Raw genomic sequence first — 126,108 nt, forward strand, 5'->3', positions numbered from 1 at the left:
AAATGAGGAAACTGTTGAAGTCCACATTGATGCCCTGGGGCTGAAGTGTTCCGAGGCGGAAAATGAGGCGTTCTTCCTCCAGGTGTCTGGTGGTGAAGGGAGCGGCGGTGAAGGAAGCCCAGGACCTTCATGTCCTCAGCAGAGTGGGAGGGAGAGTTGAAATGTGGTTAATTGGTGTGGGTGTCCCAGAGGTGTTCCCTAAAGCGCTCTGCTAAGAGGCATCCAGTCTCCCCAATGTAGAGGAGACCGCATCGGGAGCAACGGATACAATAAATGATATTGGTGGAAGTGCAAGTAAAACTTTGATAGATGTGGAAGGCTCCTTTAGAGCCTTGGATGGAGGTGAGGAAGGAGGTGTGGGTGCAGGTTTTGCAATTCCTGCGGTGGCAGGGGAAGGTGCCAGGATGGGAGGGTGGGTTGAAGGGGGGGGGGGGGGGCATGGACCTGACCAAGTAGTCACAGAGGGAACGGTCTTTGCAGAAGGCAGAAAGGGGTGGGGAGGGAAATATATCCCTGGTGGTGGGGTCTGTTTGGAGATGGCGGAAATATCGGTGGATGATTTGGTTTATGCGAAGGTTGGTAGGGTGGAAGGTGAGCACCAGGGGCGTTCTGTCCTTGTTACGGTTAGAGGGGTGGGGTCTGAGGGCGGAGGTGCGGGATGTGGATGAAATGCGTTGGAGTTGGTTAGGCCACTGTTGGAATATTTAATGCAATTCTGTTCTCCTTCCTGTTGGAAGGATATTGTGAAGCCTGTAAGTGTTTAGAAATTATTTACATGAATGTTGCCAGGTTTGGAGGATTTGAGCTGTGGGGAGAGGTTGAATAGGCTGGGGCTGTTTTCCCTGGACTGTCAGAGGCTGAGTGGTGACTTTATAGAGGTTTATAAAGTCATGAGGGACATGGATAGGGTAAATAGACAAGGTCTTTTCCTTGGGGTGGGGGAATCCAGAACTAGAGGACATCGGTTTGGGGTGAGGGGTTAACGATATTGAAGAGACAGCTTTTTCATGCAGAGGGTGGTGCATGTGTGGAATAGGCTGCCAGTGGATGTGGTGGAGGTTGGTACAATTGCAACATTTAAAAGGCATCTTGATGGGTATATGAATAGGAAGGGTTTGGCAGGATATGTCCATGTACTGGCATTTGGGACCAGATTAGGTTGGGATATCTGGTCAACATAGACGAGTTGGACCGAAGGGTCTGTTTCTGTGCTCTACATCTCTATGACTGTATGAACTTACCTATACCCTTCATGTTTTATAAACCTTTATCAGCTCACCCATCAAACTCCTACACTCCAGCGAACAAAGTCCCAGACAATGCAACCTCTCCTTATAACTCAAACATTCCATTCCTGCCAAATTTCTTCTGAACTCTCTTCAGCTTAATAGTATCCTTCCTATTACAGGGCACCAGAAATGGATACTGTACTCCAGAATAGGCCTCACCAATTTTCTGTACAAACTCAACATGACATCTCAAGTCCTATACTCAAAGGTCTGAACAATTAAGGCAAGTGCGCTAAACACCTTCCTCATCACCATGTTTACATGTGATGCAAACTTCAAAGAATTATGTTCCTGAACCTCTACATCCCTCTGTTATGTAACACCACCCAAGGCCTTACTTTGATTATGTAAGACCTGCCCTTGTTTGTTTTACCAAAATGCAATACCTCACTGTTATCCAAATTAAACTCAATCTGCTGTTCCTCAGCCCAATGACCGAACTGATCATGATCTCTCTGTCATCATAGAGAACATTTTTCACTGTCGTCTATACCGCCAATTATGGTGTCACTTGCATACTTACTAACCACGCCTTCGCTTTTTCAACCAAACCATTGATATAAATGACAGACAAAATGACAGACACCAATCCTTGTGGAATTCTGCTGGTAACAGTCCTCCAGTCTGAAGAACAACCTTCCACTATTACTGTCTGTTTCCTGCTTCTTTGATCAAGTAATTCATGAGATATTGGTGTTGCTAGCAATGGCAGAACTTAAAGCCCAACTGGCATTAAGAGTTGACCGTATGTTGCTTGTCTGGAGTCATATGTAGGCCAACAGAATTATCTAAATTTACTCAATTATTCAAGTTTATCCACCATCTGTAGATTGTTATTAATTGTTTTCAGTTCCTTTCTGAAGGGTATCAGGTTTGCGATCAGTAATTTGTTGATTATTAGGTCATGCGAATCACCCCAGATTCCTGATTCTGACACTCGACTTATTTTGGAATGTGAACTGAAGTAGGTAGCAGACAGGTGTTTCAGAGCAAAAGAATCTCTGCATTTATTAAATGTGAAAGTTAAGTATAAAACAAGAAATAAAGGCAAACATAATAAATATTAAAATTTACACAAACTATGCAGAGGACAGTTATTAAACACACTATTAAAATTAAACACAGGTTAAACATGAATAGAAGCTAAACACCAGTTTTAAACATAAACTCTAATCAGGCTTCCTACCTTTGGGGTTCCCTGCACCGTCACCACCCACCTTCCCCTCCCTACTGGCTAGGTTAGAAACTTTTAGGGTCTCGGGGATTTAAGCTCAGCACTGGAGAAAAATCTTGATTTTGAAGTATAGCTGGTAGTTCCTAATTGCTGTAATTGGTGCCTCAATTGAAATTTTGGATTGTGTGGGCCTTCAGTCTGGGTCAAGTCTGCTGAAGTCTGCTAGGACAGTGAATTTGGTGGGTAGGTACTTGGTTTTCCTTACTTTCTGGTGGTTTTGCAGCGCGGTGTTCACCTCAGAATATGCCTGAGGCCTTGTGGTGTCAGCCAGAAGTTGTTGGTTCTCAGGTCTGCTGGTCACGGTCAGTTGCCATAAGTTCCCCTGGCTCAGAACAGGCCTGCGTTGGTAGGTTTCAGAATTGCTGTCGGGATCCCTCTTCTGGAGATAGCTGTGCAGATAGCTTTCGGGGAGATAACTCTCTTGGAAATAGCTGCTGGAATTAGCTGGAAGAAGTCTTCTTCTGGGATCACTGTTTGGAATGCCTCCTGGGGAATAGCTACCGGAGGAGCAGCTGTCAGGTTTGAGATCCCTCTTCTGGTGATAGCTCTGTTCAGGTGAGATTATGCTAATGACAGGCTTCTTATCTTTGCACTAAAGCTGCCCTTGCCATTGTGTTACTGGTGTTCCCTTTGGGGTCAATTGGCTTCCTGACAGTTGAATGTATGTGTGAAAGTATTTTGAATGAAGTAAAATATTCGGTACCTGTACAGGAAATAGCCCAAGGTGTCAAAATTAGTTTCGGTCTAGACTGTTAGATTTGGTTGATTATTCACTTGGAGTTGAGCATAATGGTTCCAGACAGCTATCTCTGTGTCTGTGCATTTTTCCCAAAGCTCAGCCCAGTGGACCCTTTTCTTTTGAAAAGGTTTTGAAAAATCGAGAGTTTTGCTTCAGTATTTTAGATGATGGTGATTTCTGCATCTGTCTCTCACCATTCTGCAGTGAAATGATTTGGTATACCCCCATGGAAAGACTCCCACTGAGCCCAGTCTGAGACCCACTGACTAATTCATCTCCAACACCGTCATGTAGCGCCACCTCCCGCCTGTGGAGCAACATTACAGGCAGGAAGGTCCCCGGGTTCCTGCAGCTCACCGCTGACTCTACCCAGTCAGTCCCTCTCTACAATTGAGCTTCTATTTGTTTCTTCTCTCCCCCTCCTTCTTTCCCCCAGACTGAGATCGACCCCCATCAGTTTACAGCTGGCAGGAGGCAGGGGGACGGGGTGAAATTATGGGATGGATCTGTCAGTGCCCTTTAATCCCGCAGATTGTCAGCGGGGCGGAGTTTTTCCCACCGTGATTCCGTCCCGGATAGAAAAAGGGAAAGACCGTCTCAGTGAAAGTGTGGACGAAAGTGTGGAGATGGGACATGGTGTCCGCATTGTAAAATGACACCTGTCCACCCTCATAGTCCAGGAAAACTCCGATCTTCCGGGGATTCACACTCAGGGAGAGGGGGGTCCGCGAGTGGGAAGGGATGGCAAAATAACCACTTCCAGGATATAGCCCTAGAGTCCAGAATCCGGTGTTCGGGTTCAGTTTGATTCCCTCTTTCCTCTTCACAGACTCTCGGGCCACTCCCAGAATCCAATCCATCTTCCTCCGCACCTCCACCTCCCAGTAATGTCTCCCTGATGTGAATCCCTCTGATCCCAGGACACAGGGACTGATATCAAATCTCTCCGGGGAGTCAGGGACCGGTTGTCGTTTGTATCCGAGTCTCACACTGGTCCGGTCCTCAGACAGGATGAGCCGGGGATGCGCTGTGTTCGGATCCAGAGTCAGAGAGGCTGGAGCTGGGGGAGAGATCAAATATCACTGTCAGAGAGAGGGACAGAGAGACAATATCAGAGCCAATATGTAGGAAGAATGGGGGGAGGATGAAGAAGGAAGTGTGGAATAGAGGCAAGGAAGAGTTGGGGAGGAGTTGGGAAGAGTGTTGGAAGGAACAGGGGGTGGGGGTGGAAGGCAGAAAGATGGGTGGTGGGTATACAGAGTGAGGGAGGTGTGCAGAAAGTCAGAAGTGTTTAGCGAGTGGTGAGGGAACAGAGGGGAATGGTATGTTACAGGAAGAATGGAGAAAGGGAAGAGCAAGAAAAAGTGTTGGAGAGGAAACAAGAGAGGAGATGGTGATGAGGGTAGAAGAATGGGGGAGGAGCGGCAAGTGTGGAGGAAAGGTAAGTGAGCACTGTGAGGGATGGAAAAATTGAGGAGAGGAAAAGTGGGTGGAGGAAGAAAGTGTGGCTAAAGGAGGGGAAAACTAATAGCATGTGAGGGGAAGGGAGTGAGATAGGAAGAATGGGAATGGGGAGAAGGAAGGAGTCGAGGAGGAATGAGATGGTGGAAAGATGTGGAAGAAGATTTCAGATTGTGAGTGGGAAGGGGGAGAGCAGGGGGAAAAAGACGGCAGGGTAGAGGAGATTGTACACCAGGACATCAGGAAAGGAAGAGCAGGAGTGAATGGCAGGACAAGTGGATGTAGATCAGAAAAACGGGGTCGAGAGATGGGAAGAGCAGGGAGAAAAATTAGTGTGAAAATATGAAAAGAAGAATAGATGAAGAGTGGGGGATAGGAAATATGTGAGGGAAGGGAGGGGTTTGGAAGAAAGGGGAGGAGTTAGCAAGACTGTGGGAGGTGAGAGTGATCGGAAAAATTGGGAAAGATCAGTGGGATGAGTGGAGGATGGAAGAAGAAATAAAAGGAGGGAAGGGTAAACAAGAGCAGGAGAAGGGATAAGAAGACTGGGGGAATGGGAGAGAATGATGCTGGAAGAACAGGGAAGAGTGGGTAGTGGATGGAGTGGGATTGGAGGGGGGAGATTAGAATTCTCTAGTACAGAAGCCATTCAGCATATTGTGTCTGTCAAATCATTTTAAGGGAACATGGTACTTCCCCTTCCTGCCAGCAGTTAGTGATAGGAAGCAAATCCTGGCCATGTAAGTGACCCCCACATCCCACATTAAATGGGTAAAATCTGGCTGGTGTGGTTCAAATAGTAGGTGATGGAGATGGCAATGGATTTAAGAACGAATCATGTGAGACCATAAAACCCTAAGATACTGGAGTGGAATTAGGCCATTTGACCAATCAGGTCTGTCTGCTATGCGCATGGTAATATGTTTGTCAGACCCAATCCCATTCCTTCTCCCATATCTTTTGATCCCCTGTGGTAATCAAGAGCATCAAGAATATTGAAGCACTTTGTAGAGGAATGTAAGTTGACAGAAAATTCCAAACACAAAGGAATGCAGAATGGGTCGTTAGAGAGTGGGGTACTAAAGTCTGGAAAGAGTCTTGGATTGGATATGATGAGATAATTCCATTAACATTGTGAGCTTGCGTGGGAAACAGTGAGCAGCAGTTAAATGGGATGGGGGTAAATAGACCAGAAGATGGGCAGAGAAAACATGCTCAATAAAAAGCACTGCAAATCTGGAGATCAGAGCAAAACCTACAGATATTTGGACTTCAGCTCAGGGTAAAGACCACAACAGTCCACAAGAGAGGTTGACATTACCTGGGGTTGCCCTCCGTTTTACACTGACATCATTTCTGATGGATTCGGCAGCTCATTCAACACAATACATAAGCAAAACAGGGTACAAAGGGATTTAAGTTGAAAGACAATTTGTTTGAATCTCTTTGTGATGATTTCTCTGTGACTATGATGTGAGTTTATTGGGTTGCATGTTGTTCCTTTACTCTGTCCCTCCATGACCCTATGTTCCTGTCATTCGCAATCAAACCCTCTCCTCACTAGAAGCAAAATAGATTATTTGTCACCTGTTCCTCAAGGAGCACCCATCATCTTTCCACACTGCAAATCAATGGAAAACTGAAGGAATATTGTACTGAAGCCCAAATGTCAGATTAGTTTGAGACACTGATCAAATTCATGGAGGGGTCAGGAGCTTCACTGCTCAATCAGTGGGATAAGTCTATCAGCCTCACCCTCTCCAAACTACCTTGTTACTTGCCAATATTGAAGTTATCAAATATCTGCACCTTGTTATAGAAATTGTGATCATGTTCAGCATATGAATGTTTTGACACTTGAACACTTAAAGAGGATCGTCACAGCCTCCAGTGTACAGAGCAGAGTTAAAAACTTTTACCTGTGTCCACCCCAGTCCAACATCAGCACCTCTTCATCAGAGTAGACTGTATCTGCAGCCCAATCTGTTGACTAAACTGTTGAATTCCATCCAGCACACTAGCTGTCTGTTAACACAAGCTCTCAAGTGACAATATGTTTTCCTGCTAATATTGTGATCCAAATGTCAGCTGGATTTATGAACGGGTTTATAAGCATGTGTTTTACCCGGGTTAATGTCATCCATCATTTCTCTCCAAACTGTGTACTGTAAAGGGCTGTTGTACTTTCCAATAGATAGGGAGCCATCTGCTGGTGATGTCCAGTTGTTATCACTAATCCTGCAAATATCAGACAATTCATGTCAACGAATATTATAAGTAATTTATATATAGTCAAGCTTTCAGCACTTCTTGTCATTCAGCAAATGTGGGAGAAAATTAAGTCCGAAATCCACAACCAGACAAAATATAGCTTGGAAATGCAGCAGTACAGGTGGAAAACCATATCTTGTAAAGATAAAAATCCATATCTGATAACATTAATTACCGAGACATCTCACACCAAGGAGATTTTAAAAGTTCCGTCTGTGCTCTTGCTGTAATATAAACAGAATTTGTGGAACAAAGAAAAAAACTTGAACACAACTAAAAACATAATGTGCAACTGGGTAATAGATGGGTCCCACAACCCTCGGAGAATCCTGCTGCTGTACTTCTGGACTCGACCATATCTGATTTTAGTCTTGCCCCGCCCCCCGCCCCCCTGCCCCCGGTGCCCCCCCATTGTAGGTTGGACTTATAGCTAGGCAGAAGTGAGGACTGCAGATGCTGGAGATCAGAGTCTAGATTAGAGTGGTGCTGGAAAAGCACAGCAGGTCAGGCAGCATCTGAGGAGCAGGAAAAGACATTTTGGGCAAAAGCATTCCTGATGAAAGGCTTTTGCCTGAAACGTTGATTTTCCTGCTCCTCAGATGCTGCCTGACCTGCTGTGCTTTTCCAGCACCACTCTAATCTGGATTTACAGTTGCTGAGTCCTTCCAATCTGGAATTCCCTCCCTGAGTCCCTCCATTTCATGTTTCTGCTTTAAAATGCTGTAAAACCTACAACAATTATTAGTGTTAAAAACTCAGTGTCACTTTTTGCTTTCGAGTTCTCCTGTGAAAGTGACTTGAGTCCCCACATTACAGTGAAGGGGCAGTGTAAGTCAAGAACTTTCCTGTCGTATTGGTTAACAGACATTGCAAGGTGTAATATAAAAAAAGTACGAGTCCTACCTGTTGAAAGTATGACTTACTGGCCAAGGTCCATGCAGGGAGTATTTTTTAATGAAACATGGACATCCCTTGGCTGGACCAGTATTTATTGTCTGTCATCAGTTGCCTTTGAGAAGGTGGTACTGACAAACAAGCTCAAGACCCTTGATGTAGTTTTAAATTAAGAGCTCAAACAGCTAACATGAGAAAACACTAATGGGTAATTTTAAGGACACTCCAGAAGATGTTTCCTAGGTTTACCAGGAGCATGAGAATAAGTAGCAAAAGATTAGGGCCTGATAAAAAGACCAAATTGGCAATATATTAAGTCAGAGGACATTGATGTAGTTTTAAATGAGTATATTGCATCTGCACGCACTGTGGAGAAGGACAATGTGGGTCTAGGAATCTGGTGGGATTTGAATTAGTTGAATGAATTGAATTAGTTCACATTAGAGAGTGGAGAGGTGTTTGTAATTTTAACAGTCTTGAAAATGAACAAAGCCCTTGACCTAAATGAGAGGTATCCCAGTTTACAGTTAAAGGCATGGAAGCAAATGACAGTGGACTGGATCCAGGGTAATTTGGTAAATTGGATCCAAATTAGCTGAGTGGAGGAAGCCGAGGGCAATTGTTGGAGGGAAGCCTTTGTCCCGTGGTATATCGTTGTGGGTAAATTGGAAAATGTTACCTTTAATTCAGCTACTTAAGAAATCTCACAGTCAAGAACTGAAATAATGATCTAAACTTTAGTGCATGTTTCAAACAAAGTAAGACCCTTTAAGCAAGCAAGTTAAGCCTCATAACACAACTTGGCCATTACCTGATTAATGATGGAATCTGGTGAGGATTGCAGCCACTCTGAAAGTGTCCAATGTTCAATCCTTATGCCGTGTTTACTTTGAAGTTCTGCTACTGACTTGATCTATTGTTCAATTCCTTTGAAATTTCATCACTTCCAAGTTTGTAGTGTGTCACTACTGATGATTCAATGGATTCTTTCATCCCCAAACATTGATTACATTTCTGAAGACCTCAAGCCTGTAGCTTATCAGAAGTAGCTCCCCTGTTCCATGTTACATTTAGGGTTAGCTGTCTATTTGATACACAGCTTTTCCTGCAAATAGCCCCTTCAAAACATTATTTCTGCAGGTAGACTTAATTGTCCATTTGTCATAAGCCAGATTATCAGGCAGTTATCTTCCCTCTCCCAGAGCACATCTTGTTTATGTTTACTTCTTGTCAGATGGTTAATTTGCATGTTGCTTTTAATTTCTTCAAAACAATTTCTCCTTGCACCATTCATGTCAAGAAACAGCTTATCCCAGAAAGAGTTCTTGCTGATTTTTTTCAATCCATGAACAGTTATTAATGCTGTGAAGTTTACATTGTCACAATATGAGAGTTCAGTTATGTGTCCCTTGCTGTTTGCTGTGTACATTAATACTTTAGGTTTGAATGTAGATGGTATCATCAGTATATTTGCACTTGGCACAAAAATTGGTAATGTGGTAAATTGCAAGGAGGAAAGTCTTACAGTACAGGATGGTGTAGATGGCCAGGTCAGATGAACTGAGCTATGGCAAGTAGAATTTAATTCTTGAAAGTGTGAGCTGATGAATTTTCAGACTGCTGACAAGGCAAGGAAGTACACATTAAATGGTCAGAGCTTTGGAAGTCGAGAGAATCAACGGGACCTTAGGTGTAGATGTCCACATATGTGAAGGCAGGAGGACAGGCATATAAGGTAGTTACAAATGAATTTGGGTTCATATATTAGTTGAGGCATTGAATACAAAGGCTGTTATGCTGAAGCTGAGTAAGAATTCGGCTAAAGCTGTAGTACTGTGTGTAGTCTGGTCATAACACTGAAGGAATGATATGAATGCACTGGAGGGAGTGCAGAAGAGTTCAACCAGAATGAAGGCTGGGCAGGACCAATTCAGCTGAGTAGAGAGACTTGATAAGGGGGGGGGGGTTGTTTTCCTGACAACAGGAAGACTTAAGGGACGGTTCCAATTGAAGTGTATGAAGTTCTGGGAGGCATACACGGCGGGAGATGTGGAAAGGTTTCTCCCTGGAGTAGAGGGGACATTAACCAGGTGACAGATTTATAGTAAGGAGCTAAAGGTTTGCAGGGGTGTTAGGAAGTCCTATTTCACCCAGAGTGTCGAGAGTATGGAGAACTCATTGCCTAAAAGGGTGATAGTGGCAAGAACACACAAGACATTTAAGAACTATATGTATGAACAGTTGAAGCAGAAGAGCATATATTGGTATGGGCCATGTTATGGTAGCTTGGTTTAGAATATATAAATGCTTGAAGGATTGAAGGAGAATTAGGGAAAGAGTGGGTTCCATTCAGGTCCACAGTCTTAATTTATGTATGGATCCAGAGGCTGAAGATATGATTTGAAATGAATACATTGTCTATCTCACTCATGAAAACCGACACAATGTGGTTGTAGAAATCATCTAGAGAAACAATGATATAGTTTTTAAAAATTCAGAATGGACAGCAAAGGAGGCTGTGATTGTACTGACCGACTGAAAAGTAGATACTTTTCTAGGGCCAGATGAAATGTATCCCAGGCAAAATCAAGAAGGTGGAGGAATTGGACGCTTCAGCTGGAGCTCCATCTTTTTATTTCTTTTCCTCCTTTTTTTTCCATCTTCAAATTTGTTTACTTTCCTTCTTTCTTCTTGGTTCAGTGCCTTGTGGCAGTCTCTTGGCCCAGTGCCTCTCCCCAGTGCAGCAGTGCCTTGTTAGCACGCGGCAGGCTCAGATTAGAGTGGATGACTTTTCAGCAGCCTATGTCCATCTCTTGGCCCAGTGTCTGAGGCAACCGATGGTAAGGGTGGGGCCCAGCCTGTGATTGAAAGCTGCGAGCGGGTCCTATGAATAGAGGCCATGTATGGGCTCCTGGCTGGGCATGTTGTGGAGGCAGCAGCAGGAGGTTGGAGCCCGTAGCATCAGTGACAGCAGCAGTGGTCACTGCCTGATGTGTTAGGATTGAGCTGTGAAGGACCACCCCGGTATCTGCAGTGGGGGTGGCATCTCCCAGAGAGTGAGCTAAGTGGAGGAAATTGGGGCTCCAGCATGAACTCAAGAAAGACCAATAAACTTTGAATCTTTTTCCTTTACTTTTTCCAGTTTATATTGAGAATAACTTTAATGCTAACTATTATCTTATTTCTTTATTTTTCTATTTATTCTGTGAAGGTCTGTAATGCTTAAATGTTTAACATTCTCTCTCTGTCTCTGTTGCTTCTTTGTAAATTTTTATAACTAGGTATCTTTGTACCTAACCTGGCACCATGTGTGGCAACATCAGACACTATTCAGTGTACTCCTTTACTTTGGTACTTGAGTACATGTGACAATAAAATCTAAGTCTACACCCAAAAACTCTAATGCCATTGAATGAGGCAAGACTGGAAATAGCAGGTGTATTGGCAATAATTTTCAATTCCCCTCAGTCCACAGGAGAGTTGCCAGCGGACCAACACTAATATAATATCATTATTCAAGAATGGAGCAAGGGATAAACCAGGAATGTAAAGGCCAGTCAGTCTGACCACAATGATATAGCATCTATTCGAATGACTTAGGTGCACTTTGGAATGGAAGAACATGGCTTTGTTCAGGGGAGGTCATGTCTGAACAACTTGACTGAAATTTGCAATAATATGACCAGGAGTGCAGATGAGGGCACTGCATTTGTCCAAAGCTACTTGGATTGAGCAAGACCTTTGATAATGTCCTGCTTGGGAGACTGATTGTGAAATTAAAAGCCCTGGAAGTCAAAGAAAATTGGTTCATTGGATCCAAAATTGGCTAAGTGGCAGGAAGCATTGGGTGATGTCTGTGACTGCAATTCTGTGTCCAGAGAGGTTCCACAGAAATGAACATTATGGCCTTTGTTGCTTGTGGTACGTATAACTCATTTAGACTTGAAGGCAGACAGTGATTGGTAAGTTTGTGGATGGGAGGAAAATTGCTGGGTTAGAACCTAAGAACAGAAGAAATGGGAGCAGGAGTAGACCATCTGGCCCATTGAGCCTGCTCTGCCATTCAATATAATCATGGCTGATCAGTTAGACTCAAAAAGTCAGCTCTTTTCTCTTCTTACAAATGCTGCCAGACCTGCTGAGATTTTCCAGCATTTTCTCTTTTGGTTTCAGATTCCAGCATCCGCAGTAATTTGCTTTTACCCTTAATTCCTTTGCTATTCAAAAAGTTATCTGTCCTGGCTGAAGAGGAAGCCTCAACTAATTTAATGGACATGAAATCTCACAGATATTGGGTTGTTAAATAATGAGGAGGATAGCTTGGGATTACAGGAGGAGATAGACAGGCTGGTCAGATTGTCTGATCAGTGGTGAATCGCATTCCATCTGAGTATGTGTGAGATGTTACAGTTGTGCAGCATAAACAAGGCAAGTGAATATATGTAGAAAAGCAGGACCCTGGAACACACATATCCACTGGTACCTTAAGGTAGCAATATAGGTAGAAAAAGTGATGTAAAATGCATACAATATAGTTGCATTTATTTGTCAAGGCACAGACTCTAAGAACAGGATGATTTGGAGATACCGGTGTTGGACTGGGTTGTACAAAGTTAAACAATCACACAACACCAGGTTATAGTCCAACAGGTTTAATTAGAAGCACTAGCTTTCGGAGCACTGCTCCTTCATCAGATGGTTGTGTCAGGTCACAATCATCTGATGAAGGAGCAGCACTCTGAAAGCAAATGCTTCCAATTAAACCTGTTGGACTATAACCTGGTGTTGTGTGATTTTTAACTAAGTACAGGATGGCGATGCTGGAAGTGTATAAAATGTTGGTTAGGCCACAGCTAGAGTGATGTGTGCAGTTCTGGAATCCAAGTCACAGAAGGGATGATTGCAGTGAAGAGGGTGCAAAGGTGATTTACCAGGATGTTCTCTGGGCTGGAGAGTTTCAGTTATGAAGAGACATTAGACAGACTGAAGTTGTTTTCCCTGGAGCAGAGGAGATTGAATGTGGACATGATTATGATGTACAAAATAATGATGGGCACAGACAAATGTAGACAGGATGAATGTTTCCCCTTGATGGAGGGATCGATAACCAGGAGAGCAGATTTAAGGTTGGGCGGAGGCTGTCATAGAGTCATAGAGATGTACAGTATGGAACCACACACTTCGGTCCAACCCATCCATACCGACCAGATATCCCAACCTAATCTAGTCCCACCTGCCAGCACCTGGCCCATATCCCTCCAAACCCTTCCTATTCATATACCCATCCAAATGCCTTTTAAATGTTGCAATTGTACCAGCCTCCACCACATCGTCTGGCAGCTCATTCCATACACAACACCCTTAGGTCTCTTTTATATCTTTCCCCTCTCACCCTAAACCTATGCCCTCTAGATCTGGACTCCCTGACCCCAGGGAAAAGACTTTGTCTATTTATCCTATCCATGCCCGTCATAATTTTGTAAACCTCTATAAGATCACCCCTCAGCCTCCGACGCTCAAGGGAAAACAGACCCAGCCTGTTCAGCCTCTCCCTATAACTCTAATCCTCCAACCCTGGCAACATCCTTGTAAATTTTTTCTGAACCCTTTCAAGTTTCACAACATCTTTCTCATAGGAAGGAGACCAGAATTGCACGCAATATCCCACCAGTGGCCTAACCAATGTCCCAACTCCTATACTCAATACTCTGACCAATAAAGGAAAGCATACCAAATGCCTTCTTCACTATCCTATCTACCTGTGACTCCACTGTCAATGAGCTATGAACCTGCACTCCAAGGTCTCTTTGTTCAGCAAACTCTCTAGGACCTTACCATAAAGTGTATAAATCCTGCGAAGATTTGCTTTCCCAAAATGCAGCACCTCGCATTTATCTCAATTAAACTCCATCTGCCACTTCTCTGCCCATTGGCCCATCTGATCAAAAACTTGTTGTAATCTGAGGCAACCTTCTTCCACTACACCTCCAATTTTGGTGTCATCTGCACACTTACTAACTGTACCTCTTATGCTCGCATCCAAATCATTTATGTAAATGACAAAAGGTAGAGGACCCAGCACTGATCCTTGTGGTACACCACTGGTAACAGGCCTCCAGTCTGAAAAACAACCCTCCACCACCACCCTCTGTCTTCCATCTTTGAGCAAGTTCTATATCCAAAGGGCTAGTTCTCCGTTTATTCCATGAGATCTAACCTTGCTAACCAATCTCCCATGGGGAACCTTGTCGAACGCCTTACTGAAGTCCATATAGATCACATCTACCGCTCTGCCCTCATCAATCCTCTTTGTTACTTCTTCAAAAAACTCAATCAAATTTGTGAGACATGATTTCCCATGCACAAAGCCACGTTGACTATCCCTAATCATTCCTTGCCTTTCCAAATAGATATACATCCAGTCCTTCAGGATTCCCTCCAACAACCTGCCTACCACCGAAGTCAGGCTTACTGGTCTATAGTTCCCTGGCTTGTCCTTACTACCCTTCTTAAAGAGTGGCACCACGTTTGCCAACCTGCAATCTTCTGGCACCTCATCTGTGACTATCAATGATACAAATATCCCAGCAATCACTTTGCTAGCTTCCCACAGAGGTCCAGGGCATACCTGATCCGGTCCTGGGGATTTATCCATCTTTATGCGTTTCAAGACATCCAGCACTTCCTCCTCTGTAATATGGACATTTGCAAGGTGTCACCATCTATTTTACTACTTTCGATATCTTCCATATCATTTTGCACCGTAAATACTGATGCAAAATACTCATTTAATATCTGCCCCATCTCCTGCGGCTCCACACAAAGGCCACCTTGCTGATCTTTGAGTGGTCCTACTCTCTCCCTAGTTATCTTTTTGTCCTCAATGTATTTGTAAACACCCTTGGATTCTCCTTAATTCTATTTGCCAAAGCTATTTCATGTCCCCTTTTTGCCCTCCTGCTTTCCCTCTTAAGTATACTCCTACTGCCCTTATACTCTTCTAAGGATTCACTCGATCTATCCTGTCTATACCTTACATATGCTTCCTTCTTTTGCTGAACCAAACCCTCAATTTCTTTCGTCATCCAGCATTCCCTACACCTACCAGCCTTTCCTCTCACCCCTAACAGGAATATAGTTTCTCTGGATTTTTGTTATCTCATTTCTGAAGGCTTCCCATTTTCAAGCCGACACTTTACCTGCGAACATCTGTCCCCAATCAGCTTTAAATCTGGTCTATCCTTTTCCATCACCATTTTAAATCTAATAGAATTATGGTCACTGGCCCCAAAGTGCTTCCCCACTGACACCTCAGTCACCTGCCCTGCCTTATTTCCCAAGAGCAGGTCAAGTTTTGCACCTTCTCTCGTAGGTACATCCACATACTGAATCAGAAAATGTTTTTGTGCGTGTGGGGGGGAGTAGGCTAGGAGGGAATGTGAGGCATGTTTTTCTCACACATAAAGTGGTGAAAATCTGAATTCACTGTCAGTAAGGATACAAGATGTTTAGAAAGCCTCAATTCATTTCAAAAGCATTTAGATGTGCACCTATCATGCCAAAATGTACCAGGCAATGTGCCAAGTGATAGAAATGGGATGAGAAAAGTGAGACGTTTGTTTCTGACTGACACAGACTCGATGGGTGGAAAGGCCTCTTTCTGTCATCGAAATCTCTTTATTGTTCTTTATTTGCAGTAAGTTTCTTTTTATAATAAAGATGAGTGTGAACCAAAAACGGAGTTAAACAACCACTTTAACCGACGACAATAACCAGAAAATAACCCCATAGTAACCCGTCCCTGAGTTATTGAGCAAACTGTGCAGAATTTCAGTAAAGAGCATGTCCTACCTTCTCTTCCGACAAGCTGCCTCCTGAAAGAAATGAATCACAAACAGTGAGGATGGCAGTAACAGATTTCAGGAGGAGACAGACAGGCTGCTGAAATGAACAGACATAACACGGAAGTGCATTTTGGAAGGAAGATTGAGGACAGGGTAAAATAAACTGGCACTGACCATCAGTCCCGCTCCCAGACACGGTGACTCTCACACTCCCACTGTACAAGACACACCTACACACCCTCCACATGGAACTGGAACTGGATTACAATGGGAATTCCAGGAGTTAATTAAATTGGGGGAACACGGAGATAATAACAAAACAAGTAAAGATTAGGATTGCTTACAGTGGGGAAACAGGCCCTCCGGCCCAACAAGCCCACACCGACCCTCCGAAAAGCAACCCACCCAGACCTATTGCCTTACCCTTCCCCTAACACTACGGGCAATTTAGCCAATTCACCTAACCTGCACATTTTTGGATTGTGGGACGAAACCGGAGAAAGCCCATGCAGACATCGGGAGAATGTGCAAACTCCACACAGACAGTTGCATGAGGTGGGTATTGAACCCGTGTCTCTGGCGATGTTAGGTAGCAGTGCTGGCCACTGTGCCACTCTGCCATCCAGTACCAGCTTCACAGCCCATTCGCGGGAGGAGTTCGGTTTGACTGAGATTCTGCAGACTGAGAGAGAGCGGTTTTTGCATCGTGACATCAGAACCGCTCAGACAACAACCCAGTTTAATTTTCCTCCGGTCCATTTCCGGCGAGCAACAATAATGTAACATTTCTTGGTTATATTTGTAACCGGGTGACGTTTCATGGAGCTGACCTGCAATATAATGCCTCACCTTCAGAAACACCAGCTCGTCTGTTTGCTCCGTCTGTTTCTGCAACTTTGAGAGTTCCTCCTCAATAGAATGTAAATTCTCCTGAATCTCTCGAAGGTTTCTCTCCATTGGTTCTACAATCCTCTCCTCTTCTTCCCTGAGATCTCTGAGTAAACGCTGCTCTTTCTCAGTGAGAATCTGGTGCATTTTAGTGAACTCCGATGTGATGTGGGTCTGCAGACTGCTCGCCTGTTCCTACCAAATGAAATGTGAGACCTCATTAATGTCCCGCGATAAAGGGAACAAAACTAACCCAGATCCCAGAGAATCAGCACAGGGAGAGCTCACCCTCACTTCGGAAATCTTCCGTTTCTGGGTCAGTTCTGTTTGGAGAACCGCCGATTTCTTCTCTGTGAGAGAATTTAAGGCAGATTTCAGTTTAGCCTGGAATTAGAAGAGAAATCGCAGCATGAAACTGTCAGACCTTGAAACTGTGACACAATTCACAGCTTTTAAACATTTCCTCTTTACCTTGTACACTTTAACTCCTTCTATAATCTGTATGAAGCGGTGCTCTCTGTGTTCCGGTGCAGTGACACACATCACACAGATCAACTTCCTGTCAGTTTCACAAAACAGCTTCAGATCTTCCTGATGTTTCTCACAGTGAGGTTTACTTTCCTTCTCTTTCGGATCCAGCTTTAATTTTCGAGCCTCCTCGGCCAGATTCGCTATGGCCCGATTTACCCTGAGGTTTCTTTCCGGAAACTCCTCTCTACAGACCGGGCAGGAGTTTATCTCCTTCTTTTCCCAACTCTGGGTGATACAGGAGCGGCAGAAATTGTGCCCACAATCCAGTGTAACCGGATCGGTGAAGAAATCCAGACAAATGGGACAAATTACCTCCTCGGTCAGTCTCAGGAGGTGCTGTGCGGATGCCATATTCACACTCCGCACTTCCGGAATCCACCTGCTTTCAGTTTCGATGTGAAAGAACACATTCAGTTTAACGATCTCAGGAGGATTTGCACTCAATACTCAGAACAATTATTCCAAACCAACAAGTCTATCTTCACACTCTGTGCAGTCATAGAGTCAGAATGTCAGAAATGTACAGCATGGAAACAGACTCTTCGGGCCAAATCATCCACTTCAAACCCGATATCCCAACCTAATCTGGTCCCACTTGCCAGCACCCGGCCCTTTTCCCTGCAAACCCTTCCTGTTCATCTACCCATCCAGATGTCTTTTAAGTGTTGCAATTGTACCAGCCTCCACCACTTCCTCCGGCAGCTCATTCCATACGTGCACGACCCTCTGCATGAAAATGTTGCCCCTTGGGTCTCCTTTGTATCTTTCTCTCCCCCCCCCCCCACCAACCTGAACCTATACCTTCTAGTTCTGGACTTCCCCACGCCAGGGCAAAGACTCGCTATTTATCTTATCCATGCCCCTCATGATTTTATGACCCTCTATAAGGTCACCCCTCAGCCTCCGATGCTCCAGAAAAATCAACTCCAACCTATTCAGCATCTCCCTATAGTTCAAATTCCAACACTGGCAACATCCCTGTAAATCTGTTCTAAACCACTTCAAGTTTCACAATATCCTTCCGATAGGAAGATCAGAATTGCACGCAATATTCCATAGTGCCATAATCAACATCCTATACAACTGCAACATGACCTGCCAGCTCCTATACTAAATACTCTGACCAATAAAGGAAAGCTTTAAAGGAAAGCTGTGCTTTACAACCTCTCACAGCCGTTCTCTTTTTCACTTTCACTTCCTAATGCAAGTACGAAATACAGTAATCTTTCATTTCAAGAGTTCGACAGCAGTATCCAAGGCTCCTGTGCCAGGGAATGTTCACTCTGCCTGCTTCTGTTTTTTCCCCCTTTTATTTTGGCATCAGTGGGGAAGTTGGTAGGAAGGCGCATTGTTTGGTTTGGGAATATGGCAGAGGCTGGTGAGTCTGGAGCTGTGTCCTGGAGGTGGCTGGCAGAGGGGTGAGCATGGGAGCCTGAATAAGCGAGTTAGGCCCAGCGACAAATGATGGAATCCGAAGACTGGCGACTTTGACGTTGTAAATTATTGTAAACTATGCAAAATGGTACCAGTGGACAGTGGAAGTTTTTCACTGCATTTTACTATATTAACATATAGGTAATAATAAAATCATTCATTCGTTAAATAGAGCTGATTCAGGTGTATTGAATTTTCAACAGTAATCACCACCTATTGAGACCCTGTTCAGGCTTCAGGAGATAACTGTCCCTCAGTCAGCTGGATCAGCGACCTTTTCATGACTCAAGTGACTGAAATTCATTCTTTTAAGATGGGGAAACAAAACATTAACCAGTTCTATTCTCACACTACCTCCAAATTCCCATGCTGCCTCCAAATGCCCTGAATTATATACTCTCAATGTGATCTCTTCTTCCTGAGCCTGCAGTTTAACAAGAGTGCTTTAATACTTTGTAAAAAAAACAAGTAATTACATCATCATGATTTAAGGATGATTTCACTGGAGTAAACAGGTGATGAGACTGATCAGAAACCCAGAAACCAATACTCACTTAAATTCACTTAAACTACTGTGTTTCATGTGGTTCCACATTATACATGAATGGTGTACATACCCAAATCAATTCATGTAGCACATTCAGTACAGATTATCAACAATATTCACAGCAGGAGATATCCCATAAACATATCTTTCCTTCCCATCGATTTTATTAGAGTACCCACTTGAACATGATGTTCTGATTAATATTTACAAACCTGGGCAAATCCAGTTCAACGGTCAGCATTATCCAATCACTTACATTATTGTAATAGATTGAGAATTTTAAGTTTAACAAACTGACAGTGCTATCATAATTACATGAATCAAACCAATGAGCCATTAATAACAACAGAAAATGATGGAAGCACTCAGTAGGCCAGGCAACATGGGAATGGCACTTGCTCACCACCTGAGTCCAAACTGAAGAGTGATGTGAATTACAACAGCAACTGGTTTCCCCTCCAGTCTTCTTTGATATAATCATTGATGAAACGTTCGTGTTGGTGTTGCTCAGAAAAGTAGAATTGAATGCCCAGCTGGCATTAAGAGTCAACTGCATTGCTGTGTGTCGGGAGTTGTGTGGAAGCCAGCTAAACCATTCAAATTTACTCACTTGTCCAAATTTCAAAGATTTGAACCTCGGTCCACTGGAAACCAAGACCACCTCATCACCGTGAAGTTGGGAATAACAGTGACTCAAGGAATTCCTTGTATTCATTGCCTCCACTTCCCCACCTCTTTCTGGATCTCGCTGTCTCTCCCTGCCTTGCAGTGACATGATCTGGTGTCCCGCCCTGGAAAGAACTGGAAATGTGTTGCTGGAAAAGCGCAGCAGGTCAGGCAGCATCCAGGGAACAGGAGAATCGACGTTTCGGGCATAAACCCTTCTTCAGGAATTATATATGCCCGAAACGTCGATTCTCCTGTTCCCTGGATGCTGCCTGACCTGCTGCGCTTTTCCAGCAACACATTTCCAGCTCTGATCTCCAGCATCTGCAGACCTCACTTTCTCCGCCCTGGAAAGACCCCACTGACTCTGAAGCGAAATAAATTAGTTCCCCCCCTCCCCCTACCCCGCTGAGTCCAATCTGAGACCCACTGACCGATTCATCTCCAACACTGTCATGTAGCGCCACCTCCCGCCTGTGGAGCAACATTACAGGCAGGAAGGTTCCCGGATTCCTGCAGCTCACAGCTCACTCTATCCAGTCAGTCCCTCTCTCCAATTGAGCTTCTATTTGTTTCTTCTCTCCCCCTCCCTCCTTCTTTACCCCAGGCTGAGACCGACCCCCATCAGTTTACAGCTGGCAGGAGGCAGGGGGACGGAGTGAAATTATGGGATGGATCTGTCAGTGCCCTTTAATCCCGCAGATTGTCAGCGGGGCGGAGGTTTTCCCGTCGTCATTCAATCCCGGACTGAAGATGGGAAAGAGCCTCTCAGTGAAAGTGTGGGTGAAAGTGTGGAGATGGGACATGGTGTCCGCATTGTAAAATTACACCAGTCCACCCTCATAGTCCAGGAAAACCCCGATCTTCCGGGGATTCATGCTCGGAGAGAGGAGGGTTAGTGAGGGGGAGGTGGCGGCAAAATAACCATCTCTGGGATACAAACCCACAGTCCGGTCTCCGGGTTCAGTCTGAAACCCTCTTTCCTCTTCACAGACTCTCAGGCCACTCCCAGAATCCACCAGTTCTTCTCCCCCACCTCCACCTCCCAGTTGTGTCCCTTTTATATGAACCCTTCTGATACCAGCACAAACAGCAATGGATCAAATCTCTCCGGGGAGTCAGGGAGCGGCTGCTCTGTGTCTCCGAGTCTCACACTGGTCCAGACCTCAGACAGGAAGAGCAGGGAATGCGGTATGTTAGGATCCAGAGTCAGAGAAGCTGGACCTGGGGGAGACATCAAATATCACCGTCAGAGAGAGGGAAAGCGAGAGAGAGAGAGAGAGAGAGAGAGAGAATAATAGATACAATGTGTGAGAAGGATGGGGCAAGGAAGAGTGGGGGAGGAGTTTGGAAAAATGGAGGAGCTTGAAGGAACATTGGGGTGGGGAGAGGTGGAAGGCAGAATGATGTGGTGTGGGTGTACAGAGAGTGGGACGTGTGCAAAAATTCGGAAATGTTTCCGGACTGGGGGAGAGAATAGAGGAATAGAGAGGAATGGAATGTTATAGGGAGAATGGAGGAAGGGAAAGACCAGAAAGTTTGCTGGAGAGGAAGCAAGAGAGGAGGGTGAAAGAATGGGGGAAGGGAGGCAAGTGTGGGAAAGGGAGCACTTTGTGGGGTGGGAAAATTGAGGGGTGGGAAAACGGTGGAGTGATGGGGAAGGAAGATTGGTTGAGCAGAGGGAAAATAATATTGTGTGAGAGGAAGGGAGTAAGGTAGGAAGAGCAGAAATGGGGAGCAGGAAGGGACAATGCTGCATGGGAGTTGTGGAGGAATAAGATGATGGAAAGATGGGGAAGAGGATGGAAGTTTGGGAGTGGGGAAGGGTTGGGCAGGGAGAAAAAGGAGACGAGGTGGAGGATATTGTAGACCAGGACATGAGAGAAGGAAGAGCCGGCTTGGATGGTAGGATGAGTAGGGGTAGATCAGAAAAAGGGGGTAGGTGAGACGGGGGAAAGAGCAGGGAGAAGTATTAATGGGAGAGTGTGAAAAGAAGAATGGATGAAGAGTGGGGAAAGGAAACATGTGAAGGAAAGGAGGTGGAGGTTGGAAGAAAGGGGAGGAGTTAGCAAGCGTGCAGGAGGTGAGGAAGGGAAGAAATATTGTGGAAGTTCAGTGGGATGAGTGGAGGAGGGAAGGAGAAAGAAGAACAGCGGGTAAGCAAGTGCAGGGGAAGGGATAAGAAGAGTAGGGGAATGGGAGAGAGTGATGCTGGAAGAGCAGGGAAGAATGTAGTGGATGGAGTGGGATCGGAAGGGAGAGATTAGAATCATCTCATATAAAGTCCATTCAGACAATCGTGTCTGTTAAATCATTTTAAGGAAACATGGTACTTCCCCCTCCCACCAGCAGTTAGTGATATGTATGTCAGGCAGGAAAGAGATGGTCGTGTGAGGGAACCTTGGTTGATGAGGGAGGTTGAATGTCTTGTAAAGAGGAAGAAGGGGGCTTACATAAGGTTGAGGAAACAAGGTTCAGACAGAGCATTGGAGGGATACAGGATTGCCAGAAGGGAGCTGAAGAAAGGGATTAGGAGAGCTAAGAGAGGGCATGAAAAATCTTTGGCGGATAGCATCAAGGATAACCCCAAAGCATTTTATGCGAATGTGAGAAACATGAGAATGCCGAGAACGAGGGTAGGTCCGATCAAGGACAGTACTGGGAGACTGTGTATTGAGTCGCAAGAGATAAGTGAGGTCTTGAATGAGTACTTTTCTTCAGTATTTACAAATGAGAGGGACCGTATTGTTGAAGAGGAGAGTGTGAAATGGACTGGTAAGCTAGAGGAGATACTTGTTAGGAAGGAAGATGTGTTGGACATTTTGATTAACTTGAGGATAGACAAGTCCCCCGGGCCTGACGGGATATATCCTAGGATTATGTGGGAAACAAGAGAGGAAATTGCAGAGCCGTTGGCAATGATCTTTTCATCTTCACGTCAACAGGGGTGGTACCAGGGGACTGGAGTGTGGCGAATGTTGTGCCCCTGTTCAAAAAAGGGAATAGGGATAACCCCGGGAATTACAGGCCAGTTAGTCTTACTTTGGTGGTAGGCAAAGTAATGGAAAGGGTACTGAGAGATAGGATTTATGAGTATCTGGAAAGACACTGCTTGATTAGGGACAGCCAGCACGGATTTGTGAAGGGTAGGTCTTGCCTTACAAGTCTTATTGAATTCTTTGAGGAGGTGACCAAACATGTGGATGAGGGTTGAGCAGTGGATGTAGTATACATGGATTTTAGTAAGGCATTTGATAAGGTTCCCCATGGTAGGCTTGTGCAAAAAGTCAGGAGGCATTGGATAGTGGGAAATTTGGCCAGTTGGATAGAAAACTGGCTAACCGGTCGAAGTCAGAGAGTGGTGGTAGATGGTAAATATTCAGCCTGGAGCCCAGTTACAAGTGGAGTTCTGCAGGGATCAGTTCTGGGTCCTCTGCTGTTTGTAATTTTTATTAATGACTTGGAAGAGGGAATCGAAGGGTGGGTCAGTAAATTTGCAGATGATACAAAGATTGGTGGAGTTGTGGATAGTGAGGAGGGCTGTTGTCGGCTGCAAAGAGACTTAGATATGATGCAGAGCTGTGCTGAGGAGTGGCAGATGGAGTTCAACCCTGTCAAGTGTGAGGTTGTCCATTTTGGAAGGACAAATAAGAATGCGGAATACAGGGTTAATGGTAGGGTTCTTAGTAAGGTGGAGGAGCAAAGGGATCTTGGGGTCTATGTTCATAGCTCTTTGAAAGTTGCCACTCAGGTGGATAGAGCTTGTAAGAAGGCCTATGGAGTATTAGCGTTCATTGGCAGTGGGATTGAATTCAAGAGTCATGAAGTCATGTTACAGCTGTACAGGACTTTGGTTAGGCCACATTTGGAGCACTGTGTGCAGTTCTGGTTGCCTCACTTTAGGAAAGATGTGGAAGCTTTGGAGAGGGTGCAGAGATGATTTACCAGGATGTTGCCTGGAATGGAGAATAGGTCGTATGAGGATAGGTTGAGAGTGCTAGGCCTTTTCTCATTGGAACAGTGAAGGATGAGGGGTGACTTGATAGAGGTGTATAAGATGATCAGGGGAATAGATAGAGTAGACAATCAGAAACTTTTTCCCCGGGTACAACAGAGTGTTACAAGGGGACATAAATTTAAGGTGAAGGTTGGAAGGTATAGGGGAGATGTCAGTGGTAGGTTTTTTACCCAGAGAGTGGTGGGGGCATGGAATGCGCTGCCTGTGGGAGTGGCAGAGTCAGAATCATTGGCTAGGTACATGGATGGGTGCTTAAGCTAGGACAACTGTTCGGCACAACATCATGGGCCGAAGGGCCTGTTCTGTGCTGTTTTGTTCTATGTTCTATGTACAATCAGGAATATTATACTGTGTTTTACCCGAGTTAATTTCATCCATCATTTGTCTCCAAATTGTGTACTGTAAGGGCCGTTGTACGTTCCAAGAGACAAGGCACCATCTGCTGGTGCTGTCCAATTGTTATTGCTAATCCCCCAAATATCAGGCAATTCGTGTTAACAAATTGCACTTTGTTAGAATAAGTTATAAATAATTAAGCTAGTCAGGTTTCAGTATGTTTTGTCATTCAGCAAATGAGGGAGAAAATTAAGTGAAAAATTTGTTTCCATAACCAAACAAACACAACTTGGAAATGCAAAATTCCAGGTGGAAAACCACATTATGGAAAGACAAAAAACCATATCCTGATAAGAGATTAGTTACGAGACATCACACACCACAGGAGATGATAAAAGTCCAGCCTGTGCTATTGCTGTAACATAAAAAGTGCTTGTGAAACAAAGGAAAAAGCTGAAAATATCTAAAACTATCTATTACCTTATTTCATAATTTATTCTACTTATTCTATGAAGGTCTGCAATACTTACATTTTTAACATTGTTACAAACATTTACAAAAAGTAACAGAGACTAAGCACCTTTGTAGCTTAGATGGTACCTTGTGTGGCAACATCATGTACTATTCATCATACTTCTTTACTTTTGTACTTGAGAACACATGACAATAAAATCTAAATTGAAATACAAACTCTTGTGCCATTGAATGAGGCTAGACTGAAAATAGCAGGGGCATTGGCAATAACTTTCAATTCCTCTCTGGACAACAGAGAGTTGCCAAAGGACCGATGGACAGTTAATATGAACCACCTTGAATGTGAACCACAAATGGAGTTAAATAACATTTTAAAGCAGCAAAACTAACCAAGAAATAAACCCATAATAAACCATCCCTAAGTTATTGAGCAAATTGTACAGAGTTTCAGGAAAGAGCATGTCCTACCTTCTCTTCTGACATGCTGCCTCCTGAAAGAAATGAATCACAAACAGTGAGGATGGCAGTAACAGATTTCAGGAGACGACAGAGACAACTGAAATGAGCAGACACACCATTAAGTGGAAAGTGATACATTTTGAAAGGAAGATTGAGAAGAGGGTAAAATAAACTGGAACTGACCATCAGTCCCGCTCACAGACACTGACACTCCCACTGTACCAGCCACACCCCACACTCTCCACATGGAATGGGAACTGGATTACAGCGAGAACATGAGATTGTTAAACTTGGGGAACACTGAGATAATAACAAAATGAATATCAACCTCACAGCCTATTCGCTGGAGGATCTCGATGTTACTGTGATTCTGCAGACAGTGTGGGAGCAGTTTCTGTATCATGACAATGTCAGAACCATTCAGACAAAATCCAAGTTTAATTTTCCTCCTATCCATTCAGGTGAGAAACATTATTGTAACATTAAGCGTTATAGAGATGCACAGCATGGAAACAGACCCTTTGGCCCAACTGGTCCATGCTGACCAGATATCCCAACCCAATCTAGTCCCACCTGGCAGTACCTGCCCCATATCCTTTTAAACCCTTCCTATTCAAATACCCATCCAGATGCCTTTTAAGTGTTGCAATTGTACTAGCCTCCATCACATCCTCTGGCAGTTCATTGCATACATTTACCACCTTTGCATGAAAAAGGTGCCCCTTCGGTCTCTTTTATATCTTTCCCCTCTCACTCTAAACCTATGCCCTCTAGTTCTGGATTCCCCTCACCCCAGGGAAAATACTTTGTCTATTTACCCTATCCATGCCTTTCATGATTTTATAAGCCTCTAAAGATCATCCCTCAGCCTCCAATGCTCCAGGGAAAACAGCCCTAGTCTATTCAACCTCTCCCCTCACACAAATCCTTCAAACCTGGCAACATCCTGTAAATTGTTTCTGCATCCTTTCAAGTTTCACAACATCCTCCCGATAGGAAGGAGACCAGAATTGCACGCTATATTCCAAAAATGACCGAACCAATGTCCCATGCAGCTGTCACATGATGTCCCAACTCCTGTACTCAATACTCTGCTCAATAAAAGAAAGCATACCAAATGCCTTCTTCACTATCCTATCTACCTGAGACTCCACAAGAAGCTATGAACCTGCACTCCAAGGCCTCTTTGTTCAGTAACACTCCCTAGGACCTTACCATTAAGTGCATAAGACCAGTAAGATTTGCTTTCCCAAAATGCAGCACCTCGCATGTCCTTGATGTATTTGTAAAAACATTTTGTATTCATCTTAACTCTATTTGCCAAAGCTGTCTCATGTCCTCTTTTTGCCCTCCTGATTTCCCTCTTAATATACTCATACTGCCTTTATATCTAAGGATTCACTCGATCTCTCCTGTCTGTACCTAACATATGCTTCCTTCTTTTTCTGAACCAAACCCTCAATTTCTTTCGTCATCCAGCATTCCCTATACTTTCCAGCCTTTCCTTTCACCCAAAGAGTAATGTACGGTCCCTGGACTCTTGTTATCTCATTTCTGAAGGTTTTCCATTTTCCAGCCATCCCTTTACCTGCAAACACCTGCCCTCAATTAACTTTTGAAAGTTCTTGCCTAATACCATCAAAATTCACCTTTCTCCAATTTAAAACTTCAACATTTCGATCTGGTCTAACCTTTTCCATCACTATTTCAAAACTAATAGAACTATGGTCACTGGCCCCAAATTACTCTCCCACTGACACCTCAGTCAACTACCCTGCCTTATTTCCCAAGGAGTAGGTCAAGTTTTGCACCTTCTCTAGTAGGTACATCACATAGTGAATCAGAAAATTTTCTTGAACATACTTAAATTCCTCTCCATCTAAACCCTTAACACTATTGCAGTCCCAGTCTGTGTTTGGAGAGTTAAACATCCCCTCCCATACTCACCCTTTTGTTCTTACAGATAACTGAGATTACAAATTTGTTTCTCAATTTCGCGCTGACTATTAGCGGGTTTATAATAGGAGCCAATTCCTACAGATGCTGGAACCTGTTCTGGAAGCAAGAAATGCCAGAGATCACAGCGAGTTGGGCAGCATCCATGGAGATAGCGCAAGCTGAAATTTCGAGTCTAGGTGTTTCTTCACCAGAACTGAAGTGTGGAGGCAGCAGTATTTACGTAATGGGGGTGGGGGTGGAGTGCTGGGGGCGAAAGGATGTTGACAGTTCAGATGAAATGTGAGAATGCTGCTAACTTCCAGACAGGGGAAAGAACAGACAGCCCCGCTGGAAGGGGGTGGAGGAGGGAGAGAGGGCTTGGCGACTGATAATATAACAAGTAAAGCTAAAAGGAAGGCAAGGAATGCGAGTGGGTTCACAAACTGACGGCTTTGAACTCAGTGCTAAGTCCAGAATGTTGGAAAGTGCCTTGGGTTTCTTTGATACAGCTCACCCATTCTCTTCTACTTTCAGTTGCAATTATAACTTATTCAGCGTCTCTGCGATAATGTCCTTGCTCTTTGCTATCTTTCTCCCTGGGCTTCATTTCCACCCATTTTCCCTCCCCCACCCCAAGCCACTAACGCCCAAACCTAGTGTTTGCTGTAAACACAATTTACTCCCAGCTGTAAAAAGTCCTGAAGAAGAGTTACTAGACTCGAAACATTAACTCTGCTTTCTCCCCACAGATGCTGCCAGACTTTAGATGAGATTAGATAATTTACAGTGTGGGAACAAGCCCTTCAACCCAACAAGTTCACACCGATCCACCGAAGCGTAACCCACCCAGACCCATTCCCCTACACTTAGCCCTTCACCTATGCTTGTTACTTAGCTGTATTACTTCCTGTGGCACTACATGCAATCTCAACCTTTCTAACTTAGTTTCTGCTATGCAGATTCTCTCACTTCCCACTGCATTGTTTCAACTCTTGAGTTTCCCCAGCAATTTCCGTTCTTGTTTCACATTCCTGCAGGTGTAGGCGCAGACTGGGAAACAATCGCAGATTTCCTTCCTAACTGCTGGAGACGGCATGCTTGAGACCAGCTTTTTGTTCGAAATGCGTTTAATTAATTTATCTTCGCTGCTATCAGGCTGAAATCTCAAGTTAGCTTTTCCGATGGCGGCCCAGGTTATTGTCCAGAAGATTGCCGTTTATTGTTAAGGTCCAGAGTTCTCCCTGTCCACAGAAAATACCCTCCCCATGACCTCCATATGAAGTTGCATTAATACGTTCACATTTCATTCACTTAAATTCTGAGGAACAAAAGGCCTAGTCCACTCAATCACCGCTCAGAGAATAATCCCCACCAGAGGTCAATCTGTTAAACTTTGTTGTACTCACTCTGAGGCAGGTCTGTGCTTCCTCGTAAGGAGACCAAAGTGAGTCACAGTGCGCCAGAGTCACGGTGGACCTGTGTAATTACAGTCAAAATTGTTCTCGTTTCTGATTTTCAGCATCGTCAGCTCTTTGACGGTGAATCTCTGTTTAGTTGTGAGAACTGATTGAGGAATGCTGTGCAGACGCCGGGAGAACTCCTCTCCTCCTCTTTACCGGGTAGTTCTTGAGGGAGACACGGCCTCGGTTTAACATCTCACTGGATGGAAGGAGCGGGCAGAGGGGAGACAAAGACAGGCGACCATTTTGCCCACGCTTCAGGCTCTCTGCCTGTATGCCTGATGAAGGCCTTTTGCCCGAAACGTCGACTTCACTGCTCCTCGGATGCTGGTTTCCAGCATCTGCAGTCATTGTTTTTCCCACATTTCGATTGACAGGATGCCTACCCTGAAGAAGTTCTCCTCCACTCTCCACAAGAATCTCAGCGAGTCTCTCTCTCTCACTATAACCACCAGGTCATCTCCTCTGCCCTGAAGCTCTTCAACATGTCCTGACACCCTCCTCTCTGACCTATCACCTTCATCCCCACCTCCATTCACCCATTGTACTCTTTGCTACCTTCCCCCACCCTCCTCTCTGACCTATCACCTTCATCCCCATCCCCATCCCTATTCACCTATTGTACTCTTTGCTACCTTCTCCCAAGCACCCCCCACCCCACCCCAATTTGTTTCTCCACCCTGAGGCTCCCTGCCTCCATTTCCTGATGAAGGGCTTTCGCCCGAAACGTCGATTTTCCTGCTCCTCGGATGCTGCCTGACCTGCTGTACTTATCCAGCACCACTCTAATCTTCAATACGTCAATCAAGCGACCTAATCCTTCTTCGCTCCAAAGAGGAGTGCCCTCGCTCGCTCAACCTTTCTTCAGAAGACATGCCCTCGAGTAAAGGCAGCATTCTGGTAAATCTCCTCTCTAAAGCTTACACAGCTTTCGTTTAATAAGGCGACCAAAACTGAACACAATATTCCAAGGGTGGTCTAACCAGGAAATATGGAGCTGCAGTGTAACAGCATCTCTGGGGAGAGAAACAGAGGTAACGGGGTTGCTGACAAAGATCACATTGGGGTCGAAAAGTTAACTCCGTTTCTCGCTCTCCATAGATTCTTGAAACTGTCTCCTTTCCTGTAACATTGTGTGTTTATTTATGCTTAATTCCGTCTCCCAATTCCCCCGGATCACACCCCGCTCCCGTCATTCCCGACCACCCCCCACACCGCCGCCTCCCTCTCTCTGAGTGAAAGAAATCCCATCCAATCCATTCTCTTGCCTCGATCAATCCCGCCTCACACAAACTAAGTATTGTCGCACTGTCCCATCCATCCCTCTCTCTGACTCACACGACCTCTGGGATATATAGAGTTAAAAATCGCACAACACCAGGTTATTGTCCAACAGGTTTATTTGGATATACTCCACAACCTACTGATGAAGGATCAGCTCTCAGAAAGCTAGTGCTTCAAAACAAATCTGTTGGATTGTAACTTGGTGTTCTGTGATTTTAAACACACACCGGCACCTCCAAATCTGGGTTATATATCTCACTGTGATAATGGACAGAATTCCAAGAGAACGCTGTGGTATTCCTTCTGGATTACAGTGTGGATTGATGGAGGGTGCAGTGAATTGAAGTTGGGGTGCATAATTGGAATTGAGGATTAGTCAAGAATGTATCAAAATCAGGAAAGTCACTGAATCCGGATGGGTCAGCGCAGATACAAGGAGCAGGTCGGCCCGGTGTGTCCGTGCTGACCCTTTGCCCTGACTTTTCCCTGGGATATCATTTTGCTTTGTGCTGACCGGGTCATGTCCATTGGTCTAACCTCATGGACACTGTCTGCCATGGGCTCTGAGCACTGGGTGTCTGCATAGCTGATAGGAAGCTGCTCCACTGAGGTCGATTGTTCCTGCTCCTAGTCTGCTGTATCTCTCTCTTTAACTCCTCTGACAGGAATTATTGTCCGCTTCTGGGTATATCCTGTAAACTCATTACTGATATTTTGAAACACAGTGCACGGCTCTCTGGTAATGTCCTTCTAGACCCTTCTTTACAGTGTTTCGACATCATGTCAGTATATTCTTCACTATATGTTTATTTTTCTTTAATCTGTAACTCATGTACTCACGTCTAGTCATTAATATGTACCAGAAAAGCAGTGATCCTGCTTCTAACCTCTATGGAACACCGCTTTAAAACTCACTCAGTCTGAAAACGAATCATTCTCTCTATTTTCGGTCTCCCTACCAAATTCATATTCCCCTTCTCTCTTTCTTTGTTATTTCTTGGGCTTCACTTTTGATTGTAAATGTTTTATGTGACACTTTTGCCAGACACTTTGGAAGTCCACAAACATATTTTTCTATCAATTCTGCTCATCTCTTCATGAAAAACAAACTCATTCAAGTTCATTCAACCCGTGTTTAATAAATCCCTGTTGAGTTTCTTTCGGTAATACTGAATTATTTTATCTAACTTCCTCCAGGGTTATCCTGAACCTATCTTCGCACTGACGCTGATGCACTGCTTCATTGCTTTACCTATTTTAACTTTTCTTTCACTGAACAACCTGAAACATTTACAACACTGTCGACATCTGACGGCTCCTTTTAAAACGGAATTGGCTGAACACTTGAATGAAAAGCAAATTGCAGGGCAGCGGGAGTAAAGGAACTGGATGGGGACCAGCAGAATAGCTCTATCCAGGCGCCTCAACAAACTCAGGGACTGTAACAGATGGTCGTTCTCACTGATCACCTCATGACCATATCCCCACAGCGTCAATGACTGAATTTACAGAGTCAACTTGGCAGCATTTTTTAGTAACTCACACTCGATCGACTCCATCCAGACACATGTAAAATAATTCCGATGCGTTTGGAATGAGAGCTGTAAGGAAACAAACTCTGAGGAAATAAAACAGTCAAGTTTATGTTCTGATTTCTGGACGTAATGCTTACAGTGTTTTTTTTAATTGATAAACTGTGCTTTTGATTTTTTTATGACCGGAAGAAATTAATTTCAAACTTTAAACTGTACCAATATAAATTATCATTCGATATATATCGCCACAATAAAAATGGGTTACATGTGGACAGTGTGAGTAATATCTTTAATATTCAAAGTTTGTGAGAAGATTTGTAGCTCGGGTGCTCGTTGTTGTGGTTCTGTTCGCCGAGCTGGGAATTTGTGTTGCAGACGTTTCGTCCCCTGTCTAGGTGACACCCTCAGTGCTTGGGAGCCTTACAGAAGCGCTTCACAGGAGGCTCCCAAGCACTGAGGATGTCACCTAGACAGGGGACGAAAAGTCTGCAACACAAATTCCCAGCTCGGCGAACAGAACCACAATACTTTTAATATAACAGACATTTACATTATGGTGATTGAAGGATTGTTTCACCAATGTACATATTGATGAGAGAGCAAGTAATGAGGGATAAATGATACCTGTGACTCCAGCCACCTTCCAGTCGGAATCAACTAAACTGTTTAAAATGGTTACATATTATCTGATCATCACATCCATAATGAAACCAGCTCATTCACCACTTTCCAATCTGACAGGTTTTCAAATCAGTATTTACAAGACTCTCACTAAATGGATGACAAAATCATCTCAAGACAAGCACCAAGACATGGCTTGGCTGGTGGTGAGAAGGGCTCTGCCTGTGAGATCCTTTATGCACGCCCGGACACGCAGCCGCATAGCAAACTGCCCTCGAAGTGGCTGCGGGGGGGACAAGACTGTCACACACCTCCTTCTGGAATGTGCCTACGCAGAAGAAGTCTGGAGAGGAATGCAGTGGTGTTTGTAGAGGTTCGTCCCGAGCAGCGCCGTGACGTGGGACTCCGTGCTCTACGGCCTGTTCCCTGGGAAGCACACCGAGACGAACATCAACTGTGCCTGGAGGATCATCAACTCGGTGAAGGATGCTCTCTGGGCGGTCCGAAACCTGTTGATCTTCCAGCTGAAGGAGTTGACCCCGACTGACTGCTGCAGACTGGCACATTCCAAGGTCCAGGACTACGTGTTAAGGGACGCGCTGAAGCTTGGGGCAGCTGCCGCCAAGGCGCGGTGGGGAAAGACCACCGTGTAACAGCTGCCCGCCTAAAGAAGAACAGGTGGCCCGCGCAGTCATTTGGGCTCTGCTGATGCCTCAGCTAAAAATCTAATTGTACAGACCTGTAAATAGGAATGATTACTCTGTTTTCCTGTAAATGTAAATGGAATGTTTACATATGTATGGCACGTCCAACTGTACAGACCATTAAAGTATTTTATGAATAAAGTATATTTTTGAAATAAAACAATCTCAAGACAGGCTCCCATTCGATTGTAAAATAATCTCCCAAAGACATAGCAGTTTCCTTCCCTTCAATTTTCTGACAGAGCAGTGATATTCTGGACCTGACAAAAAAGTCTAGTTTATCCATGTTATTTAGTCATGTGTGGGATATGCGTTGAATACAATTGATTTGATGTTGTTCTGACAATTACAAGCAATACACCAAATTAACAAAAAACAAAAGAAAACACTCAGCGGGTCATGGAGAATGAGAGAGGCAGTTACAGCCTGAGTCCAAATCGAAGAGGTTGAGCAATTCATCAACTTCACCAACATATTCCACCCTGACCTTAAATTTACCTGGACCATCTCTGACACCTCCCTCTCCTTCCTGGACTTCTCCATCTCCATTAATGACGACCGACTTCACTCTGACATTTTTTACAAACCCACCGACTCCCACTGCTACCTGGATTACACCTCTTCCCACCCTTCCTCTTGCAAAAATGTCATCCCGTATTCCCAATTCCTCCGCCTCTGCTGTATCTGCTCCCAGGAGGACCTGTTCCACCACAGAACACATCAGACAGCCTCCTTCTTTAGAGACCGCAATTTCCCTTCCCACGTGGTTAAAGATGCCCTCCAACACATCATCCACATCCCGCACCTCCGCCCTCAGACCCCACCCCTCCAACCGTAACAAGGACAGAATGCCCCTGGTGCTCACCTTCCACCCTACCAACCTTCGCATAAACCAAATCATCCGCCGACATTTCCGCCACCTCCAAACAGACCCCACAACCAGGAATATAATTCCCTCCCCACCCCTTTCCGCTTTCCGCAAAGACCGTTTGCTCCGTGACTACCTGGTCAGATCCATGCCCCCTACAACCCACCCTCCCATCCTGGCATTTTCCCCTGCCACCCGCAGGAACTGTAAAACCTGCACCCACACCTCCTCCCTCACCTCTATCCAAGGCCCGAAAGGCGCCTTCCACATCCATCAAAGTTTTACTTGCACATCCACTAATATCATTTATTGTATCCATTGCGCCCGATGCGGTCTCCTCTACATTGGGGAAACTGGGCGCCTCCTGGCAAAACGCTTTAGGGAACATCTCCGGGACACCTACACCAATTAACCACACCACCCCGTGGCCCGACATTTCAACTCCCCCTCCCACTCTGCCGAGGACATGGAGGTCCTGGGCGTCCTTCACCGCCGCTCCCTCACCACCAGACGCCTGGAGGAAGAACGCTTCATTTTCCGCCTCAGAACACTTCAACCCAGGGCATCAATGTGGACTTCAACAGTTTCCTCATTTTCCCTTCCCTCACCTCACCCTAGTTCCAAACTTCCAGCTCAGCACTGTCCCCATGCCTTGTCCGGATTTGTCCTACCTGCCTATCTCCTTTTCCACCTGTCCACTCCACCCTCTCTTCCCTGACCTGTCACCTTCAACCCCTCCCCCACTCACCCATTGTACTCTATGCTACTTTCTCCCCACCCCCACCCTCCTCTAGCTTATCTCTCCACGCTTCAGGCTCACTGCCTTTAATCCTGATGAAGGGCTTTTGCCCGAAACGTCAATTTCGAAGCTCCTTGGATGCTGCCTGAACTGCTGTGCTCTTTCAGCACCACGAATCCAGAATCCAAATTGAAGAGAGCCGAGTATCGCAGCAGCAGCGGGTCTCCCAGCTCCCCTCCTCTCCTCTCAAAAGGAAATCTGAGACTCCCCGCTGAAAACCATGACAGCGGGAATCTCAATCACTGTGAAGGGGATAACAACTCGGGAACTTGGAGTTAAAAATCACACAACACCAGGTTATAGTCCAACAGGTTTAATTGGAAGCACACTAGCTTTCGGAGCAACGCTCCTTCATCAGGTGATAGCGGAGGGCTCGATGGTAACACAGAATTTATAGCAAAAATTTACAGTGTCTTGGAGACGGGAACTTGGAGACAGTCAAGGCTGTAGATGCCGGAAGCCAGAGTCAATAGATGTGAAGCTGGAAAAGCAGAGCAAGTCAGAATTGGGGCGGTACAGTGGTTAGCACTGCTGTCTCACAGCACCAGGGTCCCAGGCTTTCCTGATGAAGGGCTTTTGTCCGAAACGTCGATTTCGAAGCTTCTTGGATGCTGTCTGAACTGCTGTGCTCTTCCATCACCCCTAATCCAGAATTTGGTTTCCAGCATCTGCAGTCATTGTTTTTACCTCTGTAGAGTTTGCACATTCTCCCCGTGTCTGCGAGGGCACCCTACCCTGGGTGCTCAGGTTTCCGCCCCAGTCACAAAGATGTGCAGGTTAGGTGAATTGACCATGCTAAACTGCCCATAGTGTGAGGTTCGTTCGTCAGAGGGAAATGGGCTTGGGTGGGTTGCTCGTCAGAGGGTCGGTGTGGACTTGTTGGGCCGAAGGGTCTGTTTCCACGCTGGAGGTAATCTAATCGATAGTATGGGCGGAGCAGAAACCCTCACAATTAGCGGGGGGGGGGGGGGGGGGGGGAGCGCAGAAGTTTAGAGGGAGGAGGTGGGGCTAGGGAAAGGAGATGAGAGGTGGGCGCAGGTAAGGATTATTGTAATTTGTCAGTGGGAGGGGTGGGGCGGATCAAGTTCAGGGATTTACAGAGCAATCAACCGAAACCTGCAACCCATTTTCAGTGATTAAAGACTTAACAGCAACCTAAGTTTGTCGAATACCTCGCATCAGTGTATGATGCTTTGATCTTTGACTATACATTCTGTGTCTTGTGATCCTGCGCCACCAGCTCCCTGACAAAGGAGCAGCGCTCCGAAAGCATATAACTCCAGATAAACCTGTTGGACTATAACCTGGTGTCATGCGATTGTTAACTTAGTAAATCTTAGTGTCGAGAAAGACGGTATTTAAATGTAAGAGTCTTACAGATCGGATCCCCGGAAAGACTGCCTCCGTAACTGTCATCTCACTATCTCGATATCTCATACTTTGTGTTTGAGGGTGAGCGGGTGCAGTCATTCACACAATCCAGTTCAGTGATCTGGATCTTTCACCGGGTTGCTCCAGACCGGGTTTGTAAAGGGCAGTGAGTTCAGTCTGCAGCAAAATTCAGGGAAAACTCGCTTCCCGCCCATCTCCATCCCCGCCCCCTCTCTGTCTCTCTCTGCCCCTCCCCAAGGGACAGCATTCTGTGTGTCTTCACCCTCCGGACCAGGGACCATCTCTCTCCCTCTGTTCAAGTTGTGTTTCTTCTTCAATATATGAATATTTCGTTTCGTCTCTGTCAAAATATCGAAAGGAGAAAGTTTAAAGTAATAATTGTTTGCAGTGAATTTCATCGGGAAACCCATGACCTGAATGTGTTTACCTGCGCAGGAACAGCGGGACTGGGAACGGTTTGAAACAGGAAGTGCTGAGATTGATCATGGTTTCCAGACAGCAGCTCCTGAGACTGACTGAGGAGGTAGTTTGTTCCATTTGTCTCGACTTCTTCACCGATCCGGTTACACTGGATTGTGGACACAATTTCTGCCGCTCCTGTATCACCCAGAGTTGGGAAAAGAAGGAGATAAACTCCTGCCCGGAATGTAGAGAGGAGTTTCCGGAAAGAAACCTCAGGGGAAATCGGGCCTTAGCGAATCTGGCCGAGGAGGCTCGAAAATTAAAGCTGGATCCGAAAGAGAAGGAAAGTAAACCTCACTGCGAGGAACATCAGGAAGATCTTAAACTGGTTTGTGAAACTGACAGGAAATTGATCTGTCTGATTTGTAGAGATTCGCGGGAACACAGAGAGCACCGCTTCCTGCCGATCAATGAGGCTGTTGAAATCTACAAGGTAAACAGTGTATTTTGTTAAAAATCACACAACACCAGGTTATAGTCCAACAGGTTTAATTGGAAGCACACTAGCTTTCGGAGCGTCGCTCCTTCATCAGGTGATAGTGGAGGGCTCAATCCTCGCACATAGAATTTATAGCAAAAATGTACAGTGTGATGTAACTGAAATTATACATTTAAAAAATGATTGTCTGTTAAGACTGTTGGAATGTTGCGTGCAATTCTGGTCTCCTTGCTATCAGAAAGATGTTGTGAAACTTGAAAGGGTTCAGAAAAGATTTACAAGGACGTTGCCAGGCTTGGAGGATCTGAGCTACAGGGAGAGGCTGAACAGGCTGGGGCTGTTTTCCCTGGAGCGTCGGAGGCTGAGGGGTGACCTTATAGAGGTTTACAAAATTATGAGGGGCATGCATAGGATACATAAACAAAGTCTTTTCCCTGGGGTCGGGGAGTCCAGAACTAGAGGGTATAGGTTTAGGGTGAGAGAGGAAAGATATAAATGAGACCTAAGGGGCAACTTTTTCACGCAGAGTATGTGGTGTATGGAATCAGCTGCCAGAAAATGTGGTGGAGGCTGGTACAATTGCAACATTTAAGAGGCATTTGGATGGGTATATGAATAGAAAGGATTTGGAGGGATATGGGCCGGGTGCTGGCAGGTGGGACTAGATTGGGTTGGGATATCTGGTCGGCATGGACAGGTTGGACCGAAGGATCTGTTTCCGTGCGGTACATCTCTACGACTCTATGACTCTAAGTCTTTCATCAGTTTGAATACCATGACAGTTTCACTTCTTTCATGTGTAAATCACAAAAACTTTTTTTTTAAAAGTTGCATTTTCAGGTTAGCTGTTAACAATGGTGATAGCTAGACAATATCTTGAAGGTGTTATCCCCTGTGTTCTCTGTCTATGCCATGATGTTTAGATTGATTCTAATCTAAAATGTGAGATAACGGAGTTTTACATAAATTCATGCAGTTTTTGAGCAAAGTACAATGTAACCCTACTAGTACAAATTCACCCCCCAAAATATGTGTGCATGTGGGTCTTTGTCTGTCTGTGTGTGTGTCTGTCTGGGTTGGGGGTTGAGTGTGAGCAAGTGTATGTGTGTGTAGTGAGTATTTTAAGTCTGCGAGGGGGTGCATGTGTAAGTGTGGGAGTGTGTGTGTCTGTAAGGGTGTGGGTGGGTGTCTGTGTGCGCGTCTGTGTATATGTGTGTCCGAGTGTATGTGTGTATAGGAATGCCTGTGTGTGAGAGAGAGTGTGTGTGTAGGTGTATCTGAGTGTGTGTATAATGCTATGGTGGTCACATGTAATGTGACATGAACTCAAGGCCCGGGTTGAGGCCCTCCCTATGGGTACCAAACTTAGCTATCAGCCTCTGATCGGCCACTTTTCCCTGCTGCCTGTCCCGAAGTCCGCCTCGGAGGATGGTCACCCGAAGGTCCAAGGTCGAATGTCCTGGACTACTGAAGTGTTCCCCAACTGGGAGAGAGCACTACTGTCTGTTGATTATTGTGCGATGCCCATTCACCCATTGTCGTAGCCTTTGCTCGGTTTCCCCAATGTACCATGCCTCCGGGCATCCTTGCCTGCAACGTATAAGATGGACAATGTTGGCTGAGTCACATGAGTACCTGCCATGTACAAGGTGGGAGGTGTTCCCACGCGTAATGGTGCTATCTATGTCCACACTTTGACACGTCCTGCAGCGCCTACCGAGACAGGGTTGTATGGAGTTGTCCTGAGAGCCGGGCAGTTTGCTACGAACAATGATCCGTTTTGAGGTTTGGCGGTTGTTTAAAGGCAAGCAGTGGAGGGGTGGGGAAGGTATTGGTGAGGTGCTCATCCTCATTAATAATGTGTTGCAAGTCACGAAGAGCATGGCGTAGTTTTTCAGCTCCTGGGAAATACTGAACAACGAAGGGTACTCTGTCGGTTGCAGCACATGTCTGTCTCCTGAGGAGGTCATTAAGGTTCCTTGCTGTAAAACTCCGTTACTCTCACTTTTTAGATTAGAATCAATCTAAACATCATGGCATAGACAGAGAACACAGGGGGCTAACACCTTCAAGATATTGTCTGCTATCATCATTGTTAACAGCTAACCGGATAATGCACTTACACATGAAAGAAGTGAAACTATCATGATATTCAAACAGATGAAAGACTTAACAGACCATCAATTCTTGAACTGCTGTGCTCTTCCAGCACGACTAATCCAGAATCAATTTTTCAATGTATACTTTCAGTTACATCACACTGTAAAATTTTGCTATAAATTCTGTGTGCTAGGATTGAGCCCTTCACTGATGAAGGATGAAGGATCGACGCTCCGAAAGCTAGTGTGCTTCCAATTAAACCTGTTGGACTATAACCTGGTGTTGCGTGATTTTTAATTTTGTACACCCCAGTCCAACACCGGAATCTCCAAGTCATTGTATTTTGTAATCGATATTTCTAATCAATCGCTTCAGGCCATTCTATGAGACACGTCCGGAGCAGGGAGACTCAGACACCTCCATCAGGGACCAGAGACAGGAACTCGATCGCTGATAATTGCTCTCCTGCAGCGTTAAATATTTTTAAAAAGGTTTTGTCGCATTTTCAGGAGCGAACACTTTAAGAATGTAATTTTATTTTCCAATTCCAGGATCAACTGAAATCTTCCTTAGATATTCTCAGAGAAGAAATCGGTGGTTTGCCAAACTGAACTGAAGCAGAAACTGAAGATTTCCGAAGTGAGGGTGAGCTCTCCCTGTGCTGGTTTTTTGGGATCTCGGTTAGTTTTGTTCCCTTTATCGCGGGACATTAATGAGGTTTCACATTTCATTTGGTAGGAACAGGCGAGCAGTCTGCAGACCCACATCACATCCGAGTTTACTAAAATGCACCAGATTCTCACTGAGAAAGAGCAGCGTTTACTCAGAGATCTCAGGGAAGAAGAGGAGAGGGTTGTGGAAATAATGCAGAAAAACCTTCGAGAGATTCAGGAGAATTTAAATTCTATTCAGGAGAAACTCTCAATTTTACAGAAACAGATGGAACAAAAAGACGAGCTGATGTTTCTGAAGGTGAGGGAAGATATTGCAGGTTATTTCAGACAGATTTCGGACATGATGACGACTGTAAAAATAATATGGAATTTAGTGCAAAAAACTGAACTGACCTTGTGACTGATCGGACGGTTCTGCTGTTGTCACTGAATCAGGGTCAGTGCTCCCGAAACGTTGACTGCGATTTCTCTCCAGCGATCCTCCCAAAACCTGCTGAGATTTTCCAATAATCTGTTTTTGTAACCGCTGCCGCATTTTCTGCAGATTCTCAGGAATACCGACATTTTCCCGGGAATGGGGTGTCATGTTCTTACTTGTTTTGTTAATATCTCCGTCTTCCCCAAGATTAATTATTTCCTGGAATTCCCATTGTAATCCAGTTCCAGTCCCATGTGAGAGTGTGTGGGCGTGTCTTTGTGCAGTGGGAGTGTGAGAGTCACTGTGTCTGTGAGCGGGATTGATGGTCATTTCCAGTTTATTTTAACATCTCCTCAATCTTCCTTCCAAAATGTATCACTTTCCACTTCCGTCTTTATGTCTGCTCATTTCAGCAGCGTGTCTGTCTCCTCCTGAAATCTGTTACTGCCATCCTCACTGTTTGTGATTCATTTCTTTCAGGAGGAAGCTTGTCGGAAGAGAAGGTAGGACATGCTCTTTACTGAAACCCTGCACAGTTTGCTCAATAACTCAGGGATATTATGGGTTTATTTTCTGGTTTAAAGGGCCAGGAACTCCGGTTATCGTTCACACGCGTGTATTTACAAGAAGCTCATTACAGGTTTTAAACAGTATTAATAAATTTAGAACCTGAGAGAGACATGTTTCCAGGGAATGGCCATCCCTCTCCCTGCAATACTGCTGACCAACCCGAGACAGTTAGAGTTTAAAGGAGGAATCACAGAGTCAGAGAGTCATAGAGATGTACAGCACAAAACCAGACTCTTTGGGCCAAGTCGTCCATGCTTACCAGTTACCCTAACTTAATCCCATTTGCCAACACTTGGACCATATCCCTTTAAACCCTTTTTATTTATATACCCATCAAGATGCCTTTACAATGTTTTAATTTTACCAGCCTCCATCACTTCCTCTGCAGCGCATTCCGTACATGCACCACCCTCGGCATGCAAGCGTTGCCCCTTCTGTCCCTTTTATATCTTTCCCCTCTCACCTTGAACCTATGCCCTCTACTTCTGGACTCCCCCACCCCAGGAAAAAGACCTTGACTGTTTATCCTATCCATGCCCCTCATGGTTCAATAAACCTCTATAAGGTTTCCCAGTGCTCCAGAGAAAACAGCCCTCACCTATTCAGCCTCTCCCTATGGCTCAAATCTTTCACCTCTGGCAACATCCTTGTAAATCTTTTCTGAACACTTTCAAGTTTCACAAGATCCATACAATAGGAAGGAGAACAGAATTGCACACAATATTCCAACAGTGGCAGAACCAATGTCCTGTACACAACATGACCTCCCAACTCCTGTACTCAATGCTCTGTCCAACAAAGGAAATCATACGTCTTCTTCACTATCCTATCTACCTGCGACTCTACTTTCAAGGAATTTTAAACCTACACTTGAAGGTCTCTTTGTTCAGCAACACTTCCCAGGATCTTTCCATAAAGTGTATAAGTTCTGCTCTGATTTGCTTTTTCAAAATGCAGCGCCTTGAATTTATCGAAATTAAACCTGATCTGCCACTCCTCAGCAATTAACACATCTGATCAAGATCCTGTTGTACTTCTTTGCTGTCCACTACACCTCCAATTTTGGTGTTATCTGCAAACTTACTAACCATACCTCCAATGTTCACACCCAAGTCATTTATATAAATGACAAAAAGTAGTTGACCCAGCGCCGATCCTTGTGGACACCACTGGACTCCAGTCTGAAAAGTTACCCTCTACCACCACATTCTGTCTTCAACCCTCGAGCCACTTCTCTATCCAACTAGCTAGTTCTCCCTGTATTCCATGAAATCTAACCCATGGGGATCCTTGTTGAATGCCTTACTGAAGTCCATATAGATCACATCTACTGCTCTGCCCTCATCAATCCTCTTTGTTACTTCTTCAAAAACCTCAATCAAGTTTGTGAGACATGATTTCCCACACACACAGCCACGCTTACTATCCCTAATCAGTCTTTGCCTTTCCAAATGTTTCTAAATCCTGTCCCTCAGGATTCCCTCCAAAGACTTGTTCACCAGCAATGTCAGGGTCACCGGTCTATAGTTCCCTGGCTTTTCCTTACCAACTTTCTTAAATAGTCGCACCACATTCGCCAACCTCCAATCTTCCTGCACCTCACCTGTGACTATTGATGATACAAATATCTCAGCAACGGATCCAGCAATCAGTTCCCCAGCTTTCCACAGAGTTCTGATGCACACCTGATCAGGTCCTGGGGATCTATCCACTTTTATCCATTTCAAAGTATCTAGATCCTCCTCCTCTGAAATATGGACATTTTTCAAGATGTCACCATCTACTTCCACACATTCTATATCTTCTACGTCCTTCTTCACAGAAAACACTGATGCAAAATACTCATTTAGTATCTCTCCCATCTCCTGGGGCTCCACCCAAAGGCTGCCTTGCTCATCTTTGAGGGGGCCTATTCTCTCCCTAGTTACCCTTTTGTCCTTAATACATTTATAAAAAGGCTTTTAGATGTTTCAGTTTCTTGTCTCTGTTCTACAAGCTCTCTTTACAATACAGCAGAAGGACAGAGGAAATGTTTATCATCTCCATGGTGTGTGATGTCTCAGTAACTAATCTGTTATCAGGACATTGGCCTTTCTCTGGACCTGGGGATTTCCAAACCTTGCCCTTGCATTATCTAATTCTTGTTGGATCAGTTACAAAATTAGGCTAAACATTTCACTTTCTAGCTCATTAACTCAAACATGAATAACAGTGAAAGCTAAAAAATTTAAATGATTTCATAAATATTTGAAAAAAGCAGAATTTATAATGTCAACTGTTTGATATTTACAGGATTAGCGAGTACGAGAACAAACTCTCAGCTGCTGATGACTCTCTGTCTCTCGCACAGTTCACCGGCCCTTTACAGTACACAGTCTGGAGAGAAATGTCACACAGCATTCACCCAGGTAAACATGTGTATTCATTTTTCTGATGATAGATCTAGTTGTGCACGGCCTCTCAGGCCCCAGTTTGCATCTTCACATCGCAAGTTGTTAATTCAGAGTGAACCTCCCTAGAAATGTCATACTTTCTGTGGGTCCGTTTGGAATGCAGGTTCATAGCTCCTTGAAAGTGGAATCGCAGGTAGATAGGATAGTGAAGAAGGCGTTTGGTATGCTTCCCTTTATTGGTCAGAGTATTGAGTACAGGAGTTGGGAGATCATGTTGCGGCTGTACAGGTCATTGGTTAGGCCACTGTTGGAATATGGCATGCAATTCTGGTCTCCTTCCTATCGGAAAGTTGTGGTGAAACTTGAAAGGGTTCAGAAAAGATTTACAAGGATACTGCCAGGGTTGGAGGATCTGAGCTACAGGGAGAGTCTGAACAGGCTGGAGCTGTTTTCAGTAGAGTGTCGGAGGCTGAGGGGTGACCTTACAGAGGTTTACAAAATTATGAGGGGCATGGATAGGATAAAGAAGCCAAGTATTTTCCCTGGGGTGGGGGAGTCCAGAACTAGAGAACATAGGTTTAGGGTGAGAGGGGAAAGATATAAAAGAGACCTAAGGGACAAATTTTTCATGCAGAGTGTGGTACGTGTATGGAATGAGCTGCCAGAGGATGTGGTGGAGGCTGGTACAATTGCAACATTTAAGAGGCATTTGGATGAGTATATGAATAGGAAGGGTTTGGAGGGATATGGACTGGGTGCTGGTAGGTGGGACTAGAGTGGGATATCTGGTCGGCGTGGATGGGTTGGACCGAAGGGTCTGTTTCCGTGCTGTACATCTCTATGACTCTATGACTCTAAGTGTCTGAGACCATCAGCTCTGTGTGTCCGAGCAGTGAAGGGTTCTGTCTAATCAGAGGAATAGAGCATGGAAACATGATTTCTCGAGGAGACTGGGCTGGCTTCATCTGGAGTGACATTGGAGGAACAGTGTTTATTATAATATCAGGAAATCAGGAAGGCATGTAGACATTAAAGAGCCATTGTTAACAGGCACATATCTAAATTGTGTGAGAAACAAAAAAAGAAGTTGCTTGAAAAGCTCAGCAGATCTGGCAGCATCTATGGAGCGAAATCAGAGTTAACATTTCAGTTCGAGTGATGCTTCCTTAGAACAGATTCCAGCTCGGAAAATGGCAGTTTATATGCAGAGGATAGGGGGGAGGGAGAGAGTAAGGAGTAAATGATAGGTGGGGATAGAACCCAAAGAGAGAGAAGAGCAGTTAGACAGAAAAAGGAGTGGTTAATTATCTATGTAGGAGGGTTTATTGCTGTTAATGGCCAGCAAAAGGACATGTGCAATGTCAGACAATGTAAAAAAAGGCCTGGTGTGTTGGGTGGGGGAGCTCGTATATGGAGAAAGTGAGGTCTGCAGATGCTGGAGATCAAAGTTGAAACTTTATTGCTGGAACAGCACAGCAGGTCAGGCAGCATCCAGGGAACAGGAGATTCGACGTTTCGGGCACAGGCCCTTCTTCGTATATGGAAAAACTCAGACCCTAAAATTATTGAACTCGATACTAACTCCAGAGGAATGCAACGTTTGCAAGCAGAAAATGAGCACTGCAGCAAGCTTCTAATGGAGATATTGGGCTGGGAACAGGGTAGTGTTAAAGTTGAAAAGTGTGGCACTAGAAAAGCTCAGCCAGTCGGGCAGCATCCAAGGAGTAGGTGAATTGACTTTTCAGGCATAAGCTCTTCATCAGGAATCAGGAATGCTATGTTAAAGTGGCAGGCAACTGGAAGCTCAGGGTCTTTTTTTGGGTGGAAAGCAGATGCTCTTCGAAGTGGTCACCCAGTCTATGCTTTGTTTCCCCAACATAGCGGAGACTACATTCTGAGCAGCAAATACAGTAGACTAAATTGTGGGAAGTACAGGTAAAGTGCTGCTTCATCTGGAAGGTTGGTTTGGATCTTGGATACTGAGGAGAGAGGCAGGTGTTATAACTTCAGTGGTTGCAGGGAAGGTACTGTGAGACTGTGGCGGTGAGGTGGGAGTGAAGGAAGATTGCACCAGGGTGTCTCTGAGGGAATGGTCTTTGCAGAAAGCAGATAAGAGAGGGGAGGGGAATATTTGTCTGGTAGTGGCATTTCACTGGACATGGCTGAAATTGTAGCTAATGATCCTCTAGATGTGGATGCTGGTGGGATGTTAGGGAAGGACAAGGGGAAGCCTATCGTTGTTGCAGGAAGGACATGGGGATATGGGCAGAATTGTGAGAGATGGGTCAGCCCTGTAAACAAAAGTGCTGGTGTATCCTTGGTTGAGGAAGAAAGTGGACATCTTGGAGGCTCCCTAGTCAAAGTTGGTATCATCAGAACAAATGTGATGCAGATGGAAAAATTGAAAGAATGGAATGGAATTGTTACATGTAGCAGGATGCAGAATGCAGTCCCTTTAACTGCAGTCCCTTTAACTGTAAGAGTCAGGGGTTTATAATGAATACTGGTGGCCTGTCTATTCCCTGGAAATGAATGGAAGAGTCAGAGCTGGACCAGGTTAAGGTGAGAGCGGGATGGACATTGGAAGTGAAATTGATAAACTTTTCCAGTTGAGAGAGTGAGGCAGCATTAATGTTATCACTGACATACCATAGAAAGAATTGTGGGTGGGGGCCGGAATAGGACTAGCACAAGGAATGTTTCAACTACCACACAAAGAGACAAGTTTAACTGTGGCCAATGTTGACCTGAGGAAAATGAGAGGAGTTAAAAGAGAAATTGTTCAGGGTGAGGATGAGCTCAGCCAAGAGGAGGGAGGGTGGTGGAGGGTGGGGAGGGCTCAGGCCTTTGTTCCAGGAAGAAGCGGAGAGCCCTGAGACCATCCTGGTGGGGGATCGAGGTGTAGAGGGATTGCACATCCATGGTCAAGAGGATGTGGCTGGAGTCCACAAATTGGAAGTTTTGGAACTGGCATAAAGCATCAAGGTAGGAAGTGATGCATTCTTGTAGGGTTGGAGCGGGCAGAAACAATGGGTTTGCCCTGGCAGTCCTGTTTGTGAATGTTCACAAGGTGGTAGAAGTGAGCAGTGTTGGGTTGGGGGACTATCGGCTGGGAGGTAGTGGGGGGGGGGGGGGAGATCACCAGATCAAATGAGGTTAGTGACTGTGGTTATCACAGTGGGCTGATGTTTCATTGAGGCTTCATTGTCCAGGGAGCGATAGGAGGAGGTATCTGAGAGCTGATGCTCAGCCTCTGCAATGCAGAGGTCAGTCTGTCAGGCTACAACAGCCCCACCCTGATCATCAGGCTTCATAAAAAAGTCAGGGTTGGATCTAAAAGCACTGCCTTCAAGCTGACAGCCCGCCAAACCCACACAGCTCACTTCTACTTCCTTCCCAAAATTCACAAGCAAACACATTGTTTCCGCCTGCTCCTGCCCCATAGAGCTCATCAATTTTTACCTTGACTCAGTCTTTGCTGAACTGGTCCAGTCCCTGGCAACATATTTGATGAAGGGATGGATAAGGTGAGCCAGGGAGACAGAACACCTAATAGTGGGGACTAAAGGAAGTGAAATAGGGCTGGCTGTACTGAAAGTACCTCATGTCATGACAGGGCCTGGGATGTCCGTATGGGCAAAGGACGTGGAAGAAGGTGTTCAGGCCCTGACATTATTGAACTCAATTCTGACTCCTGAAGACTGCAGGGTCCCCAAGTGGGAAATGAGATCCTGTTCTTCCAGATCGAGGCTCAGCACAAACTGGAAGAACAGCATCTCATTTTCCATTCCATTTAGGCCACATCATCAGAGAGAATCATAGAGATGTACAGCACAAAAACAGACCCTTCAGCCCAACTCATCCAAGCTGATCAGATATCTTAAACTAATCTAGTCTCATTTGCAAGCATGTGGCCCATATCCCTCTAAAACCTTCCTATTAATTTACCCACCCAGATGGCTTTTAAATGCTGTAATTGTACCAGCCTACACCTCTTCGTCTGGCAGCTCACTCCATACATGCAACACCCTCCGTGTGAAAACGTTGCTTCTTAGATCTCTTTAAAATTTTTCCTTCTCCACAGTAAATCACTGACGTGAAATATTCATCTAGCATCTCAAGCATCTTACACACATAGACATCTCACCCTACACCTATGCCCTCTAATTCTGGATCCCCAACACCTTTTTACCCTATTTACCCTATCCATACCCCTCATGATTTTATAAATCTCTATAAGGTCACCCCTCAGCCTCCAACGCTCCAGGGAAAACAGCCCCAGCTGATTTAACATCTCCCTATGATTCAAATATTCCAAGCCTGGCAACATTTTGTAAATCTTTTCTGAACCCTTTCAAATTTCACAACATCCTTCTGATAGGAACGAGACCAGGATTGCAAATAATATTCCAAAAGTGGCCAAACCAATGTCCTCTATGGCCGCAGTATTACCTCCCAGCTCCTAAACTCAATGCTCTGATCAACAAAGGAAACCAACCGTCTTCTTCACTGTCCTATATACCTGTGACTCTACTTTGATTGAAACCTGAACCTGCACCGCAAGGTCTCTTTGTTCAGCAACACTCCCCAGGATCTTACCATTAAGTGTATATATCCTGCTCTGATTTGCATTTTCAAATGCAGCACTTCACATTTATCTAAATTAAACTCCATCTGCTAATCCTCGGCCCATTGGCCCATCTGATCAAGATCCCATTGTACTCTGAGGTAAACTTCTTCGCTGTCCACTACACCTGCAATTTTGGTGTCGCCTGCAAAATGACCAACTCTACCAGCTGTATTCTCATCCAAATGATTTAGATAAATGACAAAAAGCAGTGGACCCAGCACTGATCCTTGTGGCACACCACTGGTCACAGGCCTCCAGACTGAAAATTAACCCTCCACCACTATCCTCTGTCTTCTACCTTCGAGCCAATTCTGTATCCAAATGGCTAGTTCTCTCTGTGTTCTATGAGATCTAACCTTGCTAACTAGTCTATCCATGAGGAACCTTGTCAAATGCCTTACTGAAGTCCATATTGATCACTTTAATCGCTCTCCTCTCATCAATCCTCTTTGTAATTCCTTCAAAAATCCTAACAAGTCAGTGAGACATGATTTCCCACGCACAAAGCCATGTTGATCAAACCCAATCAGTCCTTGTCTTTCCAAATACATGTAAATCCTGACCCTCAGGATTTCCTCCAATAACTTGCCCATCACCGATGTCAGGCTCACCAGTCTATGGTTCCCTGGTTTTTCCTTACCACCTTTCTTAAATAGTGGCACCACATTACCCAACTTCCAGTCTTCCAGAACCTCACTTGTGACTATAGATGATATCAATATTTCAGCAAGGGACCCAGCAATCACATCCTTAGTATCCCACAGAGTTTTAGGGTACACCTGATCAGGTCCTGGGGATTTATTCACCTTGATGCATTTTAAGTGGTGGGGCACCTCTGACATATGGACATTTTTCAAAATGTTACCATGTATTTCCCCACATTCTATATCTTCCATGTCCTTCTCCACAGTCAACACTGATGCACAATACTCACCTAGTAATATCCCATCTCCTTCTGTTTCACACAGAGGCTGCCTTGTGATCTATGAGGGGCCCTATTGTCTCCCCAGTTACCCTTTTGTCCTCAATGCATTTATAAAATCCCTTTGGATTCTCCTTAACACTATTTGCCGAAATTTTTGGTATATCCCCTTTTTGCCCTCTTGATTTCCTTTTAAGTATACTCCAACTGCCTTTGTACACTTCTAATGATTCACTCAATCTGTGCTATCTTTTCCTGATGTATGCTTCTTTCTTTTTCTGAACCAAAAAGTTCAATTTCTCCAATCATCCATCGTTCCCGACACCTACCAACCTTCCCTTTCAGCCACAGAGGATTGTACTATCTCTGGACTGTCATTATCGCATTTTTGAAGGCTTCCCATTTTCCAGCCATCTCTTCAACTGCGAATATCTGTCCCCAATCAGCTTTTGAACAGTCTTGCCTAATACCATCAAAACTGGCTTTCATCTAATTTAAAACTTCGACTTTTCCATCACTATTTTAAAACTTCAATTGCACTCCCCCTTGCTCCATCTCTCCTCACATTTTATACTCATCCTACACCAACATCAATCACATCACTCACATGGCCCTCTTACCCTCATATCTACCTGTCCTCACTCTCTCCTGTCACTCACAGTTCCCCTCATTTTCTCTTCCAGCCGACTCTCCAATTACTCCCCCACCTCACTCCAACTCTCTCACACTCATCCCGTGACTCTTCATTCTCCTGTTATGGACCAGGCCAGACCCCCTCAAGACATTTCAAGAAGGTAGCCCAGACCCGAACATTTCTGGTTGTTTGCAGCAGGTGTACAGTGGATATTCCAGGAGGGATATAGCTGGCCCAATCACTCATTTTTAAACAGAGAAGTATTTATTTACACATGAACAGAAGAAAACTGAATTTCGAATAATAACTTAAAAACCCAATCGACTCAATCACAACTTTGAGTCATAGAGATGTACAGCACAGAAACAGACCCTTTGGTCCAACTTGTCCATGCTGACCAGATATCCCAACCCAATCTAGTTCCACCTGCCAGCACCCAGCCCATATCCCTCTAAACCCTTCTTATTCATATACCCATCCATATGCCTTTTAAATGCTGCAATTATACTATCCTTTATCACTTCCTCTGGCAGCTCATTCCATATCAGTACCACCCTCTGCATAAAAATGTTGCCCCTTAGGTTTCTTTTATATCTTGCCTCTCTCACCCTAAGCCCTCTAATTCTGGACTCCCCCACCCCAGGGAAGAGACTTTGTCTATTTATCCTCACACTTCCCCTCATTTTCTCTTACAGCTGACTCTCCAATTGCTCCCCACCTCAGTGCAACTCCCTGACACTCACATCTCCCTGACTCTTCACTCCCCTGTTGTGGACCAGGCCACACCCCCTCAAAACATTTCAAGAAAGTAGCCCAGACCTTAACATTTCTTTTCAGCAGTCGCACAGTGGATATTCCAGGAGGGATACAGCTGGCCCAATCACTCATGATTTTATAAACTTTTACAGTATAAAGTTACCCCTCAGCCTCCAACACTCCAGGGAAAACAGCCTATTCAACCTCTCCCTATAGCTCAAATACTCCAACCCTAGCAACATTCTTGTAAATCTTTTCTGAACCCTTTCAAGTTTCACAACATCCTTCCGACTTAGTGATGTTGTTCCAAATATTTGCAACATCCCCATTAATACTGCCTTGGCAAAAAGAGAAAATTCAAGCCCAGATTCTTACAGGAGAGATGTCAGAGAGAGAGAGAGAGAGAGAGAGAGAGAGAGAGAATCAGAATCCGCATGGAGCTGTTTCTTTGTTCAACAGCCTCAAAAACATGACTTATTGCTAAAACCAAATCAAATCAAACCAAAACCAAGCGAAGCTGACCTGGTAGAAATGGCCACTCCTCTTTCATTGTAAAGTGTTTTATTTGAAAAAAACTTGAAAGCCTTTTAAAACCTGAGATAGTATCTGTTAGTTCTAATCAAATTGGCCCTAAAACCCGACACATGGGAATCTATGCCGTTATGACTACCACACACCCGCCCCCTCCCCCCACCCCCGAAAGAAAACACAGGGACAGCATCGTCACACCGCTCACTCACCCCACACGTGGTCTTCCCCCACACATCTCCCTTTCACTCTCTCCTCCCCCTCCTGATTCTCCTCCTCAGAATCATCCTCCTCATTTTCATTCCCCTCCCCCTCGCTGCCAATTTCCCTCTCCTTTTCTGTTACCCCCGCCTTTTACCTCTTCCACATTCATGACCTCGTACACAGCCTACCTCTTTATTCACCCCATCATTCTCTCCTCAGTTTCCTTATCCCTGCAGTCCGTGCCCCTCATTGCATTCCCCTTCTGTCTCTATACAGGCCCCACTCTCCTCCCCCTCCCTCCCCATCACTCTTCCATGGATTTCACTCACCACCCTCTAACCCTAACCATCACTCCCCCCTGATCTCCCACACCATTCCATCCTGCTCTCACTGTCTCCCTTCTACTCACTCCCCACTCCTACTCTCTTGACCTTACTCTCCCTACTACCCACCCTCACCTCTCCCACACCCTCTCTGCCATACTGCTCACTCTCCATTCACTCTTCCCTCTCATTCACTGTCCCCTCCAGCTCAGCTTCCCATCAGATCACTCTCCTCTCAACCTCATTCTTCTCATTCACTGTCCCTTAGCCTGACAGACCACGGCCTCACTGCATTCTCCACCCTCCACTCCACTCACCTCTATGTTCACCACATCTATCTAGTCCTCTTGATTGTTCACCATTCATCCTCCCCCATCCCCTTCATTGTTGAATCTTGACAACCTCTTCCCTCTTTCTCATTTTCCCCTCCACCTCCCCCTCCTTGTCACTCCACCTCCCCCTCCTTGTCACTCCACCTCCCCCTTACACTTTGGTTGCCCACTCTCTCCAATCTCCCTCCCCATCAATGCTCCCTCTCTCCCTCCTGCTCTCCCTTTCCCCTCAATATCACAGCCCCCTCCTGCTCTCTCTCACTATCCCCTCAAGCACAGTTTCCCAATCTGGTCAGTCTCCCCCTCAGCCTCACTCTGGTCTCACCTTTTGCCTCACACTGTCCCTCGCTCCCATCTCACATTTACCCTCCCCCTCCACTTGATTCCTCCATAATCACTCTGCCATGATTTCCCTAACCCTGACTCTCCCCTCTCTTTTAATCTTGCCTCCTCAGTATCACCTTCCCCTTCACTCTTGCCTCCACTTCTCTCCCTGTCCACCTCATCCTCAAATTCACTCATGGTGGCTCAGTGGTTAGCACTGCTGTCTCACAGCACCAGGGTCCCAGGTTCAATTCTAGCCTTGGGCGACTGTCTGTGTGGAGTTTGCACATTCTCCCCGTGTCTGCATGGGTTTTCTCCAGGTGCTCTGGTTTCCTCCCACTGTCCAAAGATGTTCAGATCAGGTGAATTGGCAATGTTAAATTGCCCCTAGTGTTAGGTGTATTGGTCAGAGGGGAGTGGGTTGCCCTTCGGAGAGTCGGTGTGGACTTGTTGGTCGAAGGGCCTGTTTCCATGCTGCAGGGAATCTAATCTAATCTAATCTAATCTTCACATTCCACAGACTTTCTCAACTTCCAAGACCTGACTGTCTCCTTCCTTTGAAACCCCTGTCTGACACTTACCTCATCTTGACTCTCCTCTCTCCCTCACAGACTCCACCTCATCCTCCAAATCACTCACCTCCAGAATTCCCTTATTTTGTTCTCTCACTTCCACATACGGATTAATTTCCCAGACTCCCACTCACCCATTCCTCTCATATATCTCGTCACTCCCTGCCACACAGCTTCCTCTCCCACTCACTCATCTCTCCCATGCCCAAAAGGAACCTGTCCTTCTTCCCTCCAGCTCAGCCATCCCTTCCTTCTCACTCTCACCTCCCTTTCTCTCTTCCCCTCACTCACTGCATCTTCACCTCTCAACCCTCCCACTCAGTCTCCCGATCTCCAATCCTCAAACGTTCACTTATTTGGCAGACTTTCTGTCTGCACCCTCCCATTCTACACTATGACTGACTCTTTCCTACCCCATCCCGAAAAGTCCCCTTCCTTCACAAAACCTCCACACCTTCTCCCATATCCTTACTTAGCTTCCACTCATTCCCTCCTCCATCACTTGTCCCATTTCTTCACTCTCCCATCCCCGATCTCAAATTTAAAAAGCTATCCCTCATTTCCTCCCACTCCTCATCATGCTTCTCTCTCCCTTCCCTGAAACCTCCCTTAAAAATGCAACCCCACTCTACCCTCCCTCAGACTCCCCACTCCCTTGCTACCCATCACTCCTGCCTCTCCTCACTATCCTCATTGATATCCACTCATATCATCTCACTCTCCCCTTCCTCTTGCATTCAACAACCTACCACTTACTGTTCCCCACCCTTAAAACCACTTACTGTCCGCTTTCCTCACTCTCCATTCTCCCTGACACTCATTTCGTTATCACACTCCTCCCCTTGCTCACTACCCCATTTCTCTTCCCTCCTCTCATTCTGCGCTTCCTGTCCCTCTCCCTTCCCAGTTCCATCACCCTCAGTCTCCTACTCACTCTCCCCTCCTAATTCATATCTTCCTCCTGGACCTATTCGTCTTCCAATCTAGTCCCATCTCCCATTGCAGTTCATGTCCCATCCCTCTCTCCCAGTCTCTCCTCTCCCTCATGCTGCCCTCTCCCCACCTTGTCCATACCGTTCACACTCACTAACTCTTTCACTCTCCCACACCTCATTCTTCCCATTGCTCTACCCACCCCCTCCAGGCCCCCAAAGTCTGACACTCCCCTTTGCTGTCTCATACCCCCTTGCTCTCCTCTCACTCACACTCTACTTCCCCACACCCATGTGCTTCTTCTCCATCCACTTCTGCCACACTCTCTGCTCCTCGCTCTCCCCTCACAATCTGCTTCAGTTTACCATCCCCAGCACACTCCCACTTGCCACTAACTTCACACTTGCCATCCCCATAATGCCCCCTTCTTCTCCCACTCCACCTGACTCTCCAGATGATGCTGCACTCCCCAGCCTGCTCTCTCCCTCCCCAGCCCTCGGTTGACCCCTTCTCATCACTGAGGAGAAAGTGAGGACTGCAGATGCTGGAGATCAGAGCTGAAAATGTGTTGCTGGAAAAGCGCAGCAGGTCAGGCAGCATCCAGTGAACAGGAGAATCGACGTTTCGGGCATAAGCCCTTCTTCAGGAATGAGGAAAGTTTGTCCAGCAGGCTAAGATAAAAGGTAGGGAGGATGGACTTGGGGGAGGGACGTCGGAAATGTGATAGGTGGAAAGAGGTCAAGGTGAGGGTGCTAGGTCAGACTGGGGTAGGGGCGGAGAGGTCAGGAAGAAGATTGCAGGTTAGGAAGGCAGTGCTGAATTCGATGGATTTGACTGAGACAAGGTGGGGGGAGGGGAAATGAGGAAACTGGTGAAATCCGAGTTCATCCCTTGTGGTTTGAGGGTTCCGAGGCAGAAGATGAGGCGCTGTTCCTCCAACCGTCGTGTTGTGGTCTGGCGATGGAGGAGTCCAAAGACCTGCATATCCTTGGTGGAGGGGGAGGGGGAGTTGAAGTATTGAGCCACAGGGTGGTTGGGTTGGTTGGTCCGGGTGTCCCAGAAGTGTTCTCTGAAACACTCCGCAAGTAGGCGGCCTGTCTCCCCAATATAGATGAGGCCACATCGGGTGCAGAGGATGCAATAGATGATGTGTGTGGAGGTGCAGGTGAATCTCTGGTGGATATGGAAGAATCCCTTGGGGCCTTGGAATGAAGTGAGGGGGGAGGTGTGGGCGCAAGTCTTGCACCTCCTGCGGTTGCAGGGGAAGGTGCCGGGAGTGGAGGTTGGGTTGGTGGGGGGTGTGGATCTGACGAGGGAGTCATGGAGGGAGTGGTCTTTACGGAATACTGATAGGGGAGGGGAGGGAAATATATCCTTGGTGGTGGGGTCCGTTTGGAGGTGGCGGAAATGACGGCGGATGATGCGCTGTACATGGAGATTGGTGGAGTGGTAGGTGAGGACCAGTGGGGTTCTGTCCTGGTGGCGGTTGGAGGGGCGGGGCTCAAAGGTGGAGGAGCGGGAAGTGGAAGAGATGCGGTGGAGGGCATCATCGACCACGTCGGGGGGGATAATTGCGGTCCTTGAAGGAGGCCATCTGGGTTGTACGTTTTTGGAACTGGTCCTCCTGGGAGCAGATGCGGTGGAGTCGAAGGAATTGGGAGAATGGGATGGCATTTTTACAGGGGGCAGGGTGGGAGGAGGTGTAGTCCAGTAGCTGTGGGAGTCGGTCGGTTTGTAGTAGATGTCCGTGTTGATTCGGTCGTCTGAGATAGAAATAGAAAGGTCGAGGAAGGTGAGGGAGGAATCTGAGACTGTCCAGGTGAATTTGAGGTCGGGGTGGAAGCTGTTGGTGAAGTGGATGAACTGTTCAACCTCCTCGTGGGAGCACGAGGCGGCGCCGATACAGTCATCGATGTAGGATGAACTGTTCAACCTCCTCGTGGGAGCATGAGGCGGCGCCGATACAGTCATCGATGAACTGTTCAACCTCCTCATCGCTACATCGATGACTGTATCGGCGCTGCCTCGTGCTCCCACGAGGAGGTTGAACAGTTCATCCACTTCACCAACAGCTTCCACCCCGACCTCAAATTCACCTGGACAGTCTCGGATTCCTCCATCACCTTCCTCGACCTTTCTATTTCTATCTCAGACGACCGAATCAACACGGACATCTACTACAAACCGACCGACTCCCACAGCTACCTGGACTACACCTCCTCCCACCCTGCCCCCTGTAAAAACGCCATTCCATTCTCCCAATTCCTTCGACTCCGCCGCATCTGCTCCCAGGAGGACCAGTTACAAAAACGTACAACCCAGATGGCCTCCTTCTTCAAGGACCGCAATGTCCCCCCCGACGTGGTCGACGATGCCCTCCATCGCATCTCTTCCACTTCCTGCTCCTCCGCCCTTGAGCCCCACTCCTCCAACCGCCACCAGGACAGAACCCCACTGGTTCTCACCTACCACCCCACCAATCTCCATGTACAGCGCATCATCCGCCGTCATTTCTGCCACCTCCAAACGGACCTCACCACCAAGGATATATTTCCCTCCCCTCCCCTATCAGCATTCCGTAAAGACCACTCCCTCCATGACTCCCTCGTCAGATCCACACCCCCCACCAACCCAACCTCCACTCCCAGCACCTTCCCCTGCAACTGCAGGAGGTGCAAGACTTGTGCCCACACCTCCCCCCTCACCTCCCTCTAAGGCCCCAAAGGAAACTTCCATATCCACCAGAAATTCACCTGCACCTCCACACACATCATCTATTGCATCCTCTGCGCCCGATGTGGCCTCCTCCATATTGGGGAGTCAGGCCGGCTACTTGCGGAGCATTTCAGAGAACACCTCTGGGACACCCGGACCAACCAACCCAACCACCCTGTGGCTCAACACTTCAACTCCCCCTCCCAAGGATATGCAGGTCTTTGGACTCCTCCATCGCCAGATCACAACAACACGACGGTTGGAGGAAGAGCGCCTCATCTTCCGCCTAGGAACCCTCCAACCACAAGGGATGAACTCCGGATTTCACCAGTTTCCTCATTTCCCCTCCCCCCACCTTGTCTCGGTCAAATCCATCGAATTCAGCACCGCCTTCCTAACCTGCAATCTTCTTCCTGACCTCTCCGCCCCCACCCCAGTCTGACCTATCACCCTCACCTTGACCTCTTTCCACCTATCACATTTCCGACGACCCTACCCCAAGTCCCTCCTCCCTACCTTTTATCTTAGCCTGCTGGACAAACTTTCTTCATTCCTGAAGAAGGGCTTATGCCTGAAACGTCGATTCTCCTGTTCCCTGGATGCTGCCTGACCTGCTGCGCTTTTCCAGCAACACATTTTCAGCCCTACTCATGACTCTCACCTAAGCACTTAACCATCCCAGTGCTCAGCTCCCTCTGAGCTCCCTCTCATTCTCCAGACCTCTCTCTCTCATACCACCCCTTCACTCTCTCCTTCTCACTCTCCACCCTCTCGCCCACATCACACCCCCCCCCCCCCACCCCTTAACCTTCCACTCCCTCCTGCGATAAGGTTAATGTTTGGGTGAGGGTTCTGTTCTTCATTTCCCCAAACACTCCCCTCCAAATGAACCCTCTCACCTCGCTCACTTCTCCTTCCCGAGCCCTCTGCCTTACCCATCCTTCCACCTCGTTCCTCCACTCGCATCACTCACTGCACCCTTTCTCACTCACTACCCTTTCCCTGCCCCTCCCATTCTTCTCTCCCTGCTCCCCTCACTCTCCCTTCCTCTCTCTGACGGTGCTATTTGATCTCTCCCCCAGCTCCAGCCTCTCTGACTCTGGATCTGAACACAGCGCATCCACGGCTCATCCTGTCTGAGGACCGGACCAGTGTGAGATTTGGAGATACACAACAGTCCCTCCCTGACTCCCCAGAGAGATTTAATTCCTGGGCCTGTGTCCTGGGATCAGAGGGATTCACATCAGGGAGACATTACTGGGAGGTGGAGGTGGGGGAGAAGACCTGGTGGTATCTGGGAGTGGCCCGAGAGTCTGTGAAGAGGAAAGGGGGGATCACCCCGAGCCCGGAGACCGGATTCTGGATTGTGAAGCTGGTACCCGGATGCCGTTATTTTGCCACCACCTCCCCCTCACTGACTCCCCTCTCCCCGAATGTGAATCCCTGGAAGATCGGGGTTTTCCTGGACTATGAGGGTGGACAGGTGTCATTTTACAATGCGGACACCATGTCCAATCTCCACACTTTCACCCACACTTTCACTGAGAGGCTCTTTCCCATCTTCAATCCAGGAGAGAATATCGACAGGAAAAACTCCGCACCGCTGACAATCTGCGGGATTAAAGGGCACTGACAGATCCATCCCATAATTTCACCCCGTCCCCTGCCTCCTGCCAGCTGTAAACTGATGGGGGTCGGTGTCAGTCTGGGGGAAAGAAGGACGGGGAGAGAAGAAACAAATAGAAGCTCAATTGTCGAGAGGGACTGACTGGGTAGAGTGAGCTGTGAGCTGCAGGAACCCGGGGACCTTCCTGCCTGTAATGTTGCTCCACAGGCGGGAGGTGGCGCTACATGACGGTGTTGGAGATGAATCAGTCAATGGGTCTCAGACTGGGCTCAGGGGAGTCTTTCCGGGGGGGGACAGCAAATCATTTCACTGCAGGGTCAGTAGAGTCTTTCCAAGGGACACCAATTCATGTCCCTGCAGGGTCAATGGTATGTTTCCAGGGAGACTGGGCTCAGTCAAAATAAAAATGTCAGACTGATCTTCTTTAGACTTTCACCATATGTCAGTAATGTATATCCCACACATGATTAGTAACATAGCGAGACTGGTCTTGTTTTGCTCAGGTCTGTAACTATTGCCCAGAATGTTGCTGCTCTTTCATAAAATTGGAAAATTTGAAAACCTCAGGTTTGAAAGTGATAGGTGAACTGATCATTTATGTCATGATCAGATAATATTTAACCATGTTTGAAACTGTTCAGCTGGTGCAAACTGCAGTGTAGTTGGAGTCACAGTTATCATTTATCCCTGAGTTATTGCTCTCTACTCATTATCTTCAGTGAAATAATCATTAAGTCATCCCAAGGAAAATGTTTGTTTGATAAAAATAATTAGCACTCTGTGTGTGGAACCTATTCAGATTTTGTCAATATTTATGTTTATGTATAATTTATATTGGAGTGCAATATCAAATTTGAAAATAGTTTCTTCAATAAAATCAACATCTGTGACCCGCTAGAGTGAAAGCAAGGGTTCTAAAAAATTAATTCATCAATGAATCCAAGAAAATAAACCTGCTGTAATTTTATTTGTAAATTTCTTCAGAATATATAACCTTACAGCTTGGATTCCAGCTTCATCGAGATTATTTTGCAATTCATTATTTCGAGTCAATGAAATGTTAGTTACCTGGAAATTATCCCACATTTACTCTGGATCTTCAGTCATTGCTACCTTATTTAGGGTTTTAGAGTCAGATATTGATAGAATCGTATAGCACAGAGACAGGCCCTTCAGCCCAAACTGGTCCATGCCAACCAAAAGGTCTATCCACACTAACACCATTTTCCTGCACTTGGCCTGTATCCTTCTAACCATTCCTATCCATGTATTTCTCCAAATTTCTTTGAAATGTTGTTAATGTACTTGTCTCAACCACATCCACTGGCAGCTTATTCTGTATGCAACCCTCCCTCTGCCCTTTTTATTCTTTCCCCTCTCACTGGAAACTGATGTCCTCTCTTCCTTGATTCTGCAACCCTGGGTAAAAGACTGAGTGCATTCATCTCATGAGTCCATGCCTCTCATGATCTTATTCACTTCTGTAAGACTCCCCCCTCAGTTTCCACCACTCTAAACTTGTCCAAACTTTCCCAATAAATCAGACCCTTGAGTCCAAGCAACATCCTTGTAAACTCCTTCTGCACTCTTTCCAGTTTAATAACATCCTTCTTACACCAAGGTGACCAAAACTGAACCTAATTCTCCAAGTGCAGTCTTACCAATGTCCTGTACAACTGCAGTATAACTTCCCAACTTCTAAACTCAGAGCCCTGACTGATGAAGGCCAGTGTGCAAAAAACCTTCTTCATTGTCCTGACGACCTGTGACTCACATTTCAGAGAATTGTGTACCTGAACTCCAAGCTCCTCTGTTCTACTACACTCCTTAAGGCTCTAACATTCACCGTGAAACAGCCATCTTGTTTTGACTTTCCAAAATGCAGGACCTCAGACTTATCTATTTTAAATTCCATTTGCCATTTCGTGGCACACTGCCCCAGCTGATTAAAGTCCTGCTACAATTTATGAGAACTTTCCTCACTGTCCAGAATACTACATATTTCAGTGTAATAGTGCAGCAAAATGAAACATAAGCTCCCCACCTCTTGAGAGCATTGAGTATTGCACTTGAATTTATTTGAAAGTCTTGATTCAAGGACATCAAGTTCATTAAATCAGATCGCTATGGTGATGCAAAAGCCCAAGATAAGATGCCAGATAAATCTACATCTGGATAATCCAAAAAAAGGGCTGCCATATCCTATACAGATTTTCAGTTTTTGGTGGACCATTTTCATAATAAAATCCAAAGGAATATGTTCCATAATTAGCGTATGCCAAGCCAATAGACCCGGTGGTGGGGGAGGGGTTTCAGAGATCCAGCACATCACAATTCTTTTCCTTGCACGAAAAGTGAGAATATTAAGAAGTTTTTTTCTCCATGAGCATCTAAAGAAGAAAAATTGGGGAGGGCCAGGAGAAGAGAGATAGGGTCCCTCTTAACTTCGATCCCCAAGAGCCTCTCTATTACTCCTGCCACAGCACTCCAATATCTGCTTGAGGCAAGACCACAGACGAGTGAGAGTATTGATACTTATTTTACACTTAGGCCATAGTGAAGATACTCCCACCTTAAATTTAGTGAGATGCTCTGGGGCCAAATGGGCCCTGAACAGAATTTTTACCTGCATGGCTTGATCCCGTTACAGATTGAAATCTTTCTCATGTTTTTACAAATGTTCTTCAATGTCTTCATAGACATCTCACCCCCTTGCTCGCTCTCCCAGAATCCAGAAAGCTGCTCAACACATTCTGAAAGAGCATCTCCGAATCTCTGAAAAGAGAGAGTACTTACAGCATGAAGCATCCTCTCCTCTGTGACAGATCTGTAAGAGTCGGTCAAAACCGTAGTCCCTTTTTGAATAAAATTCCTGACTCGAAAAAAACGAAAAGGTTCACTGCTCGCCAAACCATACTTATGGGTTATTTGGTGAAAGGACATCATTATTTCACCTTCATGTAAATCACCCAGACAGGAGATTCCACTAGGTTCCCAAAGCGTAAACCCAGGGTCTATTATCCCCAGCTGAAAACCCAGCATACCAGCTGAAGGGGTAAGAAAAGACATTTTGGATATGCTACCCTCACTCTGCCGCATTGCCCTCCATGCTTTGACAGTATTGACAATTATCAGTTTACGATAATATTCCATAATTGTCTTCATTATATCTAAAAACAGCAGACTAATGAGGGGACATTTTTACCTGGAAGGCCTCAATATCTATCCATATTGGCGCCAGATCATCACAAGCTCAGTCACTAACAAAAGATAAAAGAGATCTCAGTTGATATCTTTTAATATCAGGAGGACCACACCCGAACCCCCACTGCAATTTAGCCAGCTTAATGAGAGGCCGCCTACGGCACCAGATAAAGCAACCAAAGCAACCATGAAGTCTCTGCAACATTTGCCTAGGAAGAATTAAGGGGAGAATTCATATAGTATATAGCAAATGGGAAGGACATTCATTTTAATGAGAGCTACTCGGCCTAGCCAGGATTTTGGAAGCACCTCCCATCACTGAAGATCTTGCTTAATCCTGTCAAGCAGATGGGCAAAATTGACCTTAAGCAACTGATCAAAGACAGGAGTAACAAAGCTGCCAAAATAAAGAAATCTGCCGTGACCATTTAAAGGGGAACTGTGATTCACCCTGTCCATCAGATATTCTCCTAAACCTCCCACTCCTCTCCCAGTCGGTGAACACTTCAGTGGTCTGGGACATTAAACCCTCAGACCTTCGGGTGACCATTCTCCAAAATGAACTTCGGGACAGGCAACAATGAAAAGTGGCCGAGCAGAGGCTGATAGCCAGGTTCGGTACCTATGGGGATGTCCTCAACCAGGACCTTGGGTTCATGTTACACTACAGGTGACCCCATTGCACTATACACACACACATAGATAGATGTACACACACAGACAGACACACACAGACACTCCTACACACAAACACACTCCTGCAGGCACACAGTCTCCTGCAGACACACACACTCACGCATACACTCACACATACACTCCCACACACATACACTCACAGGCTTTTTACCATTTACACTCACACTCACATGCATACACATTCACACTCTTGCTCACAGACATTCATAACACCCACCCCACCACAAACACACACACACACAAATATATAAGTTTGTGGGGTGAATTTGTACTTGCAGAATTACAGTTTACTTTGCTCAAAAACTACATGAATCATGTAAGATACTGTAAATCCAGTTTTTAGTTTAGAATTAGTCTGACCATTGTGGCACAGACAGTCTCACACAGGACAGCTTGCACCTTCAATGCATTATCTGGGCCAACATGACACTTGAGAATATAACTTTTAAAAAAAAGTTTTGTGATTTACATATGAAAGAATTGAAACCAACATGGTAATTCTAAAAGATGAAAGCCTTAACAACACTCCAGGTCTTCTACAGTATATAATTTCAGTTACATCACACTGTAAACTTTTGCTATAAATTCTGTGTCTTACAATCTTATAACTCCACAACCATCTGATGAAGGAGCAGCACTCTGAAAGCTAGTGCATTCAAATAAACCTGTTGGACTATAATCTGGTGTTGTGTGAATTTTAAGTTTGGGCTCTGACGTGGTATTGTGTGATTTTCAACTGGTCCACCCCAGTCCAACACCAGTACCTTCACATCAAGATAAACAAGGCAAGTGAGTATATAATTAACAGTAGGACTTTGGGAAGCGCATGTCTCCAGGTCACTTAAGGTATCAGGACAGGTAGATAAAGTGCTAAGTGTGTATGGGCTAATTGCATTTATTAGTTAAAGCACAGAGCTTACAAGCAGACTGGTGATGCTGGAGCTGTATAAAATGTTATTTAGATTCAGTCCTGGTTAGAACTTGGTGGGTGACTGCCAGGGAATACCAGGTGGTGCAGGCAGGGGCAGCATGGTGGCTCAGTGGTCAGCATTGATGCCTCACACCAGGGACCCAGTTTTGCTTCTAGCCTTGGGCAATGTTCTGTTTGGAATTTACAATTTTCCCTGTGTCTGTGTGGGTTTCCTCCAGCTGCTCCATATTCCACCCACAGTCCAAAGATGTGCAGGTTAGATGGATTGGCCATGTGAAATTGCCCATAGTGTCCAGGGATGTGTAGGCTGTGTGAAGTAGATTACCTACAGTGTGGAGGAGAAAGTGAGGTCTGCAGATGCTGGAGATCAGAGCTGAAAATGTATTGCTGGAAAAGCACAGCAGGTCAGGCAGCATCCAGGGAACAGGAGAATCGACGTTTCGGGCGAATGTTTGTCCAGCAGGCTAAGATAAAAGGTAGGGAGGAGGGACTTGGGGGAGGGTCGTCGGAAATGTTATAGGTGGAAAGAGGTCAAGGTGAGGGTGATAGGTCAGACTGGGGTGGGGGCGGAGAGGTCAGGAAGAAGATTGCAGGTTAGGAAGGCGGTGCTGAATTCGATGGATTTGACTGAGACAAGGTGGGGGAAGGGGAAATGAGGAAACTGGTGAAATCCGAGTTCATCCCTTGTGGTTGGAGGGTTCCTAGGCGGAAGATGAGGCGCTCTTCCTCCAACCGTCGTGTTGTTGTGGTCTGGCGATGGAGGAGTCCAAAGACCTGCATATCCTTGGTGGAGTGGGAGGGGGAGTTGAAGTGTTGAGCCACAGGGTGGTTGGGTTGGTTGGTCCGGGTGTCCCAGAGGTGTTCTCTGAAACGCTCCGCAAGTAGGCGGCCTGACTCCCCAATATAGAGGAGGCCACATCGGGTGCAGAGGATGCAATAGATGATGTGTGTGGAGGTGCAGGTGAATTTCTGTTGGATATGGAAGAATCCCTTGGGGCCTTGGAATGAAGTGAGGGGGGAGGTGTGGGCGCAAGTTTTGCATTTCTTGCGGGTGCAGGGGAAGGTGCTGGGAGTGGAGGTTGGGTTGGTGGGGGATATGGACCTGACGAGGGAGTCGGGGAGGGAGTACACCTCCTACAGGGCTCTGAGGAGGTGTAGTCCAGGTAGCTGTTGGAGTCGGTTGGTTTGTAGTAGATATAGTAGATGTACTGGACTACACCTCCTCCCACCCTGCCCCCTGTAAAAACGCCATTCCTTTCTCCCAATTCCTTCGACTCCGCCGCATCTGCTCCCAGGAGGACCAGTTCCAAAAACGTACAACCCAGATGGCCTCCTTCTTCAAGGACCGCAATTTCCCCCCCAACGTGGTCGACGATGCCCTCCACCGCATCTCTTCCACTTCCCGCTCCTCCGCCCTTGAGCCCCGCCCCTCCAACCGCCACCAGGACAGAACCCCACTGGTCCTCACCTACCACCCCACCAACCTCCAGATATATCATATCATCATTCGTCATTTCCGCCACCTCCAAACAGACCCCACCACCAAGGATATATTTCCCTCCCCTCCTCTATCAGCGTTCCGGAAAGACCACTCCCTCCGCGACTCCCTCGTCAGGTCCATATCCCCCACCAACCCAACCTCCACTCCCGGCACCTTCCCCTGCACCTGCAAGAAATGCAAAACTTGCGCCCACACCTCCCCCCTCACTTCATTCCAAGGCCCCAAGGGATCCTTCCATATCTGTCAGAAATTCACCTGCACCTCCACACACATCACTTACTGTATCCTCTGCACCCGATGTGGCCTCCTCTATATTGGGGAGACAGGCCGCCTACTTGCGGAGCGTTTCAGAGAACACCTCTGGGACACCCGGACCAACCAACCCAAGCACCCTGTGGCTCAACACTTCAACTCCCCACCCCACTCCACCAAGGATATGCAGGTCTTTGGACTCCTTCATCGCCAGACTACAACAACATGACGGTTGGAGGAAGAGCGCCTCATCTTCCGCCTAGGAACCCTCCAACCACAAGGGATGAACTCGGATTTCACCAGTTTCCTCATTTCCCCTCCCCCCACCTTGTCTCAGTCAAATCCATCGAATTCAGTACCGCCTTCCTAACCTGCAATCTTCTTCCTGACCTCTCCGCCCCCACCCCAGTCTGACCTATCACCCTCACCTTGACCTCTTTCCACCTATCACATTTCCAACGCCCCTCCCCCAAGTCCCTCCTCCCTACCTTTTATCTTAGCCTGCTGGACAAACTTTCCTAATTCCTGAAGAAGGGCTTATGCCCGAAACGTCGATTCTCCTGTTCCCTGGATGCTGCCTGACCTGCTGCGCTTTTCCAGCAACACATTTTCAGCTATCTACAGTGTGGAAACAGGCCCTTCAGCCCAACCTGTCCACACTGACTCTCCAAGGAGTAACCCACCCAGACCCATTTCCCTCTGACTAATGCACCTAACACTATGGGCAATTTAGCATGGCCAATTCACCTTACCTGTGCATCTTTGGACTGTGGGAGGAAAATGGGGAGAATGTGCAAACTCCACACAGACAGTTGTCTGAGGCTAGAATTGAATGGGGGACCCTGGTGCTGTGAGGCAGCAGTGCTACCCACTGAGCCACCATGCCACTCAAATTATCCATGGAAATGTAGGGTTACAGAGAGAGAGTAGAAATAGGGAGCGTAGCTTTTATTTGTCATTTCTACCATATACAACTGATGTAAAGTGATACAACATTTCTCCAGTATCGAGGTGGGGTGGATCTGGATGGGATGCTCTTCAGAAGATCTTTGTGGACTCAATGGGCTAAACTGTCTGCTTCCACATTTTAGGGATTCTATGATTAGGCTACAGCTAGAGTGCTGTGTGCAATTCTGGAATCCAGATTTCAGGTGGAATGTGAATGTTTTGGAGAGGATGCAAAGGAGATTCGCCAGGATTTAGCCTGGGCTGGAGAGTTTCAGTCATAAAGAGAGATAGGACAGACTGAAGTTGTTTTCCTTGGAGCAGCGGAGACTGAGGAAGAACATCATTGAGATGTACAAAATTATGAGGTGCATGGTGAGGAAAGAACTTTTCCCCTTGGTGGTGGGATCAACGGCACATTTATTGGGGCAGCCAGTGAAGGGGAGATGTGCGGTAAGATTTATTTTTTTACAGAATTTTACACAGAAAACAATTAAATGACATTTGGAAAGATGCATGGGTAGTAAAGATGAAGAGGAATACGGACTAGATGAAGGCAAATAGGACTAGGTCAGCATGGATGTGTTGGGGCGAACAGCCTGTTTTTGTCTTGTATGACTCTGTGACTCTGTCTGAGAGGGTGGTCAAGACCTGAACTCACTGTATGCTAGAGGCACAAATCATTTCAGAAGTATCTCAATGTGCAGTTGTAATGCCAAGGAATATGAGGTGAGGGACCAAGTGCTGGAAAATGGGATTAGAACAGGGAGGTGTTTGTTTTTGACCAACACTGATTTGATTGGCTGAATGGCCTTTTCCCTTGCGCAAATCTCCATTAATCTAGGGTTCTCTCAAGTTTTCAATTAACTTCTTTGAAAAACTCTTTAAAGAGGAGACAATAACCAGGAAATAAATCCATAATAACCTGCCCCTGAGTTATTGGGCAAACTGTGCAGAGTTTCATAGAACATAGAACATAGAACAATACAGCACAGAACAGGCCCTTCGGCTCACGATGTTGTGCCAAACATTTGTCCTAGCTTAAGCACCTATCCATGTACCTATCCAATTGCTGCTTAAAGGTCACCAATGATTCTGACTCTGCCACTCCCACAGGCAGCGCATTCCATGCCCCCACCACTCTCTGGGTAACGAACCTACCCCTGACATCCCCCCAATATCTTCCACCCTTCACCTTAAATTTATGTCCCCTTGTAACACTCTGTTGTACGCGGGGAAAAAGTCTCTGACTGTCTACTCTATCTATTCCCCTGATCATCTTATAAACCTCTATCAATTCACCCCTCATCCTTCGCCGTTCCAATGAGAAAAGGCCTAGCACTCTCAACCTATCCTCGTACGATCTATTCTCCATTCCAGGCAACATCCCTTCTCACTATCCACAACTCCACCAATCTTCAGTAAAGAGCATGTCCTAGCTTCTCTTCCAACAAGCTTCCTCCTGAAAGAAATGAATCACAAACAGTGAGGATGGCAGTAACAGATTTCAGGAGGAGACAGATAGGCTGCTGAAATGTGCAGACACAACACGGAAGTGTAAAATGATACAATTTGGAAGGAAGGTTGAAGAGAGGGTAAAATAAACTGGAACTGAAAATCAGCCCCACTCATAGACACAGTGACTCTCTCTCGCACACTGTACCAGACACACCCACACATTCTCCACATAGAACTATAACTGTGAGGTAGTGAGGACTTGAGAAGTCGGAGTGGATAAAGTGTGGCACTGAAAAAGACATAGCAGGCAGGGCAGCATCTGAGGAGCAAGAGAGTCGATGTTTCGGGGTTAACCCTTCATCATTCTTCCTCAACGGAATTTAAATTCTCCTGAATCTCTCGAAGGGTTTTCTCCATTGGTTCTACAACCCTCTCCTCTTCTTCCCTGAGGTCTCTGAGTAAACGCTGCTCTTTCTCAGTGAGAATCTGGTGCATTTTAGTGAACTCGGATGTGATGTGGGTCTGCAGACTGCTCGCCTGTTCCTACCAAATGAAATGTGAAACCTCATTAATGTCCCGCGATAAAGGGAACAAAACTAACCCAGATCCCAGAGAATCAGCACAGGGAGAGCTCACCCTCACTTCGGAAATCTTCCGTTTCTGGGTCAGTTCCGTTTGTAGAACGGCCGATTTCTTCACTGTGAGAGAATCTAAGGAAATTTTTAGCTGATCCTGGAGTCGGGAAAAAAAATCGCAGAATTAAAGTGTCACACCTCGAATCTGTGACACAATTCACAGCTTTTAAAACATTTTCCCTCTACCTTGTGGGTATTAAACCCTTCTGTACTCTGTATCAAGCAGTGCTCTCTGTGTTCCGGTGCAGTGACACAAATCAGACCGATCAATTTCCTGTCATTTTCACAAAACAGCTTCAGATCTTCCCGATGTTCCTCACAGTGAGGTTTCCTTCTTTTTCGGATCCAGCTTTAATTTTGGAGCCACCTCAACCAGATTCTCAGGATTTGGAGATACCGGTTTTGGACTGGGGTGTTCAAAGTTATAAATCACCCAACACCAGGTTATAGTCCAACAGTTTTTTTTGGAAGCACGAGCTTTGAAATGCCCATCAGCCATGATTGAATGGCGGAGTGGACTCGATGGGCCGAATGGCCTTACTTCCACTCCTATGTCTTATGGTCTTATGGTCTTTCGGAGTGCTGCTCCCTCATCAGGTGGTTGTGGAGTATATACAACTCTGACAGACCCTCTGGGGAATCTGGGTGTAAGATCCAGCTCTGTCACCTGGATTGTATGAATAAAAACAACAGCTCACCCTCAAACGCGAAGTACTGGAAACGCTCAGGACAGTTTCTCGGACGTAAGGACAGAGATGGTCACTCTGGAGTCTGGATTGTGAAGATGGAGCATTTATTTTGCGCCGTTGACAAGGTCGTTTCAAGATTACGGATTTCTGAAGTGGTGTCAGTCTCACTTGTTGTGATTGAGAGAAACACATCAGGTACCTGGAGCTGAAAATGCGTTGCTGGAAAAGCGCAGCAGGTCAGGCAGCATCCAGGGAACAGGAGAATCGACTTTTCGGGCATAAGCCCTTCCTGAAGAAGGGCTTATGCCCGAAACGTCGATTCTCCTGTTCCCTGGATGCTGCCTGACCTGCTGCGCTTTTCCAGCAACACATTTTCAGCTCTGATCTCCAGCATCTGCAGACCTCACTTTCTCCTCAGGTACCTGGAGCCCAGTGAGCAGAGCAGCTGCCTTGTCCACTCTCAGTCCCGCACGGCAGGCTCCGTCTGGATTATTGTTCAGGCCTCGTTACCCCTGACCTGACTCAGAGGGAAGAGCGCTCCCACTGGCGCCGCTTGGGATTGGGGGGGTAGGGGGCACTGGGTACGGTGTCGGCACCTTTACAAATACAACTGGATCAATCATGTGAGAAACTCCAATGTTTACTCTTTCAGTCGTCGGAGGCAGCGATCATGTGGGATTCTTTCCTCTGAAAGAATATGGATAGAGACACAACCGGATCTAGGAAAAAGGGAGGAAAGTGGATGAAAGGATGGGAAATCTCTCATGAACTTGTTGAACGTAGAAAGTCACAGAGTAAAAGTGTTTGACGCCGAATGATTTTTCTAAGGTGTTCTCAATCTTTCCCCTTTCACCCGATAGATTGGCACAGTTTCAGTGAAACCAAAGCAAAACACTTCAGGCGCTGGGAAGCTGTCCGAGAATCAGAAAACACTGGAGATACTCAACAGGTCTGGCAGCAACTGTGAAGAGGGAGCCCTTTTGAATCCAATCTGACCCACTTTTGGAGTGGAGAGGCACGTGGGGTTGTGGTGAGGTTTACTATGTAGGTAACAGTGGGGAGGGGCGAGTGGAACAGAAGGGGCTGTTCGAAGTGGGGGAGGAACAGAGATCACAGGAGTCGCAAAGTGAGTGGGAATGAAACAGGCTGGTCAGCCCAGCTTATTCCGTGCTGACCAGGATTCCGAAACGGAACTGGGCCCATTTTGCTGCTTTGACCCAGACTGGGCGGTGCAGTGTCTCAGTGGTGAGTATTGCTGCCTCACAGCTCCAGGTACCCCGAGTTCGATTCCAGCCTGGGATGACTGACCGTGTGGAGTTTGCACGTTCTCCCATGTCTGCTCAGGTTTCCTCTTTCCTTCCACAACCAGAAGATGTGCAGGTCAGGTGAATTGGCCAGGTTACATTACCCATAGCGTTGGGTGCATTAGTCAGGGGTAAATAAAGGATCGGAGAATAGGTCTGGATGGGTTACTCTTCAGAGGGTCGATGTGGACTTGTTGGGCCGAAGGGTCTGTTTCCGTACTGTAGGGAATCTAATCTAATCCTTTTACACCTTAGCTGCCCAAATATCTTTTCAATATTGTAAGTGTACCCACCTATAACACCTCTTCTGGCAGCTCGTTCCATTTATACAACACTCACTGTGTGGAAAGTTGCCTTTCTGATGCCTGTGGAAAAAGTGAGGACTGCAGATGCTGGAGATCAGAGCTGAAAAATGTGTTGCTGGAAAAGCGCAGCAGGTCAGGCAGCATCAAAGGACCAGGAGAATCGACGTTTCGGGCATAAGCCCTTCTTCCTGAAGCCCTTTATCCTTTATAACTTGTACCTTGCCTCTCATGATTTTATAAACCTCTATAAGGTCACTCCTCAGCCTCTTGTGCTCCAGGCACAAAAAGCCCCTGTCTATCCAGCCTCTCCTAAAAGGGCAAATCTTCCAGTTTCAGTAACATTCTTATCAATCTTCTCTGCATCCTTTCCAGTAACATAACATCCCTCCTATATCAGGTTGGAGGTACTTTTTCTGTCTTACTATGGGGCTCAAATTCAGAAAACATTAATGTAAATTTATACCCTGATAAGTTACAAATGCTTTGAGCCAATCTCCCTTCCCCTCCCAGAGGGGGATTTGGACCTCTTTGCCATAGAGAACTGTAGGGGCACATAGATTCTTGATCAGTCGGGGAATGAAGAGTTATGAGAAAAGAGCAGGAAAACGGTTGTGAGGAATGCCGGATCAACCATGATCCTATTCAATGTTAAAGCTGGCTTGAGGGGCTGGATGGCTCCTACTGTTCCAGTTTCTTATTATCTTATAGCTGCACAGGTGGGAGTGATGCAGTGAAGAGGTGTGTGGCAGCAGTTACAAAGCTACAAGGCTGGAGGCCACAGGGGATTGGTGGAAGGTTGGGAAGTGAGGCTGAAAAGGGGATTAAGCAGATGTAAACCTTACAAAAAAAAATTGTGGATGTCATTGTAATAAACATATACAATTGGATAATTTAACATTAAACAGATTGCATTTGTGTGTTATCACATCACAAAGCAATTCACATACTGTTGCTAAATTATGCCTTTTGTCATGTTCCAGTTAAGATGCTGAAGTAATTAGGAACATATTGCTTTCCTTCTGCCTTCTGATAGTAATTTATTGGAGGGAAGTCAGTAATACAGGATATTAATGAATTCTTATCATTTTGTTTCTGAAGAAGGGGCACTGGATTTGAAATGTTAATTCTGTTTCTCTCTCCACAGATATTGCCAGTCCTGATGTATTCCTGCAGTAATATCTGTTTCTGTTTCTTTCAGATCTGCAGCATTCACAGCTCTTTGTTTTGCTTTTGTACCAGAGTAGCTGTAAATAATCAGGGTTAATGGGAGAATACAAGCCAGCTCTGCTAAAATCATATGGAAGAGAGCAGACGCTGTGGGTTTGTGGACATGGTGGGTGAATAACTGGGTGGGTAAGAGGCATGAGAACCAAAATAGAGTACAGAATGGTGTGAAGTTATTGAACTCCATGTTCCGGGTTTCTGGAACTGCATGTTGAGGAGCCAACTAGGGATCAAGCTATTTTGGATTTTATGTTATTTGGACCATCGGCCCATAGATATAAGAGCAGAATAAGGCCATTCAGCCCATTGAGTTTACTTTACCATTTGATCAGGACTAATATGTTTTTCAGCACCATTCTCCTACCCCTTCCCTGGAAATCTTGATCCCCTTACCAGTCATGAACCTATTCATCTCTATCTTAAATCCATTCACTGATTAGTCTCCGTAGCCTTTCCAGCAAAGAGTTCCACAGCTTTATTATGTACAAATAGATGGTTGAAGAATTTCTAGTTGAAGAAATTCTGCCTCATTTAAATTCTAAAGGGTCATCTCTTCACTCTGAGGCCTTAGGTCTGAGTCTGTCCTACTGGTGGAAACACCTTTTCCACATCCACTCTATCCAGGCCTTTCCCATTTAGTTGTAAAGTTCAATTAGATCTCCCCTCATATTTTTGAACTGCATGGAATGCAGATGCAGAGTCCTCAACTGCTCCCCCTACGAGAAGACCTTCATCCTCAGGATCATTCCAGCAAGCCTCCTGTGGACTACAACCAACACTGCATATCCTTCCTTCAAAACAGAGCCCAAAACTGGTCACAACATCCAAATGCAATCTGACCAGAGCTTTATCCAGTCTCAGCAATACATCCCAGCTCCTGTAGTTTAGATCACTTGAAATGAATACCATCATTGCATTTGCTTTCCTAACTATGAACTGAACATGCATGTTAACCTTAAGATAATCCTGAACTAAGATTTCTAAGAACCTTAGCATTTCAGACCTGCAAAAGCTTTCCTGTTTGGAAAACAGCCTATGCCTTTATTCTTTCCACTGAGTACAGAATCTCACACTTTGTCACGTTATATTTCATCATATCCCTGACAAATTTACAAAATTCTTTGAGGTGGTAAAATGCAGGGTAATATATTTATATTTTCAGAAAGCACTTGGTAATTACATATGAACCGATGGCACTGGGGGAAGTGAGTGAGCATGGATAGAGGGTTGGGTAACTAATAGATGACAGATAGGATTAGATTAGATTAGATTCCCTACAGTGTGGAAACAGGCCCTTTGGTCCAACAAGTCCACACCGACCCTCTGAAGGAAAGCATTTTCAGAATGGCAACCTATAGGGTTCAAGTATACTTCTTAGAAAGCTGAATCACAGTGTGGCTTAGAAGGCAAGTAGCATGCTTGTTTTCATTGCTAGTACCTTTGAGTAAGTGTGTTAGGATGTTATGCTGAGATTGTACAGAACATTGGTGAAATGTGTTCTGGAGTGTAATGTACAGTTCTGGTCAGCAAGCTATAGGAAGGACATCATTAAATTAGAACAGAGTGCAGAAAAGATGTATCAAGATGTTTCTGGGAATGGAGGGTTTGAGTTATAAAAATAGGCTAGATAGGCTGGGACTTCTTTCACCAGAACAGAAGAGGTTGAGGGGTGACCTTATAGAGAGTTATAAAATTATGAGTGTATAAGTAAGGTGAATAGCAAGGGTCTTTTTCGTAGGATGGGGGAGTTCAAAACTAGAGGCATTATTTTAAAGTGAGAGGGAAAAGATTTAAAAAGGACATGAGGGCCGCCCTTTTTACACAGAGAGTGATTTGTGTGTGGACTGACCTGTCGGAGAAAGTGATGGATTCAGGTACAGTTACAAAATTTAAAAGACATTTGGAGAAATACATTAGTAGGAAAGATGTGGTGGGATATTGGCTAAATAAATGCGATGGGACTACTTTAGTTTGGGAACATGGTCAGCTGGGACTAGTTGGACCGAAGAGTCTGTTTCCATGCTGTATGACTCTGTGACTGTATCCACTAGTTCTTTTAGGAGAAAGTGAGGACTGCAGATGCTGGAGATCAGCGCTGAAAATGTGCTGCTGGAAAAGTGCAGCAGGTCAGGCAGCATCCAAGGAGCAGGAGAATTGATGTTTCGGGCATGAGCCCTTCTCATGCCTGAAACGTCGATTCTCCTGCTCCTTGGATGCTGCCTGACCTGCTGCGCTTTTCCAGCAACACATTTTCAGCTCCACTAGCTCTTTGCCCACCTCACCTCACCTATCCAAGTCCTTCTACACTCTCCTGGCTTCCTCAATGCTACCAATCCCTCCACCTACCTTTGCATCTTTTGGAAACTTAGCAGCAATGCCCTCATCCAGATTGTTAATGTATAACATGAAAAGTTGTGGTCCCAACACTGACCCTTGCGGAATTCCACGAGTAGGAGAAAGTGAGGACTGCAGATGCTGGAGGTCGGAATCGAGGAGTGTGGGCTGGAAAAGCACAGCAGATCACGCAGCATCTGAGGAACAGGACAATCGATGTTTCAAGCATAACCAGTTGTGCTTTTCCAGCATCACACTCCTCAACTTGGATATCCACAAGTAACTAGCTGCCATTGTGAAAACAATCCCTTCATCCCTAATCTCTCCTTTCTAAATTCTAGAGAGTGAAGAGCCAGACTATTTACACAATTTAATTCAATTTCTTACAAATAATACAATCTCTGCCCGTCCACGCTGAGATAAATGTATCATCGATAGTCACATGTGAGGTGCCGGAAGACTGGAGGTTGGCAAACATGGTGGCACTGTTTAAGAAGGCCGGTAAAGACAAGCCAGGGAACTATAGACCAGAGAGCTTGACCTCAGTGGTGGGCAAGTTGTTGGAGGGAATCCTGAGAGACAGGATGTACATGTAAATGGAAAGGCAAGGACTGATTCGGGATAGTCAACATGGCTTTGTGCATGGGAAATCATGTCTCACAAACTTGATTGAGATTTTTGAAGAAGTAACAAAGAAGATTGATGAGGGCAGAGCATAGATGTGATCTATATGGACTTCAGTAAGGCGTTTAACAAGGTTCCCCATGGGAGACTGATTAGCAAGGTTAGATCTCATGGAATACAGGGAGAACTAGACATTTGGATACAGAACTGGCTCAAACGTAGAAGACAGAAGATGGTGGTGGAGGGTTGTTTTTCAGACTGGAGGCCTGTGACCAGTGGAGAGCCACAAGGATCGGTGCTGGGTCCTCTACTTTTTGTCATTTACATAAATGATTTGGATGCGAGCATTAGAGGTACAGTTAGTAAGTTTGCAGATGACACCAAAATTGGAGGTGTAGTGGACAGCGAAGAGGGTTACCTCAGACTACAACAGGATCTGGACCAGATGGGCCAACGGGCTGAGAAGTGGCAGATGGAGTTTAATTCAGATAAATGCAAAGTGCTGCATTTTGAGAAAGCAAATCTTAGCAGGATTTATACACTTAATGGTAAGGTCCTAGGGAGTGTTGCTGAACAAAAAGACCTTGGAATGCAGGTTCATAGCTCCTTGAAAGTGGAGTCGCAGGTAGATAGGATAGTGAAGAAGGCGTTTGGTATGCTTTCCTTTATTGGTTAGATTATTGAGTACAGCAGTTGGGAGGTCATGTTGTGGCTGTACAGGACATTGGTTAGGCCACTATTGGAATATTGCGTGCAATTCTGGTCTCCTTCCTACCGGAAAGATGTTGTGAAACTTGAAAAGGTTCAGAAAAGATTTACAAGGACGTTGCCAGGGTTGGAGGATTTGAGCTATAGGGAGAAGCTGAACAGGCTGGGGCTGTTTTCCCTGGAGCGTTGGAGGCTGAGGGGTGACCTTATAGAGGTTTACAAAATTATGAGGGGCATGGATAGGATAAATAGACAAAGTCTTTTACTTGGGATCGGGGAGTCCAGAACTAAAGGGCATAAGTTTAGGGTGAGAGGGGAAAGATATGCAAGAGACCTAAGGGGTAACTTTTTCATGCAGAGGGTGGTACGTATATGGAATGAGCTGCCAGAGGATGTGGTGTAGGCTGGCACAATTTCAGAGGCATTTGGAAGGGCATATGAATAGGAAGAGTTTGGAGGGATATGGCCGGGTGCTGGCAGGTGGCACTAGATTAGGTTGGGATATCTGGTCGGCATGGACAGGTTGGACCGAAGGGTCTGTTTCCATGCTGTACATCTCTATGACTCTATGACACCTGTCTGTTTGATAGACTGCATATGCTTAGATATTTATATTCCAGCCTGGTCCTGTTGCAACCATGACTGATGTCCACAACATTGTACCCATCAGTTTTACATCAGTACAACAAGCGCATTTACCATACTTTGTATAGTGTGTGCAATTAGTACAATAACCTCAATCCTATTCCCCCATTACACATTGACAGAGTAAATAGTCAAAGTCTTTTCCCTGGGGTCGGGGAGTCCAGGTGGGCGGCACGGTGGCCCAGTGGTTAGCACTGCTGCCTCACAGCGCCTGTAGACCCGGGTTCAATTCCCGACTCAGGCGACTGACTGTGTGGAGTTTGCACATTCTCCCCGTGTCTGCGTGGGTTTCCTCCGGGTGCTCCGGTTTCCTCCCACAGTCCAAAGATGTGCGGGTCAGGTGAATTGGCCATACTAAATTGCCCGTAGTGTTAGGTTAAAGGGGTAAATGTAGGGGTATGGGTGGGTTGCGCTTTGGCGGGTCGGTGTGGACTTGTTGGGCCGAAGGGCCTGTTTCCACACTGTAAGTAATCTAATCTAAAAACTAGAGGGCATAGGTTTAGGGTGAGAGGGGAAAGATATAAAAGAGACCTAAGGGGCAATGTTTTCCACACAGAGGGTGGTACATGTACGGAATGAGCTGCCAGAAGTAGTGGTGGAGGCTGGTACAATTGCAAAATTTAAGAGGCATTTGGATGGGTATATGAATAGGAAGAGTTTGGAGGGATATGGGCCGGGTGCTGGCAGGTGGGACTAGATTGGGTTGAGATATCTGGTCGGCATGGACGGGTTGGACCGAAGGGTCTGTTCCCGTGTTGTACATCTCTATGACTCTATGGCACACATAACTCTCTCTTTATCTGCTGTGCCTGATTCCAGTGCCTCTCCACAATCTCTGTCCTGTTGTTTGTTCTGTAAACTCCAATAATTTTGGCTGAGCCCTTCCTCCTTTACAGATTTGCATAATTTTCCATGTAATATTCTTCACTCTATTCTTACTGCTTACTTAAAGCTCTATTCACTGTCCCATTTATGCAATTCACCATAACTCTGGACTCAGCTTGATGAAGGTGGAGCCCATGCATCAGAGCAGCTCCCTCTTTCCCCAGTACTGTGCCAAACCCCCATGAATTTGAACCCATTTCTTTCACACCAATCTTTGATCCACACTTTCATCTCTTTAATCTTGTTGACCCTGTACCAATTGGCTCATGGCTCAGGTTATAATCCAGAGATTATTACCTTTTTGGTTCTGCTTGTTAATTTAGCCCGTAGCTGATTCTATTCCCTCAGCCAAATATCTATCTATCTATGTTGTTAGTATGGTGTGGTTCTGAAACTATATCTTCAACCCTCTCAGTCCAAGTTCCTCTAAGGTCCAGATGAAATATCCTGATGCTGGGCATTAAGCAGGCAGCACAACCTATGGGATTCTTGATACTGGCCTCAGAGAACACTGTATATTCTCCTACTGAGGTAAAAACAAGAACTGCAGATGCTGGAAACCAGAGTCTAGATTAGAGTGATGCTGGAAAAGCACAGCAGGTCAGGCAGCATCCGAGGAGCAGGAAAATCGATGTTTCAGGCAAAAGCCCTTTGTCAGGAATAGAGCTCTATTCCTGATGAAGGGCTTTTGCCCAAAACGTCGAGTGAGCTGTGAGCTGCAGGAACCCGGGGACCTTCCTGCCTGTAATGTTGTTCCATTGGCGGGAGGTGGCGCTACATGACGGTGTTGGAGATGAATCAGTCACTGGTTCCCAGACTGGGCTCACGGGAGTCTTTCTAGGGTTTGGGACACCAAATCAGTTCACTGCAGGGTGGTGACAGACAAATGCAGAAATGTAGGATTGAGCAAAATTCACCATCATCTAAAATATTGAACCAAAAACCTCGATTTCTAAAAACTTTTTTTAAAAAAGTGGAGCAGCTGGGCTGAGACATGGGAAAAATGCACAGACAGGAGGATAGCTGTCTGGAACCATTGTTTAGTTCGAAAAGCCCAATTTAAACCTCGATTTCAAGTGAACAATCAACCAGATCTAACACTAGACTGAAACTAACTTTGACACGCGGGCTACATTGCACAAACGTTTTGCAACCTATGCAGGTACTGGATATTCAAATTCTTTCAAAATACATTCACACATACTCCCAATTGTTAGGAAGTCAGTTGACCCCAAAGGGAACACCAGTAACACAATAGCAAGGGCAGCATTGGGGCAAAGAAAGGAAGCCCGCAGTTAGTATAATTGCAGGCCTCAATCTCACCTGAATTGAGCTATTTCCAGAAGAGGAATCTCAAATTGCTTCCCAAGCAGCTATTCTGCAGGAGGCATTCCAAACAGCGATCCCCAGAAGAATATTTTCTACAGCTAATTCCTGCAGCTATTTCCAATAGAGTTATCTTCTGGAGAGCGATCAGCACAGCAATTCTGAAACCTACTGACACAGGCCTGTTCTGAGCCAGGGGAACTTATGGCAACTGACCGTGACCAGCAGACTTGAGAACCAACAACTTTTTGCTGACACCACAAGATGAGATGAGCATCAGGACCACAAAACCACCAGAAAGTAAGAAAAACCAATAAGTCCAAATCCAAGTCTATTGCACGAGCAGACTCAATCTAGATTGAAGGTCTACACAGTTCAATGTCTTATCTCCCCTCAAGTCCCCAAAGTTTCTAGCCTAGCTATCTGGCAGGGGAAGGTGGGTGGTGACAATGTAGGGAACCCAAAGGTAGGAAGCCTGATTAAAACTGCTGTTTAGCTTCTAATAGTGTTTAACCTGTGTTTGATTTTAATAGTGTGTTTAATTACTATCCTCTGTATAATTTGTGTCAATTTTACTGTTTATTACATTTGTTTTTATTTCATGTATTATACTTAACTTTTGTATTTAATAAATACCAAGATTCTTTTGCTCTGAAACACCAGTCTGCTGCCTCCTTCATTTCAAATTCCTAAATAAGTCCATTGTGAAAACCTGGAATCTGGGGTGATTCAAACCATCTAAAAATCAGCAAATTACTGATTGCAAACCAGAAACCCTACAGAAAGGAGAAAGGAGTTGAAAGACATGGAAAACCAACTACAGGTGGTGGATAAATTTGAATAATTGAGTAAATTTAGATATGATTCCAGACAAGCAGCAATGTGGTCGACTCTTAATGTCAGTTGGGCATTAAATTCTGGCATTGCTAACAACACCAATATCTCATGAATGACTTTATCAACGAAGTAGGTAGCAGAGAGTGATGGTGGAGGGTTTTGTTTTTAGATTGGAGTCCTGTTACCAGCAGAATTCCACAGAGATTGGTGCTTTATCCACTTTGTTTGTAATTTATGTAAATGATTTAGATGAGAAATAGAAATGTTGGTTGCTTGAGGAACTCCAGCTCAGTGTTGCTGAGCTAGAAGTTAAATAGGGGTTGTTTCAATTATCTAATCCTCCCTCAAATACATGTAATTGTGGTCTTGCACAGGTAAGAAATACCTTTGAATTGTTTGCTGGATACAGTTAAACTGCAATGTTTGTTTGTTTCTTCATACGCGACTGTACAGAACCAAATCACTTTAGTCACTATACATTTATAGAAAGATATTTTTATAAATAAAGTGTATTTTTGAAATAAATAAATTGCAGGGCTGGAATCTGAGGTTCAAACACTGTAATACATCAGAGAATGAGAGATTTACTGAGATGCTGTGTCTCAGGAGACAGTAACACCCTTTGGATTAAATACTTCAAAATTGTTCAGTGGTCAGGGACAGGAGGGTGTAACTATAAGCAAAGTAGGTAGGGGGTTCCAGAAGGTAATGCTGAAGGAGTTTCAGCACTTGAGCTTGACTAACCAATTTAAGATTCTTGCTCCCTGTGTGGATGAGAGCTGGGACTGAAGGGAGAATGAACAAACTGACCACAGCTCTCTGGAAAAGAGAGCCATTCAGAGAGGGGAGAAAAGATTAATGTAATTGTAAATAGGATAGTATCGATAGGAGAATAGATTAGAGTGGTGCTGGAAAAGCACAGCAGGTCAGGCAGCATCCGAGGAGCAGGAAAATCTACGTTTTGGGCAAAAGCCCTTCATAAGGAATAGAACTCTATTCCTGACAAAGGGCTTTTGCCTGAAACATCGATTTTCCTGCTCCTCGGATGCTGCCTGACCTGCTGTGCTTTTCCAGCATCACTCTAATCTAGACTCTGGTTTCCAGCATCTGCAGTTCTTGTTTTTACCTCAGTAGGAGAATATACAGTGTTCTCTGAGGCCAGTATCAAGAATCCCATAGGTTGTGCTGCCTGCTTAATGCCCAGCATCAGGATATTTCATCTGGACCTGAGAGGAACTTGGACTGAGAGGGTTGAAGATACAGTTTCAGAACCACACCATACCAACAACATAGATAGATAGATATTTGGCTGAGGGAATAGAATCAGCTACGGGCTAAATTAACAAGCAGAACCAAAAAGGTAATAATCTCTGGATTATAACCTGAGCCATGAGCCAATTGGTACAGGGTCAACAAGATTAAAGAGATGAAAGTGTGGATCAAAGATTGGTGTGAAAGAAATGGGTTCAAATTCATGGGGGTTTGGCACAGTACTGGGGAAAGAGGGAGCTGCTCTGATGCATGGGCTCCACCTTCATCAAGCTGAGTCCAGAGTTATGGTGAATTGCATAAATGGGACAGTGAATAGAGCTTTAAGTAAGCAGTGAGAATAGAGTAAAGTATATTACATGGAAAATTATGCAAATCTGTAAAGGAGAAAGGGCTCAGCCAAAATTATTGGAGTTTACAGAACAAACAACAGGACAGAGATTGTGGAGAGGCACTGGAATCAGGCACAGCAGATAAAGAGAGAGTTATGTGTGCCATAGAGTCACAGAGATGTACAACACGGAAACAGACCCTTCGGTCCAACCCGTCCATGCCGACCAGATATCTCAACCCAATCTAGTCCCACCTGCCAGCACCCGGCCCATATCCCTCCAAACTCTTCCTATTCATATACCCATCCAAATGCCTCTTAAATGTTGCAATTGTACCAGCCTCCACCACTGCTTCTGGCAGCTCATTCCATACATGTACCACCCTCTGTGTGGAAAACATTGCCCCTTAGGTCTCTTTTATATCTTTTCCCTCTCACCCTAAACCTATGCCGTCTAGTTCTGGACTCCCCGACCCCAGGGAAAAGACTTTGACTATTTACTCTGTCAATGTGTGATGGGGGAATAGGATTGAGGTTATTGTACTAATTGCACACACTATACAAAGTATGGTAAATGCGCTTGTTGTACTGATGTAAAACTGATGGGTACAATGTTGTGGACATCAGTCATGGTTGCAACAGGACCAGGCTGGAATCTAAATATCTAAGCATATGCAGTCTATCAAACGGACAGGTGTCATAGAGTCATAGAGATGTACAAATTACACCGGCACCACTCCCCACCTCTTCCTCCGCTATATTGATGACTGCATTGGCGCCACCTCGTGCTCCCGTGAGGAGGTTGAGCAATTCATCAACTTCACCAACACATTCCACCCTGATCTTAAATTTACCAGGACCATCTCTGACACCTCCCTCCCCTTCCTGGACCTCTCCATCTCCATCAGTGACGACCAACTTGACACTGACATTTTCTACAAACCCACCGACTCCCACAGCTACCTGGATTACACCTCTTCCCACCCTACCTCTTGCAAAAATGCCATCCCGTATTCCCAATTCCTCCGCCTCCGCCGTATCTGCTCCCAGGAGGAGCAGTTCCACCATAGAACACACCAGATGGCCTCCTTCTTTAGAGACCGCAATTTCCCTTCCCACGTGGTTAAAGATGCCCTCCAACGCATCTCGTCCACATCCCGCACCTCCGCCCTCAGACCCCACCCCTCCAACCGTAACAAGAACAGAACACCCCGGTGCTCACCTTCCACCCTACCAACCTTCGCATAAACCAAATCATCCGCCGACATTTCCGCCACCTCCAAACAGACCCCACCACCAGGGATATATTCCCTCCCCACCCCTCTCCGCCTTCCGCAAAGACCGTTCCCTCCGTGACTACCTGGTCAGGTCCACGTCCCCCTACGACCCACCCTCCCATCTTGGCACTTTCCCCTGCCACCGCAGGAACTGTAAAACCTGTGCCCACACCTCCTCCCTCACCTCCATCCAAGGCCCTAAAGGAGCCTTCCACATTCATCAAAGTTTTACCTGCACATCCACTAATATCATTTATTGTATCCGTTGCTCCCGATGCGGTCTCCTCTACATTGGGGAGACTGGGCGCCTCCTAGCAGAGCGCTTTAGGGAACATCTCCGAGACACCCGCACCAATCAACCAAACCACCCCGTGGCTCAACATTTCAACTCCCCCTCCCACTCTGCCGAGGATATGGAGGTGCTGGGCCTCCTCCACCGCCGCTCCCTCACCACCAGACGCATGGTAGAAGAACGCCTCATCTTCCGCCTCGGAACACTTCAACCCCAGGGCATCAATGTGGATTTCAACAGCTTCCTCATTTCCCCTTCCCCCACCTCATCCTAGTTTCAAACCTCCAGCAACACTGTCCCCCTTGACTTGTCCGGACTTGTCCGACCTGCCCATCTCCTTTTCCACCAATCCACTCCACCCTCTCCTCCCTGACCTATCACCTTCATCTCCTCCCCCACTGACCTATTGTACTCTATGCTACTCTATCCCCACCCCCACCCTCCTCTAGCTTATCTCTCCACGCTTCAGGCTCTCTGCCTTTATTCCTGATGAAGGGCTTTTGCCCGAAACGTCGATTTCGAAGCTCCTCGGATGCTGCCTGAATTGCTGTGCTCTTCCAGCACCACTGATCCAGAATCTGGTTTCCAGCATCTGCAGTCATTGTTTTTACCTCACTCTACCCAGTCAGTCCCTCTCTGCAATTGAACTTCTATTTGTTTCTTCTCTCCCCAGTCCTTTCCCCCAGCCCTACACAGCTCCTTGCTGATCTTTCAGCTCTCTTATTCCCGGAATGTTAACCTGGCTTCTCTCTCCATCTGTGACTGAGAGAGATCCCCATCAGTTTACAGCTGGCAGGAGGCGGGGGGACGGGGTGAAATTATGGGATGGATCTGTCAGTGCCCTATAATCCCGCAGATTGTCAGCGGGGCGGAGTTTTTCCGGTCATCAAACCGCCCTGGATTGAAGATGGGAAAGATCCTCTCAGTAAAAATGTGGGTGAAAGTGTGGAGATGGGACATGGTGTCCGCATTGTAAAATGACACCTGTCCACCCTTATAGTCCAGGAAAACCCTGGTCTTCCGGGGATTCACACTCAGGGAGATGGGGGTTCTGAGAGGGGAATGTGGCGGCCAAACAACCTCATCCGGCTACCAGCCCCACAGTCCAGAATCCGAGCTCTAGTCAATTCTCCCCCCCTCCCCCCTTTCCTCTTCACAGATTCTAGGCCACGCCCAGATACCACCAGTCTTCTCTCCCACTTCCACCTCCCAGTAATGCCTCGCTGATGTGAATCCCTCTGATCCTAAGACACAGAGCCAGAAATCAAGTCTCTTCAGGGAGTGGCTGCGGTTTGTCTCTGAGTCTTACACTGATCCAGTCCTCAGACAGGTTGAGCCGGTGATGTGCTATGTTTAGATCCAGAGTCAGAGAGGCTGGAGCTGGGGGAAAGATCAAATAACACCATCAGAGAGAGGGAGGGAAAGACAGGCAAGGGAGAGTGAGGGGAGCAGGGAGAGAGGTGTTTGAGTGATAGAGGGGGTGGGAGTGGAGGGGCGATAAGGCGAGTCTGGAAAAGGAGGAATTTGAAGGAGGGAAGGGTATTGAGTGAGGGAGTGTGCAATGAGTGATGAGAGTGGAGGGATGAGGAGGAAGGATGGATAAGTCAGAGGGATGGGGAGGGAGGTGAGAAGGTTCATTTGGAGGGGAGTGGGTGGGTAAACAAAGTGCATGGGTAGAGCAGATGGAGGATAGAAGGAGGAGGAGGTGGGGCAGAGAGAATGAGGAGATATGGGACAGAAGGGTGGGACGTGGACAGGGGAAAGTGGGTGGACAGTGAGAAGGGACTGAGAGAGAGGAGGGGAGAGTGAAGGGGCGATATGAGGAACAGAGGTGTGAAGTACAAGGGGGAGCTCAGAAGAGAGTGGTCAATAGGAAGGTTGAGTGTTTGGGTGAGAGCGATGGAAAGGAATGAACTGAGGGAAGGAGAGGGAGAGAGCAGATTGGTGAATGTGGCATCATCGCCATAGCCGGGAGGAGTGGGGGGAAGGAAGAGGAAAAAAGAAAATGGGAAGTGTGATGGTAGTGGCATGGGGGTGTGTGCTGGGGAGGTTAAACTGAAGCACAAGGTGAGGGGAGACCAAGGGGCAGAGAGTGTGGCAGAAATGGAGGAAGAAGAAGCACAAGGGGGTGGGGAGGGAGAGTGAATTTGAGGGACAACTTACGGGTGTGTCAGATGGTCACAGCCAGAAGGGGGGAGAGGATAGTGATGGTCAGAATGAGAGGTATGGGAGAGGTGGGGAGGAATGACGGGGTTAGTGAGAATGAACAATGTGGATAGAGCAGGGAAGGGCAGTGAGATGGAGAGGGGATAATGAGGAAGAGGGATGGGCGTGGGCTGGGACGGGAAATGGCTAGGAATGTTGTGGCAGGGCGCATCGGCTAGGGCAAACGAGAAGGAAGGGGAAGTGTGGCAATGGGGAGGGGGAGTGAAAATGAGAGGCATATCTCTGAGGAGGAGAGTCAGACAGAGGAGACAGGAGAGTGAAAGAGAGATGTGTGGGAGAAGGCCAAGAGTCTGGGAGTAAAGGAGGGGAGTGGAGAATCGGGGAACATGATGTCAGGGAGTGGAGCTGAGGTGGGGGAATGATAGGAGAGAGGGCTGGCAGGGCAAATGAAGGGAAGTGTGAGTGAGAATGGAGAGTGAGCATGAGTGGATATAGAGTAAGCAGACCTGGAAAGTGACATACTTGATGCTGGGATAGAGTGAGGGCAAAGTGTAAAATGTCAGGATAGACAGATTCAGGGGAAAGTAAGAAAGGGAAGAGGGAGTGGAGAGGGAAGAGGGAGTGGAGAGGGAAGAGGGAGTGGAGGGGAAGAGGGAGTGGTGGGAGGCTGGGAAGAGTAAGAGGACTGGTGAGGTTTGGGGTATGTGAAGAGAAATGTGTAAGAGAACAGGGCATTGTGGGAAGGGGCTTTTTCACTGGAGGGAGTGAGTGAGGCTGAAGAAGGAGAGGAGATCAGAGGGAAAGAAAAGGTGAGCGGATGGATGAATTTCAGGATGGTTGACACGAGTGTGTTGGTTGAGAGAGTGGAGGACAGTGTGAGGCATGAATGAGAAGGGGGGCAAGGGAGGCTTCACAAGAAAGAATTTTAAACACCCAAACATTACTTAAATAGAGAAAATCTGCAGAATTGAGGGGTGCAGAATGATCTGGGGTTCTCGTGCATGAGTCAGAAAATGGTAGAATGCAGAAACAGTGAATAATTAAGAAGGTTAATGGGAGGTTAGCCTTGATCTTGAAATAAAATGAACACAACAGCAAAAAGTTAACCTTAGTTACAGACAGAATAGATAAGCCCACTTCTTGAATCATAGAGTAAAAGGAAAGTGAAACTGACATTGATTCAAAGGCTGATTGCTGAGAGAGAAACCTGGTGCTGAGTTTAACCCAAGGGTCATTACACCACAGCGAAAGGCAAGGATGAGAAGACAGTATTTTCATGGTGTAGGAATTGAATGTACACTGTTGCTGTTAAACTGCATCACAGACCAGCTGTCCACCCAGCTGACCCACATAATCACATAGTAATAAAGCATAAAATGAGGGGCTTCATCCCATTGTGTCTGTGCTGGTCATCAAGAACCCATGAGCTCCATCGCTTCGCCCATATCCTTGTGTGCTATTTTCAGCTATTCATCTGAATAACTTCTTAAATGCTGCAAAGGTTTCTGTCTCCTTTCAGAAACTAAGTTCCTAATACCTGCCACTCTATGGATGAAAAATATTATCCTAATTCCCCTCTATTGCTCTCCTCATTCTCTAAAATCTATGCTCCAGTTAATCACCATTCTACCAATATTCCTCATAGCTTTCTACACCTTCATCAGGTTCTCCCCTCAGCCTTCTCTGCTTCAATAAAAACATCCCGAGCCGATCGAGTCTGTCTTCAGAGATGAAACACTCTAGCCCAAGCAACATCTTGGTGAATCTCAGCTGTTCCAGCCCTGTCCTGTGCCTTATCGGATTTTCTGCATTAAAGAAATCACATGGAGATATTTTAAGAATTTTGTCCTGTCTAAGTCCTTCACTATCTGCCTTATCCAGCTCATACTGGGGAAGTTGAATTCCCCTGTTATCATTACCCTATTCTTTTTACACTTTTCTGGAATTTTTCCACACAACAGCCCTTAATCTGTTCTGACTGGGGTGGATCTATAGTACACGCTCAACAATGTCATTGCCCAACTTTTATAAAATTCTCCCCATGTGGCCTCAATGGAGTGGAAAATGTGATGATGTTCTTCCAGTTTGTGCTGAGCCTTGAGCTGAAAGAACTGTATCTTATTTTCCAACTTGGAGAACCTGCAACCTTCTGGAATCAATATCGATTTACTGTAATAATTTTAAGGTCTGAACACCTTCTTGCATGTCCCACCTCCTCACATTCAGACCTGCCATGACATGGATCAACCCATTTTCACCTCCTTAATGTCTCCATTATCAGCTTTTTTGGTCTTCCTGGCTCACCATTATCCATTGTCTGTCTAATTGTCATTCTCCCACCCTGGGCCCTGACTCCACTGATTTTTTGACTCCAGAACAAAATCACTCCACTCCCCCCACCTCTCTGTTCTGCAGCACTACCCAGGGCCATATCGTGAATTGTATAAGTCCTGCCAATGTTTGTTCCATCAAAATGCAATACCTCACCCAATTCTTTGCTTTTTGTTGTTTATTTTTGTGTAAATTTTGTTGTTCTGAATGCCATGGATAAATATTATTCAGAGTGGATCGATGGCCTAAGGAAAGTGGGAATAAATAGAAGGGCAGAGTGTAATGTAGAGTGAAAAAGAAGAGTATGGGTGAGATTTGGAGTATCGGTGATGTAAAACTGGAAAGTGATATTGAGGGAAGAGTAAGGGAATAGCAGAGACAGGTGCAAGGGCAGTGATAAGAGATAAGAATGGGGCAGGGGGAGCTTGTGGTAGAAGGGGGCTGAAGCTCAAAGTGAGAGTGAGGGCAGTGATGGAAAGTGGACCAGAATGAGGATTTTTAGATGGAGGGGGAAGAGCATCATGAGAGTGATGGGAGAGACAGGGCATGAGAACAAAATAAAAGAGAAATGTGAGGGAGGGAGGAAGGAGTAAGTACAAATGGTGGTGAGATTGGGAAAGAGCTGAAGAAGGCACCAGTGAGTGGGATGGAAGATGAAGTGGATTAAGAGTAACATGAGATGCAAGTTGGAACAAAGTGCAGGGGTGACTGGGGATGAAGATCCCTGGAGAAATGACATTGTGGGAAGTTCCCAGTAAAGGAGGGGAATGAGGGGCCAGGGTGTGTTAGAGGTTCCAATGTTATAATTATCCAACACTGAGCTATAATTTGGGTAGATAGCTTCCCCAGGATATTTCTGATGGCTGCTGTGTTAACAGGGTCTCTTTCTGTGTACAGGTGCCACAGGTTCCTGGCCTCAGGAGACTGGGGACTGGAGCTGGCAGGAGGCAGCATCAGGATTAGGGCAGGTTTAGATTAGATTCCCTGCAGCGTGGAAACAGGCCCTACGGCCCAATAAGTCCACACTGACTCTCTGAAGAGCAACCCACCCAAACTCGTTCCCCTAACACTGCGGGCAATTTAGCATGGCCAATTCACCTGACCTGCACATCTTTGGACTGTGGGAGGAAACCAGAGCACCCGAAGGAAACCCACACAGACACGGGAAGAACGTGCAAACTCCACACAGACAGTTGCCAGAGGCGGGCATTGAACCCGGGTCCTTGGTGCTATGAGGCAGCAGTGTTAATGGGGAGACTGGAGTTGATTAATGCAATGACCATTAATAGAGGGATTCTATCGATAGGAGGTTGGCCTTTGTGAATGTCTGGGCTGAGTTCACCTCTCTCTGTAACCATCTCCAATCCTGAATGGTACAGTTGCCATAACAGGTAGTGATACATTCAGACAGAATGCTTTCGATGGCACACCTATAAAAGTTGACAAGGGTATTTGCTGTCATGCCAAATTTCCTCAGCCACCTGAGGAAGAGACATTGTTGAGCCTTTGTAACTAGTGCATCCACATGAAGAGTCCAAGAAAACTTGTTGTGCATGACCGCACCCAGGAGTTTGACACTCGCCATTTGTTCCACCTTTGTGCTGTTAATGTGTAGGGGGGCATGAGTAACATCCTGCCAAAAGTCAATAATGAGTTCTTTGGTTTTGCTGGCATTGAGAGCTAGGTTGTTCTCAGTGTGCCATTTTTCCAGGTCTTCCAACTCCCATCTGTAGTCTGTTTCATTGCCATCTGAGATTTGACCAACTATGGTGGTGTCATCAGCAAACTTGTAAATGGCATTAGTGTGGTATTTGGTGACGCAGTTATGGGTATACAGTGAATACAGTTGGGGGCTGAGTATGCAGCCCTTGGGAGCTCCAGTGTTGAGTGTTAATGAGGATGAAATATTGTCCGCAATCTTCACTGATTGTGGCCTGTAGGTCAGGAAACTGAGGATCCAGTTGCAGAGAGTGGGGCTGTGTAAGAGATCACGAAGTTTAGTTATCAGTCTGGGTTACATTATTGAAGGCTGAACTGTAGTTTTTGAGTAGGATTCTTATGTAGCTGTTCTTGATGTCAAGATGTTCTAGGGAGGAGTGAAGTGTAAGTGACATGGCATCTGTCATGGATCTATTGGTCTGATAGGCAAATCGGAGTGGGTCAAGAGTAGTGGGGAGACTGGAGTTGATTAATGCAATGACCTGTCTTTCAACTCATTGGCATAACCAAGACCCGTTCCGATTTCTGTAATCAGTCTCTGAGTATTGCAGTGAAAATTCCTCGGGAAAACGTTGGACTGAATGTGTTCATCAGCGCAGGAACATTGAAACTGAAAGCGGTTTGAATCAGGAAATGCTGAGGGTGAAGATGGCTTCCAGACAGCAGGGAGAGAGTTGGACCGAGGAGACAGTTTGTCCCATTTGTCTGGATTTCTTCACCGATCCGGTTACACTGGATTGTGGACACAACTTCTGCCGCTCCTGTATCACCCAGAGTTGGGAAAAGAAGGAGATAAACTCCTGCCCGGAATGTAGAGAGGAATTTCCAGAAAGAAACCTCAGGGTAAATCTGGCCATTGCGAATCTGGCCGAGGAGGCTCGAAAATTAAAGTTGGATCCGAAAGAGAAGGAAAGTAAACCTCACTGTGAGGAACATCAGGAAGATCTGAAGCTGTTTTGTGAAACTGACAAGAAATTGATCTGCCTGATTTGTAGAGATTCGCGGGAACACAAAACTCACAACTTCCTGCCGATCAATGAAGCTGTTGAAATCTACAAGGTAAACATTATATTTTGTAATCGATATTTCTAACGAACCTTTTCAGACCATTCTATGAGACACGTCTGGAGAAGGGGAGACCGGACCCCTCCGTCAGGGACCACAGACAGGAACTCTTTCGCTGACAATACTCTCCAGTAACGTTCGTCTTCTTCTGAAATATTTTTTTAAAAAGGTTTTATCACATTTTCAGGGGCGAACACTTTAAGAATGTAATTTTATTTTCCAATTCTAGGATCAACTGAAATCTTCCTTAGATTCTCTCACAGAGAAGAAATCGGCGGTTCTTCAAACTGAACTGACCCAGAAACGGAAGATTTCCGAAGTGAGGGTGAGCTCTCCCTGTGCTGATTCTCTGGGATCTGGGTTAATTTTGTTCCCTTTATCGCGGGACATTAATGAGGTTTCACATTTCATTTGGTAGGAACAGGCGAGCAGTCTGCAGACCCACATCACATCCGAGTTCACTAAAATGCACCAGATTCTCACTGAGAAAGAACAGCGTTTACTCAGAGATCTCAGGGAAGAAGAGGAGAGGATTGTAGAACCAATGGAGAGAAACCTTCGAGAGATTCAGGAGAGTTTAAATTCTATTGAGGAGGAACTCTTAATTTCACAAAAACAGATGGAGCAAAAAGACGAGCTGATGTTTCTGAAGGTAAGGGAAGACATTGCAGGTTATTTCAGACAGATTTCGGACATGATGACAATTGTAAAAATAACGTGGAATGTCGTGTAAAAAAGTGAATTGACCTTGTGACTGTCCGGACGTTTCTGCCGTTGTCGCTGAAGAAGGGTCAATGCTCCCGCAGCGTTCACTCTGATTTCTCTCTCCAGATCCTTTCAAACCTGCTGAGATTTTCCAGTAAACTTCTGTTTTTTTTTGTTACAACTGCCACATTGTCTTCAGGTCCTCGGGAATACCGACAATCTCCCGGGAATGGATTGTGATGTTTTTTATTTGTTTTGTTATTTTCTCCGTATTCCCATGTTTAATTATTTCCTGGAACTCTTATTGTAATCCACGTATAGTCCCATGAGGAGACTGTGTGGGTGTGCCTGGTACAGTGAGAGTGTGAGAGTCATTGTGTCTGTGAGCGGGACTGATGGTCAGTTCCAGTTTATTGTACACTCGCCTCAATCTTCCTTCCAAAATGTATCATTTTACACTTCTGTGTTGTGTCTGCACATTTCAGCAGCCTGTCTGTCTCCTCCTGAAATCTGTTACTGCCATCCTCACTGTTTGTGATTTAATTCTTTCAGGAGGAAGTTTGTCGGAAGATCAGGTAGGACATGCTCTTTACTGAAACTCTGCACAGTTTGCTCAATAACTCAGTGACGGGTTATTATAGGTTTATTTCCTGGTTATTATCACCACGTTAAAGGGTGATTCATCGGATAACATTTACTCCAGTCATGGTTCACACACAAGTGTTTATATAACAAGAAACTTATTGCAGGGTTGAGACAGTATTGGATTTTATAAAACTCTTCAATATTGCAAACAATGACGAGATGCCTGTAAATAATACAACCTGGTTCCGAGGCTGGAAGTGATCACTGCCCTGATTTTTGTGACTGTTTGTGTGACTGTGACCTTTCCCTGACCCTGAGAGAGAAACACGGCCCATGTTTCCAGGGAATGGCCATCCCTGTCCCTGCATGGCTCCTGACCAAACCAAGACAGTCAGAGTTTAAAGGGGGAATTTCACTTTTTACAACACTAACACACACCGTAGCCTTTATAAAGGGTACACTAAATGCAAAATCAAAAAAAAAAATCTTTAATTAGTGTAATCGGATGTTCTGAGGTATTTTACAGGACCATTGGAAAGTATAGAAAAGTGTCACTGAACTATTAATCCAGATGATTGCTGTGTGTTTTAGCGAATTTTAAAAGAGGCAAGAAGAATAGAGAGATGGAGAAGTTCAGGGAGGGAATTCCAGAGCTGACGGTCTCGGCAGTTGCAGGTTCAACCTCCAACGGGGAGAGACACTAAAATCAGAGATGGTCAAGAGGCTGGAAGTAGAGGAGTAGGACTCTCAGAGGGTTGTGGGACCCATACATTACACAGTTGGACATGAGGCTTTTCGATGTTTCAGTTTTTTTGTCTCTGTTCCACATTCTCTGTTTAGAATACAGCAAGGGGATGGGGGAAATGTATATCATCTCCTGAGGTGTGTGATGTCTCAGTACCTAATCTGTTTTCAGGACATGGGCCTTTCTCTGGATCTAGGGGTTTCCAATCCTTGCCCTTGCATTTTGAATTCTTGTTGGATCAGTTACAAAAATAAGATGAACATTCCACTTTCTAATCCATTGACTTTAATGTGAAAATTGTGGAATGTTTGAATATTTAAATCTTTTCATAAATGCTTGAACAAAGCAGAATTTACATTGTCATCTGTTTAATGTTTACAGGATTAGTGATGAGGAGAAGACACTCTCAGCTGCTGATGGCTCTCTGTCTCTCTGCCAGTTCACTGGCCCTTTACAGTACACAGTCTGGAGAGAAATGATACACACCATTCACCCAGGTAAACATGTGTATTCATTTTCCTGATGATAAATCCAGTTGTGTAGGGGCTCCAAGGCCCCAGTTTACATCTTCACATCACTAGTTGTTAATCCTAGGATACTGTCCATGGAAACATTGCACTTTCTGTGGGTCAATTTGGAGAAGTGTCTGAAGCCATCAGCTCTGTATATCAGAGCAGTGAAGGGTTCTGTCTAACCAAAGGAATAGAGAACGGAAATAGGATTTTGAGAGGAGATTGAAGCTGGAGTGACATTGGAGGAACAGTTTTTTTTATATAATATCAGGAAGGCATGTAGACATTAAAGAGCCAGTGTTAACAGGCACATATCTAATTGGGGTTGTGAGAGAAACATAAACAGAAATTGCTTGATCTAATCAGGTCTGCCAGCATCTGTGGAGAGAAATCTGAGTTAACCTTTCAGGTTGAGTGAGCCTTCCTCAGAAATGATTGTGGCTGGGAAAAGTTTTTTTTTGCGGAAGGTACAGTGGGGGAGGAGGTAAGGAGGAAATGATGGAATGGGATAGACCCCAAAGAGAGAGAACAGTAAGAAAGACAAAGGAGTGAATAATGATTAGCCGGGGAGAGTAAATACCCAGTAATGGAGACTGTTAGAGCCAAATAATAGGCAGAGTGTAATGGCAGTGATAACAAAACCTAGTTTGTGGGGTATGGGTCTGGGTCTAAAATTATTAACCTTGAAATTGAGTCAAGAGAGCTTCAGGGTCCGGAAGTGGAAAATGAGGTGTTGTTCTTCCAGCCTGCACTGAGCTTCAGTGGAGTACTGCAGCAAACCTGAGACAGAGTGTTGCCCAGAGAACAGGATGGTGTGTTTACGTGGCAGGCAACTGGAAGCTCAGGGTGTTTTTAGTCAGGCAGAACACAGATGCTTTGTTTCTCCAATACAGAGGAGACCACCTTGTGAGCAGTGAATGAAGGATACTCGATTGTATAAAGTGCAAGTAATGTGCTGCTTCGCTTGGAGGGTGTGTTGGACCCTTGGATACTGAGGAGGGAGGGGGTAAATGGGCAGGTGTTGTACCTTCGGTAGTTGCTGAGAATGTTGCTGTGGGGCTGTGGGTGGGTGTTGGGAGTGAAGAAAGAGTGTGACAGGTAGTCCCAGAGTGTGAAAGGCCCTGTGAAAGGGAGGGAAGGGAGGGAAATATATGTCTGGTGGTGACATCTTACTACAGCTGGTGGAAATGTGTCTGATGCTCTTCCAGTTGTGGATGCTGGTGGGATGGCAGGTTTGGACAAGGGCTATGCAATTGCTTTTCTAACAGAAAAGAGATGGGGTGAGGTCAGAAGTGTGAGAGGTGGACCATACTCGGTTGAGGGCCCCGTCAACAACAGTGCTGGGGAATCCCCAAATGAGGAAGGATGTGGACATTTCCATGACCTCCTTGTCAAAGTTTGCCTCATCAGAGCACATTGAATGGAGACAGAGGAACTGGGAGAATGGAAGAGAGTCTTTTCAGGAAGCAGGGTGCAAGGATGTGTATTGTAGGTAGCTGGGAGAATTGGGTTTATAGTGGATATTATTGGTCAGTCTGTCCCCAGAAATGGAAACAGGGATGTCGAGGAGGGGAAAGGAGGAATCAGTGATAGACTCAGTGAAGTTGAAGTGGGGTGGGGTGGAAATTGGAAATTGGCTGTGTGAGAATGGGGGGAGAGGATGGGTGAGTGGGGAATGTGGGATTTAAATACTTTAGTGAAGAGAAGGAATTGCAAACACTAAGAGACTACATTGTATAACAGAAGGTATATGATGGTCTTACTGAAGTGGTCAATGATGAAAACTGTAGGAGATAAATATCAACTGAAAAAACTGTGGATGCTGTAAATAAGAGACAAAAACAGAAATCGCTGGAAAAGCTCAGCAGGTCTGGCAACATCCGTGGAGAGAAATCAGAGTTAATGTTTCGCATCGAGTGACCCTGCCTCAGAACTGATGGTAACTCAGAAAATGTCGGTTCATATGCAGATGTTATTATGGGGGTTGGGGTAAGGACTGTATGATAGGTAGGAATAGACACCAAAGACAGGGAAGAGCAGTTGGACAGAGAAAGGAATGGATAACAATCTGACTTGGAACGTGTGTAGCTGTTAATGGGTACAGTTTGTGGCTAACAATGGGTTGTGTGTAATACCAGCCTCTGTATAATGAAGCCTGATCCATCGGGGTTGAGGTACGAACATGGGAGAGCTCAGACCTTAAAATTATCGAACTCAATATTGAGTCTGGGAGGCTGCAGGGTCTGGAAGTGGAAAATGAGGTGTTGTTCTTTCAGCTTGTGCTGAACTTAGCTGGAGCACTGCAGCAAGCCTGAGACAGAGATATTGGCCAGGGAACAGGATGGTGTGTTAAAGGAGCAGACAATTGGAAACTCAATGTCTTTTTTATAAACAGAATGCAAGTGTTCAGCAAGGTGGTCACCCAGTCTATACTTTATTTCCCCAGTGTAGAGGAGATCACATTGTGAGCAGTGAATGCAGTGGATTAGTTTGAGTGAAGTGCAGAGAAGCCGTTGCTTGACCTGGAAGGTCTGTTTGGGCCCTTGAATACTGAGGGGGGGAGGAAGGAAACGGACAGGTGTTCCACTTTCTGCAGTTACAGGGGAAGGTGCCATGAGGCTGTGGGGAGCTGTTGGGAATGAGGGAAGAGTAAACCAGGATGTCCTGGATGGAACAGTCCCTGTGGAAGGCGGACAAAGGAGGGGAGAGGAATATGTGTCTGGTGGTCGCATCTTGCTGGAGGTGGCAGAAATTATAGCTAATGATCTTCTGCATGTGGATGCTAATGGGATTGCAGGAGGGAAGAGATAGAGCATTAGGGCTGAAATGCCAGAGAAGGGTTGGACCCAGTTGAGGGCCCTGACAACAACAGTGCTGAGAAATCTATGGTTCAGGAAGAGGGGTCCCTTTTTGAAGTTGGCAGCATAGGAATGAATGCGAAGGAGATGGAGTAACTGGGAGAATGGAATAGAGTCTTTTCAGGAAGGAGGGTGCGAGGATGTACAGTCCAGGTAACTGTGGGAGTCGGTGGGTGTATAGTGGATATTGGTGGCTTTTCTATCCCCAGAAATGAAACAGGAATGTTGAGAAAATGAAGGGAGGAGTCAAGGATGAATCAGTTGAAGGTGAGGGCAGGTGGAACTTTAAATCAAAATGAATAAACTTTTCCAATTAAATTGAGAGTGGAAGATAGCACCGATGATATCGTCAATATATCACAGAAAGACTCGTGTGTGGGACTGGAATAGGACTGGAACAAGGAATGTTCCATGTACCCCACAACAGACAGGCATAAGTGGGGTCTATGAGGATACACATGGCCACCCCTATACCTGAACAAAATGAGGGGATTTAAAAGAAAAGTTGTTGAGGGTGAGGATGAACTCGGCCAAAGGGAGGAGGGTGGTGAGGGGGTTGGGACGGTTCAGGTCTTTGATCCAGGAAGAAATGGAAAGCCCTGAGACCATCCTGGTGGGGAATGGAAGTGTAGAAGGATTGCATGTCCATCGTAAAGAGGAGGCAGCTGGACTACAAACTGTAAATTTTGGAACTGGCATAAAATGTCAGAGGAATGGTGGATGTAAGTGAGGAGGGACTGGAGCAGGGAGACAAAACTGAGTCATGGGAGGAAATGATGAGTTCTGTGAGGCAGGAGCAGGCAGAAAGAATGGGTCTGACTAGGTAATCCTGTTTGTGTATTTTGGGAAGGAGGTAGAAGCGAGCTGTGTGAGGTTGGGGGACTATCAGCTGGAGGCAGTTGGAGTCGGGGCAGATCCCCAGATGAAATGAGGTTGGTGACCATGGTTGACATAATGGCCTGATGTTACATCATGGGGTCACAGGTGAGAGACCGATAGGAGGAGGCATCTGAGAGGGATCTCAGCTTCTGCAATGCAGTGGTCAGTCTGCCAACTACTACAGCTCAGCCTGATCAGTAGCTTAATAACAAAGTCAGGATTGGATCTGAGAGCATGCTGCTGCCTCCATCTCCCATTCGGAATTGAAAAGGTTTATCGGTCTTGTTTCCAACTTCCACCTTGCTCTCACTTTAACTGGTCTATCTCTGAATCCTCCCTTCCCTTCCTTGACATCTCTGTTTCTATTTCTGGGGATAGACTGCCCACTAATATCCACAATAAATCCACTGACTCCCACAATTACCTGGCCTTTATATCCTTGCACCCTGCTTTCTGTAAAGACTCCATTTCATTCTCCTAGTTACTGCATCTCCATCGCAATCATTCCAATGATGCTAACTTTGACAAGGGAGCCTCCAAAATGTCCACCTTCTTCCTCAACCAACGATTCCCCAGCACTGTTCTTAATAGGGCCCTCAACTGGGACCAACCCATCTCTTACATTTCAGCTCTCACCCCCTCTCTTCCCTCCTACTACAGTGATAGGGTTCCCCTTGTCCTTACCTACCATCCCAACAGTATTTCCATCCAGAAGATCATTTGCTGCCATTTCCACCACTTCCAGCAAGATGCAACCACCAGACACCACACACCTTTCCTCCCTTTGGGACACTCTGGTTATTTCCAACATCCCCTCACAGCCTCATGACACCTTCCCCTGCAACTGCCAATGGTGTAACATCTGTATCTATACTTCCTCCCTCCTCAGTATCCAAGGGTCCAAACACACCTTCCACCTACCTGCACTTCTCACAATCTCGTTTACTGCATTTGCTGCTCACAGTGCAGACTCCTCTCTATCGGGGATATTAAGGGTTGACTGTGTAATCGCTTTCCTGAACCCTTGCATTCCGTTTGCCAAAAAAGACCCTGAAATTCCAGTTGCCTTTTAACACACCACCCTGTAACGTGGTCAACAGCTCTGTCTCAGGCTTCCTGCAGTGCTCCAATGCAGCTCAGCACAAGCTGGAAGAACAGGTTCTCATTTTCAGCCTGGGGATCCTGCAGCCTTCCAGACTCAATATCAAATTAAATAACTTTTGGGTCTGAGCTCTCCCATGTCCTTACCCCATACAACTAGGTCTTGTTATCACAGAGCCTGCTATTACACAAAAACCATCGTTAGCCACTAACAATCACCCTCCTAGCCAAATCATTATCCACTGCTTTGTCTGTCTAACTGCTCTTCTCTCTCTTTGGGCTCAATCCCCATCTATCATTTACTCCTCACCCGTTCTCCCCGCACCCTATCTTCTGTATATAAACTAGCTTCCTAGCTACCAGCAGTTCTGAGGAAGGGTCACTTGATCCGAAACGTTAACTCTGATTTCTCTCCACAGATATTGTCAGACCTGCTAAGCCTGATGAATATCTACAGGTGTAACATAGTCAAATATTAAAAAAGACAGAGATATTTATAAACTTCCATGAGGGGAGGTTGAAAAGCCAGTTTGCAGGTAGTGAGGCTGATAAAATCACAAGATTCTTCCAGTGTGGAAACAGGTCATTCAGCCCATCGAGTCCACACTAACCTTCTTAGCAGCATCCCAACAGGACCCAACCCCTTACCATCTTCTTGTAACTCCACCTTTCCCCTGGCTAATCCACCTTGCGTGCATTTCCTTGCACAAAATGGACAAAAGCTGCACATTTTTTGATTGTGGGAGGAAACCAATGCAGACACCGAAAAATGTACAAACTTCATACAGTTACCTGAGGCTGGAATTGAACCCAACTTCCTGGTGCTGTGAGGCAACAGTGCTCATCACGAAGCCACAGTTCCAATATTTTCAGCAATCTCATTGATTACACAGTGAACCCAATGGCCGCTCTATGAATTTGATCAAGACCCCATTCAATCTGAAGTTTCTTATTCAGTGTAATGTCCTTGGTCAGTTTTCCAAGGGTTTGGATTGTGAGAAGGTACTGGGTGGTCCTGCAGGAGGGAGCAGGTGTTGGAAAACTGCTATCAGTTCCAGGTGAGGGATGGATGTGATTTGGAATGTTGGGAATATGGGACCAAATAAGCAATGAGTAACCACCCGAGCTACAAATCTTCACACGAACCTTGAAAACAAGCTAACATTTTGAGTCTAGATGACTTCATAATTGCTTAACTTTCCTAGTTATTGTTGCTGGCTTATCCCCTTCCTAGAAATCTTTTTCCTCACTGAAATATATTTTTGCTGTGAGTCATGTGCTGTTCTTTTAAGAGTCTGCCATTGATCCTCAAATATCTTTGTTGTAATGCCTTCCCCAGTCCACTCCATCAAGCTTAGCCCTCATTCCTTTGCAATTACCCTTATTTAAACTTAACACAGTCATTTCCCAACCAAGATCCTCCCTTTCAAACTGAATGCTACATTCCTCCATGTTATGGTCAGCGTTGACTCTGACATCATTTATTAAACCTGCTTCATTACACATCACCAGATTCAAAATAGCCAAATACATAGTTGGATTCACAATATTATTGTTCAAGGAAACTATGTGTTCATGGCTTCCTCTGCTAATCTCACTATTTAAATTGACATGTTGATAAAAGTTGCCCAGGATTAATGTTACTTGCATTTTTTAATCACCCGATTAATCTATGCCCTACCATATAGCTACTATTTGGGGTCTTACAGATCATTTCTGCCAATTTTCTTACTTTGTTTCTTACCTCCACCTATCTGGAGTCTATATTCTTCGGATTTCAGATTATTTCTCACTGTTGTATTGATTTCATCCCATATCAACAATACTACCCCATCGAGCTTTCCTTTCTGCTTGTCCTTTTGAAATTTACATTTTTGCGAGGCGAAGTATCCCCTCTTATTTTTTGAAGAAATAATGAAGAGGATTGAAGAGGTAAAAGAGTTGAACATGATCTAAATGGACTTCAGTAAGGCATTCGATAAGGTTCCTTATGGTAAACTGGTTATCAAGGTTAGATCTCATGGAATACTGGAGAATTAGCCATATGGATACAGAACTGGCTCAAAGGTAGAAGAACAGAGAGTGGTGGTGGAGGATTTCTTGTCAGACTGGAGGCCTGTGACCAGTGATGTGCCACAAGGATCAGTGCTGGGTCCACTCATTTTCATCATTTATATAAATGATTTGAATATAATCATAGGAGGGATAGTTAGTAAGTTTGCAGATCATACAGCGGGCTCATGATCAGGTGGGCCAATGGGCTGTGGAGTAGCAGATAGACTTTAGATAAATGTGAGGTGCTGCACGTTGGAAAGGCAAATCTGAGCAGGACTTAATGGTCAGGTCCTGGGCAGTGTTGCTGAAAAAAGAGATGTTGGAGTGCAGGTTCATATTTCCTTGAAAGTGAAGTCGCAGGAAGATAGGATAGTGAAAAAGACTTTTCATATGCCTTCCCTTCTTGGTCAGAGCATTGAGTATAGGAGTTGGGACTCATATTGTAGCTATATAGGACATTGGTTAGGCCACTTTTGGAATGTTATGTGCAATTATGGTCTCCCTCCTATTGGAAGGTTGTTGTGAAACTTGAAAGAGTTCAGAGAAGATTGACAAGGGTGTTGCCACGTTTGTAGGATTTGAGTTATAGGGAGAGGGTGAATAGGCCAGGGCTATTTTCCCTGGAGCGTCAGAAGCTGAGGGGTGACCTTATGGAGGTTTATAAAATCATGAGGGGCATAGATAGGACAATTAGACAAGGTCTTTTCCCTGGGTGAGGAAGTCCAGAGTAGAGGGCATAGGTTTAGGATGAGAGGGAAAACAGTTAAAAGGGACCTAAGGAGAAATATTTTCATGCAAAAGGTGGTGCACGGATGGAATGAGCTGCCAGAGGGAGTGGTGAAGGTTATTACAATGACAACATTTAATAGAAATCTGAATAGGTATATGAGGAGGATGAGTTCAGAGGGATATGGGCCAGGTGCTGGCAAATGGTTAGGTCATGTTGCCTCGTTAGCATGGACGAGTTGGACTGAAGGATCTGTTTCCATGCTGTACATCTCTATGAGTCTATGACTCTCATAAATGACAGAGTCAATCTATGGACAGTGATGTCACAGAAACATCACTGTGATGATGAAAAGTAATCAGTTTCGATGATATCAGTTGTGGTGGAAAAGTTCAGTAACATTGAAGAACTAAAATATTGCATTTTTCCTAATAGTGATGTGGGAGATTATAAAGAGGTCCTTATTGGTAGTAATATCTGGATTACTCCCAGTACTATGAGCTTGTGAGAGTAGGAGTAGGGGGATAGAGTAGATTAATTTGAGGGCGAAGGAGCTGAAGTAAGGAGCAAGGATTCACATTTTTGAATCACTGGGACCTTTGCTGGAATAGAAGTGTCCTGTACAAGATGGATGAGCTGAACCTGAATTGGAACGGGATCAATATCCTGGCAGGGAGATTTGTTTGTGTGACTTGGGAGGCTTTAAACTAGCATTGGGGGTGGGATGTATTGATGAGACTCAAAGAGATAATGAGAAAAGAAACAAGGTGTAGTAACCAAAGGGAACAAGTTAAATGCTCAAAGTAGGCAGGAACACAGCAGAGAATGAGGTAAGACTGAGCGATTAAATACATTTGCGTTTATTTTCATGCAAGAGGCCTGACAGATAAGACAGATTAACTTAGCGCATGGTTGGGAATATAGGATTGGAATATCATAACTATTGGCGATGAAACATGGCTTAGGGAGGGTAGGATATTATAGTAAAGATAGAAAGGGAGACAAGAAAGGAGGAGAGTGGCATCTTGAATTAAAGATAACATTATGGCTGTACTTAGGGATGATACTCCTGGAGACCATCCAGGGAAGTTATTTGGGTGTAATCAAGAAAGACCTCATTGGGATTGTAGTATAAACTCTCAAACAGACAGTGGAAAATTGAGAAGCAACATGCGGGAGATCTCAGATACCTGTAAGATTAATAAGGTGTAACAGTAGGGAATGTTAACTTTCCAAACATAAACTGGGAATGACATTGTGTTAACAACTTAGATGGAGAGGAGTCTAAGTGTATCCAAGAAAATGTTCTTGTTCAATATGCATTTGCACCTGTTTTCCCTGGAGTGTCGAAGGCCGAGGAGTGACCTTATCAAGGTTTATAAAATCATGAGGAGCATGGATAGGGCAAATAGACAAGGTAGGAGTGGGGGAGTCCAGAACCAGAAGGCAGAGGTCTATGGTGAAAGGGAAAAGATTTAAAAGGATCGAAAGGTCAAATGTTTCATGCAAAGGGTGATGCGTGCATGCAGTTAACTGCAGAGGAAATGGTGGGGGCTGGTACAATTCCAACTTTTAAAAGGCATCTGGATGGGTACACAAGTAGGAAGGTTGAGAGGGATTTGGTCCAAGTGCTGGCAAATAGGACTAGATTAATTTGGATATCTGTGTCAGCATGGACTAGTTGGTCTGAAGGATCTGTTTCCATGCTGCATACCTCAATGACTCTATGACTCAAACAGCATCTTATTTTCCCCTCCACTGAGGCCACATGGGTAGAACTTGATAAAAATTGGGAATTACATTGTTAGGAATATACTACAGACCAATGCCAGCCTGAGATTAAGCACTGAGAAGTGAAAGAAAGGGTTGTAATATCAGGGGAATTCAGCTTCCCCAGGATGAACTGGGACAGGCAGATTGTGAAGGGCTTAGACAGGATAGAATTCTTAAAATGTCTCCCCGTGATCTTTTTAAGGCAGTGTGTAGAAAATCCAACAGGAGACAGGGCAGTGCTGGAACAGCAGAGATTCACCAAGATGTTGCCTGGGCTGGAGTGTTTCAGCCTTGATTGGGTGGGGACATTTTCATTGAAGCAGAGAAGGCTGAGGTGTAGAAAGTTATGGGGATACAGATTGAGTGGACAGAAGGTTACTTTTCCCCTTAATGAAATGGACAATAACAGGGGCATAGATTGAAGAGAAGGAGCATGGGTTTTCAAAGGGAATTAAGGATAATATTTCTCCCCCAGATGGTGGTTGGCATCAGGAACTCACTGCCTGAAAGGAGATGGAAATCTTTGCAGCATTTCAGAAGTTATTTAGATGGAGTGATAGAGTCACACAGGATGGAAACAGACTCTTCCATCCATTGAGTCCACACAGAACAGGTATCCCGAACAGACCTCATCCAATTTGCCAGCCTGTGGCCCATATTCCTCTAAGTCCTTCCTATTCATGTCCCCATCCAGATGCATTTTAAGTGTTGTAATTAGACCAACCACCACTTCCTCTGACAGACCACTCCATACACGCACCACACTCTGGATGAAAAAGTTACCCCTCAGGTTCTTTTTAAATCTTGCCCATCTCACCTTAAATCTATGCCCTCCAGTTCTGGAGTCATCTAACCTTGGAAAATACATTAGTTATTCACCCTATCCATGCCCTCATGGTTTTATAAACATTTAAAATGTCACCCCTCAGCCTGCCATGCTCCAGGGAAAGAAAGCCCCAGGCTACTCAGCCACTCCCTATTACTCAAACCCTCCAATCCCAGCCACACCCTTGCAAATCCCCTCCACACATTGTCAAGCCTCATAATGTGCTTACCCCATGGTCGGGTGACGAGAACCACACTCCAATATGCCGCATAGCCACAACATGATGCTCCAACTCCAACACTCAACACTCCAACCAATGAAGGCAAGTGTGCCATACTCTCTCTTCACCACCCTGTCCACCTGCAACTCCACCCCAAGGAACCATGTACCAGCACCACAGGCCTTCCATTCAGTTATACTCCCCAGAGTCACACCATCAACTATATTAGTCCTGACCCGGTTTGCCTGACCAAAATGCAACACCTTACATTTATCAAAATTAAACTCCATCTGTCAGTCCTCGGTCCACTGGCCCATCTGTTCAAGAATCCGTAGCAGTCTAATATAATCTTCTTTACTGTCCATTGGATGATATTTACATGTCACCTCCCAACTAATGAACCATGTTAGACATGCAAGGGGCAGGGAGAACACAGCAAGCCAGGCAGCATCAGGAGGTGGAAAAGTTGACCTTTTGCACGTAACACTTCTTCAGGACTAGGGGTAGGTGAGGGCGGAGCTGCAGATAAAGACGTGGCAGGAGTAGGGTGCTGAAGTGGGGCTAGGTGAAGATGGGTGGAATGAATTCAGTTGGTGGTTTGGAGGAGTGGAAGGGAGGGGGAGGGGTTGGGAAGGGAGTGGTGGATGGGAAAGGAGGTTATTTGAAATTGAAGAACTCATTGTTGAGTCCTTCTGGTCGTGTACCACCCAAGTGGAGGATGTATTGTTCCTCCAGTTTGGAGTTTGATTCATTGTGGCAATGGATGAGGCCAAAGATGGTCATGTCGGAAAAGAAGTGGGAAGGGGAATTAAATGGGCAGTGAATGGGAGCTCTGGTCGGCCCCTATTGACCTGGCTGCGATGCTCAGTGAACTGTTCCCTCGATTTATGTTTGATCTCTCCGATGCAGAGAAGACCACATCGGGAGCACCTGATGCAGTAAACTAGGTTGGAAGAGAGGCAGGTGAACCTCTGTCTCACCGGAAGGGCTGTTTGGGGCCCTGGATGGAGCTGAGTGGTGTGGTGTACCGACAGGTTTTGCATCTTTTCCTGTTTCAGGGAAAGGTATGTGGGGGTTTGTAGGAGGTTGGTGGGGAGAGTGACACAAACCAAGGACTGGCGAAGAACAATACTTGCGGAAGGCAGAGAGCGGTGAAGTGTGGTAGATGTTCTTGGTGACAGGGTCCAGTTGGAGTTAGCAGAAGTGTTTGAGGATGATGCATTGGATGCAGAGTCTGGTGGCGTGTAGGTGAGGATAAGGGGGACTCTGTCTTTATTGCGTTGAGTGGGGGATGTTTAGAGCAGTTGAATGGGGAATGGAGGTGGTGCGGTGGAGGGCTGTCTGGATAACAGCGGGTGGAATTGCACATTGTTCAAAATAGGTGGACACCTGGGATGCTCGCGAGTGGAATACCTCCTCGTCCAAGCAGATGTGGCAGAGGCAGAGGAATTGGGAGAACGGGATGGAGTTCTAGCAGAATACTGGGTGGGAGGAAGTGTGGTCCAGGTAGTTGTGAGAGTCTGTGGGTTTATAGTAACCATCCATCTAGAGACTGTTGCCAGAGATGGAAACAGAAAGGTTAAGGTGAGAGAGGTGTCCGAGATGAACCAACTTAGGAACCATGTCTCCAATCTTCACACCCAAATGTTTATATACAGAACCAAAAGCAGTGGGACACAGCTCAAATCCTTGTGTCACACAGCTGATCTCCAGTCTGAAAAGCAACCACGGATGGATAATATTAAAAGACACTTTGTACATGATCTGGGTCTTTTAAAAGCTCTTCATCTATTTGCTACCATTCACTATATCCTTTCTGTCGAATCCTACAGGTTTTTTCTATGATTAGGTAATCCCTCAGGTTCCTTTGACTACTTGCTGTTAAACTTCATTCACCTCCATTTCAGGAATGCATCCCTGTTACTAATTTGCAGCATAAAATATCCTGCTCATTTCCATCTGGTTCCTGAGGCAATCACCTGAAATCTGAATTCTTTGATTGTCTACCCACAGCAATTAAGTGTCCTTTTGTCGATCCTTTTTGTTCCACGAATACCCATGAGAATATGAATTCCTAAATCAAATCCTTTTTCCCATCCTCTCACTGTACTGTGACTTCTCGTGTGCAATTTTGTGCACTTTGACAGAGATCATTAAGCTAAAAACTCTATTTATTATTTAGCAAAGTTTAACATCACACAGCATCAGATTATAATCCTTCGTCGGGAGCTGGTGCTCTGAAAGCTTGTGCTTCCAAATAAATCTGTTGGACTATAACCTGATGTTGTGTGATTTTAACTTTGTCCACCCTAGCCCAAAACCGGGACCTCCACATCACAGTATTTAACAGTCATCTCAACAAGTTCCGACATTGTAACATATGGGAATTTCTACCGTGATCAAGGTTTTCTCAGTCTTTCGTACGTTTGCACTCTTAACTGTCAATTACTGATTCCAAGTATATCATATTTTATTGTCGAAAGCATCTCAAACATGGCTTGCCACAGTATAAGATCACTACATGTAAATCATCAGAACTCTTTGTTTTTAAACAGACATTAGATTTGGAGAATTGTTCTCTTCATATTGGTTTTTCTCATTCTTCTTACAAAAAATACATTACTTCAAAACTCTCTGTGCCAAATGCCATCCCTTTTCTGGCGCATAGAACCAGTTTGACTCGTCAATTTGTTCATTTCATGTTAATCCATCAGATGGTGGAAGAACTGGAAAGCCCACTCCCCTGCCACATCACCTCCCGCCTCACCCTGCGCTGGTTTATCCCAGTTTTGCTCCAGCCTAACCTTGCTCCTGTCCAGACACCCTGTGTCAGCAGCAACCCAGCATGTACCTCGCTGGTCTTTGTGTCGCAGTCAGAACTGTCATCCATAACAATGCATGTGTTTTGGTTTACTTTGGTATTGATGAAGGGGAGGGTAATGCCTTGCACATCTGGACAATAGTATCAAAGTCGGTATTGTAAAAGAAATGGGAGCACTAGTGACACACCATTGGTCTGCCATTCTCACATTCCGATCACTTAATCTGAACAATCTACAAATGATCTATCAGAAGTGTCCTTGCATTCTAGGCCAGCAGTTTTTGTCCATGCCTCATTGCCCTTCAGAAAGTGCTGGTGAGCAGCATTCTTGAAATTGTACAATCCAGCAGTCTGTGCCTGTATTTGCACATCTCTTCTTTTCTCAGGCTGTTCACTCCCTATTGTTCTTTTCTCATTCCTCATTGTCCCTTCCTTTCTCTTTATTATTTGATATATGTTTCCAACCCTCTCAGTGTCTTCACAGTGATGTTTTGTGATGTGACAATCAAGCCTTCAGAGAAAGACTGAAAGTTAGTCAGGGTGGAAACGTAAACAGACAACAAACCAGTTCTTATTTGCTCAGGTTGTCTCCTGACTCTCACTTATCCCCATTCTCCCGTCCATCTCGAGACACAGTTCCCACGTTTCATGTCCTTCCAAAGGTTCCTTCAGATACTCTGCCTCTCACACCTTGCACCTTTACTCTTTCTGTAGCACGGTGGCTCAGTGATTAATACTGCTGCTTCACAGCATCAGGGACTCTGGTTTGATTCGTCTCGGGTGACTGTGTTAAGTTTACACATTCTTCTGTGTCTGCGTGTGTTTCTGCAGGGTGCTCCGGTTTCCTCCCACAGTCCAAAGATGTGCCAGTTACTTGGATTGGCCATGCTAAATTTCCCATAGTGTTCAAGGATATGTAGGCTCTGTGGGTTAGCCATGGGATGCTCTTTGAAGGGTTGGTGTGGACTAGTTGGGCTGAATAGCCTGTTTCCACACTGTAGGGATGATGTGCATATGGACCCACTCACCATGTATTCTCTGCCCCAGTAATTCAAAACATCATTCTCCAGTGGCTGTGATCTTAGTGATAATATGATCTTCCAATACATTCTGTTCCTGCTGTTTCCAATGATTCTCCAATTATCTTCTGACAGCTAATTTAAAGTCTCAGCTGCTATAAACAATGCCATTAATATTGATTGAATTGGGCACTCAGCATGGGATGATTATTATTAAATCACAGCAAACAACAGTGTTATGATGTGTTACTTTACCTTGTTTCCAGCTCCAGCCTCTCTGTCTCTGGATCCAAACACAGCGCATCCCCGCCTCATCCTGTCTGAGGACCGGACCAGTGTGAGACTTGGAGACACAGAGCAGCCACTTCCTGACTCCCCGAAGAGATTTGATTCCTGGCCCTTTGTTCTGGGATCAGAGGGATTCACATCAGGGAGACATTACTGGGAGGTAGAGGTGGGGAAGCAGCATGAATGGGGTTTAGGAGTGGCCCAAGAATCTGTGGAGAGGAAAGGGACAATTGTCCCAAAGGTGGAGACTGGATTCTGGATTGTGGGGAAAGAAGCCAGAAGAAGCGATGATGCCACATTTACCACTTCACAGACCCCAACCTCCAGATGTGCAGAATCCTGGAAGATTGGGGTTTTCCTGGACTATGAGGGTGGACAGGTGTCATTTTACAGTGCGGACAACATGTCCCATCTCCACACTTTCACCCACACTTTCACTGAGATGGTCTTTCCCTTCTTTTGTCCAGGGCTGACATATGGCAGGAAAAACTCTGCCATGCTGAAAATCTGCAGGATTAAGGGGCACTGACACATCCATCCCATAATTTCATCCCATCCCCCTCCCTCCTGCCAGCTGTAAACTGAGGGGGGTTGGTCTCAGTCACAGGTGGAGAAAGAAGCCAGGTTAACATTCTGGGAATAAACCCTATGTCGGAACTGGGAAATGAAAGATCGGCAAGGAGCTGCGTAGGGCTGGAGGAAAAAAGGACGGGAAGAGAAAAAGCAAATAGAAGCTCAGTTGTAGAGAGGGACTTACTGGGTAGAATGAGGTGTGAGCTGCAGGAACCATGGACATTCTTGCCTGTAATGTGATCCATTGTGAAAACCCTTCTGCAAAACAACCTTACATGTTTCGTCAGATAATGTCTTATTCTACTGAATTCGAGAGACAGAGCCAGATTGAATCGTGCCTGATATTCCAGAAAGATTGGCCCATTCATTGACATCTCACAAGGCCTTTGATGACTGCAAAGGGAGATGGATACAATTTAATCAAGGAATTAAGAAGGCCGAAAGGAGGTCAGGAAGTGTCCTCGGCAGGAAGGATTCAGGAAAATATCAAATAATTTTACTCGTATATTCAGAGAAAGAGGGTAGACAGGAAAAGGGCTGATTTATTCAAGGACAAAGGAAGCAATTTATGCACGGACCCAGAGTAAGTGGGTGATATCCTTAATAAGTACTTTGTATTAATATTCATCAAAGAGAGGCACATGAATGATGGTAAGATTAGGGAGGTGTATGTTGATATTCCAGGGCATATTGATACTAAGAAGGAGGAGGTTTTGGGTGTCTTGAGGCAGATAAATCTCGAGGGCCTGGTGGGATCTATTAGGAAATCTTTGTGCCTATTTAGTCACTGTCAAGACCCCAGAAGGCTGGAGAATAGCCAATGTTGTTCCTTTGTTTACAAAGGACAACAGGGATAATTCAGGAAATTTTAGGCTGGGGAACCTTAGTTCAGTGGTAGGGAAATTATTGGAGAATATTTTTAGGGACAGGATTTATTCGCATTTACAAAAGAATTGACTTAGAATCATACAGTCATAAAGCTGTACAGCCCTTTGTCCAACTCATACATGCCGACCAGATATCCTAAATTAATCTATTCCATTTGCCAGCACTTGGACCATATCTCTCTAATCCATTCCTATTCATATACCCATGCAGATGCCTTTTAGGTGTTGTAATTCTACCAGCCTCCAGCACTTCCTCCGGTAGCTCATTCCATTCAACACACTCAGCATGAAAATGTTGCCCCTTGGGTCCCTTTTAAACCTTACCCCTCTCATCCTAAACCTATGCCCTTTAGTTCTGGACTCCCCTACAGCAGGGAAAAGGCCTTATCTATTTACCCTATCCATGCCTCTCATGATTTTATAAACCTCTAGAAGGTCACCCCTCAGCCTCCAATACTCCAGTGAAAACAGCCCCAATTTATTCAGCCTCTTCCTGTAACTCAAACCCTCCAACCTTGGCAACATCCTTGTAAATCTTTTCTGAATGCTTTCAGGTTTCACAGCATCCTTCCGATTGGAAGGAGTCCAGAACTGCACACAATACTCCAAAGGAATAATCAGACTGGCTTTGTGTGGGGACGTATTATCTCACAAATTTGACTGAAAGTTTTGAGTAAATGACCAAGATAATCAGTAAGGGTAGGGCAGTGGATGTTCTCAATTTGACTTTACTAAAGCATTTGACAAGGTCCCTCATGGCCTGATGAAGTCATATGGGACCTGTGGTGAGTTGGTATGTTGGATGCAAAATTGTCTTGGTCATGAAAGACAGAGTGGAGGGCTATGTTTCTGCCTGTGACCAGTAGTGTTCCACAAGGATCAGTGCTGGAACCTTGGTTGTTTATAATATATTTGGGTGAAAATGAAGGGGCTCTGATTAGTAAGTCTTCAGGTGACTTGAACACTGGTGGAGTTGTGGATCGTGAGGAAGGTTGTCAAAGAATACAGCAGAATTTAGATCAGTTGGAAAGTGTGGAGAAATGGAAGATGGTGTTTAATCTGGACAAGTGTGAGGTGACGCATTTTGAAAGGTCAAATACAAGTGGAAACCACACAATAAATGGCAGGACCCATAAGAGTATTGATATACAGAGAGATTTGGGACAGTAAGTACACAGTTCCCTTAAAATGGCAGCACAAGTGGATAAAATGGTAAAGAAGGGGTACGGCATGCTTGCCTTCATCAATCAGGATATTGGGTATAAAACTTGGCAAGTCATGTTGCAGCTGTATAAAACTTTATGTGGGCAACATTTGGAGTATTGTGTGCGGTTCTGATCACCAAACCGTTGGAGGGATGTGAAGACTTTGAGAAGGGTCCAAAAGAGGACCTGGATTGGAGTGCATCAGCTATAAGGAGTTGTTGGACAAACTTGAATTGTTTTCACTTGAGTGTTGGAGGCTGTGGAGCGAATTGGTAGAAGTATATACAATTATGAGAGCCGTGGATGTGGTGCATAGTCAGAGCCTTTTTCACATGACGCAAGTATCAAATACTCAGGGGCAGAGATTTCAGGTGAGAGTGGGAAAGTTTAATGGAGATTTTCAAGGAAAGTTTTTAACACTGATGGTCATAGGTTCTCGGAATACGCTGTCATGGGAGGGGGTAGAAGCAGATATAACAGCAAAGTTTAAGAAGCATTTGGACAGACACATGAACAAGCAGAGAATAGGGGGACATGGACCATGCACCGGTAGATGGGATTTGTTTAGAATGACATTATGATCATAGCAGATAGGGTGGCACAAAGAGCTTGTCCTGTGCTGTACTGTTCAATGTTCTACATTCCACTTTATGGATGTTCTCCTTAAATGAGAAAATAGGAAATAATATATCTCCTTACCAGTGTGAAGAATATCTATTACGCATCGCCACATTCTTTAAGGGTTGATTTATAAAATATTGCCAGAAATAAATAACCTTCTCTTCTCTTTTATCAGAAATTCATTAATTATGTCAAAATGAATAATCTAACAGCAGAAAATAAAATATATACTTCAATACCGCTTTATTAATGTGTTGTCCAGTTATTTTTGGGAAATATATGTCAGAGAATTGAGCCCAATTGAAAAGACACCAAACAAGCCAGATCAGGTGAAATTCACAAGCTGTTTATTGCAAGCAATATCACTGGAAGAGAAATTGACTAGGCTGACACAGAACTGACAGCCTTTATAGGGAGATCAAGGGTTCTCTTCCCATAGCTGAGAATCAAGCCAGTTTTTATAGGAATACTGTACAATGATGGGGAAGGGGAAGCACGGTGGTAGTTTGGCGCACCGATCTTTACATTGCTGAGGCTAAGCGCCAGCTCGCGGACACCTCCTCCTACTGCCCCCTTGACCATGACCCCACCTCCCACCACCAAACCATCATTTCCCAGACCATCCATAACATCATTACCTCAGGGGATCTCCCATCCACCGCCTCCAACCTCATAGTCCCACAACTCCTCACCGCCCGTTTCTACCTCCTGCCCAAAATCCACAAACCTGACTGCCCCGGCCGACCCATTGTCTCAGCCTGCTCCTGCCCCACCAAACTCATCTCTGCATACCTCGACAAGGTCCTGTCCCCCTTAGTCCAAGAACTCCCCACCTACGTTCGGGACACCACCCACGCCCTCCACCTCCTCCATGATTTTCGCTTCCCCGGCCCCCAATGCCTTATCTTCACCATGGACATCCAGTCCCTATATACCTCCATCCCCCATCACGAAGGCCTCAAAGCCCTCCGCTTCTTCCTTTCCAGCCGACCCAACCAATACCCTTCCACTGACACCCTTCTTCGACTGACTGAACTGATCCTCACTCTGAACAACTTCTCTTTCCAATCCTCCCACTTCTTCCAAATCAAAGGAGTAGCCATGGGCACCCGCATGGGCCCCAGCTATGCCTGCCTCTTCATCGGATTTGTGGAACAGTCCATCTTCCGCAGCTACACTGGCACCACCCCCCACCTTATCCTCCACCACATCGATGACTGTATCGGCGCTACCTCGTGCTCCCACGAGGAGGTTGAACAGTTCATCCACTTTACTAACACCTTCCACCCCGACCTCAAATTTACCTGGACTGTCTCAGACTCCTACCTCCCCTTCCTAGCCCTCTCCATTTCTATCTCGGACGACCGACTCAACATGGACATTTACTATAAACCGACCAACTCCCACAGCTACCTAGATTACACCTCCTCCCACCCTGCCCCCTGTAAAAATGCCATCCCATATTCCCAATTCCTTTGCCTCCGCCTCATCTGCTCCCAGGGGGACCAATTCCAATAGCGAACATCCCAGATGGCCTCCTTCTTCAAAGATCGCAATTTCCCCTCAGACGTGGTTGACGATGCTCTCCACTGCATCTCCTCCACTTCCCACTCCTCCGCCCTTAAACCCCGCCCCTCCAATCGCCACCAGGACAGAGCCCCACTGGTCCTCACCTACCACCCCACCAACCTCCAGATATATCATATCATCATTTGTCATTTCCGCCACCTCCAAACAGACCCCACCACCAGGGATATATTTCGCTCCCCTCCTCTATCAGCGTTCCGGAAAGACTACGACTCCCTTGTCAGGTCCATATCCCCCACCAACCCAACCTCCACTCACGGCACCTTCCCCTACACCCGCAAGAAATGCAAAACTTGCGCCCACACCTCCCCCCTCACTTCCCTCCAAGGCCCCAAGGGATCCTTCCATATCCGTCAGAAATTCACCTGCACCTCCACACACATCACTTACTGTATCCGCTGCACCCGATGTGGCCTCCTCTACATTGGGGAGACATGCCGCCTACTTGCGGAATGTTTCAGAGAACACCTCTGGGACACCTGCACCAACCAACCCAACGACCCCGTGGCTGAACACTTTAACTCCCCCTCCCACTCCGCCAAGGACATGCAATGTTTATCCGCTCCAGGAAGCTTATTGTCAGTTTGTCTTGGGAATTGTATTCTCTAGTCTACGAGTGACTATGGTCGTGTGTGGTTTCCCTTGTCAACCTGTTTGGTCAATGCTGCGGCATTCTGGATTTTGCTTGTATGGTTTAGACAGGCTTGATTTTCTGTGTTCCGTGTGACCATACTGTGGGTAGGCAGCATGGCAGATCTTTTCCCACAATATGTCATCAGGGCTCCCCAGCAAAATTCTCCCATAATAAACATGAATACAATAATAAACTTATCAATTCATTACAGCGGACAAGACTCACCTTTGCTATGTCAAAGAGCTGAAGAATCAATAATAAACATGCTGAGCAATATAATGAGCTTAGTTGCCAAATACCTGAAGGGATTGGTTTAAGGTTTGGATATAAATGGACAGGAATGAATCAATGGAAATGAATGTGAATCTAATTAGCAAATACAAACATGTAGTACTGGTGAAATTGATTCAACGTTTTGTGAAGTGGAGAATGAAGAGATTATACTCGAATCATTGACTTTCCTGCTCCTTGGATGCTCCAGGATGCTGCCTGACCGGCTGTGCTTTTCCAGCACCACTCTTTTCAGATCTGATCTCCAGCATCTACAGTTCTCACTTTCTCCTGAAGTGGATGGGAGTCTGGTATTCAGAATTGAGGGTGACTCATTGGGGAAAGCAACCCTGAAAAAAATGTGGATGCTGGAAATCAGGAACAAAAACAACAATGTAAATTGCTGGAAAAACCCAGTAGATCTGGCAGCATCTGTCGAGAGAAATCAACATTAACAACTCAGGTTCTTCAAAACTGATGATAGCTGGAAAAGGTTGATATTTATACAGAACTTGGGCTGGTAGAAAGAGGGAGATAAACGTTAAGTGGAGATAAAACACAAAGAGAGAGAAAAACAGTTGGACAAAGTTTGTCAACATTAAGTCCAGATATTACTGGACATAATATTAAGCCAATGTTAAGTCCAGAAGGGTGCAGTTTTCCCAAGTGGACAAGGAGTGCTGTTCTTCCAACTTGCGTAAGCTTGGCTGGAGCACTGCAGCAAGCTTGCGACAGAGATATTGGCCAAGGAACAATGATTTGGATGTGAGTCTAAGAGGTATAGTTACAAAGTTTGCAGATGACACCAAAATTGGAGATGTAGTGGACAGCGAAGAGGGTTACCACAGATGACAATGGGATCTTGAACAATGAGCGAATGGGCTCAGGAGTGGCAGAAGAATTTTAGTTTAGATATGTGTGAGATGCTGCATTTTGGGAAAGCAAATCTTAGGAGGACTTATACACTTAATGGTATGGTCCTAGGGAGTGTTGCTGAACAAAGAGACCTTGGAGTACAGTTTCATAGCTCCTTGAAAGTAGAGTTGCAGGCAGATAGGATAGTGAGGAAGGTGTTTGGTATGCTTTCCTTTATTGGTCAAAGTATTGAGTGCAGGAGTTGTGAGGTCATTTTGTGGCTGTACAGGACCTTGGTTAGGCCAGTTTTGGAATATTGGGTGCAATTCTGATCTCCTTACTATTGAAAGGATGTGGTGAAACTTGAAAGGGTTCAGAAAAGATTTACAAGGATATTGCCAGGGTTGGAGGATTTGAGCTATAAGGACGGTGAATAGGCTGGGGCTGTTTTCACTGGAGCATCGGACGCTGAGGGGGGTGACCTTATAGAGGTTTAGAAAATCATGAGGGGCATGGATAGGATAAATAGACAAGGTCTTTTCCCTGAGGTGAGCAAGTCCAGAACTAGGGGGCATAGGTTTAGGGTGAGAGGGGAAAGATATAAAACAGACATAAGGAGCAATATGTTTACGCAGAGGATGGTGTGTATATGGAGTGAGCTGTCAGAGGAAGTGGTGAAGGCTAGCACTTTAAACGGCATCTGGATGAGTATATGAATAGGAAGGGTTTAGAGGGATATGTACTATGTAAAAACAATGACTGCAGATGCTGGAAACCTGATTCTGGATTAGAGTGGTGCTGGAAAAGCACAGCAGTTCAGACAGCATCCAAGGAGCAGGAAAATCGACGTTTCGGGCAAAAGCTTATGTGCCAGGTGCTGGCAAGTGGGACTAGATTGATTTGGGATATTTAGTCAGCATGGATGTGTTGGACCGAAGGGTCTGTTTCTGTGTTGTACATTTCTATGACTCTATGTGTTGAAGTGGCAGGCAACTGGAAACTTTGGGTCTTTTTTGCAGACAGAACGTAAATGTTCCGTGAAGCAGTCACACTTTGTTTCCCAATTAGTACCACACATAATCCAACATCTGCTACTAAAACCAAATAAGCATCTCTTCATTTCTCCCGACTGACCTTTAATCACACCTTTGCCTGTCAAACTGAGTTTTTCCAGCAAGCTCCTGTTTCGTTTTTGTGGTGTTTCATTGGGAGTTGTGACATAGATGCTTCACAATTAATAAAGGATCATTGCTATAACTGCCTGAGGAAAACACGTGCTTAAGGATTTTATGTACGCTTCCATGGGCTATGGACATTGCAGGCAAGGCCAGAATTAGTTGTCCAAAGGAAGTCCTTGAGAAGGGTTGGATGAGCCAATTTCTTGAATTTCTGTAATTCATCTGATACAAATACCCTAAGTATGTTCCATGATTTTGTTCCAATTCCACTGAAGAAATGGAGACATAGGTCCATGTCATGGTATTGTGTGTCTTGGGCAGAGGCTGAAGATGATGATGTCCACATGACTGCATTTTCTTATCTGCAGTAGATGTTGTGAATTTGGAAGGAGCTGTTGGTGAGATGCTCAAATGCCTATTTGCATATCATACATCGTGCTGCCTCTGTGCATTGTAGTGTAGAGAATTATGTTGAATGTGGTGAATGGGAATTCTACTCAGGCTGTTTTGTTCTAGATGTCTTCAAGCATCTTTAGTGTTGTTCCAACTACCTTCATTCAGGCATCTGAAAATAATTCCAATAGATTCTTGACTTGTGCCTTTCAGATAGTGGACAGTAGATGAATTGTTGTCCTCAGAATTCACAGCATCTGACCCATTATTCTATCTTCAGCAATTACATGGCCAGTACCGCTAAAGTTCTGCTAAATGTTATCTGTAGATGTTAAACCTGGTGAATTGCAATGAGGCAATGCCTGAGTGCTATTATTGTGAGACCATTAACCCAGAACCTTAGCTAATGTTTTGGGGACATTGGTTTGAATCCTGCCACTGCAAACTTTGGCATTCGAATTAACACAAAGCGAAAATCTGGCATTAAGTATCTACTGATGACCATGAAACTGTTGATGATTATCAAAGAAAAACCCACCTGCCTCAGTAAAATTCTTCAAGGAAGGAAGTCTGCCAACCTAACCAGGTCTGGCCTTCTCACCCACAGCAATGTGTTGAAATGGCCAAGCAAGCCACCCAGTTCAAATGCAGCTAGGGACAGGCAATAAATGCTGGCCAGCCAGTGACACCCATGTCCCGTGTGAATAAAATAAAATCCAACAGTAGTAATATCATAGAATCCCAAGATTCAATGGTTCGATTGTGCTTGTTTGCAATGGCGATGCCATAGCATGTCAAGTTTCAATAGTTCAATTTTCTCTTTGTGGAGGGCTATTGCCTGACACTAGCCTGGTTTGAATATTCTTTGTCACTTATCAACTATTATGACCCCAGCTGATGTTAATACTAAATTATATTCCAGAATGACAGCAGGTTGAAGAGGTGTAAGAAGGTTCAAAATGGTTCATGTAGAAATGACATTGATTGATTAATTAGAGTTAGAATCCAAATTATAGTGGTCATGTCATAGAGTGATAGAGGTGCAAAGCACAGAAATAGTCCCTTCGGTCCAACTTGTTCATGTGCAACAGAGACCGAACCTAATCTGGTTCCATTTGCCAGCAACTGGTCCATAATTCTCTAAATCCTTCCTATTCATATACACATTCAGATGCCTTTTAATGGAGTAATTGTACCAGCCTCCACCATATCCTCTGGCAGCTCATTCCATACACGCACCAAAATCTGCGTGAAAAAATTGCCCCTTAAATTTTTCACCTTTCACTAAAGCCCTCTCGTTCTGGACTCCCTCACCCCAGGGAAAATATCTTATTTATTTACATTATCCATGCCCCTCATGATTTTATAAATTTCTGTCAGGTCACCTTTCAGCCTCTGACACTCCAGGGAAAACAGGGCCAGCCTACTCAATCTCTCACTATAGCTCAAATAGAGACTTTCAAGTGCAGGTTCATAGCTCCTTAAAAGTAGAGTTGCAGGTAGATAGGATAGTGAAGAAGGCGTTTGGTATGCTTTCCTTTATTGGTCAGTGCATTGAGTGCAGGAGTTGGGAGTTCATGTTGCAGCTGTACAGGACACTGGTTAGGCCACTTTTGGAATATTGTGTGCAATTCTGGTCTCCTTCCTGTTGGAAGGATGTTGTGAAATGTGAAAGGGTTCAGCAAAGTTTACAAGGATGTTTCCAGTGTTGGAGGATTTGAGCTATAGGAAGATGTTGAATAGGCTAGGGTTGTTTTCCTGGAGCATCAGAGGCTGAGCAGTGACCTGATAGAGGTTTGTAAAATCATGAGGGGCATGGACAGGGAAATGGACAAGGTCTTTTTCCTGGAGTGGGGGAGTCCAGAACTAGAGGGCATAGATGAGAGGGGAAAGATGTAAAAGAGACCTAAGGGGCAACGTTTTCATGCTGAGAGTGGTGCATGTGTGGAATGGGCTGCCAGAGGAAGTAGTGGAGGCTGGTACAATTGCAATATTTAAAAGCATCTGTATGGGTATATGAATAGGAAGGGTTTGGAGGGATATGGGCCAGGTGCTGGAAGCTGGTACTAGATTGGGTTGGGATATCTGGTCGGCATGAACAAATTGGTCTGAAGAATCTGTTTCCATGATTTCCATCTCTATGACTAAATCCATCAACCCCAGCAACATCTTGTAAATCTTTTCCGAACCCTTTCAAGTTGCACAACGTCCTTCTGATAAGAGGGAAAACAGAATTGTACACAATATTCCAAAACTGACCTAACCAATGTCCAGTACAGCTGCAACATGACCTCCCACCTCTGAGACTCAATGATCTGTCCAGTAAAGGAAAGCATACCAAATGCCTATGTCACTATTCTATCTATGTCAGACTCCACTTTCAAGGAACTATGAACCTGCACTCCAAAGTCTCTTTGTCCAGCTACACTCCCCAGGACCTTACCATTAAGTGTATAAGTCCTGCTCTGATTTGTAGCATGTCACAATAATTTAAATTAAACTCTATCTGCTACTCCTCAGTCCATTGGCCTGTCTGATCAAGATCACATTGCACTTGAGCTAACCTTCTTCACTCTCCACTACACCTCCAATTTTGGTGTCATCTGCAAACTTACTAACTATACCTCCCATTATCACATTCAACTCATTTTTACAAATGATGAGAAACAGTGGACCCAGCACTGATCCATGTGACACACCAATGGTCACAGGCCTCCAGTCTGAAAAGCAACCCTCCACGATCACACTTTGTCTTATACCTTCAAGTCAGTTCTGTATCCAAAAGGCTAGTTCTCCCTGTATTCCACGTGATCTAACCTTGCTAACCAGTCTCCCATGATTAACCTGTTGAACGCTTTACTGAAGGCCATATAGATTATGTCCACCGCTCTGCCCTCATCAACCCTGTTTGTTACTTCTTCAAAAAACTCATTCAAGTTCATGCGACATGATTTCCCATGGCCAAACCCAATCAGTCCTTGCCTTTCCAAGTACATGTAAATCCTCTCCCTCATGATTCTCTCCAACAACTTGCCCACCACCAATGTCAGGCTCACTGGTCGAGAGTTCTCTGGCTTATCCTTACCAACTTTCTCAAATACTGGGACCACGTTAACATCTTCTGGCACCTCACCTGTGACTATTGATGATACAAATATCTCAGCAAGGGGCCCAACAATAACTTGCCTAGCTTCCTACAGAGTTCTAGGGTACACTTGATCATTTCCTGGTGATTTATTCACCTTTATGCATTTTAAGATTTCCAGCACCTCTTCCTCAGTAATATGGAGAAAGTGAGGACTGCAGATGCTGAAGATCAGAGTCGAGAGTGTGGTACCGGAAAAGCACAGCAGGTCAGGCAGCATCTGAGGAGAAGGATAATTGACGTTTCAGGCAAAAGCCATTCATCAGGAATTTCCTGAAGAAGAGCTGATGCCCGAAACATCAATTCTCCTGCTCCTTAGATGCTGCCTGATCTGTTGTGCTCTTCCGGCACCACACCCTCATATCCTGTGTAATATGGACAGTTTTGAAGATGTCACCTTTTATTTCCCTACTTTCTATATCTTCCATGTCCTTCTCCAGAGTAAACATTGATGCAAAATACTCGTTTAGTATCTCCCCCATCTCATGTGGTTCTACATGAGGGCGGCACGGTGGCACAGTGGTTAGCACTGCTGCCTCACAGCGCCAGAGACCTGGGTTCAATTCCCGACTCAGGCGACTGACTGTGTGGAGTTTGCACATTCTCCCCGTGTCTGCGTGGGTTTCCTCCGGGTGCTCCGGTTTCCTCCCACAGTCCAAAGATGTGCACGTCACGTGAATTGGCCATGCTAAATTGCCCGTAGTGTTAGGTAAAGGGGTAAATGTAGGGGAATGGGTGGGTTACGCTTCGGCGGGTCGGTGTGGACCTGTTGGGCCGAATGGCCTGTTTCCACACTGTAAGTAATCTAATCTAATCTAATCTAATCTACACTTAGGCTGCCTTGCTGATCTTTGAGAGGCCCTAATTACCCTTTTGTCCTTAATGTATTTATAAAATCCCTTTGGATTCTCCTTTACCCTATTTGCCAAAGCTATCTCATGTCCCCTCATTACCCTCCTAATTTCCTCTTAAGCATTCTCCAACTGCCTTCTACTCTTCTAAGGATTCATTCGATCTCTGCTGTCTATACCTGATCTATGCTTCTTCTTTTTCTTAACCAAAATCTCAATTTCTCTCGTCTCCAGCATTCCTTGCACTTACCAGCCTTTCCTTTCACCCGAACAGGAATATACTGTCTCTGGACTCTCATTATCACATTTTTGAAGGCTTCCCATTTTGCAGCCATCTCTTTACTTGCAAATATCTGCCCCCAATCAATTTCTGAAATTCTGTCCTAATACCATCAAAATTAATCTTCCTCCAATTCAACTTTTAGATCCGGTCTGTCCTTTTCCAACTTTACTATAAAACTCATAGAATTATGGTCGCTAGTCACAAAGTGCTTCCCCAATGACACCTCAGTCACTTGCCCTGACTTATTTCCCAAGAGTAGGTCAAGTTTTGCAATTCCTTTTGTCGGTACAGCCACATACTGAATTAGAAAATTTTCTTGTACACACATAACAAATTCCTCTCCATCTAAACCTTCAACACGATGGCAGTCCAAGTCTCTGTTTGGGAAGTTAAAATCGCCTACCCTAACTACCCTATTATTCTTACAGATAGCTGAGATCTCCTTGTAAATTTGTTTCTCAATTTCTTGCTGACTATTGGGTGGGTCTGTAATACAATCCCAATAAGGTGATCATCCTTTTCTTATTTTTTAGTTCCATCAAATGTGTTCGGCAAGTTCTTTCTAAAAGATCTAGGTGAAATTCTGCAATTCATCTTGTTGATGGTTTGCAGCACTGCGATTGATTGTCAGTGATACTGGAATGTACGCTTGTGGATGTGGTGCTGATCAAATGGGTCACTTTGTCCTGATGGTGGCAAACCTCTTGAGTATTGTTGGAGCTGCACTCATCCAACAATATTTCATGACACTCGTCATTTATGCTCTTGTAGATGTTACATAGTCTCTAGGAACTCATGAGATGTATTTGTTGCAGAATTCCTCAATTCTGAACTGCTCTTGCAGCCAAAGTATTCACGTGGCTAGTCTACTTCCATTTCTGGTCGTTGGTAACCCCAAATTATTGACAGTGGAGATTTCAGTACTTCCCATGCTGTTGAATGTTAAAGGCCTATGGTTTGATTGTCTCTTGTTGGAGATGATCATTGCCTGACACTTTAATGGAACTTGCAACTAGTCAGCTCAAAGCAAATTTTTTCCAGGTCTGGCTGCATTAGACCTGGCAGGTTGGGAATGTTATGGTAAATGCTGTGGAATCATCCATGAACATCTTCACTTTTGATGTTACAATGGAGGGAAGGCCATTGATGAAGCAGATGAAGATGTTTGGGCCCAAGATGTTATCCTGAGGATATTTTGAAGGCATGCCATGGAGCTGAAATGACTGACCTCAACAGCCACATGATCTTCCCATGTGTTGGGTATGAATCCAACCAGTGGAGATTTTTACCCCGATTCCCATTAACTCAGATTTTTCTAGAGTTCCTTAATCAAATGCATCCTCATATCAAGCGAGTCTCTCTAATTTATTCCTGGAATTCAGCTCTCTTGTACATGTTTGAACTAAGACCAGTGATTGTGGTGGAACCCAGACTGATAGTCAGTGAGCAGGTTGTTGCTGAACAGGTGTTGTTTCATAGCACTGCTGATGTCACCTTCCATCACATTACTGATGAAGCAGCAATTGATTCTGTTGGATTTATCCTGCTTTTTGTGTCCATGGCATACTTGGGGACATTTTCCACAATGTTAGCTGGATGGTAGTGTTTTATAGCTGTACTAGGACAGACTGCTCAGAGGTGGGACAGTTCTGAAGCACACATGAGTCATGGGGTCATACAGCATGAAAAGATACTTCAGTCCAACTCATCTGCCCGAACCAGATACCCAAATCTGATCTTTTCCCACGTGCCAGCATTTGGCACCTTTAAAACCCCCACCCCTTTAAACCTCTCTGTTTCATTTACCAATCTAGATGTCTTTTAAATGTGTTAATTGTACTCACCTCCACCACTTCCCCAAACAGCTCATTCCATACATGCACCGTCCTCTGCAGCAAAATGCTACCCCTCAAATCCATTTTAAATCTTTCACTTCCTACCTTAAATCTATGCTTTATAGTTTTTGACTCCTCACCCGTGAAAAATTATCTCTGCTATTCACACTATTCATGTCCTATGATTTTGTAAACTTCAATAAAGTCACCCCTCAGTCTCTGACATTCCTGGAGAGAAAAAAGGCCCAGCCTATTCAACTTCTCCCTTTCGCTCAAACTCTCTAGACCTTGGCAACATCCTCATTAGAGGAGAAAGTGAGGACTGCAGATGCTGGAGATCAGAGCTGAAAATGTGTTGCTGGAAAAGCGCAGCAGGTCAGGCAGCATCCAAGGAGCAGGAGAATTGACGTTTCGGGCATAAGCCCTTCTTCAGGAATGAGGAACATCCTCATAAACCTAGTCTCCCCCCTTAACACCATCCTTCAGACAGAAGGGGAACCAGAACTGCAACAGTATTCAAAAGTCACCTAACCAATTTCCTATACGGCATAAGCGGTTCCCGAAACGTCGATTCTCCTGCTCCTTGGATGCTGCCTGACCTGCTACGCTTTTCCAGCAACACATTTTTCAGCTCTGATCTCCAGCATCTGCAGTCTTCACTTTCTTCTCCTTGTAGATGGGGAAGCTCAGGTTATCAATGCAAAACATCAGGCTGAAGCAAATGCTTCAGCTTTATGTTTTGCACTGATATCCTGACCTCTCCCATCTTCAAGAATGAGGCTTTTTTTTGTTTGTGGAGCCTCCTCGAACAATAAGTTGTTTAATTGTCCACCACTGGATATGGCAGGACTATAAGCACTTATTGCTGATCCATTGCTTGTGGAATCATGTGACTCTGTCTAACATTTATTGTGTGTGCTGTTTGGCACACAAATAGTCCTGTTCTGTAGCTTCATCAGATTGATATCTCATTATTATGCTTGGTGTTGTAATTCAGAAGTGTGGCACTTGAAAAGCACGGCAGATTAGGCAGCGTCCAAGAAGCAGGAGAGTTAATGTCTCGGGGTGGTGGTGGAAGAGGGCCGAGAGATAAATAGGAGTGTGTGAGTGGGGCTGGGAGGAGGGTAGCTGGGAAGATGATAGGTGGATGCAGTTGAGGTGTGATTGTGAATGGTCAGTGGGAAGGTTGGAGTGGATAGGTGGGAAAGAAGAGGGACTGGTAGGACAGGTCAAGAGGGCGGTGTCAAGTTGTAGGGTTGGATATGGAATGAGGTGGAGGAAGGGAAACTTGGGAACTAGTGAGGTCAATGTTGATGCCGCATGGTTTAACAGCCCCAAGACGGAAGATGAAATGTTCTTCCTCCAGGCATCGGTTGGCTTGGATTTGGCTGTGGAGGAGCCACAGGACTTCCATTTGGGGGAGTGGGAGGGGGAGTTGAAATGGTTGGCCACAGGGCTGTGGGTCTTCAGTGCGTGGGTCCCAGAGGTTTTCCCTGAAATGTTCTGTGAGTTTGTGTCCTGTCTCCCTGATTTTGAGGAGACCACACTGAGAGCAACGGACATAGTAGCTGAGTGGTTTGGATGTGTAGGAAAATCTCTGCTAGATGTGAAAAGATCCACTGGGTCCTTGGACTAAGGTGAGGGGGGGGGAAGGTGTGGGCACAGGTTTTACACCTCTTGCTGTGGCAAGGAGAGGTGCCGGTGTGGAAGGTGGGTGGTGGGGGCGTGGACCTAACAAGGGAGTCACTGAGGGAATGGTCTCTGCAGAATGCAGGTAAGAATGCAGAGAGAAATATATCTCTGGTGGTGGGGTCTGATTGTAAGTGGCAGAAATGGTGCTGTATCTGGAGATTAATGGGGTGGAAGGTGAAGACCAGGGCAGTTTCTTTCCTTGTTGCGTTTAGAGGGGTGGGGTTCGAGGATAGGGGGGCGAGGAGTGAGGAGATGTACTGGAGGGCATTGTTGATCATGTGGGAAGGGAAACTGTGGTCCTTGAAATAAGAGGCCATCTGGGAAGTCCTGGAGTGGAATTGCTCCCCCTGTGAGCAGATACGGCGAAGGCGGAGGAACTGGAAGTAAGGTGTTGTATTTTTACAAGAGATTGCTGCGGGAGTCGGTGGGTTTGAAATAGATGCCTGTGTTGAGTCAATCGCCAGAGATGGAGACGGAGAGGTCCAGGGAGGGGAGGGAGGTGTCCAAGATGGTCCAGGTGAACTTGTGGTCAGATTGTAAGATGTTAGTGAAATTGATGTACTGTTCAAACTCCTTGTGGGAGCATGATGTGGCACCAATGTAGCGGAGGAAAAGGTGGAGGATGGTGCCAGTGTAACTGTGGAAGCGGGATTGTTACACATACCGGATGAAGAGGTAGGCATAGCTGAGGCCCATTGCTACCCCTTTGGTCTGAAAAAGGTGGGGTGTTTCGAGGAGAAATTGTTGAGGTTGAGGACCAGTTCTGCCAGCCGAAGGAGTGTGTCAGTGGAGAGACACTAGTTGGGTCAGCGGGAGAGGAATAAACGGATGACTTGGAGGCCTTTCTCATGGAAGATGGACATTTACTGGGACCAAATGTCCATAGTGAAGATGAGGTGTTGTAGGCCGAGGAAACAACAGTCATGGAGGAGGCGGAGGGCCAGGGTGGTGTCCCGAATGTATGTGGGGAGATTCTGAACTAAGGAGAACAGGAAGTGTTAAGATAATTTTGGTGGGGCAGGAGCAGGCAGAGATGATAGGTCACCTGGGGCAGTCAGGTTTGTGGATTTTCGGTAAGAGGTAGAACCAGGCGGGGCGGGGTGGACTTCCCAAAAAATGAGATTGGAAGCTGTGAGTGGGACATCCTCTGATGTGACGAGGTTGTGGATGATCTGGGAGACAATGGTTTAGTGATGGGAGGTGAGCTTGTGGTGGAGAGGGCAGTAGAAGGAGGTGTCTGTGAGGTGGTGCCTGGCTTCAGCGGTTCAGAGATCATTGCGCCAAACTACCACTGTGTCACCTCCTTCTCCGCTGGTTTGATGGTGAGGTTGGGGTTGGAGCAGAGGGAGTGGAGGGCTGTGCATTGCGAGGGTGAGAGGTTGGAGTGGGTGAGAGGGGTGGACAGGTTAACATGGTCAAAGTCGAGGTAAGAGGTCCGCAAGAGGATGAGGAATGTTGGGCGCTTGAGAAGGGGTCTTTGGAGGGTGGGTGGGAGTCATGATTGAAACAGTAAGCACGGGTCAGAGGGGGCAAAAGAAAAGTTCAATGTTACAATGTGTGCAGGATTCGTTGAGCTGGGAGCATACTGGGATGAAGGTGATTCCTTTGTGTTGTTCCTGGCATACATTCTTGAACCCGGGTTGATCTCCTGACTTCATGGTAATGGTAACGATAATAAAGTGGGGCTATACCAGATCATGAGATTACAGATTGCGCTGGAGTACAATTTTGCTGCTGTTGGTGGCCGACAGGACTGCTTGAGTCGTGAGTTGATAGATTGTTTCTCAGTGAGCAATAGTGAGACACAACACAATGTAAGATATTGTATCTGCGAGGGCTATGTGGTGTTCACTCTCAGCATCTACTGGTACTGGCGGATTTGATGAGGAATATGTCAAGTGTTAATATCCTTCTTGATGGATTCTTTCCCACCTGCTGCAGACTCAAGCTAGTAATTTTATCCTTTAGGATTATGACACCACAGGTCAGAGGAGCAGATGTAGTCCATTTAGCTATCAAAACCAATCAATGAGATCATGGCTGATCTGTTAACCTTCAAATGCACTTTTCTGTCTTATCCATAGAATATTGGTTTCCTTACTGACTAAAAATATTTCTATTTTGCCTTAAACATCCATAATGACTCAATCTTGACAGCCATCTGTGCTGACGAATACTGCAGATCCACTATCTTTGGAAAAATAAATGCCCTTCTCGTTTCCTAAATGGGTGACTGCATACTCTAAGATTATACATGCTGGTCCTAGATTGCCCGCAAGAGGAAGTAACTTCTCCACAGCTAATCTGTTAAGCCAAATAATACGTTTCAATAAGACCTCCTCTCTTACTTCTCAATTCCAAACAGTGCAAGATCAAATCACTCAAACTCTGTAGATTATCAAATTCCCCTCCACTCAGCATCAGCCAAATGATGCTTCTCTGGACTGCTTCCAATGTCAACAAACCTTTGCTTCATAAAGGGAGCCATAATTGCACAAAATAACCCAACCATGGTCTGACCCGACTGGTTCAACCAGTAATGGTGCTTCAGAGACACCATTGGTGTTCAATGTTGAAGTCTCCCACCCAGAGTACATTGTGGATTATTAACCCTTTCAGTGCTTCCAGCATTAATCATTACAGAATACTGTTTCATCAATCAATATTTGGAGGTATGAAGGCAAATGTGGGAAGTGTGGCTAGTATGTGCTTATCAACAAGACATTTCTTCCCTCGTCTTTGACCTGATGTCATGAGACTGCATATAGTCCACGGGTCAATATTCAGGGCTCCCAGGACAACTCCCTTTCATCTGTACACAATTGTGGAACACTTATAATGCCATTTTAAAATAAATGTTATTGTACCCGCATATTTTAATGATGAAAGTGAATAATTTCACACTTCCCTGCATTAGATTTCACCTGCCATTGCTGTGCTGATTACCCTGTCATTGTAGCCTGTCCGTGTCCATTGCATTGTTCAACTTATCATTTTGTTTCATCAATGAACTCAGATACATTACTCGCTGTCTTTTATGTCATTACCATAGATTGTACATAACTAAGGTCCCAGCACTGATCCTTGCTGCACCCCACTTTTTGCAAGATGCTGAAGTGAGGGTGACCCAATTCGTTCAACAATGCTCCCTGATAACCAATTCTTTAGCCAATGTAGTGGATGATATATAATCCACCAACTCCATCAACAATGAACTTTCATACCAGCCTTTTGTCTGACACCTTATTGCATGCCTGTCGTAAATGTAGGTAGGTTATATCTGCTGCATCTCCAACACTTTATTAGCAATATTCCAAAATGAAATCTCAAATAAATTTGTCACAAAATAATTTTCCTTTTATAAAATGTTGTTGTCTTGCTATGTGTTTCTCAGTGATTAGTTAAGATTTACTGAGTATTGGTTGCTACAATTTCCCAACAAAATACGTTCAGCAAACAGGCCTGAACTTTACTATTTAGTCTCTCCCAATCTGCTTGGAAGAACAGTTTGTAAACTTACAATCTTATCAGGCCATTCCCATGTCTAAGAAATTTGGGAAATTCTTAGCAAATGCTTCCACTATTTCCACAACCACATCTTTCAGAAACCTCGATTAGCAGTCATATGGCCTTGGTAATTGTAGGATTTTATTTGCATAATACCCTCCAGTGGTTTTTGTCTTCTGATATCAAAACTCTTAATCTCCTTTTGGTTTTTAGACCTAGTGGACTATCTGTGTGTGGTAGGAAGCAAGTGCCTTCTACCAAAATATTTCTCCACCTTCTTTACTATTTCGTCAGTCCCTACAATAATTCCTCATGTTTCTGCTTGTAAGGGACAAACTTCGTGAGTCTCTTCCCTGTAGTATACTTATAAAATATGTTACCAACTGTCGTTGTGCTTCTTAGGTGATGGTCTTTCAGCTTCAATTGATTTTTATCTCAGTGTGTGACCCCATAGAGTACAAAAGCCTGCTTCATATCCAGTGTGGGCAGTCAGCGGCTTGCAAGTTTGGTCAGACCACACGTGAAAGGCCCTGTGCTGATCTACCACAATGTACTGTTTATTTGTAATCTGTGTATCTGACTACAATGTTTGTCCTTTTAACTTTATTTCTTATTTTCTAGCTATGAATCACTGTAAGGTAATATAACCTTTTTTTATTTCTCTCTTTTGTATCTTATGTTTGTACCAAGGCAATTTCTACCTCAGATGACACCATCAGGGACTACATTGTTAATGTTTCACTGTATTCCTGTACTTCTGTTCTTGAGTAAATGTGACAATAAACCTAATTCTAACCCTAAGTTTAAATCTTTCTCCTCTTACCTTAAAAGAATGCCCTCTAGTTTTGAACTCCACTACCCTTGGGGCAAGAACTTTGCTATTCACCTTATCTATATTCCCCACAATGATTTTATAAACATCTATAAAGTCACCCCTCAACCTCCTATTCTCCAGTAACAAAAAAACTCCCAGTCTCTCCTTATAACTCAATTCTCTAGTCCCAGCAATAACTTTGTCGATCTTTTCTGAACCTTCATCAAGTTGATAATATCCTTCCAATAGCAGAGCAGCCTGAACTGCCCAAAATACTCCAAAAGTCACCTCACCGATGTCCTGTACAACTGCAAATTAATGTCCCAACTCCTTAATTCAATGTTCTGAGCAATAAAAGCAAGCATTCTAAACACATTATTACCTACTCCATCTACCTGTGATGCAACTTTCAAAGAATTATGTGCCTAAACCCCAAAGTCTGTCTGTTTGACAACTGTGCCCAGGGCCC

The 126,108-nt window shown here is 45.3% G+C and overlaps 1 protein-coding gene and 2 pseudogenes across 3 annotated transcripts; 2 read left to right on the forward strand and 1 right to left on the reverse strand.

Annotated features, from left to right (window-relative positions):
• Positions 1-2,277: 2,277 nt before the first annotated feature.
• LOC122541546 (zinc-binding protein A33-like) lies at positions 2,278-17,802 on the reverse strand. The gene is made up of 6 exons (XM_087979298.1): positions 17,092-17,802; positions 16,909-17,004; positions 16,582-16,815; positions 15,740-15,762; positions 6,849-6,961; positions 2,278-4,322 (listed from the first exon to the last, which is right to left on the reverse strand). The coding sequence occupies exons 1-6, from the start codon at positions 17,500-17,502 to the stop codon at positions 3,772-3,774; spliced, it is 1,428 nt and encodes a 475-aa protein (XP_087835424.1). The 5' UTR covers positions 17,503-17,802; the 3' UTR covers positions 2,278-3,771.
• An 18,141-nt stretch (positions 17,803-35,943) lies between these two features.
• Positions 35,944-57,222, forward strand: LOC122541545 (zinc-binding protein A33-like; annotated as a pseudogene). The gene is made up of 6 exons (XR_015753041.1): positions 35,944-36,581; positions 39,239-39,332; positions 39,426-39,659; positions 40,260-40,282; positions 42,642-42,757; positions 56,698-57,222. The product of XR_015753041.1 is annotated as a zinc-binding protein A33-like (transcript).
• A 30,556-nt stretch (positions 57,223-87,778) lies between these two features.
• LOC148140096 (zinc-binding protein A33-like) lies at positions 87,779-105,889 on the forward strand (annotated as a pseudogene). Its single transcript, XR_015752912.1, has 6 exons — positions 87,779-88,189; positions 88,425-88,520; positions 88,614-88,847; positions 89,453-89,475; positions 90,612-90,727; positions 105,288-105,889. The product of XR_015752912.1 is annotated as a zinc-binding protein A33-like (transcript).
• The last annotated feature ends 20,219 nt before the right edge of the window (positions 105,890-126,108 follow it).

Source organism: Chiloscyllium plagiosum, unplaced genomic scaffold, assembly GCF_037043375.1.
Source record: "Chiloscyllium plagiosum isolate Xiang-an unplaced genomic scaffold, Cpla_swu_hap1 HiC_scaffold_35, whole genome shotgun sequence".
Lineage (NCBI taxonomy): Eukaryota > Metazoa > Chordata > Chondrichthyes > Orectolobiformes > Hemiscylliidae > Chiloscyllium > Chiloscyllium plagiosum.

What these genes read in the sequence shown, in the direction of transcription:
- LOC122541546 (XM_087979298.1), bottom strand. Translation starts at nt 17,502, where the DNA reads ATGGCATCCGCACAGCACCTCCTGAGACTGACCGAGGAGGTAATTTGT. An exon ending in AAGGAGTTAAAGTGTACAAG is followed by an intron (nt 17,005 to 17,091) that starts GTAAAGAGGAAA and finishes TTCTAATTCCAG; the next exon opens with GCTAAACTGAAATCTGCCTT. An exon ending in ACGAGCTGGTGTTTCTGAAG is followed by an intron (nt 15,763 to 16,581) that starts GTGAGGCATTAT and finishes CATTTCTTTCAG; the next exon opens with GAGGCAGCTTGTCGGAAGAG.